Raw genomic sequence first — 144,179 nt, 5'->3', positions numbered from 1 at the left:
TAGCTCATATGTATAAAGCACTAAACCTTTTTATCGCGTTAAACGCATTTTCTCGACAAGGAAAGCACAATTTCATCAAAAACAAACAAAACAAGAAAAATGAATCTATTCAACAAGTCTGCAGCACGTCCTGAAGAGTTACATGGTTTCATCCAATGTCAATGTGTAATTTCTCCAGTTCTGATCATTGTTTAGGTTGTTGGTAGCTTGGTCCAATGCCAAAACACAGTGAAATCTTTTTATGGCTTTAAACGCGTTTTCTCCTCGAGAGAAACATGATTTCACTAAAAACGTTATAGTTTAAACATGCCTGCTGTACATGTGTGCAAACACTCAGAGCCTTAAGATAGGGTTTTCACCAATGTGTTTTTTGGTGAGAAACCTTCTATTTCAAGGTTCTGTGCGTTTTCAGACAAGTACAATATGTATTTATAGTGTTTCTGATGAAATCCCTCCTTTTAAATGCATTTTCTCACAGAAAATGAGTCTCTCGCCATGGGAACATGGCTTTTTTGAAAAAGCATATTCTCGTCGAGAAATCGTGTTTTAAACAATAAAAACGACTCCCGGTCTTATTTAGTTCACATTTTTACTTTTGGTAACCTAGCTCATATGTATAAAGCACTAAACCTTTTTATCGCGTTAAACACATTTTGTCGACAAGGAAAGCACAATTTCATCAAAAACAAACAAAACAAGAAAAATGAATCTATTCAACAAGTCTGCAACACGTCCTGAAGAGTTACATGATTTCACCCAATGTCAATGTGTAATTTCTCCAGTTCTGATCATTGTTTAGGTTGTTGGTAGCTTGGTCCAATGCCAAAACACAGTGAAATCTTTTTATGGCTTTAAACGCGTTTTCTCCTCGAGAGAAACATGATTTCACTAAAAACGTTATAGTTTAAACATGCCTGCTGTACATGTGTGCAAACACTCAGAGCCTTAAGATAGGGTTTTCACCAATGTGTTTTTTGGTGAGAAACCTTCTATTTCAAGGTTCTGTGCGTTTTCAGACAAGTACAATATGTATTTATAGTGTTTCTGATGAAATCCCTCCTTTTAATGCATTTTCTCACAGAAAACGAGTCTCTCGCCATGAGAACATGGCTTTTTTGAAAAAGCATATTCTCGTCGAGAAATCGTGTTTTAAACAATAAAAACGACTTCCGGTCTTATTTAGTTCACATTTTTACTTTTGGTAACCTAGCTCATATGTATAAAGCACTAAACGTTTTTATCGCGTTAAACGCATTTTCTCGACAAGGAAAGCACAATTTCATCAACAACAAACAAAACAAGAAAAATGAATCTATTCAACAAGTCTGCAACACGTCCTGAAGAGTTACATGGTTTCATCCAATGTCAATGTGTAATTTCTCCAGTTCTGATCATTGTTTCGGTTGTTGGTAGCTTGGTCCAATGCCAAAACACAGTGAAATCTTTTTATGGCTTTAAACGCGTTTTCTCCTCGAGAGAAACATGATTTCACTAAAAACGTTATAGTTTAAACATGCCTGCTGTACATGTGTGCAAACACTCAGAGCCTTAAGATAGGGTTTTCACCAATGTGTTTTTTGGTGAGAAACCTTCTATTTCAAGGTTCTGTGCGTTTTCAGACAAGTACAATATGTATTTATAGTGTTTCTGATGAAATCCCTCCTTTTAATGCATCTTCTCACAGAAAACGAGTCTCTCGCCATGAGAACATGGCTTTTTTGAAAAAGCATATTCTCGTCGAGAAATCGTGTTTTACACAATAAAAACGACTCTCGGTCTTATTTAGTTCACATTTTTACTGTTGGTAACCTAGCCCATATGTATAAAGCACTAAACCTTTTTATCGCGTTAAACGCATTTTCTCGACAAGGAAAGCACAATTTCATCAAAAACAAACACAACAAGAAAGATGAATCTATTCAACAAGTCTGCAACACGTCCTGAAGAGTTACATGATTTCACCCAATGTCAATGTGTAATTTCTCCAGTTCTGATCATTGTTTCGGTTGTTGGTAGCTTGGTCCAATGCCAAAACACAGTGAAATCTTTTTATGGCTTTAAACGCGTTTTCTCCTCGAGAGAAACATGATTTCACTAAAAACGTTATAGTTTAAACATGCCTGCTGTACATGTGTGCAAACACTCAGAGCCTTAAGATAGGGTTTTCACCATTGTGTTTTTTGGTGAGAAACCTTCTATTTCAAGGTTCTGTGCGTTTCAGACAAGTACAATATGTATTTATAGTGTTTCTGATGAAATCCCTCCTTTTAATGCATTTTCTCACAGAAAACGAGTCTCTCGCCATGAGAACATGGCTTTTTTGAAAAAGCATATTCTCGTCGAGACATCGTGTTTTAACCAATAAAAACGACTCCCGGTCTTATTTAGTTCACATTTTTACTTTTGGTAACCTAGCTCATATGTATAAAGCACTAAACGTTTTTATCGCGTTAAACACATTTTGTCGACAAGGAAAGCACAATTTCATCAAAAACAAACAAAACAAGAAAGATGAATCTATTCAACAAGTCTGCAACACGTCCTGAAGAGTTACATGATTTCACCCAATGTCAATGTGTAATTTCTCCAGTTCTGATCATTGTTTAGGTTGTTGGTAGCTTGGTCCAATGCCAAAACACAGTGAAATCTTTTTATGGCTTTAAACGCGTTTTCTCCTCGAGAGAAACATGATTTCACTAAAAACGTTATAGTTTAAACATGCCTGCTTTACATGTGTGCAAACACTCAGAGCCTTAAGATAGGGTTTTCACCAATGTGTTTTTTGGTGAGAAACCTTCTATTTCAAGGTTCTGTGCGTTTTCAGACAAGTACAATATGTATTTATAGTGTTTCTGATGAAATCCCTCCTTTTAATGCATTTTCTCACAGAAAACGAGTCTCTCGCCATGAGAACATGGCTTTTTTGAAAAAGCATATTCTCGTCGAGACATCGTGTTTTAACCAATAAAAACGACTCCCGGTCTTATTTAGTTCACATTTTTACTTTTGGTAACCTAGCTCATATGTATAAAGCACTAAACGTTTTTATCGCGTTAAACACATTTTGTCGACAAGGAAAGCACAATTTCATCAAAAACAAACAAAACAAGAAAGATGAATCTATTCAACAAGTCTGCAACACGTCCTGAAGAGTTACATGATTTCACCCAATGTCAATGTGTAATTTCTCCAGTTCTGATCATTGTTTAGGTTGTTGGTAGCTTGGTCCAATGCCAAAACACAGTGAAATATTTTTATGGCTTTAAACGCGTTTTCTCCTCGAGAGAAACATGATTTCACTAAAAACGTTATAGTTTAAACATGCCTGCTTTACATGTGTGCAAACACTCAGAGCCTTAAGATAGGGTTTTCACCAATGTGTTTTTTGGTGAGAAACCTTCTATTTCAAGGTTCTGTGCGTTTTCAGACAAGTACAATATGTATTTACAGTGTTTCTGATGAAATCCCTCCTTTTAATGCATTTTCTCACAGAAAACGAGTCTCTCGCCATGAGAACATGGCTTTTTTGAAAAAGCATATTCTCATCGAGAAATCGTGTTTTAAACAATAAAAACGACTCTCGGTCTTATTTAGTTCACATTTTTACTTTTGGTAGCCTAGCTCATATGTATAAAGCACTAAACGTTTTTATCGCTTTAAACGCATTTTCTCGACAAGGAAAGCACAATTTCATCAAAAACAAACACAACAAGAAAAATGAATCTATTCAACAAGTCTGCAACACGTCCTTAAGAGTTACATGGTTTCACCCAATGTCAATGTGTAATTTCTCCAGTTCTGATCATTGTTTAGGTTGTTGGTAGCTTGGTCCAATGCCAAAACACAGTGAAATCTTTTTATGGCTTTAAACGCGTTTTCTCCTCGAGAGAAACATGATTTCACTAAAAACGTTATAGTTTAAACATGCCTGCTGTACATGTGTGCAAACACTCAGAGCCTTAAGATAGGGTTTTCACCAATGTGTTTTTTGGTGAGAAACCTTCTATTTCAAGGTTCTGTGCGTTTTCAGACAAGTACAATATGTATTTATAGTGTTTCTGATGAAATCCCTCCTTTTAATGCATTTTCTCACAGAAAACGAGTCTCTCGCCATGAGAACATGGCTTTTTTGAAAAAGCATATTCTCGTCGAGAAATCGTGTTTTACACAATAAAAACGACTCTCGGTCTTATTTAGTTCACATTTTTACTTTTGGTAACCTAGCCCATATGTATAAAGCACTAAACCTTTTTATCGCGTTAAACGCATTTTCTCGACAAGGAAAGCACAATTTCATCAAAAACAAACACAACAAGAAAGATGAATCTATTCAACAAGTCTGCAACACGTCCTGAAGAGTTACATGATTTCACCCAATGTCAATGTGTAATTTCTCCAGTTCTGATCATTGTTTAGGTTGTTGGTAGCTCGGTCCAATGCCAAAACACAGTGAAATCTTTTTATGGCTTTAAACGCGTTTTCTCCTCGAGAGAAACATGATTTCACTAAAAACGTTATAGTTTAAACATGCCTGCTGTACATGTGTGCAAACACTCAGAGCCTTAAGATAGGGTTTTCACCAATGTGTTTTTTGGTGAGAAACCTTCTATTTCAAGGTTCTGTGCGTTTTCAGACAAGTAAAATATGTATTTATAGTGTTTCTGATGAAATCCCTCCTTATAATGCATTTTCTCACAGAAAATGAGTCTCTCGCCATGGGAACATGGCTTTTTTGAAAAAGCATATTCTCGTCGAGAAATCGTGTTTTAACCAATAAAAACGACTCCCGGTCTTATTTAGTTCACATTTTTACTTTTGGTAACCTAGCTCATATGTATAAAGCACTAAACGTTTTTATCGCGTTAAACGCATTTTCTCGACAAGGAAAGCACAATTTCATCAAAAACAAACAAAATAAGAAAAATGAATCTATTCAACAAGTCTGCAGCACGTCCTGAAGAGTTACATGGTTTCATCCAATGTCAATGTGTAATTTCTCCAGTTCTGATCATTGTTTAGGTTGTTGGTAGCTTGGTCCAATGCCAAAACACAGTGAAATATTTTTATGGCTTTAAACGCGTTTTCTCCTCGAGAGAAACATGATTTCACTAAAAACGTTATAGTTTAAACATGCCTGCTGTACATGTGTGCAAACACTCAGAGCCTTAAGATAGGGTTTTCACCAATGTGTTTTTTGGTGAGAAACCTTCTATTTCAAGGTTCTGTGCGTTTTCAGACAAGTACAATATGTATTTATAGTGTTTCTGATGAAATCCCTCCTTTTAATGCATTTTCTCACAGAAAACGAGTCTCTCGCCATGAGAACATGGCTTTTTTGAAAAAGCATATTCTCGTCGAGACATCGTGTTTTAACCAATAAAAACGACTCCCGGTCTTATTTAGTTCACATTTTTACTTTTGGTAACCTAGCTCATATGTATAAAGCACTAAACGTTTTTATCGCGTTAAACACATTTTGTCGACAAGGAAAGCACAATTTCATCAAAAACAAACAAAACAAGAAAGATGAATCTATTCAACAAGTCTGCAACACGTCCTGAAGACTTACATGATTTCACCCAATGTCAATGTGTAATTTCTCCAGTTCTGATCATTGTTTAGGTTGTTGGTAGCTTGGTCCAATGCCAAAACACAGTGAAATCTTTTTATGGCTTTAAACGCGTTTTCTCCTCGAGAGAAACATGATTTCACTAAAAACGTTATAGTTTAAACATGCCTGCTGTACATGTGTGCAAACACTCAGAGCCTTAAGATAGGGTTTTCACCAATGTGTTTTTTGGTGAGAAACCTTCTATTTCAAGGTTCTGTGCGTTTTCAGACAAGTACAATATGTATTTACAGTGTTTCTGATGAAATCCCTCCTTTTAATGCATTTTCTCACAGAAAACGAGTCTCTCGCCATGAGAACATGGCTTTTTTGAAAAAGCATATTCTCATCGAGAAATCGTGTTTTAAACAATAAAAACGACTCTCGGTCTTATTTAGTTCACATTTTTACTTTTGGTAGCCTAGCTCATATGTATAAAGCACTAAACGTTTTTATCGCTTTAAACGCATTTTCTCGACAAGGAAAGCACAATTTCATCAAAAACAAACAAAACAAGAAAAATGAATCTATTCAACAAGTCTGCAACACGTCCTGAAGAGTTACATGGTTTCACCCAATGTCAATGTGTAATTTCTCCAGTTCTGATCATTGTTTAGGTTGTTGGTAGCTTGGTCCAATGCCAAAACACAGTGAAATCTTTTTATGGCTTTAAACGCGTTTTCTCCTCGAGAGAAACATGATTTCACTAAAAACGTTATAGTTTAAACATGCCTGCTGTACATGTGTGCAAACACTCAGAGCCTTAAGATAGGGTTTTCACCAATGTGTTTTTTGGTGAGAAACCTTCTATTTCAAGGTTCTGTGCGTTTTCAGACAAGTACAATATGTATTTATAGTGTTTCTGATGAAATCCCTCCTTTTAATGCATCTTCTCACAGAAAACGAGTCTCTCGCCATGAGAACATGGCTTTTTTGAAAAAGCATATTCTCGTCGAGAAATCGTGTTTTACACAATAAAAACGACTCTCGGTCTTATTTAGTTCACATTTTTACTTTTGGTAACCTAGCCCATATGTATAAAGCACTAAACCTTTTTATCGCGTTAAACGCATTTTCTCGACAAGGAAAGCACAATTTCATCAAAAACAAACACAACAAGAAAGATGAATCTATTCAACAAGTCTGCAACACGTCCTGAAGAGTTACATGATTTCACCCAATGTCAATGTGTAATTTCTCCAGTTCTGATCATTGTTTAGGTTGTTGGTAGCTTGGTCCAATGCCAAAACACAGTGAAATCTTTTTATGGCTTTAAACGCGTTTTCTCCTCGAGAGAAACATGATTTCACTAAAAACGTTATAGTTTAAACATGCCTGCTGTACATGTGTGCAAACACTCAGAGCCTTAAGATAGGGTTTTCACCAATGTGTTTTTTGGTGAGAAACCTTCTATTTCAAGGTTCTGTGCGTTTTCAGACAAGTACAATATGTATTTATAGTGTTTCTGATGAAATCCCTCCTTTTAATGCATTTTCTCACAGAAAACGAGTCTCTCGCCATGAGAACATGGCTTTTTTGAAAAAGCATATTCTCGTCGAGAAATCGTATTTTACACAATAAAAACGACTCTCGGTCTTATTTAGTTCACATTTTTACTTTTGGTAACCTAGCCCATATGTATAAAGCACTAAACCTTTTTATCGCTTTAAACGCATTTTCTCGACAAGGAAAGCACAATTTCATCAAAAACAAACAAAACAAGAAAAATGAATCTATTCAACAAGTCTGCAACACGTCCTGAAGAGTTACATGGTTTCATCCAATGTCAATGTGTAATTTCTCCAGTTCTGATCATTGTTTAGGTTGTTGGTAGCTTGGTCCAATGCCAAAACACAGTGAAATCTTTTTATGGCTTTAAACGCGTTTTCTCCTCGAGAGAAACATGATTTCACTAAAAACGTTATAGTTTAAACATGCCTGCTGTACATATGTGCAAACACTCAGAGCCTTAAGATAGGGTTTTCACCAATGTGTTTTTTGGTGAGAAACCTTCTATTTCAAGGTTCTGTGCGTTTTCAGACAAGTACAATATGTATTTACAGTGTTTCTGATGAAATCCCTCCTTTTAATGCATTTTCTCACAGAAAACGAGTCTCTCGCCATGAGAACATGGCTTTTTTGAAAAAGCATATTCTCGTCGAGAAATCGTGTTTTAAACAATAAAAACGACTCTCGGTCTTATTTAGTTCACATTTTTACTTTTGGTAGCCTAGCTCATATGTATAAAGCACTAAACGTTTTTATCGCGTTAAACGCATTTTCTCGACAAGGAAAGCACAATTTCATCAAAAACAAACAAAACAAGAAAAATGAATCTATTCAACAAGTCTGCAACACGTCCTGAAGAGTTACATGGTTTCACCCAATGTCAATGTGTAATTTCTCCAGTTCTGATCATTGTTTAGGTTGTTGGTAGCTTGGTCCAATGCCAAAACACAGTGAAATCTTTTTATGGCTTTAAACGCGTTTTCTCCTCGAGAGAAACATGATTTCACTAAAAACGTTATAGTTTAAACATGCCTGCTGTACATGTGTGCAAACACTCAGAGCCTTAAGATAGGGTTTTCACCAATGTGTTTTTTGGTGAGAAACCTTCTATTTCAAGGTTCTGTGCGTTTTCAGACAAGTACAATATGTATTTATAGTGTTTCTGATGAAATCCCTCCTTTTAATGCATTTTCTCACAGAAAATGAGTCTCTCGCCATGGGAACATGGCTTTTTTGAAAAAGCATATTCTCGTCGAGAAATCGTGTTTTAAACAATAAAAACGACTCCCGGTCTTATTTAGTTCACATTTTTACTTTTGGTAACCTAGCTCATATGTATAAAGCACTAAACGTTTTTATCGCGTTAAACGCCTTTTCTCGACAAGGAAAGCACAATTTCATCAAAAACAAACAAAACAAGAAAAATGAATCTATTCAACAGGTCTGCAACACGTCCTGAAGAGTTACATGATTTCACCCAATGTCAATGTGTAATTTCTCCAGTTCTGATCATTGTTTCGGTTGTTGGTAGCTTGGTCCAATGCCAAAACACAGTGAAATCTTTTTATGGCTTTAAACGCGTTTTCTCCTCGAGAGAAACATGATTTCACTAAAAACGTTATAGTTTAAACATGCCTGCTGTACATGTGTGCAAACACTCAGAGCCTTAAGATAGGGTTTTCACCAATGTGTTTTTTGGTGAGAAACCTTCTATTTCAAGGTTCTGTGCGTTTTCAGACAAGTACAATATGTATTTATAGTGTTTCTGATGAAATCCCTCCTTTTAATGCATCTTCTCACAGAAAACGAGTCTCTCGCCATGAGAACATGGCTTTTTTGAAAAAGCATATTCTCGTCGAGAAATCGTGTTTTACACAATAAAAACGACTCTCGGTCTTATTTAGTTCACATTTTTACTTTTGGTAACCTAGCCCATATGTATAAAGCACTAAACGTTTTTATCGCGTTAAACGCATTTTCTCGACAAGGAAAGCACAATTTCATCAACAACAAACACAACAAGAAAGATGAATCTATTCAACAAGTCTGCAACACGTCCTGAAGAGTTACATGGTTTCACCCAATGTCAATGTGTAATTTCTCCAGTTCTGATCATTGTTTAGGTTGTTGGTAGCTTGGTCCAATGCCAAAACACAGTGAAATCTTTTTATGGCTTTAAACGCGTTTTCTCCTCGAGAGAAACATGATTTCACTAAAAACGTTATAGTTTAAACATGCCTGCTGTACATGTGTGCAAACACTCAGAGCCTTAAGATAGGGTTTTCACCAATGTGTTTTTTGGTGAGAAACCTTCTATTTCAAGGTTCTGTGCGTTTTCAGACAAGTACAATATGTATTTATAGTGTTTCTGATGAAATCCCTCCTTTTAATGCATCTTCTCACAGAAAACGAGTCTCTCGCCATGAGAACATGGCTTTTTTGAAAAAGCATATTCTCGTCGAGAAATCGTGTTTTACACAATAAAAACGACTCTCGGTCTTATTTAGTTCACATTTTTACTTTTGGTAACCTAGCTCATATGTATAAAGCACTAAACCTTTTTATCGCGTTAAACGCATTTTCTCGACAAGGAAAGCACAATTTCATCAAAAACAAACAAAACAAGAAAAATGAATCTATTCAACAAGTCTGCAGCACGTCCTGAAGAGTTACATGGTTTCATCCAATGTCAATGTGTAATTTCTCCAGTTCTGATCATTGTTTAGGTTGTTGGTAGCTTGGTCCAATGCCAAAACACAGTGAAATCTTTTTATGGCTTTAAACGCGTTTTCTCCTCGAGAGAAACATGATTTCACTAAAAACGTTATAGTTTAAACATGCCTGCTGTACATGTGTGCAAACACTCAGAGCCTTAAGATAGGGTTTTCACCAATGTGTTTTTTGGTGAGAAACCTTCTATTTCAAGGTTCTGTGCGTTTTCAGACAAGTACAATATGTATTTATAGTGTTTCTGATGAAATCCCTCCTTTTAAATGCATTTTCTCACAGAAAATGAGTCTCTCGCCATGGGAACATGGCTTTTTTGAAAAAGCATATTCTCGTCGAGAAATCGTGTTTTAAACAATAAAAACGACTCCCGGTCTTATTTAGTTCACATTTTTACTTTTGGTAACCTAGCTCATATGTATAAAGCACTAAACCTTTTTATCGCGTTAAACACATTTTGTCGACAAGGAAAGCACAATTTCATCAAAAACAAACAAAACAAGAAAGATGAATCTATTCAACAAGTCTGCAACACGTCCTGAAGAGTTACATGATTTCACCCAATGTCAATGTGTAATTTCTCCAGTTCTGATCATTGTTTAGGTTGTTGGTAGCTTGGTCCAATGCCAAAACACAGTGAAATCTTTTTATGGCTTTAAACGCGTTTTCTCCTCGAGAGAAACATGATTTCACTAAAAACGTTATAGTTTAAACATGCCTGCTGTACATGTGTGCAAACACTCAGAGCCTTAAGATAGGGTTTTCACCAATGTGTTTTTTGGTGAGAAACCTTCTATTTCAAGGTTCTGTGCGTTTTCAGACAAGTACAATATGTATTTATAGTGTTTCTGATGAAATCCCTCCTTTTAATGCATTTTCTCACAGAAAACGAGTCTCTCGCCATGAGAACATGGCTTTTTTGAAAAAGCATATTCTCGTCGAGAAATCGTGTTTTAAACAATAAAAACGACTCCCGGTCTTATTTAGTTCACATTTTTACTTTTGGTAACCTAGCTCATATGTATAAAGCACTAAACGTTTTTATCGCGTTAAACGCATTTTCTCGACAAGGAAAGCACAATTTCATCAACAACAAACAAAACAAGAAAAATGAATCTATTCAACAAGTCTGCAACACGTCCTGAAGAGTTACATGGTTTCATCCAATGTCAATGTGTAATTTCTCCAGTTCTGATCATTGTTTAGGTTGTTGGTAGCTTGGTCCAATGCCAAAACACAGTGAAATCTTTTTATGGCTTTAAACGCGTTTTCTCCTCGAGAGAAACATGATTTCACTAAAAACGTTATAGTTTAAACATGCCTGCTGTACATGTGTGCAAACACTCAGAGCCTTAAGATAGGGTTTTCACCAATGTGTTTTTTGGTGAGAAACCTTCTATTTCAAGGTTCTGTGCGTTTTCAGACAAGTACAATATGTATTTATAGTGTTTCTGATGAAATCCCTCCTTTTAATGCATCTTCTCACAGAAAACGAGTCTCTCGCCATGAGAACATGGCTTTTTTGAAAAAGCATATTCTCGTCGAGAAATCGTGTTTTACACAATAAAAACGACTCTCGGTCTTATTTAGTTCACATTTTTACTTTTGGTAACCTAGCCCATATGTATAAAGCACTAAACCTTTTTATCGCGTTAAACGCATTTTCTCGACAAGGAAAGCACAATTTCATCAAAAACAAACACAACAAGAAAGATGAATCTATTCAACAAGTCTGCAACACGTCCTGAAGAGTTACATGATTTCACCCAATGTCAATGTGTAATTTCTCCAGTTCTGATCATTGTTTAGGTTGTTGGTAGCTTGGTCCAATGCCAAAACACAGTGAAATCTTTTTATGGCTTTAAACGCGTTTTCTCCTCGAGAGAAACATGATTTCACTAAAAACGTTATAGTTTAAACATGCCTGCTGTACATGTGTGCAAACACTCAGAGCCTTAAGATAGGGTTTTCACCAATGTGTTTTTTGGTGAAAAACCTTCTATTTCAAGGTTCTGTGCGTTTTCAGACAAGTACAATATGTATTTATAGTGTTTCTGATGAAATCCCTCCTTTTAATGCATCTTCTCACAGAAAACGAGTCTCTCGCCATGAGAACATGGCTTTTTTGAAAAAGCATATTCTCGTCGAGAAATCGTGTTTTACACAATAAAAACGACTCTCGGTCTTATTTAGTTCACATTTTTACTTTTGGTAACCTAGCCCATATGTATAAAGCACTAAACCTTTTTATCGCGTTAAACGCATTTTCTCGACAAGGAAAGCACAATTTCATCAAAAACAAACACAACAAGAAAGATGAATCTATTCAACAAGTCTGCAACACGTCCTGAAGAGTTACATGATTTCACCCAATGTCAATGTGTAATTTCTCCAGTTCTGATCATTGTTTAGGTTGTTGGTAGCTTGGTCCAATGCCAAAACACAGTGAAATCTTTTTATGGCTTTAAACGCGTTTTCTCCTCGAGAGAAACATGATTTCACTAAAAACGTTATAGTTTAAACATGCCTGCTGTACATGTGTGCAAACACTCAGAGCCTTAAGATAGGGTTTTCACCAATGTGTTTTTTGGTGAAAAACCTTCTATTTCAAGGTTCTGTGCGTTTTCAGACAAGTACAATATGTATTTATAGTGTTTCTGATGAAATCCCTCCTTTTAATGCATCTTCTCACAGAAAACGAGTCTCTCGCCATGAGAACATGGCTTTTTTGAAAAAGCATATTCTCGTCGAGAAATCGTGTTTTACACAATAAAAACGACTCTCGGTCTTATTTAGTTCACATTTTTACTTTTGGTAACCTAGCCCATATGTATAAAGCACTAAACCTTTTTATCGCGTTAAACGCATTTTCTCGACAAGGAAAGCACAATTTCATCAAAAACAAACACAACAAGAAAGATGAATCTATTCAACAAGTCTGCAACACGTCCTGAAGAGTTACATGATTTCACCCAATGTCAATGTGTAATTTCTCCAGTTCTGATCATTGTTTAGGTTGTTGGTAGCTTGGTCCAATGCCAAAACACAGTGAAATCTTTTTATGGCTTTAAACGCGTTTTCTCCTCGAGAGAAACATGATTTCACTAAAAACGTTATAGTTTAAACATGCCTGCTGTACATGTGTGCAAACACTCAGAGCCTTAAGATAGGGTTTTCACCAATGTGTTTTTTGGTGAGAAACCTTCTATTTCAAGGTTCTGTGCGTTTTCAGACAAGTACAATATGTATTTATAGTGTTTCTGATGAAATCCCTCCTTTTAATGCATTTTCTCACAGAAAACGAGTCTCTCGCCATGAGAACATGGCTTTTTTGAAAAAGCATATTCTCGTCGAGAAATCGTATTTTACACAATAAAAACGACTCTCGGTCTTATTTAGTTCACATTTTTACTTTTGGTAACCTAGCCCATATGTATAAAGCACTAAACCTTTTTATCGCTTTAAACGCATTTTCTCGACAAGGAAAGCACAATTTCATCAAAAACAAACAAAACAAGAAAAATGAATCTATTCAACAAGTCTGCAACACGTCCTGAAGAGTTACATGGTTTCATCCAATGTCAATGTGTAATTTCTCCAGTTCTGATCATTGTTTAGGTTGTTGGTAGCTTGGTCCAATGCCAAAACACAGTGAAATCTTTTTATGGCTTTAAACGCGTTTTCTCCTCGAGAGAAACATGATTTCACTAAAAACGTTATAGTTTAAACATGCCTGCTGTACATGTGTGCAAACACTCAGAGCCTTAAGATAGGGTTTTCACCAATGTGTTTTTTGGTGAGAAACCTTCTATTTCAAGGTTCTGTGCGTTTTCAGACAAGTACAATATGTATTTATAGTGTTTCTGATGAAATCCCTCCTTTTAATGCATTTTCTCACAGAAAACGAGTCTCTCGCCATGAGAACATGGCTTTTTTGAAAAAGCATATTCTCGTCGAGAAATCGTGTTTTACACAATAAAAACGACTCTCGGTCTTATTTAGTTCACATTTTTACTTTTGGTAACCTAGCCCATATGTATAAAGCACTAAACCTTTTTATCGCGTTAAACGCATTTTCTCGACAAGGAAAGCACAATTTCATCAAAAACAAACACAACAAGAAAGATGAATCTATTCAACAAGTCTGCAACACGTCCTGAAGAGTTACATGATTTCACCCAATGTCAATGTGTAATTTCTCCAGTTCTGATCATTGTTTAGGTTGTTGGTAGCTCGGTCCAATGCCAAAACACAGTGAAATCTTTTTATGGCTTTAAACGCGTTTTCTCCTCGAGAGAAACATGATTTCACTAAAAACGTTATAGTTTAAACATGCCTGCTGTACATGTGTGCAAACACTCAGAGCCTTAAGATAGGGTTTTCACCAATGTGTTTTTTGGTGAGAAACCTTCTATTTCAAGGTTCTGTGCGTTTTCAGACAAGTAAAATATGTATTTATAGTGTTTCTGATGAAATCCCTCCTTATAATGCATTTTCTCACAGAAAATGAGTCTCTCGCCATGGGAACATGGCTTTTTTGAAAAAGCATATTCTCGTCGAGACATCGTGTTTTAACCAATAAAAACGACTCCCGGTCTTATTTAGTTCACATTTTTACTTTTGGTAACCTAGCTCATATGTATAAAGCACTAAACCTTTTTATCGCGTTAAACGCATTTTCTCGACAAGGAAAGCACAATTTCATCAAAAACAAACAAAACAAGAAAAATGAATCTATTCAACAAGTCTGCAGCACGTCCTGAAGAGTTACATGGTTTCATCCAATGTCAATGTGTAATTTCTCCAGTTCTGATCATTGTTTAGGTTGTTGGTAGCTTGGTCCAATGCCAAAACACAGTGAAATCTTTTTATGGCTTTAAACGCGTTTTCTCCTCGAGAGAAACATGATTTCACTAAAAACGTTATAGTTTAAACATGCCTGCTGTACATGTGTGCAAACACTCAGAGCCTTAAGATAGGGTTTTCACCAATGTGTTTTTTGGTGAGAAACCTTCTATTTCAAGGTTCTGTGCGTTTTCAGACAAGTACAATATGTATTTATAGTGTTTCTGATGAAATCCCTCCTTTTAAATGCATTTTCTCACAGAAAATGAGTCTCTCGCCATGGGAACATGGCTTTTTTGAAAAAGCATATTCTCGTCGAGAAATCGTGTTTTAAACAATAAAAACGACTCCCGGTCTTATTTAGTTCACATTTTTACTTTTGGTAACCTAGCTCATATGTATAAAGCACTAAACCTTTTTATCGCGTTAAACACATTTTGTCGACAAGGAAAGCACAATTTCATCAAAAACAAACAAAACAAGAAAGATGAATCTATTCAACAAGTCTGCAACACGTCCTGAAGAGTTACATGATTTCACCCAATGTCAATGTGTAATTTCTCCAGTTCTGATCATTGTTTAGGTTGTTGGTAGCTTGGTCCAATGCCAAAACACAGTGAAATCTTTTTATGGCTTTAAACGCGTTTTCTCCTCGAGAGAAACATGATTTCACTAAAAACGTTATAGTTTAAACATGCCTGCTGTACATGTGTGCAAACACTCAGAGCCTTAAGATAGGGTTTTCACCAATGTGTTTTTTGGTGAGAAACCTTCTATTTCAAGGTTCTGTGCGTTTTCAGACAAGTACAATATGTATTTATAGTGTTTCTGATGAAATCCCTCCTTTTAATGCATTTTCTCACAGAAAACGAGTCTCTCGCCATGAGAACATGGCTTTTTTGAAAAAGCATATTCTCGTCGAGAAATCGTGGTTTAAACAATAAAAACGACTCCCGGTCTTATTTAGTTCACATTTTTACTTTTGGTAACCTAGCTCATATGTATAAAGCACTAAACGTTTTTATCGCGTTAAACGCATTTTCTCGACAAGGAAAGCACAATTTCATCAACAACAAACAAAACAAGAAAAATGAATCTATTCAACAAGTCTGCAACACGTCCTGAAGAGTTACATGGTTTCATCCAATGTCAATGTGTAATTTCTCCAGTTCTGATCATTGTTTAGGTTGTTGGTAGCTTGGTCCAATGCCAAAACACAGTGAAATCTTTTTATGGCTTTAAACGCGTTTTCTCCTCGAGAGAAACATGATTTCACTAAAAACGTTATAGTTTAAACATGCCTGCTGTACATGTGTGCAAACACTCAGAGCCTTAAGATAGGGTTTTCACCAATGTGTTTTTTGGTGAGAAACCTTCTATTTCAAGGTTCTGTGCGTTTTCAGACAAGTACAATATGTATTTATAGTGTTTCTGATGAAATCCCTCCTTTTAATGCATTTTCTCACAGAAAACGAGTCTCTCGCCATGAGAACATGGCTTTTTTGAAAAAGCATATTCTCGTCGAGAAATCGTGTTTTAAACAATAAAAACGACTCTCGGTCTTATTTAGTTCACATTTTTACTTTTGGTAGCCTAGCTCATATGTATAAAGCACTAAACGTTTTTATCGCTTTAAACGCATTTTCTCGACAAGGAAAGCACAATTTCATCAAAAACAAACAAAACAAGAAAAATGAATCTATTCAACAAGTCTGCAACACGTCCTTAAGAGTTACATGGTTTCACCCAATGTCAATGTGTAATTTCTCCAGTTCTGATCATTGTTTAGGTTGTTGGTAGCTTGGTCCAATGCCAAAACACAGTGAAATCTTTTTATGGCTTTAAACGCGTTTTCTCCTCGAGAGAAACATGATTTCACTAAAAACGTTATAATTTAAACATGCCTGCTGTACATGTGTGCAAACACTCAGAGCCTTAAGATAGGGTTTTCACCAATGTGTTTTTTGGTGAGAAACCTTCTATTTCAAGGTTCTGTGCGTTTTCAGACAAGTACAATATGTATTTATAGTGTTTCTGATGAAATCCCTCCTTTTAATGCATTTTCTCACAGAAAATGAGTCTCTCGCCATGGGAACATGGCTTTTTTGAAAAAGCATATTCTCGTCGAGAAATCGTGTTTTAAACAATAAAAACGACTCCCGGTCTTATTTAGTTCACATTTTTACTTTTGGTAACCTAGCTCATATGTATAAAGCACTAAACGTTTTTATCGCGTTAAACGCCTTTTCTCGACAAGAAAAGCACAATTTCATCAAAAACAAACAAAACAAGAAAAATGAATCTATTCAACAAGTCTGCAACACGTCCTGAAGAGTTACATGATTTCACCCAATGTCAATGTGTAATTTCTCCAGTTCTGATCATTGTTTCGGTTGTTGGTAGCTTGGTCCAATGCCAAAACACAGTGAAATCTTTTTATGGCTTTAAACGCGTTTTCTCCTCGAGAGAAACATGATTTCACTAAAAACGTTATAGTTTAAACATGCCTGCTGTACATGTGTGCAAACACTCAGAGCCTTAAGATAGGGTTTTCACCAATGTGTTTTTTGGTGAGAAACCTTCTATTTCAAGGTTCTGTGCGTTTTCAGACAAGTACAATATGTATTTATAGTGTTTCTGATGAAATCCCTCCTTTTAATGCATCTTCTCACAGAAAACGAGTCTCTCGCCATGAGAACATGGCTTTTTTGAAAAAGCATATTCTCGTCGAGAAATCGTGTTTTACACAATAAAAACGACTCTCGGTCTTATTTAGTTCACATTTTTACTTTTGGTAACCTAGCCCATATGTATAAAGCACTAAACCTTTTTATCGCGTTAAACGCATTTTCTCGACAAGGAAAGCACAATTTCATCAAAAACAAACACAACAAGAAAGATGAATCTATTCAACAAGTCTGCAACACGTCCTGAAGAGTTACATGATTTCACCCAATGTCAATGTGTAATTTCTCCAGTTCTGATCATTGTTTAGGTTGTTGGTAGCTTGGTCCAATGCCAAAACACAGTGAAATCTTTTTATGGCTTTAAACGCGTTTTCTCCTCGAGAGAAACATGATTTCACTAAAAACGTTATAGTTTAAACATGCCTGCTGTACATGTGTGCAAACACTCAGAGCTTTAAGATAGGGTTTTCACCAATGTGTTTTTTGGTGAGAAACCTTCTATTTCAAGGTTCTGTGCGTTTTCAGACAAGTACAATATGTATTTATAGTGTTTCTGATGAAATCCCTCCTTTTAATGCATCTTCTCACAGAAAACGAGTCTCGCCATGAGAACATGGCTTTTTTGAAAAAGCATATTCTCGTCGAGAAATCGTGTTTTACACAATAAAAACGACTCTCGGTCTTATTTAGTTCACATTTTTACTTTTGGTAACCTAGCCCATATGTATAAAGCACTAAACCTTTTTATCGCGTTAAACGCATTTTCTCGACAAGGAAAGCACAATTTCATCAAAAACAAACACAACAAGAAAGATGAATCTATTCAACAAGTCTGCAACACGTCCTGAAGAGTTACATGATTTCACCCAATGTCAATGTGTAATTTCTCCAGTTCTGATCATTGTTTAGGTTGTTGGTAGCTTGGTCCAATGCCAAAACACAGTGAAATCTTTTTATGGCTTTAAACGCGTTTTCTCCTCGAGAGAAACATGATTTCACTAAAAACGTTATAGTTTAAACATGCCTGCTGTACATGTGTGCAAACACTCAGAGCCTTAAGATAGGGTTTTCACCAATGTGTTTTTTGGTGAGAAACCTTCTATTTCAAGGTTCTGTGCGTTTTCAGACAAGTACAATATGTATTTATAGTGTTTCTGATGAAATCCCTCCTTTTAATGCATTTTCTCACAGAAAACGAGTCTCTCGCCATGAGAACATGGCTTTTTTGAAAAAGCATATTCTCGTCGAGAAATCGTATTTTACACAATAAAAACGACTCTCGGTCTTATTTAGTTCACATTTTTACTTTTGGTAACCTAGCCCATATGTATAAAGCACTAAACCTTTTTATCGCTTTAAACGCATTTTCTCGACAAGGAAAGCACAATTTCATCAAAAACAAACACAACAAGAAAGATGAATCTATTCAACAAGTCTGCAACACGTCCTGAAGAGTTACATGATTTCACCCAATGTCAATGTGTAATTTCTCCAGTTCTGATCATTGTTTAGGTTGTTGGTAGCTCGGTCCAATGCCAAAACACAGTGAAATCTTTTTATGGCTTTAAACGCGTTTTCTCCTCGAGAGAAACAGGATTTCACTAAAAACGTTATAGTTTAAACATGCCTGCTGTACATGTGTGCAAACACTCAGAGCCTTAAGATAGGGTTTTCACCAATGTGTTTTTTGGTGAGAAACCTTCTATTTCAAGGTTCTGTGCGTTTTCAGACAAGTAAAATATGTATTTATAGTGTTTCTGATGAAATCCCTCCTTATAATGCATTTTCTCACAGAAAATGAGTCTCTCGCCATGGGAACATGGCTTTTTTGAAAAAGCATATTCTCGTCGAGACATCGTGTTTTAACCAATAAAAACGACTCCCGGTCTTATTTAGTTCACATTTTTACTTTTGGTAACCTAGCTCATATGTATAAAGCACTAAACCTTTTTATCGCGTTAAACGCATTTTCTCGACAAGGAAAGCACAATTTCATCAAAAACAAACAAAACAAGAAAAATGAATCTATTCAACAAGTCTGCAGCACGTCCTGAAGAGTTACATGGTTTCATCCAATGTCAATGTGTAATTTCTCCAGTTCTGATCATTGTTTAGGTTGTTGGTAGCTTGGTCCAATGCCAAAACACAGTGAAATCTTTTTATGGCTTTAAACGCGTTTTCTCCTCGAGAGAAACATGATTTCACTAAAAACGTTATAGTTTAAACATGCCTGCTGTACATGTGTGCAAACACTCAGAGCCTTAAGATAGGGTTTTCACCAATGTGTTTTTTGGTGAGAAACCTTCTATTTCAAGGTTCTGTGCGTTTTCAGACAAGTACAATATGTATTTATAGTGTTTCTGATGAAATCCCTCCTTTTAAATGCATTTTCTCACAGAAAATGAGTCTCTCGCCATGGGAACATGGCTTTTTTGAAAAAGCATATTCTCGTCGAGAAATCGTGTTTTAAACAATAAAAACGACTCCCGGTCTTATTTAGTTCACATTTTTACTTTTGGTAACCTAGCTCATATGTATAAAGCACTAAACGTTTTTATCGCGTTAAACACATTTTGTCGACAAGGAAAGCACAATTTCATCAAAAACAAACAAAACAAGAAAGATGAATCTATTCAACAAGTCTGCAACACGTCCTGAAGAGTTACATGATTTCACCCGATGTCAATGTGTAATTTCTCCAGTTCTGATCATTGTTTCGGTTGTTGGTAGCTTGGTCCAATGCCAAAACACAGTGAAATCTTTTTATGGCTTTAAACGCGTTTTCTCCTCGAGAGAAACATGATTTCACTAAAAACGTTATAGTTTAAACATGCCTGCTGTACATGTGTGCAAACACTCAGAGCCTTAAGATAGGGTTTTCACCAATGTGTTTTTTGGTGAGAAACCTTCTATTTCAAGGTTCTGTGCGTTTTCAGACAAGTACAATATGTATTTATAGTGTTTCTGATGAAATCCCTCCTTTTAATGCATCTTCTCACAGAAAACGAGTCTCTCGCCATGAGAACATGGCTTTTTTGAAAAAGCATATTCTCGTCGAGACATCGTGTTTTAACCAATAAAAACGACTCCCGGTCTTATTTAGTTCACATTTTTACTTTTGGTAACCTAGCTCATATGTATAAAGCACTAAACGTTTTTATCGCGTTAAACACATTTTGTCGACAAGGAAAGCACAATTTCATCAAAAACAAACAAAACAAGAAAGATGAATCTATTCAACAAGTCTGCAACACGTCCTGAAGAGTTACATGATTTCACCCAATGTCAATGTGTAATTTCTCCAGTTCTGATCATTGTTTAGGTTGTTGGTAGCTTGGTCCAATGCCAAAACACAGTGAAATCTTTTTATGGCTTTAAACGCGTTTTCTCCTCGAGAGAAACATGATTTCACTAAAAACGTTATAGTTTAAACATGCCTGCTGTACATGTGTGCAAACACTCAGAGCCTTAAGATAGGGTTTTCACCAATGTGTTTTTTGGTGAGAAACCTTCTATTTCAAGGTTCTGTGCGTTTTCAGACAAGTACAATATGTATTTATAGTGTTTCTGATGAAATCCCTCCTTTTAATGCATTTTCTCACAGAAAACGAGTCTCTCGCCATGAGAACATGGCTTTTTTGAAAAAGCATATTCTCGTCGAGACATCGTGTTTTAACCAATAAAAACGACTCTCGGTCTTATTTAGTTCACATTTTTACTTTTGGTAACCTAGCTCATATGTATAAAGCACTAAACCTTTTTATCGCGTTAAACACATTTGGTCGACAAGGAAAGCACAATTTCATCAAAAACAAACAAAACAAGAAAGATGAATCTATTCAACAAGTCTGCAACACGTCCTGAAGAGTTACATGATTTCACCCAATGTCAATGTGTAATTTCTCCAGTTCTGATCATTGTTTCGGTTGTTGGTAGCTTGGTCCAATGCCAAAACACAGTGAAATCTTTTTATGGCTTTAAACGCGTTTTCTCCTCGAGAGAAACATGATTTCATTAAAAACGTTATAGTTTAAACATGCCTGCTGTACATGTGTGCAAACACTCAGAGCCTTAAGATAGGGTTTTCACCAATGTGTTTTTTGGTGAGAAACCTTCTATTTCAAGGTTCTGTGCGTTTTCAGACAAGTACAATATGTATTTACAGTGTTTCTGATGAAATCCCTCCTTTTAATGCATTTTCTCACAGAAAACGAGTCTCTCGCCATGAGAACATGGCTTTTTTGAAAAAGCATATTCTCGTCGAGAAATCGTGTTTTAAACAATAAAAACGACTCTCGGTCTTATTTAGTTCACATTTTTACTTTTGGTAGCCTAGCTCATATGTATAAAGCACTAAACGTTTTTATCGCTTTAAACGCATTTTCTCGACAAGGAAAGCACAATTTCATCAAAAACAAACAAAACAAGAAAAATGAATCTATTCAACAAGTCTGCAACACGTCCTTAAGAGTTACATGGTTTCACCCAATGTCAATGTGTAATTTCTCCAGTTCTGATCATTGTTTAGGTTGTTGGTAGCTTGGTCCAATGCCAAAACACAGTGAAATCTTTTTATGGCTTTAAACGCGTTTTCTCCTCGAGAGAAACATGATTTCACTAAAAACGTTATAGTTTAAACATGCCTGCTGTACATGTGTGCAAACACTCAGAGCCTTAAGATAGGGTTTTCACCAATGTGTTTTTTGGTGAGAAACCTTCTATTTCAAGGTTCTGTGCGTTTTCAGACAAGTACAATATGTATTTATAGTGTTTCTGATGAAATCCCTCCTTTTAATGCATTTTCTCACAGAAAATGAGTCTCTCGCCATGGGAACATGGCTTTTTTGAAAAAGCATATTCTCGTCGAGAAATCGTGTTTTAAACAATAAAAACGACTCCCGGTCTTATTTAGTTCACATTTTTACTTTTGGTAACCTAGCTCATATGTATAAAGCACTAAACGTTTTTATCGTGTTAAACGCCTTTTCTCGACAAGAAAAGCACAATTTCATCAAAAACAAACAAAACAAGAAAAATGAATCTATTCAACAAGTCTGCAACACGTCCTGAAGAGTTACATGATTTCACCCAATGTCAATGTGTAATTTCTCCAGTTCTGATCATTGTTTCGGTTGTTGGTAGCTTGGTCCAATGCCAAAACACAGTGAAATCTTTTTATGGCTTTAAACGCGTTTTCTCCTCGAGAGAAACATGATTTCACTAAAAACGTTATAGTTTAAACATGCCTGCGTTACATGTGTGCAAACACTCAGAGCCTTAAGATAGGGTTTTCACCAATGTGTTTTTTGGTGAGAAACCTTCTATTTCAAGGTTCTGTGCGTTTTCAGACAAGTACAATATGTATTTATAGTGTTTCTGATGAAATCCCTCCTTTTAATGCATCTTCTCACAGAAAACGAGTCTCTCGCCATGAGAACATGGCTTTTTTGAAAAAGCATATTCTCGTCGAGAAATCGTGTTTTACACAATAAAAACGACTCTCGGTCTTATTTAGTTCACATTTTTACTTTTGGTAACCTAGCCCATATGTATAAAGCACTAAACCTTTTTATCGCGTTAAACGCATTTTCTCGACAAGGAAAGCACAATTTCATCAAAAACAAACACAACAAGAAAGATGAATCTATTCAACAAGTCTGCAACACGTCCTGAAGAGTTACATGATTTCACCCAATGTCAATGTGTAATTTCTCCAGTTCTGATCATTGTTTAGGTTGTTGGTAGCTCGGTCCAATGCCAAAACACAGTGAAATCTTTTTATGGCTTTAAACGCGTTTTCTCCTCGAGAGAAACATGATTTCACTAAAAACGTTATAGTTTAAACATGCCTGCTGTACATGTGTGCAAACACTCAGAGCCTTAAGATAGGGTTTTCACCAATGTGTTTTTTGGTGAGAAACCTTCTATTTCAAGGTTCTGTGCGTTTTCAGACGAGTAAAATATGTATTTATAGTGTTTCTGATGAAATCCCTCCTTATAATGCATTTTCTCACAGAAAACGAGTCTCTCGCCATGGGAACATGGCTTTTTTGAAAAAGCATATTCTCGTCGAGACATCGTGTTTTAACCAATAAAAACGACTCCCGGTCTTATTTAGTTCACATTTTTACTTTTGGTAACCTAGCTCATATGTATAAAGCACTAAACGTTTTTATCGCGTTAAACGCCTTTTCTCGACAAGAAAAGCACAATTTCATCAAAAACAAACAAAACAAGAAAAATGAATCTATTCAACAAGTCTGCAACACGTCCTGAAGAGTTACATGATTTCACCCAATGTCAATGTGTAATTTCTCCAGTTCTGATCATTGTTTCGGTTGTTGGTAGCTTGGTCAAATGCCAAAACACAGTGAAATCTTTTTATGGCTTTAAACGCGTTTTCTCCTCGAGAGAAACATGATTTCACTAAAAACGTTATAGTTTAAACATGCCTGCTGTACATGTGTGCAAACACTCAGAGCCTTAAGATAGGGTTTTCACCAATGTGTTTTTTGGTGAGAAACCTTCTATTTCAAGGTTCTGTGCGTTTTCAGACAAGTACAATATGTATTTACAGTGTTTCTGATGAAATCCCTCCTTTTAATGCATTTTCTCACAGAAAACGAGTCTCTCGCCATGAGAACATGGCTTTTTTGAAAAAGCATATTCTCGTCGAGACATCGTGTTTTAACCAATAAAAACGACTCCCGGTCTTATTTAGTTCACATTTTTACTTTTGGTAACCTAGCTCATATGTATAAAGCACTAAACGTTTTTATCGCGTTAAACGCATTTTCTCGACAAGGAAAGCACAATTTCATCAAAAACAAACAAAACAAGAAAAATGAATCTATTCAACAAGTCTGCAGCACGTCCTGAAGAGTTACATGGTTTCATCCAATGTCAATGTGTAATTTCTCCAGTTCTGATCATTGTTTAGGTTGTTGGTAGCTTGGTCCAATGCCAAAACACAGTGAAATCTTTTTATGGCTTTAAACGCGTTTTCTCCTCGAGAGAAACATGATTTCACTAAAAACGTTATAGTTTAAACATGCCTGCTGTACATGTGTGCAAACACTCAGAGCCTTAAGATAGGGTTTTCACCAATGTGTTTTTTGGTGAGAAACCTTCTATTTCAAGGTTCTGTGCGTTTTCAGACAAGTACAATATGTATTTATAGTGTTTCTGATGAAATCCCTCCTTTTAATGCATTTTCTCACAGAAAATGAGTCTCTCGCCATGGGAACATGGCTTTTTTGAAAAAGCATATTCTCGTCGAGAAATCGTGTTTTAAACAATAAAAACGACTCCCGGTCTTATTTAGTTCACATTTTTACTTTTGGTAACCTAGCTCATATGTATAAAGCACTAAACGTTTTTATCGCGTTAAACGCATTTTCTCGACAAGGAAAGCACAATTTCATCAACAACAAACAAAACAAGAAAAATGAATCTATTCAACAAGTCTGCAACACGTCCTGAAGAGTTACATGATTTCACCCAATGTCAATGTGTAATTTCTCCAGTTCTGATCATTGTTTAGGTTGTTGGTAGCTCGGTCCAATGCCAAAACACAGTGAAATCTTTTTATGGCTTTAAACGCGTTTTCTCCTCGAGAGAAACATGATTTCACTAAAAACGTTATAGTTTAAACATGCCTGCTGTACATATGTGCAAACACTCAGAGCCTTAAGATAGGGTTTTCACCAATGTGTTTTTTGGTGAGAAACCTTCTATTTCAAGGTTCTGTGCGTTTTCAGACAAGTACAATATGTATTTACAGTGTTTCTGATGAAATCCCTCCTTTTAATGCATTTTCTCACAGAAAACGAGTCTCTCGCCATGAGAACATGGCTTTTTTGAAAAAGCATATTCTGGTCGAGAAATCGTGTTTTACACAATAAAAACGACTCTCGGTCTTATTTAGTTCACATTTTTACTTTTGGTAGCCTAGCTCATATGTATAAAGCACTAAACGTTTTTATCGCTTTAAACGCATTTTCTCGACAAGGAAAGCACAATTTCATCAAAAACAAACAAAACAAGAAAAATGAATCTATTCAACAAGTCTGCAACACGTCCTTAAGAGTTACATGGTTTCACCCAATGTCAATGTGTAATTTCTCCAGTTCTGATCATTGTTTAGGTTGTTGGTAGCTTGGTCCAATGCCAAAACACAGTGAAATCTTTTTATGGCTTTAAACGCGTTTTCTCCTCGAGAGAAACATGATTTCACTAAAAACGTTATAGTTTAAACATGCCTGCTGTACATGTGTGCAAACACTCAGAGCCTTAAGATAGGGTTTTCACCAATGTGTTTTTTGGTGAGAAACCTTCTATTTCAAGGTTCTGTGCGTTTTCAGACAAGTAAAATATGTATTTATAGTGTTTCTGATGAAATCCCTCCTTATAATGCATTTTCTCACAGAAAATGAGTCTCTCGCCATGGGAACATGGCTTTTTTGAAAAAGCATATTCTCGTCGAGACATCGTGTTTTAACCAATAAAAACGACTCCCGGTCTTATTTAGTTCACATTTTTACTTTTGGTAACCTAGCTCATATGTATAAAGCACTAAACGTTTTTATCGCGTTAAACGCATTTTCTCGACAAGGAAAGCACAATTTCATCAAAAACAAACAAAACAAGAAAAATGAATCTATTCAACAAGTCTGCAGCACGTCCTGAAGAGTTACATGGTTTCATCCAATGTCAATGTGTAATTTCTCCAGTTCTGATCATTGTTTAGGTTGTTGGTAGCTTGGTCCAATGCCAAAACACAGTGAAATCTTTTTATGGCTTTAAACGCGTTTTCTCCTCGAGAGAAACATGATTTCACTAAAAACGTTATAGTTTAAACATGCCTGCTGTACATGTGTGCAAACACTCAGAGCCTTAAGATAGGGTTTTCACCAATGTGTTTTTTGGTGAGAAACCTTCTATTTCAAGGTTCTGTGCGTTTTCAGACAAGTACAATATGTATTTATAGTGTTTCTGATGAAATCCCTCCTTTTAATGCATTTTCTCACAGAAAATGAGTCTCTCGCCATGGGAACATGGCTTTTTTGAAAAAGCATATTCTCGTCGAGAAATCGTGTTTTAAACAATAAAAACGACTCCCGGTCTTATTTAGTTCACATTTTTACTTTTGGTAACCTAGCTCATATGTATAAAGCACTAAACGTTTTTATCGCGTTAAACGCATTTTCTCGACAAGGAAAGCACAATTTCATCAACAACAAACAAAACAAGAAAAATGAATCTATTCAACAAGTCTGCAACACGTCCTGAAGAGTTACATGATTTCACCCAATGTCAATGTGTAATTTCTCCAGTTCTGATCATTGTTTAGGTTGTTGGTAGCTTGGTCCAATGCCAAAACACAGTGAAATCTTTTTATGGCTTTAAACGCGTTTTCTCCTCGAGAGAAACATGATTTCACTAAAAACGTTATAGTTTAAACATGCCTGCTGTACATGTGTGCAAACACTCAGAGCCTTAAGATAGGGTTTTCACCAAAGTGTTTTTTGGTGAGAAACCTTCTATTTCAAGGTTCTGTGCGTTTTCAGACAAGTACAATATGTATTTATAGTGTTTCTGATGAAATCCCTCCTTTTAATGCATTTTCTCACAGAAAATGAGTCTCTCGCCATGGTAACATGGCTTTTTTGAAAAAGCATATTCTCGTCGAGAAATCGTGTTTTAAACAATAAAAACGACTCCCGGTCTTATTTAGTTCACATTTTTACTTTTGGTAACCTAGCTCATATGTATAAGGCACTAAACCTCTTTATCGCGTTAAACGCCTTTTCTCGACAAGAAAAGCACAATTTCATCAAAAACAAACAAAACAAGAAAAATGAATCTATTCAACAAGTCTGCAACACGTCCTGAAGAGTTACATGATTTCACCCAATGTCAATGTGTAATTTCTCCAGTTCTGATCATTGTTTAGGTTGTTGGTAGCTTGTTCCAATGCCAAAACACAGTGAAATCTTTTTATGGCTTTAAACGCGTTTTCTCCTCGAGAGAAACATGATTTCACTAAAAACGTTATAGTTTAAACATGCCTGCTGTACATGTGTGCAAACACTCAGAGCCTTAAGATAGGGTTTTCACCAATGTGTTTTTTGGTGAGAAACCTTCTATTTTTAGGTTCTGTGCGTTTTCAGACAAGTACAATATGTATTTATAGTGTTTCTGATGAAATCCCTCCTTTTAATGCATTTTCTCACAGAAAACGAGTCTCTCGCCATGAGAACATGGCTTTTTTTGAAAAAGCATATTCTCGTCGAGAAATCGTGTTTTAAACAATAAAAACGACTCCCGGTCTTATTTAGTTCACATTTTTACTTTTGGTAACCTAGCTCATATGTATAAAGCACTAAACGTTTTTATCGCGTTAAACGCATTTTCTCGACAAGGAAAGCACAATTTCATCAACAACAAACAAAACAAGAAAAATGAATCTATTCAACAAGTCTGCAACACGTCCTGAAGAGTTACATGATTTCACCCAATGTCAATGTGTAATTTCTCCAGTTCTGATCATTGTTTAGGTTGTTGGTAGCTCGGTCCAATGCCAAAACACAGTGAAATCTTTTTATGGCTTTAAACGCGTTTTCTCCTCGAGAGAAACATGATTTCACTAAAAACGTTATAGTTTAAACATGCCTGCTGTACATATGTGCAAACACTCAGAGCCTTAAGATAGGGTTTTCACCAATGTGTTTTTTGTTGAGAAACCTTCTATTTCAAGGTTCTGTGCGTTTTCAGACAAGTACAATATGTATTTATAGTGTTTCTGATGAAATCCCTCCTTTTAATGCATTTTCTCACAGAAAACGAGTCTCTCGCCATGAGAACATGGCTTTTTTGAAAAAGCATATTCTCGTCGAGAAATCGTGTTTTACACAATAAAAACGACTCTCGGTCTTATTTAGTTCACATTTTTACTTTTGGTAACCTAGCCCATATGTATAAAGCACTAAACCTTTTTATCGCGTTAAACACATTTGGTCGACAAGGAAAGCACAATTTCATCAAAAACAAACACAACAAGAAAGATGAATCTATTCAACAAGTCTGCAACACGTCCTGAAGAGTTACATGATTTCACCCAATGTCAATGTGTAATTTCTCCAGTTCTGATCATTGTTTAGGTTGTTGGTAGCTCGGTCCAATGCCAAAACACAGTGAAATCTTTTTATGGCTTTAAACGCGTTTTCTCCTCGAGAGAAACATGATTTCACTAAAAACGTTATAGTTTAAACATGCCTGCTGTACATATGTGCAAACACTCAGAGCCTTAAGATAGGGTTTTCACCAATGTGTTTTTTGGTGAGAAACCTTCTATTTCAAGGTTCTGTGCGTTTTCAGACAAGTACAATATGTATTTACAGTGTTTCTGATGAAATCCCTCCTTTTAATGCATTTTCTCACAGAAAACGAGTCTCTCGCCATGAGAACATGGCTTTTTTGAAAAAGCATATTCTGGTCGAGAAATCGTGTTTTACACAATAAAAACGACTCTCGGTCTTATTTAGTTCACATTTTTACTTTTGGTAGCCTAGCTCATATGTATAAAGCACTAAACGTTTTTATCGCTTTAAACGCATTTTCTCGACAAGGAAAGCACAATTTCATCAAAAACAAACAAAACAAGAAAAATGAATCTATTCAACAAGTCTGCAACACGTCCTTAAGAGTTACATGGTTTCACCCAATGTCAATGTGTAATTTCTCCAGTTCTGATCATTGTTTAGGTTGTTGGTAGCTTGGTCCAATGCCAAAACACAGTGAAATCTTTTTATGGCTTTAAACGCGTTTTCTCCTCGAGAGAAACATGATTTCACTAAAAACGTTATAGTTTAAACATGCCTGCTGTACATGTGTGCAAACACTCAGAGCCTTAAGATAGGGTTTTCACCAATGTGTTTTTTGGTGAGAAACCTTCTATTTCAAGGTTCTGTGCGTTTTCAGACAAGTAAAATATGTATTTATAGTGTTTCTGATGAAATCCCTCCTTATAATGCATTTTCTCACAGAAAATGAGTCTCTCGCCATGGGAACATGGCTTTTTTGAAAAAGCATATTCTCGTCGAGACATCGTGTTTTAACCAATAAAAACGACTCCCGGTCTTATTTAGTTCACATTTTTACTTTTGGTAACCTAGCTCATATGTATAAAGCACTAAACGTTTTTATCGCGTTAAACGCATTTTCTCGACAAGGAAAGCACAATTTCATCAAAAACAAACAAAACAAGAAAAATGAATCTATTCAACAAGTCTGCAGCACGTCCTGAAGAGTTACATGGTTTCATCCAATGTCAATGTGTAATTTCTCCAGTTCTGATCATTGTTTAGGTTGTTGGTAGCTTGGTCCAATGCCAAAACACAGTGAAATCTTTTTATGGCTTTAAACGCGTTTTCTCCTCGAGAGAAACATGATTTCACTAAAAACGTTATAGTTTAAACATGCCTGCTGTACATGTGTGCAAACACTCAGAGCCTTAAGATAGGGTTTTCACCAATGTGTTTTTTGGTGAGAAACCTTCTATTTCAAGGTTCTGTGCGTTTTCAGACAAGTACAATATGTATTTATAGTGTTTCTGATGAAATCCCTCCTTTTAATGCATTTTCTCACAGAAAATGAGTCTCTCGCCATGGGAACATGGCTTTTTTGAAAAAGCATATTCTCGTCGAGAAATCGTGTTTTAAACAATAAAAACGACTCCCGGTCTTATTTAGTTCACATTTTTACTTTTGGTAACCTAGCTCATATGTATAAAGCACTAAACGTTTTTATCGCGTTAAACGCATTTTCTCGACAAGGAAAGCACAATTTCATCAACAACAAACAAAACAAGAAAAATGAATCTATTCAACAAGTCTGCAACACGTCCTGAAGAGTTACATGATTTCACCCAATGTCAATGTGTAATTTCTCCAGTTCTGATCATTGTTTAGGTTGTTGGTAGCTTGGTCCAATGCCAAAACACAGTGAAATCTTTTTATGGCTTTAAACGCGTTTTCTCCTCGAGAGAAACATGATTTCACTAAAAACGTTATAGTTTAAACATGCCTGCTGTACATGTGTGCAAACACTCAGAGCCTTAAGATAGGGTTTTCACCAAAGTGTTTTTTGGTGAGAAACCTTCTATTTCAAGGTTCTGTGCGTTTTCAGACAAGTACAATATGTATTTATAGTGTTTCTGATGAAATCCCTCCTTTTAATGCATTTTCTCACAGAAAATGAGTCTCTCGCCATGGTAACATGGCTTTTTTGAAAAAGCATATTCTCGTCGAGAAATCGTGTTTTAAACAATAAAAACGACTCCCGGTCTTATTTAGTTCACATTTTTACTTTTGGTAACCTAGCTCATATGTATAAGGCACTAAACCTCTTTATCGCGTTAAACGCCTTTTCTCGACAAGAAAAGCACAATTTCATCAAAAACAAACAAAACAAGAAAAATGAATCTATTCAACAAGTCTGCAACACGTCCTGAAGAGTTACATGATTTCACCCAATGTCAATGTGTAATTTCTCCAGTTCTGATCATTGTTTAGGTTGTTGGTAGCTTGTTCCAATGCCAAAACACAGTGAAATCTTTTCATGGCTTTAAACGCGTTTTCTCCTCGAGAGAAACATGATTTCACTAAAAACGTTATAGTTTAAACATGCCTGCTGTACATGTGTGCAAACACTCAGAGCCTTAAGATAGGGTTTTCACCAATGTGTTTTTTGGTGAGAAACCTTCTATTTTTAGGTTCTGTGCGTTTTCAGACAAGTACAATATGTATTTATAGTGTTTCTGATGAAATCCCTCCTTTTAATGCATTTTCTCACAGAAAACGAGTCTCTCGCCATGAGAACATGGCTTTTTTTGAAAAAGCATATTCTCGTCGAGAAATCGTGTTTTAAACAATAAAAACGACTCCCGGTCTTATTTAGTTCACATTTTTACTTTTGGTAACCTAGCTCATATGTATAAAGCACTAAACGTTTTTATCGCGTTAAACGCATTTTCTCGACAAGGAAAGCACAATTTCATCAACAACAAACAAAACAAGAAAAATGAATCTATTCAACAAGTCTGCAACACGTCCTGAAGAGTTACATGATTTCACCCAATGTCAATGTGTAATTTCTCCAGTTCTGATCATTGTTTAGGTTGTTGGTAGCTTGGTCCAATGCCAAAACACAGTGAAATCTTTTTATGGCTTTAAACGCGTTTTCTCCTCGAGAGAAACATGATTTCACTAAAAACGTTATAGTTTAAACATGCCTGCTGTACATATGTGCAAACACTCAGAGCCTTAAGATAGGGTTTTCACCAAAGTGTTTTTTGGTGAGAAACCTTCTATTTCAAGGTTCTGTGCGTTTTCAGACAAGTACAATATGTATTTATAGTGTTTCTGATGAAATCCCTCCTTTTAATGCATTTTCTCACAGAAAATGAGTCTCTCGCCATGGTAACATGGCTTTTTTGAAAAAGCATATTCTCGTCGAGAAATCGTGTTTTAAACAATAAAAACGACTCCCGGTCTTATTTAGTTCACATTTTTACTTTTGGTAACCTAGCTCATATGTATAAGGCACTAAACCTCTTTATCGCGTTAAACGCCTTTTCTCGACAAGAAAAGCACAATTTCATCAAAAACAAACAAAACAAGAAAAATGAATCTATTCAACAAGTCTGCAACACGTCCTGAAGAGTTACATGATTTCACCCAATGTCAATGTGTAATTTCTCCAGTTCTGATCATTGTTTAGGTTGTTGGTAGCTTGTTCCAATGCCAAAACACAGTGAAATCTTTTTATGGCTTTAAACGCGTTTTCTCCTCGAGAGAAACATGATTTCACTAAAAACGTTATAGTTTAAACATGCCTGCTGTACATGTGTGCAAACACTCAGAGCCTTAAGATAGGGTTTTCACCAATGTGTTTTTTGGTGAGAAACCTTCTATTTTTAGGTTCTGTGCGTTTTCAGACAAGTACAATATGTATTTATAGTGTTTCTGATGAAATCCCTCCTTTTAATGCATTTTCTCACAGAAAACGAGTCTCTCGCCATGAGAACATGGCTTTTTTTGAAAAAGCATATTCTCGTCGAGAAATCGTGTTTTAAACAATAAAAACGACTCCCGGTCTTATTTAGTTCACATTTTTACTTTTGGTAACCTAGCTCATATGTATAAAGCACTAAACGTTTTTATCGCGTTAAACGCATTTTCTCGACAAGGAAAGCACAATTTCATCAACAACAAACAAAACAAGAAAAATGAATCTATTCAACAAGTCTGCAACACGTCCTGAAGAGTTACATGATTTCACCCAATGTCAATGTGTAATTTCTCCAGTTCTGATCATTGTTTAGGTTGTTGGTAGCTCGGTCCAATGCCAAAACACAGTGAAATCTTTTTATGGCTTTAAACGCGTTTTCTCCTCGAGAGAAACATGATTTCACTAAAAACGTTATAGTTTAAACATGCCTGCTGTACATATGTGCAAACACTCAGAGCCTTAAGATAGGGTTTTCACCAATGTGTTTTTTGTTGAGAAACCTTCTATTTCAAGGTTCTGTGCGTTTTCAGACAAGTACAATATGTATTTATAGTGTTTCTGATGAAATCCCTCCTTTTAATGCATTTTCTCACAGAAAACGAGTCTCTCGCCATGAGAACATGGCTTTTTTGAAAAAGCATATTCTCGTCGAGAAATCGTGTTTTACACAATAAAAACGACTCTCGGTCTTATTTAGTTCACATTTTTACTTTTGGTAACCTAGCCCATATGTATAAAGCACTAAACCTTTTTATCGCGTTAAACACATTTGGTCGACAAGGAAAGCACAATTTCATCAAAAACAAACACAACAAGAAAGATGAATCTATTCAACAAGTCTGCAACACGTCCTGAAGAGTTACATGATTTCACCCAATGTCAATGTGTAATTTCTCCAGTTCTGATCATTGTTTAGGTTGTTGGTAGCTCGGTCCAATGCCAAAACACAGTGAAATCTTTTTATGGCTTTAAACGCGTTTTCTCCTCGAGAGAAACATGATTTCACTAAAAACGTTATAGTTTAAACATGCCTGCTGTACATATGTGCAAACACTCAGAGCCTTAAGATAGGGTTTTCACCAATGTGTTTTTTGGTGAGAAACCTTCTATTTCAAGGTTCTGTGCGTTTTCAGACAAGTACAATATGTATTTACAGTGTTTCTGATGAAATCCCTCCTTTTAATGCATTTTCTCACAGAAAACGAGTCTCTCGCCATGAGAACATGGCTTTTTTGAAAAAGCATATTCTGGTCGAGAAATCGTGTTTTACACAATAAAAACGACTCTCGGTCTTATTTAGTTCACATTTTTACTTTTGGTAGCCTAGCTCATATGTATAAAGCACTAAACGTTTTTATCGCTTTAAACGCATTTTCTCGACAAGGAAAGCACAATTTCATCAAAAACAAACAAAACAAGAAAAATGAATCTATTCAACAAGTCTGCAACACGTCCTTAAGAGTTACATGGTTTCACCCAATGTCAATGTGTAATTTCTCCAGTTCTGATCATTGTTTAGGTTGTTGGTAGCTTGGTCCAATGCCAAAACACAGTGAAATCTTTTTATGGCTTTAAACGCGTTTTCTCCTCGAGAGAAACATGATTTCACTAAAAACGTTATAGTTTAAACATGCCTGCTGTACATGTGTGCAAACACTCAGAGCCTTAAGATAGGGTTTTCACCAATGTGTTTTTTGGTGAGAAACCTTCTATTTCAAGGTTCTGTGCGTTTTCAGACAAGTAAAATATGTATTTATAGTGTTTCTGATGAAATCCCTCCTTATAATGCATTTTCTCACAGAAAATGAGTCTCTCGCCATGGGAACATGGCTTTTTTGAAAAAGCATATTCTCGTCGAGACATCGTGTTTTAACCAATAAAAACGACTCCCGGTCTTATTTAGTTCACATTTTTACTTTTGGTAACCTAGCTCATATGTATAAAGCACTAAACGTTTTTATCGCGTTAAACGCATTTTCTCGACAAGGAAAGCACAATTTCATCAAAAACAAACAAAACAAGAAAAATGAATCTATTCAACAAGTCTGCAGCACGTCCTGAAGAGTTACATGGTTTCATCCAATGTCAATGTGTAATTTCTCCAGTTCTGATCATTGTTTAGGTTGTTGGTAGCTTGGTCCAATGCCAAAACACAGTGAAATCTTTTTATGGCTTTAAACGCGTTTTCTCCTCGAGAGAAACATGATTTCACTAAAAACGTTATAGTTTAAACATGCCTGCTGTACATGTGTGCAAACACTCAGAGCCTTAAGATAGGGTTTTCACCAATGTGTTTTTTGGTGAGAAACCTTCTATTTCAAGGTTCTGTGCGTTTTCAGACAAGTACAATATGTATTTATAGTGTTTCTGATGAAATCCCTCCTTTTAATGCATTTTCTCACAGAAAATGAGTCTCTCGCCATGGGAACATGGCTTTTTTGAAAAAGCATATTCTCGTCGAGAAATCGTGTTTTAAACAATAAAAACGACTCCCGGTCTTATTTAGTTCACATTTTTACTTTTGGTAACCTAGCTCATATGTATAAAGCACTAAACGTTTTTATCGCGTTAAACGCATTTTCTCGACAAGGAAAGCACAATTTCATCAACAACAAACAAAACAAGAAAAATGAATCTATTCAACAAGTCTGCAACACGTCCTGAAGAGTTACATGATTTCACCCAATGTCAATGTGTAATTTCTCCAGTTCTGATCATTGTTTAGGTTGTTGGTAGCTTGGTCCAATGCCAAAACACAGTGAAATCTTTTTATGGCTTTAAACGCGTTTTCTCCTCGAGAGAAACATGATTTCACTAAAAACGTTATAGTTTAAACATGCCTGCTGTACATGTGTGCAAACACTCAGAGCCTTAAGATAGGGTTTTCACCAAAGTGTTTTTTGGTGAGAAACCTTCTATTTCAAGGTTCTGTGCGTTTTCAGACAAGTACAATATGTATTTATAGTGTTTCTGATGAAATCCCTCCTTTTAATGCATTTTCTCACAGAAAACGAGTCTCTCGCCATGAGAACATGGCTTTTTTTGAAAAAGCATATTCTCGTCGAGAAATCGTGTTTTAAACAATAAAAACGACTCCCGGTCTTATTTAGTTCACATTTTTACTTTTGGTAACCTAGCTCATATGTATAAAGCACTAAACGTTTTTATCGCGTTAAACGCATTTTCTCGACAAGGAAAGCACAATTTCATCAACAACAAACAAAACAAGAAAAATGAATCTATTCAACAAGTCTGCAACACGTCCTGAAGAGTTACATGATTTCACCCAATGTCAATGTGTAATTTCTCCAGTTCTGATCATTGTTTAGGTTGTTGGTAGCTCGGTCCAATGCCAAAACACAGTGAAATCTTTTTATGGCTTTAAACGCGTTTTCTCCTCGAGAGAAACATGATTTCACTAAAAACGTTATAGTTTAAACATGCCTGCTGTACATATGTGCAAACACTCAGAGCCTTAAGATAGGGTTTTCACCAATGTGTTTTTTGTTGAGAAACCTTCTATTTCAAGGTTCTGTGCGTTTTCAGACAAGTACAATATGTATTTATAGTGTTTCTGATGAAATCCCTCCTTTTAATGCATTTTCTCACAGAAAACGAGTCTCTCGCCATGAGAACATGGCTTTTTTGAAAAAGCATATTCTCGTCGAGAAATCGTGTTTTACACAATAAAAACGACTCTCGGTCTTATTTAGTTCACATTTTTACTTTTGGTAACCTAGCCCATATGTATAAAGCACTAAACCTTTTTATCGCGTTAAACACATTTGGTCGACAAGGAAAGCACAATTTCATCAAAAACAAACACAACAAGAAAGATGAATCTATTCAACAAGTCTGCAACACGTCCTGAAGAGTTACATGATTTCACCCAATGTCAATGTGTAATTTCTCCAGTTCTGATCATTGTTTAGGTTGTTGGTAGCTCGGTCCAATGCCAAAACACAGTGAAATCTTTTTATGGCTTTAAACGCGTTTTCTCCTCGAGAGAAACATGATTTCACTAAAAACGTTATAGTTTAAACATGCCTGCTGTACATATGTGCAAACACTCAGAGCCTTAAGATAGGGTTTTCACCAATGTGTTTTTTGGTGAGAAACCTTCTATTTCAAGGTTCTGTGCGTTTTCAGACAAGTACAATATGTATTTACAGTGTTTCTGATGAAATCCCTCCTTTTAATGCATTTTCTCACAGAAAACGAGTCTCTCGCCATGAGAACATGGCTTTTTTGAAAAAGCATATTCTGGTCGAGAAATCGTGTTTTACACAATAAAAACGACTCTCGGTCTTATTTAGTTCACATTTTTACTTTTGGTAGCCTAGCTCATATGTATAAAGCACTAAACGTTTTTATCGCTTTAAACGCATTTTCTCGACAAGGAAAGCACAATTTCATCAAAAACAAACAAAACAAGAAAAATGAATCTATTCAACAAGTCTGCAACACGTCCTTAAGAGTTACATGGTTTCACCCAATGTCAATGTGTAATTTCTCCAGTTCTGATCATTGTTTAGGTTGTTGGTAGCTTGGTCCAATGCCAAAACACAGTGAAATCTTTTTATGGCTTTAAACGCGTTTTCTCCTCGAGAGAAACATGATTTCACTAAAAACGTTATAGTTTAAACATGCCTGCTGTACATGTGTGCAAACACTCAGAGCCTTAAGATAGGGTTTTCACCAATGTGTTTTTTGGTGAGAAACCTTCTATTTCAAGGTTCTGTGCGTTTTCAGACAAGTAAAATATGTATTTATAGTGTTTCTGATGAAATCCCTCCTTATAATGCATTTTCTCACAGAAAATGAGTCTCTCGCCATGGGAACATGGCTTTTTTGAAAAAGCATATTCTCGTCGAGACATCGTGTTTTAACCAATAAAAACGACTCCCGGTCTTATTTAGTTCACATTTTTACTTTTGGTAACCTAGCTCATATGTATAAAGCACTAAACGTTTTTATCGCGTTAAACGCATTTTCTCGACAAGGAAAGCACAATTTCATCAAAAACAAACAAAACAAGAAAAATGAATCTATTCAACAAGTCTGCAGCACGTCCTGAAGAGTTACATGGTTTCATCCAATGTCAATGTGTAATTTCTCCAGTTCTGATCATTGTTTAGGTTGTTGGTAGCTTGGTCCAATGCCAAAACACAGTGAAATCTTTTTATGGCTTTAAACGCGTTTTCTCCTCGAGAGAAACATGATTTCACTAAAAACGTTATAGTTTAAACATGCCTGCTGTACATGTGTGCAAACACTCAGAGCCTTAAGATAGGGTTTTCACCAATGTGTTTTTTGGTGAGAAACCTTCTATTTCAAGGTTCTGTGCGTTTTCAGACAAGTACAATATGTATTTATAGTGTTTCTGATGAAATCCCTCCTTTTAATGCATTTTCTCACAGAAAATGAGTCTCTCGCCATGGGAACATGGCTTTTTTGAAAAAGCATATTCTCGTCGAGAAATCGTGTTTTAAACAATAAAAACGACTCCCGGTCTTATTTAGTTCACATTTTTACTTTTGGTAACCTAGCTCATATGTATAAAGCACTAAACGTTTTTATCGCGTTAAACGCATTTTCTCGACAAGGAAAGCACAATTTCATCAACAACAAACAAAACAAGAAAAATGAATCTATTCAACAAGTCTGCAACACGTCCTGAAGAGTTACATGATTTCACCCAATGTCAATGTGTAATTTCTCCAGTTCTGATCATTGTTTAGGTTGTTGGTAGCTTGGTCCAATGCCAAAACACAGTGAAATCTTTTTATGGCTTTAAACGCGTTTTCTCCTCGAGAGAAACATGATTTCACTAAAAACGTTATAGTTTAAACATGCCTGCTGTACATGTGTGCAAACACTCAGAGCCTTAAGATAGGGTTTTCACCAAAGTGTTTTTTGGTGAGAAACCTTCTATTTCAAGGTTCTGTGCGTTTTCAGACAAGTACAATATGTATTTATAGTGTTTCTGATGAAATCCCTCCTTTTAATGCATTTTCTCACAGAAAATGAGTCTCTCGCCATGGTAACATGGCTTTTTTGAAAAAGCATATTCTCGTCGAGAAATCGTGTTTTAAACAATAAAAACGACTCCCGGTCTTATTTAGTTCACATTTTTACTTTTGGTAACCTAGCTCATATGTATAAGGCACTAAACCTCTTTATCGCGTTAAACGCCTTTTCTCGACAAGAAAAGCACAATTTCATCAAAAACAAACAAAACAAGAAAAATGAATCTATTCAACAAGTCTGCAACACGTCCTGAAGAGTTACATGATTTCACCGATTGTCAATGTGTAATTTCTCCAGTTCTGATCATTGTTTAGGTTGTTGGTAGCTTGTTCCAATGCCAAAACACAGTGAAATCTTTTCATGGCTTTAAACGCGTTTTCTCCTCGAGAGAAACATGATTTCACTAAAAACGTTATAGTTTAAACATGCCTGCTGTACATGTGTGCAAACACTCAGAGCCTTAAGATAGGGTTTTCACCAATGTGTTTTTTGGTGAGAAACCTTCTATTTTTAGGTTCTGTGCGTTTTCAGACAAGTACAATATGTATTTATAGTGTTTCTGATGAAATCCCTCCTTTTAATGCATTTTCTCACAGAAAACGAGTCTCTCGCCATGAGAACATGGCTTTTTTTGAAAAAGCATATTCTCGTCGAGAAATCGTGTTTTACACAATAAAAACGACTCTCGGTCTTATTTAGTTCACATTTTTACTTTTGGTAACCTAGCCCATATGTATAAAGCACTAAACCTTTTTATCGCGTTAAACGCATTTTCTCGACAAGGAAAGCACAATTTCATCAAAAACAAACACAACAAGAAAGATGAATCTATTCAACAAGTCTGCAACACGTCCTGAAGAGTTACATGATTTCACCCAATGTCAATGTGTAATTTCTCCAGTTCTGATCATTGTTTAGGTTGTTGGTAGCTTGGTCCAATAGCAAAACACAGTGAAATATTTTTATGGCTTTAAACGCGTTTTCTCCTCAAGAGAAACATGATTTCACTAAAAACGTTATAGTTTAAACATGCCTGCTGTACATGTGTGCAAACACTCAGAGCCTTAAGATAGGGTTTTCACCAAAGTGTTTTTTGGTGAGAAACCTTCTATTTCAAGGTTCTGTGCGTTTTCAGACAAGTACAATATGTATTTATAGTGTTTCTGATGAAATCCCTCCTTTTAATGCATTTTCTCACAGAAAATGAGTCTCTCGCCATGGGAACATGGCTTTTTTGAAAAAGCATATTCTCGTCAAGAAATCGTGTTTTAAACAATAAAAACGACTCCCGGTCTTATTTAGTTCACATTTTTACTTTTGGTAACCTAGCTCATATGTATAAAGCACTAAACGTTTTTATCGCGTTAAACGCATTTTCTCGACAAGGAAAGCACAATTTCATCAAAAACAAACAAAACAAGAAAAATGAATCTATTCAACAAGTCTGCAGCACGTCCTGAAGAGTTACATGGTTTCATCCAATGTCAATGTGTAATTTCTCCAGTTCTGATCATTGTTTAGGTTGTTGGTAGCTTGGTCCAATGCCAAAACACAGTGAAATCTTTTTATGGCTTTAAACGCGTTTTCTCCTCAAGAGAAACATGATTTCACTAAAAACGTTATAGTTTAAACATGCCTGCTGTACATGTGTGCAAACACTCAGAGCCTTAAGATAGGGTTTTCACCAATGTGTTTTTTGGTGAGAAACCTTCTATTTCAAGGTTCTGTGCGTTTTCAGACAAGTACAATATGTATTTATAGTGTTTCTGATGAAATCCCTCCTTTTAATGCATTTTCTCACAGAAAATGAGTCTCTCGCCATGGGAACATGGCTTTTTTGAAAAAGCATATTCTCGTCGAGAAATCGTGTTTTAACCAATAAAAACGACTCCCGGTCTTATTTAGTTCACATTTTTACTTTTGGTAACCTAGCTCATATGTATAAAGCACTAAACGTTTTTATCGCGTTAAACGCATTTTCTCGACAAGGAAAGCACAATTTCATCAAAAACAAACAAAACAAGAAAAATGAATCTATTCAACAAGTCTGCAGCACGTCCTGAAGAGTTACATGGTTTCATCCAATGTCAATGTTTAATATCTCCAGTTCTGATCATTGTTTAGGTTGTTGGTAGCTCGGTCCAATGCCAAAACACAGTGAAATCTTTTTATGGCTTTAAACGCGTTTTCTCCTCAAGAGAAACATGATTTCACTAAAAACGTTATAGTTTAAACATGCCTGCTGTACATGTGTGCAAACACTCAGAGCCTTAAGATAGGGTTTTCACCAATGTGTTTTTTGGTGAGAAACCTTCTATTTCAAGGTTCTGTGCGTTTTCAGACAAGTACAATATATATTTATAGTGTTTCTGATGAAATCCCTCCTTTTAATGCATTTTCTCACAGAAAATGAGTCTCTCGCCATGGGAACATGGCTTTTTTGAAAAAGCATATTCTCGTCAAGAAATCGTGTTTTAAACAATAAAAACGACTCCCGGTCTTATTTAGTTCACATTTTTACTTTTGGTAACCTAGCTCATATGTATAAAGCACTAAACGTTTTTATCGCGTTAAACGCATTTTCTCGACAAGGAAAGCACAATTTCATCAAAAACAAACAAAACAAGAAAAATGAATCTATTCAACAAGTCTGCAGCACGTCCTGAAGAGTTACATGGTTTCATCCAATGTCAATGTGTAATTTCTCCAGTTCTGATCATTGTTTAGGTTGTTGGTAGCTTGGTCCAATGCCAAAACACAGTGAAATCTTTTTATGGCTTTAAACGCGTTTTCTCCTCAAGAGAAACATGATTTCACTAAAAACGTTATAGTTTAAACATGCCTGCTGTACATGTGTGCAAACACTCAGAGCCTTAAGATAGGGTTTTCACCAATGTGTTTTTTGGTGAGAAACCTTCTATTTCAAGGTTCTGTGCGTTTTCAGACAAGTACAATATGTATTTATAGTGTTTCTGATGAAATCCCTCCTTTTAATGCATTTTCTCACAGAAAATGAGTCTCTCGCCATGAGAACATGGCTTTTTTGAAAAAGCATATTCTCGTCGAGAAATCGTGTTTTAACCAATAAAAACGACTCCCGGTCTTATTTAGTTCACATTTTTACTTTTGGTAACCTAGCTCATATGTATAAAGCACTAAACGTTTTTATCGCGTTAAACGCATTTTCTCGACAAGGAAAGCACAATTTCATCAAAAACAAACAAAACAAGAAAAATGAATCTATTCAACAAGTCTGCAGCACGTCCTGAAGAGTTACATGGTTTCATCCAATGTCAATGTGTAATATCTCCAGTTCTGATCATTGTTTAGGTTGTTGGTAGCTCGGTCCAATGCCAAAACACAGTGAAATCTTTTTATGGCTTTAAACGCGTTTTCTCCTCAAGAGAAACATGATTTCACTAAAAACGTTATAGTTTAAACATGCCTGCTGTACATGTGTGCAAACACTCAGAGCCTTAAGATAGGGTTTTCACCAATGTGTTTTTTGGTGAGAAACCTTCTATTTCAAGGTTCTGTGCGTTTTCAGACAAGTACAATATGTATTTATAGTGTTTCTGATGAAATCCCTCCTTTTAATGCATTTTCTCACAGAAAATGAGTCTCTCGCCATGGGAACATGGCTTTTTTGAAAAAGCATATTCTCGTCGAGAAATCGTGTTTTAACCAATAAAAACGACTCCCGGTCTTATTTAGTTCACATTTTTACTTTTGGTAAACTAGCTCATATGTATAAAGCACTAAACATTTTTATCGCGTTAAACGCCTTTTCTCGACAAGAAAAGCACAATTTCATCAACAACAAACAAAACAAGAAAAATGAATCTATTCAACAAGTCTGCAACACGTCCTGAAGAGTTACATGATTTCACCCAATGTCAATGTGTAATTTCTCCAGTTCTGATCATTGTTTAGGTTGTTGGTAGCTTGTTCCAATGCCAAAACACAGTGAAATCTTTTCATGGCTTTAAACGCGTTTTCTCCTCGAGAGAAACATGATTTCACTAAAAACGTTATAGTTTAAACATGCCTGCTGTACATGTGTGCAAACACTCAGAGCCTTAAGATAGGGTTTTCACCAATGTGTTTTTTGGTGAGAAACCTTCTATTTTTAGGTTCTGTGCGTTTTCAGACAAGTACAATATGTATTTATAGTGTTTCTGATGAAATCCCTCCTTTTAATGCATTTTCTCACAGAAAACGAGTCTCTCGCCATGAGAACATGGCTTTTTTTGAAAAGCATATTCTCGTCGAGAAATCGTGTTTTACACAATAAAAACGACTCTCGGTCTTATTTAGTTCACATTTTTACTTTTGGTAACCTAGCCCATATGTATAAAGCACTAAACCTTTTTATCGCGTTAAACGCATTTTCTCGACAAGGAAAGCACAATTTCATCAAAAACAAACACAACAAGAAAGATGAATCTATTCAACAAGTCTGCAACACGTCCTGAAGAGTTACATGATTTCACCCAATGTCAATGTGTAATTTCTCCAGTTCTGATCATTGTTTAGGTTGTTGGTAGCTTGGTCCAATGCCAAAACACAGTGAAATCTTTTTATGGCTTTAAACGCGTTTTCTCCTCGAGAGAAACATGATTTCACTAAAAACGTTATAGTTTAAACATGCCTGCTGTACATGTGTGCAAACACTCAGAGCCTTAAGATAGGGTTTTCACCAATGTGTTTTTTGGTGAGAAACCTTCTATTTCAAGGTTCTGTGCGTTTTCAGACAAGTACAATATGTATTTATAGTGTTTCTGATGAAATCTCTCCTTTTAATGTATTTTCTCACAGAAAATGAGTCTCTCGCCATGGGAACATGGCTTTTTTGAAAAAGCATATTCTCGTCAAGAAATCGTGTTTTAAACAATAAAAACGACTCCCGGTCTTATTTAGTTCACATTTTTACTTTTGGTAACCTAGCTCATATGTATAAAGCACTAAACGTTTTTATCGCGTTAAACGCATTTTCTCGACAAGGAAAGCACAATTTCATCAAAAACAAACAAAACAAGAAAAATGAATCTATTCAACAAGTCTGCAGCACGTCCTGAAGAGTTACATGGTTTCATCCAATGTCAATGTGTAATTTCTCCAGTTCTGATCATTGTTTAGGTTGTTGGTAGCTTGGTCCAATAGCAAAACACAGTGAAATATTTTTATGGCTTTAAACGCGTTTTCTCCTCAAGAGAAACATGATTTCACTAAAAACGTTATAGTTTAAACATGCCTGCTGTACATGTGTGCAAACACTCAGAGCCTTAAGATAGGGTTTTCACCAATGTGTTTTTTGGTGAGAAACCTTCTATTTCAAGGTTCTGTGCGTTTTCAGACAAGTACAATATGTATTTATAGTGTTTCTGATGAAATCCCTCCTTTTAATGCATTTTCTCACAGAAAATGAGTCTCTCGCCATGGGAACATGGCTTTTTTGAAAAAGCATATTCTCGTCGAGAAATCGTGTTTTAAACAATAAAAACGACTCCCGGTCTTATTTAGTTCACATTTTTACTTTTGGTAACCTAGCTCATATGTATAAAGCACTAAACGTTTTTATCGCGTTAAACGCATTTTCTCGACAAGGAAAGCACAATTTCATCAAAAACAAACACAACAAGAAAGATGAATCTATTCAACAAGTCTGCAACACGTCCTGAAGAGTTACATGATTTCACCCAATGTCAATGTGTAATTTCTCCAGTTCTGATCATTGTTTAGGTTGTTGGTAGCTCGGTCCAATGCCAAAACACAGTGAAATCTTTTTATGGCTTTAAACGCGTTTTCTCCTCGAGAGAAACATGATTTCACTAAAAACGTTATAGTTTAAACATGCCTGCTGTACATGTGTGCAAACACTCAGAGCCTTAAGATAGGGTTTTCACCAATGTGTTTTTTGGTGAGAAACCTTCTATTTCAAGGTTCTGTGCGTTTTCAGACAAGTACAATATGTATTTATAGTGTTTCTGATGAAATCCCTCCTTTTAATGCATTTTCTCACAGAAAATGAGTCTCTCGCCATGGGAACATGGCTTTTTTGAAAAAGCATATTCTCGTCGAGAAATCGTGTTTTAACCAATAAAAACGACTCCCGGTCTTATTTAGTTCACATTTTTACTTTTGGTAACCTAGCTCATATGTATAAAGCACTAAACATTTTTATCGCGTTAAACGCCTTTTCTCGACAAGAAAAGCACAATTTCATCAATAACAAACAAAACAAGAAAAATGAATCTATTCAACAAGTCTGCAACACGTCCTGAAGAGTTACATGATTTCACCCAATGTCAATGTGTAATTTCTCCAGTTCTGATCATTGTTTAGGTTGTTGGTAGCTTGGTCCAATGCCAAAACACAGTGAAATCTTTTTATGGCTTTAAACGCGTTTTCTCCTCGAGAGAAACATGATTTCACTAAAAACGTTATAGTTTAAACATGCCTGCTGTACATATGTGCAAACACTCAGAGCCTTAAGATAGGGTTTTCACCAATGTGTTTTTTGGTGAGAAACCTTCTATTTCAAGGTTCTGTGCGTTTTCAGACAAGTACAATATGTATTTATAGTGTTTCTGATGAAATCCCTCCTTTTAATGCATTTTCTCACAGAAAACGAGTCTCTCGCCATGAGAACATGGCTTTTTTGAAAAAGCATATTCTCGTCGAGAAATCGTGTTTTACACAATAAAAACGACTCTCGGTCTTATTTAGTTCACATTTTTACTTTTGGTAACCTAGCCCATATGTATAAAGCACTAAAACTTTTATCGCGTTAAACGCATTTTCTCGACAAGGAAAGCACAATTTCATCAAAAACAAACACAACAAGAAAGATGAATCTATTCAACAAGTCTGCAACACGTCCTGAAGAGTTACATGATTTCATCCAATGTCAATGTGTAATATCTCCAGTTCTGATCATTGTTTAGGTTGTTGGTAGCTCGGTCCAATGCCAAAACACAGTGAAATCTTTTTATGGCTTTAAACGCGTTTTCTCCTCGAGAGAAACATGATTTCACTAAAAACGTTATAGTTTAAACATGCCTGCTGTACATGTGTGCAAACACTCAGAGCCTTAAGATAGGGTTTTCACCAATGTGTTTTTTGGTGAGAAACCTTCTATTTCAAGGTTCTGTGCGTTTTCAGACAAGTACAATATGTATTTATAGTGTTTCTGATGAAATCCCTCCTTTTAATGCATTTTCTCACAGAAAATGAGTCTCTCGCCATGGGAACATGGCTTTTTGGAAAAAGCATATTCTCGTCAAGAAATCGTGTTTTAAACAATAAAAACGACTCCCGGTCTTATTTAGTTCACATTTTTACTTTTGGTAACCTAGCTCATATGTATAAAGCACTAAACGTTTTTATCGCGTTAAACGCATTTTGTCGACAAGGAAAGCACAATTTCATCAAAAACAAACAAAACAAGAAAATGAATCTATTCAACAAGTCTGCAGCACGTCCTGAAGAGTTACATGGTTTCATCCAATGTCAATGTGTAATTTCTCCAGTTCTGATCATTGTTTAGGTTGTTGGTAGCTTGGTCCAATGCCAAAACACAGTGAAATCTTTTTATGGCTTTAAACGCGTTTTCTCCTTGAGAGAAACATGATTTCACTAAAAACGTTATAGTTTAAACATGCCTGCTGTACATGTGTGCAAACACTCAGAGCCTTAAGATAGGGTTTTCACCAATGTGTTTTTTGGTGAGAAACCTTCTATTTCAAGGTTCTGTGCGTTTTCAGACAAGTACAATATGTATTTATAGTGTTTCTGATGAAATCCCTCCTTTTAATGCATTTTCTCACAGAAAACGAGTCTCTCGCCATGAGAACATGGCTTTTTTGAAAAAGCATATTCTCGTCGAGAAATCGTGTTTTACACAATAAAAACGACTCTCGGTCTTATTTAGTTCACATTTTTACTTTTGGTAACCTAGCTCATATGTATAAAGCACTAAACATTTTTATCGCGTTAAACGCCTTTTCTCGACAAGAAAAGCACAATTTCATCAACAACAAACAAAACAAGAAAAATGAATCTATTCAACAAGTCTGCAACACGTCCTGAAGAGTTACATGATTTCACCCAATGTCAATGTGTAATTTCTCCAGTTCTGATCATTGTTTAGGTTGTTGGTAGCTTGGTCCAATGCCAAAACACAGTGAAATCTTTTTATGGCTTTAAACGCGTTTTCTCCTCGAGAGAAACATGATTTCACTAAAAACGTTATAGTTTAAACATGCCTGCTGTACATGTGTGCAAACACTCAGAGCCTTAAGATAGGGTTTTCACCAATGTGTTTTTTGGTGAGAAACCTTCTATTTCAAGGTTCTGTGCGTTTTCAGACAAGTACAATATGTATTTATAGTGTTTCTGATGAAATCCCTCCTTTTAATGCATTTTCTCACAGAAAATGAGTCTCTCGCCATGGGAACATGGCTTTTTGGAAAAAGCATATTCTCGTCAAGAAATCGTGTTTTAAACAATAAAAACGACTCCCGGTCTTATTTAGTTCACATTTTTACTTTTGGTAACCTAGCTCATATGTATAAAGCACTAAACGTTTTTATCGCGTTAAACGCATTTTGTCGACAAGGAAAGCACAATTTCATCAAAAACAAACAAAACAAGAAAATGAATCTATTCAACAAGTCTGCAGCACGTCCTGAAGAGTTACATGGTTTCATCCAATGTCAATGTGTAATTTCTCCAGTTCTGATCATTGTTTAGGTTGTTGGTAGCTTGGTCCAATGCCAAAACACAGTGAAATCTTTTTATGGCTTTAAACGCGTTTTCTCCTCGAGAGAAACATGATTTCACTAAAAACGTTATAGTTTAAACATGCCTGCTGTACATGTGTGCAAACACTCAGAGCCTTAAGATAGGGTTTTCACCAATGTGTTTTTTGGTGAGAAACCTTCTATTTCAAGGTTCTGTGCGTTTTCAGACAAGTACAATATGTATTTATAGTGTTTCTGATGAAATCCCTCCTTTTAATGCATTTTCTCACAGAAAACGAGTCTCTCGCCATGAGAACATGGCTTTTTTGAAAAAGCATATTCTCGTCGAGAAATCGTGTTTTACACAATAAAAACGACTCTCGGTCTTATTTAGTTCACATTTTTACTTTTGGTAACCTAGCCCATATGTATAAAGCACTAAACCTTTTTATCGCGCTAAACGCATTTTCTCGACAAGGAAAGCACAATTTCATCAAAAACAAACACAAAAAGAAAGATGAATCTATTCAACAAGTCTGCAACACGTCCTGAAGAGTTACATGATTTCACCCAATGTCAATGTGTAATTTCTCCAGTTCTGATCATTGTTTAGGTTGTTGGTAGCTTGGTCCAATGCCAAAACACAGTGAAATCTTTTTATGGCTTTAAACGCGTTTTCTCCTCGAGAGAAACATGATTTCACTAAAAACGTTATAGTTTAAACATGCCTGCTGTACATGTGTGTAAACACTCAGAGCCTTAAGATAGGGTTTTCACCAATGTGTTTTTTGGTGAGAAACCTTCTATTTCAAGGTTCTGTGCGTTTTCAGACAAGTACAATATGTATTTATAGTGTTTCTGATGAAATCTCTCCTTTTAATGCATTTTCTCACAGAAAACGAGTCTCTCGCCATGGGAACATGGCTTTTTTGAAAAAGCATATTCTCGTCAAGAAATCGTGTTTTAAACAATAAAAACGACTCCCGGTCTTATTTAGTTCACATTTTTACTTTTGGTAACCTAGCTCATATGTATAAAGCACTAAACGTTTTTATCGCGTTAAACGCATTTTCTCGACAAGGAAAGCACAATTTCATCAAAAACAAACAAAACAAGAAAAATGAATCTATTCAACAAGTCTGCAGCACGTCCTGAAGAGTTACATGGTTTCATCCAATGTCAATGTGTAATTTCTCCAGTTCTGATCATTGTTTAGGTTGTTGGTAGCTTGGTCCAATGCCAAAACACAGTGAAATCTTTTTATGGCTTTAAACGCGTTTTCTCCTCGAGAGAAACATGATTTCACTAAAAACGTTATAGTTTAAACATGCCTGCTGTACATGTGTGCAAACACTCAGAGCCTTAAGATAGGGTTTTCACCAATGTGTTTTTTGGTGAGGAACCTTCTATTTCAAGGTTCTGTGCGTTTTCAGACAAGTACAATATGTATTTATAGTGTTTCTGATGAAATCCCTCCTTTTAATGCATTTTCTCACAGAAAATGAGTCCCTCGCCATGGGAACATGGCTTTTTTGAAAAAGCATATTCTCGTCGAGAAATCGTGTTTTAACCAATAAAAACGACTCCCGGTCTTATTTAGTTCACATTTTTACTTTTGGTAACCTAGCTCATATGTATAAAGCACTAAACATTTTTATCGCGTTAAACGCCTTTTCTCGACAAGAAAAGCACAATTTCATCAACAACAAACAAAACAAGAAAAATGAATCTATTCAACAAGTCTGCAACACGTCCTGAAGAGTTACATGATTTCACCCAATGTCAATGTGTAATTTCTCCAGTTCTGATCATTGTTTAGGTTGTTGGTAGCTTGGTCCAATGCCAAAACACAGTGAAATCTTTTTATGGCTTTAAACGCGTTTTCTCCTCGAGAGAAACATGATTTCACTAAAAACGTTATAGTTTAAACATGCCTGCTGTACATATGTGCAAACACTCAGAGCCTTAAGATAGGGTTTTCACCAATGTGTTTTTTGGTGAGAAACCTTCTATTTCAAGGTTCTGTGCGTTTTCAGACAAGTACAATATGTATTTATAGTGTTTCTGATGAAATCCCTCCTTTTAATGCATTTTCTCGCAGAAAACGAGTCTCTCGCCATGAGAACATGGCTTTTTTGAAAAAGCATATTCTCGTCGAGAAATCGTGTTTTACACAATAAAAACGACTCTCGGTCTTATTTAGTTCACATTTTTACTTTTGGTAACCTAGCCCATATGTATAAAGCACTAAAACTTTTTATCGCGTTAAACGCATTTTCTCGACAAGGAAAGCACAATTTCATCAAAAACAAACACAACAAGAAAGATGAATCTATTCAACAAGTCTGCAACACGTCCTGAAGAGTTACATGATTTCATCCAATGTCAATGTGTAATATCTCCAGTTCTGATCATTGTTTTAGGTTGTTGGTAGCTCGGTCCAATGCCAAAACACAGTGAAATCTTTTTATGGCTTTAAACGCGTTTTCTCCTCGAGAGAAACATGATTTCACTAAAAACGTTATAGTTTAAACATGCCTGCTGTACATGTGTGCAAACACTCAGAGCCTTAAGATAGGGTTTTCACCAATGTGTTTTTTGGTGAGAAACCTTCTATTTCAAGGTTCTGTGCGTTTTCAGACAAGTACAATATGTATTTATAGTGTTTCTGATGAAATCCCTCCTTTTAATGCATTTTCTCACAGAAAATGAGTCTCTCGCCATGGGAACATGGCTTTTTTGAAAAAGCATATTCTCGTCGAGAAATCGTGTTTTAACCAATAAAAACGACTCCCGGTCTTATTTAGTTCACATTTTTACTTTTGGTAACCTAGCTCATATGTATAAAGCACTAAACATTTTTATCGCGTTAAACGCCTTTTCTCGACAAGAAAAGCACAATTTCATCAATAACAAACAAAACAAGAAAAATGAATCTATTCAACAAGTCTGCAACACGTCCTGAAGAGTTACATGATTTCACCCAATGTCAATGTGTAATTTCTCCAGTTCTGATCATTGTTTAGGTTGTTGGTAGCTTGGTCCAATGCCAAAACACAGTGAAATCTTTTTATGGCTTTAAACGCGTTTTCTCCTCGAGAGAAACATGATTTCACTAAAAACGTTATAGTTTAAACATGCCTGCTGTACATATGTGCAAACACTCAGAGCCTTAAGATAGGGTTTTCACCAATGTGTTTTTTGGTGAGAAACCTTCTATTTCAAGGTTCTGTGCGTTTTCAGACAAGTACAATATGTATTTATAGTGTTTCTGATGAAATCCCTCCTTTTAATGCATTTTCTCACAGAAAGCGAGTCTCTCGCCATGAGAACATGGCTTTTTTGAAAAAGCATATTCTCGTCGAGAAATCGTGTTTTACACAATAAAAACGACTCTCGGTCTTATTTAGTTCACATTTTTACTTTTGGTAACCTAGCCCATATGTATAAAGCACTAAAACTTTTATCGCGTTAAAAGCATTTTCTCGACAAGGAAAGCACAATTTCATCAAAAACAAACACAACAAGAAAGATGAATCTATTCAACAAGTCTGCAACACGTCCTGAAGAGTTACATGATTTCATCCAATGTCAATGTGTAATATCTCCAGTTCTGATCATTGTTTAGGTTGTTGGTAGCTCGGTCCAATGCCAAAACACAGTGAAATCTTTTTATGGCTTTAAACGCGTTTTCTCCTCGAGAGAAACATGATTTCACTAAAAACGTTATAGTTTAAACATGCCTGCTGTACATGTGTGCAAACACTCAGAGCCTTAAGATAGGGTTTTCACCAATGTGTTTTTTGGTGAGAAACCTTCTATTTCAAGGTTCTGTGCGTTTTCAGACAAGTACAATATGTATTTATAGTGTTTCTGATGAAATCCCTCCTTTTAATGCATTTTCTCACAGAAAATGAGTCTCTCGCCATGGGAACATGGCTTTTTGGAAAAAGCATATTCTCGTCAAGAAATCGTGTTTTAAACAATAAAAACGACTCCCGGTCTTATTTAGTTCACATTTTTACTTTTGGTAACCTAGCTCATATGTATAAAGCACTAAACGTTTTTATCGCGTTAAACGCATTTTGTCGACAAGGAAAGCACAATTTCATCAAAAACAAACAAAACAAGAAAATGAATCTATTCAACAAGTCTGCAGCACGTCCTGAAGAGTTACATGGTTTCATCCAATGTCAATGTGTAATTTCTCCAGTTCTGATCATTGTTTAGGTTGTTGGTAGCTTGGTCCAATGCCAAAACACAGTGAAATATTTTTATGGCTTTAAACGCGTTTTCTCCTCGAGAGAAACATGATTTCACTAAAAACGTTATAGTTTAAACATGCCTGCTGTACATGTGTGCAAACACTCAGATCCTTAAGATAGGGTTTTCACCAATGTGTTTTTTGGTGAGAAACCTTCTATTTCAAGGTTCTGTGCGTTTTCAGACAAGTACAATATGTATTTATAGTGTTTCTGATGAAATCCCTCCTTTTAATGCATTTTCTCACAGAAAACGAGTCTCTCGCCATGAGAACATGGCTTTTTTGAAAAAGCATATTCTCGTCGAGAAATCGTGTTTTACACAATAAAAACGACTCTCGGTCTTATTTAGTTCACATTTTTACTTTTGGTAACCTAGCCCATATGTATAAAGCACTAAACCTTTTTATCGCGCTAAACGCATTTTCTCGACAAGGAAAGCACAATTTCATCAAAAACAAACACAAAAAGAAAGATGAATCTATTCAACAAGTCTGCAACACGTCCTGAAGAGTTACATGATTTCACCCAATGTCAATGTGTAATTTCTCCAGTTCTGATCATTGTTTAGGTTGTTGGTAGCTTGGTCCAATGCCAAAACACAGTGAAATCTTTTTATGGCTTTAAACGCGTTTTCTCCTCGAGAGAAACATGATTTCACTAAAAACGTTATAGTTTAAACATGCCTGCTGTACATGTGTGTAAACACTCAGAGCCTTAAGATAGGGTTTTCACCAATGTGTTTTTTGGTGAGAAACCTTCTATTTCAAGGTTCTGTGCGTTTTCAGACAAGTACAATATGTATTTATAGTGTTTCTGATGAAATCTCTCCTTTTAATGCATTTTCTCACAGAAAACGAGTCTCTCGCCATGGGAACATGGCTTTTTTGAAAAAGCATATTCTCGTCAAGAAATCGTGTTTTAAACAATAAAAACGACTCCCGGTCTTATTTAGTTCACATTTTTACTTTTGGTAACCTAGCTCATATGTATAAAGCACTAAACGTTTTTATCGCGTTAAACGCATTTTCTCGACAAGGAAAGCACAATTTCATCAAAAACAAACAAAACAAGAAAAATGAATCTATTCAACAAGTCTGCAGCACGTCCTGAAGAGTTACATGGTTTCATCCAATGTCAATGTGTAATTTCTCCAGTTCTGATCATTGTTTAGGTTGTTGGTAGCTTGGTCCAATGCCAAAACACAGTGAAATCTTTTTATGGCTTTAAACGCGTTTTCTCCTCAAGAGAAACATGATTTCACTAAAAACGTTATAGTTTAAACATGCCTGCTGTACATGTGTGCAAACACTCAGAGCCTTAAGATAGGGTTTTCACCAATGTGTTTTTTGGTGAGGAACCTTCTATTTCAAGGTTCTGTGCGTTTTCAGACAAGTACAATATGTATTTATAGTGTTTCTGATGAAATCCCTCCTTTTAATGCATTTTCTCACAGAAAATGAGTCCCTCGCCATGGGAACATGGCTTTTTTGAAAAAGCATATTCTCGTCGAGAAATCGTGTTTTAACCAATAAAAACGACTCCCGGTCTTATTTAGTTCACATTTTTACTTTTGGTAACCTAGCTCATATGTATAAAGCACTAAACATTTTTATCGCGTTAAACGCCTTTTCTCGACAAGAAAAGCACAATTTCATCAACAACAAACAAAACAAGAAAAATGAATCTATTCAACAAGTCTGCAACACGTCCTGAAGAGTTACATGATTTCACCCAATGTCAATGTGTAATTTCTCCAGTTCTGATCATTGTTTAGGTTGTTGGTAGCTTGGTCCAATGCCAAAACACAGTGAAATCTTTTTATGGCTTTAAACGCGTTTTCTCCTCGAGAGAAACATGATTTCACTAAAAACGTTATAGTTTAAACATGCCTGCTGTACATATGTGCAAACACTCAGAGCCTTAAGATAGGGTTTTCACCAATGTGTTTTTTGGTGAGAAACCTTCTATTTCAAGGTTCTGTGCGTTTTCAGACAAGTACAATATGTATTTATAGTGTTTCTGATGAAATCCCTCCTTTTAATGCATTTTCTCGCAGAAAACGAGTCTCTCGCCATGAGAACATGGCTTTTTTGAAAAAGCATATTCTCGTCGAGAAATCGTGTTTTACACAATAAAAACGACTCTCGGTCTTATTTAGTTCACATTTTTACTTTTGGTAACCTAGCCCATATGTATAAAGCACTAAAACTTTTTATCGCGTTAAACGCATTTTCTCGACAAGGAAAGCACAATTTCATCAAAAACAAACACAACAAGAAAGATGAATCTATTCAACAAGTCTGCAACACGTCCTGAAGAGTTACATGATTTCATCCAATGTCAATGTGTAATATCTCCAGTTCTGATCATTGTTTTAGGTTGTTGGTAGCTCGGTCCAATGCCAAAACACAGTGAAATCTTTTTATGGCTTTAAACGCGTTTTCTCCTCGAGAGAAACATGATTTCACTAAAAACGTTATAGTTTAAACATGCCTGCTGTACATGTGTGCAAACACTCAGAGCCTTAAGATAGGGTTTTCACCAATGTGTTTTTTGGTGAGAAACCTTCTATTTCAAGGTTCTGTGCGTTTTCAGACAAGTACAATATGTATTTATAGTGTTTCTGATGAAATCCCTCCTTTTAATGCATTTTCTCACAGAAAATGAGTCTCTCGCCATGGGAACATGGCTTTTTTGAAAAAGCATATTCTCGTCGAGAAATCGTGTTTTAACCAATAAAAACGACTCCCGGTCTTATTTAGTTCACATTTTTACTTTTGGTAACCTAGCTCATATGTATAAAGCACTAAACATTTTTATCGCGTTAAACGCCTTTTCTCGACAAGAAAAGCACAATTTCATCAATAACAAACAAAACAAGAAAAATGAATCTATTCAACAAGTCTGCAACACGTCCTGAAGAGTTACATGATTTCACCCAATGTCAATGTGTAATTTCTCCAGTTCTGATCATTGTTTAGGTTGTTGGTAGCTTGGTCCAATGCCAAAACACAGTGAAATCTTTTTATGGCTTTAAACGCGTTTTCTCCTCGAGAGAAACATGATTTCACTAAAAACGTTATAGTTTAAACATGCCTGCTGTACATATGTGCAAACACTCAGAGCCTTAAGATAGGGTTTTCACCAATGTGTTTTTTGGTGAGAAACCTTCTATTTCAAGGTTCTGTGCGTTTTCAGACAAGTACAATATGTATTTATAGTGTTTCTGATGAAATCCCTCCTTTTAATGCATTTTCTCACAGAAAACGAGTCTCTCGCCATGAGAACATGGCTTTTTTGAAAAAGCATATTCTCGTCGAGAAATCGTGTTTTACACAATAAAAACGACTCTCGGTCTTATTTAGTTCACATTTTTACTTTTGGTAACCTAGCCCATATGTATAAAGCACTAAAACTTTTATCGCGTTAAACGCATTTTCTCGACAAGGAAAGCACAATTTCATCAAAAACAAACACAACAAGAAAGATGAATCTATTCAACAAGTCTGCAACACGTCCTGAAGAGTTACATGATTTCATCCAATGTCAATGTGTAATATCTCCAGTTCTGATCATTGTTTAGGTTGTTGGTAGCTCGGTCCAATGCCAAAACACAGTGAAATCTTTTTATGGCTTTAAACGCGTTTTCTCCTCGAGAGAAACATGATTTCACTAAAAACGTTATAGTTTAAACATGCCTGCTGTACATGTGTGCAAACACTCAGAGCCTTAAGATAGGGTTTTCACCAATGTGTTTTTTGGTGAGAAACCTTCTATTTCAAGGTTCTGTGCGTTTTCAGACAAGTACAATATGTATTTATAGTGTTTCTGATGAAATCCCTCCTTTTAATGCATTTTCTCACAGAAAACGAATCTCTCGCCATGAGAACATGGCTTTTTTGAAAAAGCATATTCTCGTCGAGAAATCGTGTTTTACACAATAAAAACGACTCTCGGTCTTATTTAGTTCACATTTTTACTTTTGGTAACCTAGCCCATATGTATAAAGCACTAAACCTTTTTATCGCGCTAAACGCATTTTCTCGACAAGGAAAGCACAATTTCATCAAAAACAAACAAAACAAGAAAGATGAATCTATTCAACAAGTCTGCAACACGTCCTGAAGAGTTACATGGTTTCATCCAATGTCAATGTGTAATTTCTCCAGTTCTGATCATTGTTTAGGTTGTTGGTAGCTTGGTCCAATGCCAAAACACAGTGAAATCTTTTTATGGCTTTAAACGCGTTTTCTCCTCGAGAGAAACATGATTTCACTAAAAACGTTATAGTTTAAACATGCCTGCTGTACATGTGTGCAAACACTCAGAGCCTTAAGATAGGGTTTTCACCAATGTGTTTTTTGGTGAGAAACCTTCTATTTCAAGGTTCTGTGCGTTTTCAGACAAGTACAATATGTATTTATAGTGTTTCTGATGAAATCCCTCCTTTTAATGCATTTTCTCACAGAAAACGAGTCTCTCGCCATGAGAACATGGCTTTTTTGAAAAAGCATATTCTCGTCGAGAAATCGTGTTTTACACAATAAAAACGACTCTCGGTCTTATTTAGTTCACATTTTTACTTTTGGTAACCTAGCCCATATGTATAAAGCACTAAACCTTTTTATCGCGCTAAACGCATTTTCTCGACAAGGAAAGCACAATTTCATCAAAAACAAAGACAACAAGAAAGATGAATCTATTCAACAAGTCTGCAACACGTCCTGAAGAGTTACATGATTTCACCCAATGTCAATGTGTAATTTCTCCAGTTCTGATCATTGTTTAGGTTGTTGGTAGCTTGGTCCAATGCCAAAACACAGTGAAATCTTTTTATGGCTTTAAACGCGTTTTCTCCTCGAGAGAAACATGATTTCACTAAAAACGTTATAGTTTAAACATGCCTGCTGTACATGTGTGCAAACACTCAGAGCCTTAAGATAGGGTTTTCACCAATGTGTTTTTTGGTGAGAAACCTTCTATTTCAAGGTTCTGTGCGTTTTCAGACAAGTACAATATGTATTTATAGTGTTTCTGATGAAATCCCTCCTTTTAATGCATTTTCTCACAGAAAACGAGTCTCTCGCCATGAGAACATGGCTTTTTTGAAAAAGCATATTCTCGTCGAGAAATCGTGTTTTACACAATAAAAACGACTCTCGGTCTTATTTAGTTCACATTTTTACTTTTGGTAACCTAGCCCATATGTATAAAGCACTAAACCTTTTTATCGCGTTAAACGCCTTTTCTCGACAAGAAAAGCACAATTTCATCAACAACAAACAAAACAAGAAAAATGAATCTATTCAACAAGTCTGCAACACGTCCTGAAGAGTTACATGATTTCACCCAATGTCAATGTGTAATTTCTCCAGTTCTGATCATTGTTTAGGTTGTTGGTAGCTTGGTCCAATGCCAAAACACAGTGAAATCTTTTTATGGCTTTAAACGCGTTTTCTCCTCGAGAGAAACATGATTTCACTAAAAACGTTATAGTTTAAACATGCCTGCTGTACATGTGTGCAAACACTCAGAGCCTTAAGATAGGGTTTTCACCGATGTGTTTTTTGGTGAGAAACCTTCTATTTCAAGGTTCTGTGCGTTTTCAGACAAGTACAATATGTATTTATAGTGTTTCTGATGAAATCCCTCCTTTTAATGCATTTTCTCACAGAAAACGAGTCTCTCGCCATGAGAACATGGCTTTTTTGAAAAAGCATATTCTCGTCGAGAAATCGTGTTTTACACAATAAAAACGACTCTCGGTCTTATTTAGTTCACATTTTTACTTTTGGTAACCTAGCCCATATGTATAAAGCACTAAACCTTTTTATCGCGTTAAACGCATTTTCTCGACAAGGAAAGCACAATTTCATCAAAAACAAACACAACAAGAAAGATGAATCTATTCAACAAGTCTGCAACACGTCCTGAAGAGTTACATGATTTCACCCAATGTCAATGTGTAATTTCTCCAGTTCTGATCATTGTTTAGGTTGTTGGTAGCTTGGTCCAATGCCAAAACACAGTGAAATCTTTTTATGGCTTTAAACGCGTTTTCTCCTCGAGAGAAACATGATTTCACTAAAAACGTTATAGTTTAAACATGCCTGCTGTACATGTGTGCAAACACTCAGAGCCTTAAGATAGGGTTTTCACCAATGTGTTTTTTGGTGAGAAACCTTCTATTTCAAGGTTCTGTGCGTTTTCAGACAAGTACAATATGTATTTATAGTGTTTCTGATGAAATCTCTCCTTTTAATGTATTTTCTCACAGAAAATGAGTCTCTCGCCATGGGAACATGGCTTTTTTGAAAAAGCATATTCTCGTCAAGAAATCGTGTTTTACACAATAAAAACGACTCTCGGTCTTATTTAGTTCACATTTTTACTTTTGGTAACCTAGCCCATATGTATAAAGCACTAAAACTTTTTATCGCGTTAAACGCCTTTTCTCGACAAGGAAAGCACAATTTCATCAAAAACAAACACAACAAGAAAGATGAATCTATTCAACAAGTCTGCAACACGTCCTGAAGAGTTACATGATTTCATCCAATGTCAATGTGTAATATCTCCAGTTCTGATCATTGTTTAGGTTGTTGGTAGCTCGGTCCAATGCCAAAACACAGTGAAATCTTTTTATGGCTTTAAACGCGTTTTCTCCTCGAGAGAAACATGATTTCACTAAAAACGTTATAGTTTAAACATGCCTGCTGTACATGTGTGCAAACACTCAGAGCCTTAAGATAGGGTTTTCACCAATGTGTTTTTTGGTGAGAAACCTTCTATTTCAAGGTTCTGTGCGTTTTCAGACAAGTACAATATGTATTTATAGTGTTTCTGATGAAATCCCTCCTTTTAATGCATTTTCTCACAGAAAATGAGTCTCTCGCCATGGGAACATGGCTTTTTTGAAAAAGCATATTCTCGCCAAGAAATCGTGTTTTAACCAATAAAAACGACTCCCGGTCTTATTTAGTTCACATTTTTACTTTTGGTAACCTAGCCCATATGTATAAAGCACTAAACCTTTTTATCGCGCTAAACGCATTTTCTCGACAAGGAAAGCACAATTTCATCAAAAACAAACACAACAAGAAAGATGAATCTATTCAACAAGTCTGCAACACGTCCTGAAGAGTTACATGATTTCACCCAATGTCAATGTGTAATTTCTCCAGTTCTGATCATTGTTTAGGTTGTTGGTAGCTCGGTCCAATGCCAAAACACAGTGAAATCTTTTTATGGCTTTAAACGCGTTTTCTCCTCGAGAGAAACATGATTTCACTAAAAACGTTATAGTTTAAACATGCCTGCTGTACATGTGTGCAAACACTCAGAGCCTTAAGATAGGGTTTTCACCAATGTGTTTTTTGGTGAGAAACCTTCTATTTCAAAGTTCTGTGCGTTTTCAGACAAGTACAATATGTATTTATAGTGTTTCTGATGAAATCCCTCCTTTTAATGCATTTTCTCACAGAAAATGAGTCTCTCGCCATGGGAACATGGCTTTTTTGAAAAAGCATATTCTCGTCAAGAAATCGTGTTTTAAACAATAAAAACGACTCCCGGTCTTATTTAGTTCACATTTTTACTTTTGGTAACCTAGCTCATATGTATAAAGCACTAAACCTTTTTATCGCGTTAAACGCCTTTTCTCGACAAGAAAAGCACAATTTCATCAAAAACAAACAAAACAAGAAAAATGAATCAATTCAACAAGTCTGCAACACGTCCTGAAGAGTTACATGATTTCACCCAATGTCAATGTGTAATTTCTCCAGTTCTGATCATTGTTTAGGTTGTTGGTAGCTTGGTCCAATGCCAAAACACAGTGAAATCTTTTTATGGCTTTAAACGCGTTTTCTCCTCGAGAGAAACATGATTTCACTAAAAACGTTATAGTTTAAACATGCCTGCTGTACATGTGTGCAAACACTCAGAGCCTTAAGATAGGGTTTTCACCAATGTGTTTTTTGGTGAGAAACCTTCTATTTCAAGGTTCTGTGCGTTTTCAGACAAGTACAATATGTATTTATAGTGTTTCTGATGAAATCCCTCCTTTTAATGCATTTTCTCACAGAAAACTAGTCTCTCGCCATGAGAACATGGCTTTTTTGAAAAAGCATATTCTCGTCGAGACATCGTGTTTTTACACAATAAAAACGACTCTCGGTCTTATTTAGTTCACATTTTTACTTTTGGTAACCTAGCCCATATGTATAAAGCACTAAACCTTTTTATCGCGTTAAACGCATTTTCTCGACAAGGAAAGCACAATTTCATCAAAAACAAACACAACAAGAAAGATGAATCTATTCAACAAGTCTGCAACACGTCCTGAAGAGTTACATGATTTCACCCAATGTCAATGTGTAATTTCTCCAGTTCTGATCATTGTTTAGGTTGTTGGTAGCTCGGTCCAATGCCAAAACACAGTGAAATCTTTTTATGGCTTTAAACGCGTTTTCTCCTCGAGAGAAACATGATTTCACTAAAAACGTTATAGTTTAAACATGCCTGCTGTACATGTGTGCAAACACTCAGAGCCTTAAGATAGGGTTTTCACCAATGTGTTTTTTGGTGAGAAACCTTCTATTTCAAGGTTCTGTGCGTTTTCAGACAAGTACAATATGTATTTATAGTGTTTCTGATGAAAACCCTCCTTTTTATGCATTTTCTCACAGAAAATGAGTCTCTCGCCATGGGAACATGGCTTTTTTGAAAAAGCATATTCTCGTCGAGAAATCGTGTTTTACACAATAAAAACGACTCTCGGTCTTATTTAGTTCACATTTTTACTTTTGGTAACCTAGCCCATATGTATAAAGCACTAAACCTTTTTATCGCGTTAAACGCATTTTCTCGACAAGGAAAGCACAATTTCATCAAAAACAAACACAACAAGAAAGATGAATCTATTCAACAAGTCTGCAACACGTCCTGAAGAGTTACATGATTTCACCCAATGTCAATGTGTAATTTCTCCAGTTCTGATCATTGTTTAGGTTGTTGGTAGCTCGGTCCAATGCCAAAACACAGTGAAATCTTTTTATGGCTTTAAACGCGTTTTCTCCTCGAGAGAAACATGATTTCACTAAAAACGTTATAGTTTAAACATGCCTGCTGTACATGTGTGCAAACACTCAGAGCCTTAAGATAGGGTTTTCACCAATGTGTTTTTTGGTGAGAAACCTTCTATTTCAAGGTTCTGTGCGTTTTCAGACAAGTACAATATGTATTTATAGTGTTTCTGATGAAATCCCTCCTTTTAATGCATTTTCTCACAGAAAACGAGTCTCTCGCCATGAGAACATGGCTTTTTTGAAAAAGCATATTCTCGTCGAGAAATCGTGTTTTACACAATAAAAACGACTCTCGGTCTTATTTAGTTCACATTTTTACTTTTGGTAACCTAGCCCATATGTATAAAGCACTAAACCTTTTTATCGCGTTAAACGCCTTTTCTCGACAAGGAAAGCACAATTTCATCAAAAACAAACACAACAAGAAAGATGAATCTATTCAACAAGTCTGCAACACGTCCTGAAGAGTTACATGATTTCATCCAATGTCAATGTGTAATATCTCCAGTTCTGATCATTGTTTAGGTTGTTGGTAGCTCGGTCCAATGCCAAAACACAGTGAAATCTTTTTATGGCTTTAAACGCGTTTTCTCCTCGAGAGAAACATGATTTCACTAAAAACGTTATAGTTTAAACATGCCTGCTGTACATGTGTGCAAACACTCAGAGCCTTAAGATAGGGTTTTCACCAATGTGTTTTTTGGTGAGAAACCTTCTATTTCAAGGTTCTGTGCGTTTTCAGACAAGTACAATATGTATTTATAGTGTTTCTGATGAAATCCCTCCTTTTAATGCATTTTCTCACAGAAAATGAGTCTCTCGCCATGGGAACATGGCTTTTTTGAAAAAGCATATTCTCGCCAAGAAATCGTGTTTTAAACAATAAAAACGACTCCCGGTCTTATTTAGTTCACATTTTTACTTTTGGTAACCTAGCCCATATGTATAAAGCACTAAACCTTTTTATCGCGCTAAACGCATTTTCTCGACAAGGAAAGCACAATTTCATCAAAAACAAACACAACAAGAAAGATGAATCTATTCAACAAGTCTGCAACACGTCCTGAAGAGTTACATGATTTCACCCAATGTCAATGTGTAATTTCTCCAGTTCTGATCATTGTTTAGGTTGTTGGTAGCTCGGTCCAATGCCAAAACACAGTGAAATCTTTTTATGGCTTTAAACGCGTTTTCTCCTCGAGAGAAACATGATTTCACTAAAAACGTTATAGTTTAAACATGCCTGCTGTACATGTGTGCAAACACTCAGAGCCTTAAGATAGGGTTTTCACCAATGTGTTTTTTGGTGAGAAACCTTCTATTTCAAAGTTCTGTGCGTTTTCAGACAAGTACAATATGTATTTATAGTGTTTCTGATGAAATCCCTCCTTTTAATGCATTTTCTCACAGAAAATGAGTCTCTCGCCATGGGAACATGGCTTTTTTGAAAAAGCATATTCTCGTCAAGAAATCGTGTTTTAAACAATAAAAACGACTCCCGGTCTTATTTAGTTCACGTTTTTACTTTTGGTAACCTAGCTCATATGTATAAAGCACTAAACCTTTTTATCGCGTTAAACGCCTTTTCTCGACAAGAAAAGCACAATTTCATCAAAAACAAACAAAACAAGAAAAATGAATCAATTCAACAAGTCTGCAACACGTCCTGAAGAGTTACATGATTTCACCCAATGTCAATGTGTAATTTCTCCAGTTCTGATCATTGTTTAGGTTGTTGGTAGCTTGGTCCAATGCCAAAACACAGTGAAATCTTTTTATGGCTTTAAACGCGTTTTCTCCTCGAGAGAAACATGATTTCACTAAAAACGTTATAGTTTAAACATGCCTGCTGTACATGTGTGCAAACACTCAGAGCCTTAAGATAGGGTTTTCACCAATGTGTTTTTTGGTGAGAAACCTTCTATTTCAAGGTTCTGTGCGTTTTCAGACAAGTACAATATGTATTTATAGTGTTTCTGATGAAATCCCTCCTTTTAATGCATTTTCTCACAGAAAACTAGTCTCTCGCCATGAGAACATGGCTTTTTTGAAAAAGCATATTCTCGTCGAGAAATCGTGTTTTTACACAATAAAAACGACTCTCGGTCTTATTTAGTTCACATTTTTACTTTTGGTAACCTAGCCCATATGTATAAAGCACTAAACCTTTTTATCGCGTTAAACGCATTTTCTCGACAAGGAAAGCACAATTTCATCAAAAACAAACACAACAAGAAAGATGAATCTATTCAACAAGTCTGCAACACGTCCTGAAGAGTTACATGATTTCATCCAATGTCAATGTGTAATATCTCCAGTTCTGATCATTGTTTAGGTTGTTGGTAGCTCGGTCCAATGCCAAAACACAGTGAAATCTTTTTATGGCTTTAAACGCGTTTTCTCCTCGAGAGAAACATGATTTCACTAAAAACGTTATAGTTTAAACATGCCTGCTGTACATGTGTGCAAACACTCAGAGCCTTAAGATAGGGTTTTCACCAATGTGTTTTTTGGTGAGAAACCTTCTATTTCAAGGTTCTGTGCGTTTTCAGACAAGTACAATATGTATTTATAGTGTTTCTGATGAAAACCCTCCTTTTTATGCATTTTCTCACAGAAAATGAGTCTCTCGCCATGGGAACATGGCTTTTTTGAAAAAGCATATTCTCGTCGAGAAATCGTGTTTTACACAATAAAAACGACTCTCGGTCTTATTTAGTTCACATTTTTACTTTTGGTAACCTAGCCCATATGTATAAAGCACTAAACCTTTTTATCGCGTTAAACGCATTTTCTCGACAAGGAAAGCACAATTTCATCAAAAACAAACACAACAAGAAAGATGAATCTATTCAACAAGTCTGCAACACGTCCTGAAGAGTTACATGATTTCACCCAATGTCAATGTGTAATTTCTCCAGTTCTGATCATTGTTTAGGTTGTTGGTAGCTCGGTCCAATGCCAAAACACAGTGAAATCTTTTTATGGCTTTAAACGCGTTTTCTCCTCGAGAGAAACATGATTTCACTAAAAACGTTATAGTTTAAACATGCCTGCTGTACATGTGTGCAAACACTCAGAGCCTTAAGATAGGGTTTTCACCAATGTGTTTTTTGGTGAGAAACCTTCTATTTCAAGGTTCTGTGCGTTTTCAGACAAGTACAATATGTATTTATAGTGTTTCTGATGAAATCCCTCCTTTTAATGCATTTTCTCACAGAAAACGAGTCTCTCGCCATGAGAACATGGCTTTTTTGAAAAAGCATATTCTCGTCGAGAAATCGTGTTTTACACAATAAAAACGACTCTCGGTCTTATTTAGTTCACATTTTTACTTTTGGTAACCTAGCCCATATGTATAAAGCACTAAACCTTTTTATCGCGTTAAACGCATTTTCTCGACAAGGAAAGCACAATTTCATCAAAAACAAACACAACAAGAAAGATGAATCTATTCAACAAGTCTGCAACACGTCCTGAAGAGTTACATGATTTCATCCAATGTCAATGTGTAATATCTCCAGTTCTGATCATTGTTTAGGTTGTTGGTAGCTCGGTCCAATGCCAAAACACAGTGAAATCTTTTTATGGCTTTAAACGCGTTTTCTCCTCGAGAGAAACATGATTTCACTAAAAACGTTATAGTTTAAACATGCCTGCTGTACATGTGTGCAAACACTCAGAGCCTTAAGATAGGGTTTTCACCAATGTGTTTTTTGGTGAGAAACCTTCTATTTCAAGGTTCTGTGCGTTTTCAGACAAGTACAATATGTATTTATAGTGTTTCTGATGAAATCCCTCCTTTTAATGCATTTTCTCACAGAAAATGAGTCTCTCGCCATGGGAACATGGCTTTTTTGAAAAAGCATATTCTCGCCAAGAAATCGTGTTTTAAACAATAAAAACGACTCCCGGTCTTATTTAGTTCACATTTTTACTTTTGGTAACCTAGCCCATATGTATAAAGCACTAAACCTTTTTATCGCGCTAAACGCATTTTCTCGACAAGGAAAGCACAATTTCATCAAAAACAAACACAACAAGAAAGATGAATCTATTCAACAAGTCTGCAACACGTCCTGAAGAGTTACATGATTTCACCCAATGTCAATGTGTAATTTCTCCAGTTCTGATCATTGTTTAGGTTGTTGGTAGCTCGGTCCAATGCCAAAACACAGTGAAATCTTTTTATGGCTTTAAACGCGTTTTCTCCTCGAGAGAAACATGATTTCACTAAAAACGTTATAGTTTAAACATGCCTGCTGTACATGTGTGCAAACACTCAGAGCCTTAAGATAGGGTTTTCACCAATGTGTTTTTTGGTGAGAAACCTTCTATTTCAAAGTTCTGTGCGTTTTCAGACAAGTACAATATGTATTTATAGTGTTTCTGATGAAATCCCTCCTTTTAATGCATTTTCTCACAGAAAATGAGTCTCTCGCCATGGGAACATGGCTTTTTTGAAAAAGCATATTCTCGTCAAGAAATCGTGTTTTAAACAATAAAAACGACTCCCGGTCTTATTTAGTTCACGTTTTTACTTTTGGTAACCTAGCTCATATGTATAAAGCACTAAACCTTTTTATCGCGTTAAACGCCTTTTCTCGACAAGAAAAGCACAATTTCATCAAAAACAAACAAAACAAGAAAAATGAATCAATTCAACAAGTCTGCAACACGTCCTGAAGAGTTACATGATTTCACCCAATGTCAATGTGTAATTTCTCCAGTTCTGATCATTGTTTAGGTTGTTGGTAGCTTGGTCCAATGCCAAAACACAGTGAAATCTTTGTATGGCTTTAAACGCGTTTTCTCCTCGAGAGAAACATGATTTCACTAAAAACGTTATAGTTTAAACATGCCTGCTGTACATGTGTGCAAACACTCAGAGCCTTAAGATAGGGTTTTCACCAATGTGTTTTTTGGTGAGAAACCTTCTATTTCAAGGTTCTGTGCGTTTTCAGACAAGTACAATATGTATTTATAGTGTTTCTGATGAAATCCCTCCTTTTAATGCATTTTCTCACAGAAAACTAGTCTCTCGCCATGAGAACATGGCTTTTTTGAAAAAGCATATTCTCGTCGAGAAATCGTGTTTTTACACAATAAAAACGACTCTCGGTCTTATTTAGTTCACATTTTTACTTTTGGTAACCTAGCCCATATGTATAAAGCACTAAACCTTTTTATCGCGTTAAACGCATTTTCTCGACAAGGAAAGCACAATTTCATCAAAAACAAACACAACAAGAAAGATGAATCTATTCAACAAGTCTGCAACACGTCCTGAAGAGTTACATGATTTCATCCAATGTCAATGTGTAATATCTCCAGTTCTGATCATTGTTTAGGTTGTTGGTAGCTCGGTCCAATGCCAAAACACAGTGAAATCTTTTTATGGCTTTAAACGCGTTTTCTCCTCGAGAGAAACATGATTTCACTAAAAACGTTATAGTTTAAACATGCCTGCTGTACATGTGTGCAAACACTCAGAGCCTTAAGATAGGGTTTTCACCAATGTGTTTTTTGGTGAGAAACCTTCTATTTCAAGGTTCTGTGCGTTTTCAGACAAGTACAATATGTATTTATAGTGTTTCTGATGAAATCCCTCCTTTTAATGCATTTTCTCACAGAAAATGAGTCTCTCGCCATGGGAACATGGCTTTTTTGAAAAAGCATATTCTCGCCAAGAAATCGTGTTTTAAACAATAAAAACGACTCCCGGTCTTATTTAGTTCACATTTTTACTTTTGGTAACCTAGCCCATATGTATAAAGCACTAAACCTTTTTATCGCGCTAAACGCATTTTCTCGACAAGGAAAGCACAATTTCATCAAAAACAAACACAACAAGAAAATGAATCTATTCAACAAGTCTGCAACACGTCCTGAAGAGTTACATGATTTCACCCAATGTCAATGTGTAATTTCTCCAGTTCTGATCATTGTTTAGGTTGTTGGTAGCTCGGTCCAATGCCAAAACACAGTGAAATCTTTTTATGGCTTTAAACGCGTTTTCTCCTCGAGAGAAACATGATTTCACTAAAAACGTTATAGTTTAAACATGCCTGCTGTACATGTGTGCAAACACTCAGAGCCTTAAGATAGGGTTTTCACCAATGTGTTTTTTGGTGAGAAACCTTCTATTTCAAAGTTCTGTGCGTTTTCAGACAAGTACAATATGTATTTATAGTGTTTCTGATGAAATCCCTCCTTTTAATGCATTTTCTCACAGAAAATGAGTCTCTCGCCATGGGAACATGGCTTTTTTGAAAAAGCATATTCTCGTCAAGAAATCGTGTTTTAAACAATAAAAACGACTCCCGGTCTTATTTAGTTCACGTTTTTACTTTTGGTAACCTAGCTCATATGTATAAAGCACTAAACCTTTTTATCGCGTTAAACGCCTTTTCTCGACAAGAAAAGCACAATTTCATCAAAAACAAACAAAACAAGAAAAATGAATCAATTCAACAAGTCTGCAACACGTCCTGAAGAGTTACATGATTTCACCCAATGTCAATGTGTAATTTCTCCAGTTCTGATCATTGTTTAGGTTGTTGGTAGCTTGGTCCAATGCCAAAACACAGTGAAATCTTTTTATGGCTTTAAACGCGTTTTCTCCTCGAGAGAAACATGATTTCACTAAAAACGTTATAGTTTAAACATGCCTGCTGTACATGTGTGCAAACACTCAGAGCCTTAAGATAGGGTTTTCACCAATGTGTTTTTTGGTGAGAAACCTTCTATTTCAAGGTTCTGTGCGTTTTCAGACAAGTACAATATGTATTTATAGTGTTTCTGATGAAATCCCTCCTTTTAATGCATTTTCTCACAGAAAACTAGTCTCTCGCCATGAGAACATGGCTTTTTTGAAAAAGCATATTCTCGTCGAGAAATCGTGTTTTTACACAATAAAAACGACTCTCGGTCTTATTTAGTTCACATTTTTACTTTTGGTAACCTAGCCCATATGTATAAAGCACTAAACCTTTTTATCGCGTTAAACGCATTTTCTCGACAAGGAAAGCACAATTTCATCAAAAACAAACACAACAAGAAAGATGAATCTATTCAACAAGTCTGCAACACGCCCTGAAGAGTTACATGATTTCACCCAATGTCAATGTGTAATTTCTCCAGTTCTGATCATTGTTTAGGTTGTTGGTAGCTCGGTCCAATGCCAAAACACAGTGAAATCTTTTTATGGCTTTAAACGCGTTTTCTCCTCGAGAGAAACATGATTTCACTAAAAACGTTATAGTTTAAACATGCCTGCTGTACATGTGTGCAAACACTCAGAGCCTTAAGATAGGGTTTTCACCAATGTGTTTTTTGGTGAGAAACCTTCTATTTCAAGGTTCTGTGCGTTTTCAGACAAGTACAATATGTATTTATAGTGTTTCTGATGAAAACCCTCCTTTTTATGCATTTTCTCACAGAAAATGAGTCTCTCGCCATGGGAACATGGCTTTTTTGAAAAAGCATATTCTCGTCGAGAAATCGTGTTTTACACAATAAAAACGACTCTCGGTCTTATTTAGTTCACATTTTTACTTTTGGTAACCTAGCCCATATGTATAAAGCACTAAACCTTTTTATCGCGTTAAACGCATTTTCTCGACAAGGAAAGCACAATTTCATCAAAAACAAACACAACAAGAAAGATGAATCTATTCAACAAGTCTGCAACACGTCCTGAAGAGTTACATGATTTCACCCAATGTCAATGTGTAATTTCTCCAGTTCTGATCATTGTTTAGGTTGTTGGTAGCTCGGTCCAATGCCAAAACACAGTGAAATCTTTTTATGGCTTTAAACGCGTTTTCTCCTCGAGAGAAACATGATTTCACTAAAAACGTTATAGTTTAAACATGCCTGCTGTACATGTGTGCAAACACTCAGAGCCTTAAGATAGGGTTTTCACCAATGTGTTTTTTGGTGAGAAACCTTCTATTTCAAGGTTCTGTGCGTTTTCAGACAAGTACAATATGTATTTATAGTGTTTCTGATGAAATCCCTCCTTTTAATGCATTTTCTCACAGAAAACGAGTCTCTCGCCATGAGAACATGGCTTTTTTGAAAAAGCATATTCTCGTCGAGAAATCGTGTTTTACACAATAAAAACGACTCTCGGTCTTATTTAGTTCACATTTTTACTTTTGGTAACCTAGCCCATATGTATAAAGCACTAAACCTTTTTATCGCGTTAAACGCCTTTTCTCGACAAGGAAAGCACAATTTCATCAAAAACAAACACAACAAGAAAGATGAATCTATTCAACAAGTCTGCAACACGTCCTGAAGAGTTACATGATTTCATCCAATGTCAATGTGTAATATCTCCAGTTCTGATCATTGTTTAGGTTGTTGGTAGCTCGGTCCAATGCCAAAACACAGTGAAATCTTTTTATGGCTTTAAACGCGTTTTCTCCTCGAGAGAAACATGATTTCACTAAAAACGTTATAGTTTAAACATGCCTGCTGTACATGTGTGCAAACACTCAGAGCCTTAAGATAGGGTTTTCACCAATGTGTTTTTTGGTGAGAAACCTTCTATTTCAAGGTTCTGTGCGTTTTCAGACAAGTACAATATGTATTTATAGTGTTTCTGATGAAATCCCTCCTTTTAATGCATTTTCTCACAGAAAATGAGTCTCTCGCCATGGGAACATGGCTTTTTTGAAAAAGCATATTCTCGCCAAGAAATCGTGTTTTAAACAATAAAAACGACTCCCGGTCTTATTTAGTTCACATTTTTACTTTTGGTAACCTAGCCCATATGTATAAAGCACTAAACCTTTTTATCGCGCTAAACGCATTTTCTCGACAAGGAAAGCACAATTTCATCAAAAACAAACACAACAAGAAAGATGAATCTATTCAACAAGTCTGCAACACGTCCTGAAGAGTTACATGATTTCACCCAATGTCAATGTGTAATTTCTCCAGTTCTGATCATTGTTTAGGTTGTTGGTAGCTCGGTCCAATGCCAAAACACAGTGAAATCTTTTTATGGCTTTAAACGCGTTTTCTCCTCGAGAGAAACATGATTTCACTAAAAACGTTATAGTTTAAACATGCCTGCTGTACATGTGTGCAAACACTCAGAGCCTTAAGATAGGGTTTTCACCAATGTGTTTTTTGGTGAGAAACCTTCTATTTCAAAGTTCTGTGCGTTTTCAGACAAGTACAATATGTATTTATAGTGTTTCTGATGAAATCCCTCCTTTTAATGCATTTTCTCACAGAAAATGAGTCTCTCGCCATGGGAACATGGCTTTTTTGAAAAAGCATATTCTCGTCAAGAAATCGTGTTTTAAACAATAAAAACGACTCCCGGTCTTATTTAGTTCACATTTTTACTTTTGGTAACCTAGCTCATATGTATAAAGCACTAAACCTTTTTATCGCGTTAAACGCCTTTTCTCGACAAGAAAAGCACAATTTCATCAAAAACAAACAAAACAAGAAAAATGAATCAATTCAACAAGTCTGCAACACGTCCTGAAGAGTTACATGATTTCACCCAATGTCAATGTGTAATTTCTCCAGTTCTGATCATTGTTTAGGTTGTTGGTAGCTTGGTCCAATGCCAAAACACAGTGAAATCTTTTTATGGCTTTAAACGCGTTTTCTCCTCGAGAGAAACATGATTTCACTAAAAACGTTATAGTTTAAACATGCCTGCTGTACATGTGTGCAAACACTCAGAGCCTTAAGATAGGGTTTTCACCAATGTGTTTTTTGGTGAGAAACCTTCTATTTCAAGGTTCTGTGCGTTTTCAGACAAGTACAATATGTATTTATAGTGTTTCTGATGAAATCCCTCCTTTTAATGCATTTTCTCACAGAAAACTAGTCTCTCGCCATGAGAACATGGCTTTTTTGAAAAAGCATATTCTCGTCGAGAAATCGTGTTTTTACACAATAAAAACGACTCCCGGTCTTATTTAGTTCACATTTTTACTTTTGGTAACCTAGCTCATATGTATAAAGCACTAAACGTTTTTATCGCGTTAAACGCATTTTCTCGACAAGGAAAGCACAATTTCATCAAAAACAAACAAAACAAGAAAAATGAATCTATTCAACAAGTCTGCAGCACGTCCTGAAGAGTTACATGGTTTCACCCAATGTCAATGTGTAATTTCTCCAGTTCTGATCATTGTTTAGGTTGTTGGTAGCTTGGTCCAATGCCAAAACACAGTGAAATATTTTTATGGCTTTAAACGCGTTTTCTCCTCAAGAGAAACATGATTTCACTAAAAACGTTATAGTTTAAACATGCCTGCTGTACATGTGTGCAAACACTCAGAGCCTTAAGATAGGGTTTTCACCAATGTGTTTTTTGGTGAGGAACCTTCTATTTCAAGGTTCTGTGCGTTTTCAGACAAGTACAATATGTATTTATAGTGTTTCTGATGAAATCCCTCCTTTTAATGCATTTTCTCACAGAAAATGAGTCCCTCGCCATGGGAACATGGCTTTTTTGAAAAAGCATATTCTCGTCGAGAAATCGTGTTTTAACCAATAAAAACGACTCCCGGTCTTATTTAGTTCACATTTTTACTTTTGGTAACCTAGCTCATATGTATAAAGCACTAAACATTTTTATCGCGTTAAACGCCTTTTCTCGACAAGAAAAGCACAATTTCATCAACAACAAACAAAACAAGAAAAATGAATCTATTCAACAAGTCTGCAACACGTCCTGAAGAGTTACATGATTTCACCCAATGTCAATGTGTAATTTCTCCAGTTCTGATCATTGTTTAGGTTGTTGGTAGCTTGGTCCAATGCCAAAACACAGTGAAATCTTTTTATGGCTTTAAACGCGTTTTCTCCTCGAGAGAAACATGATTTCACTAAAAACGTTATAGTTTAAACATGCCTGCTGTACATATGTGCAAACACTCAGAGCCTTAAGATAGGGTTTTCACCAATGTGTTTTTTGGTGAGAAACCTTCTATTTCAAGGTTCTGTGCGTTTTCAGACAAGTACAATATGTATTTATAGTGTTTCTGATGAAATCCCTCCTTTTAATGCATTTTCTCGCAGAAAACGAGTCTCTCGCCATGAGAACATGGCTTTTTTGAAAAAGCATATTCTCGTCGAGAAATCGTGTTTTACACAATAAAAACGACTCTCGGTCTTATTTAGTTCACATTTTTACTTTTGGTAACCTAGCCCATATGTATAAAGCACTAAAACTTTTTATCGCGTTAAACGCATTTTCTCGACAAGGAAAGCACAATTTCATCAAAAACAAACACAACAAGAAAGATGAATCTATTCAACAAGTCTGCAACACGTCCTGAAGAGTTACATGATTTCACCCAATGTCAATGTGTAATTTCTCCAGTTCTGATCATTGTTTAGGTTGTTGGTAGCTTGGTCCAATGCCAAAACACAGTGAAATCTTTTTATGGCTTTAAACGCGTTTTCTCCTCGAGAGAAACATGATTTCACTAAAAACGTTATAGTTTAAACATGCCTGCTGTACATATGTGCAAACACTCAGAGCCTTAAGATAGGGTTTTCACCAATGTGTTTTTTGGTGAGAAACCTTCTATTTCAAGGTTCTGTGCGTTTTCAGACAAGTACAATATGTATTTATAGTGTTTCTGATGAAATCCTTTTAATGCAATTTCTCACAGAAAACGAGTCTCTCGCCATGAGAACATGGCTTTTTTGAAAAAGCATATTCTCGTCGAGAAATCGTGTTTTACACAATAAAAACGACTCTCGGTCTTATTTAGTTCACATTTTTACTTTTGGTAACCTAGCCCATATGTATAAAGCACTAAAACTTTTTATCGCGTTAAACGCATTTTCTCGACAAGGAAAGCACAATTTCATCAAAAACAAACACTACAAGAAAGATGAATCTATTCAACAAGTCTGCAACACGTCCTGAAGAGTTACATGATTTCATCCAATGTCAATGTGTAATATCTCCAGTTCTGATCATTGTTTAGGTTGTTGGTAGCTCGGTCCAATGCCAAAACACAGTGAAATCTTTTTATGGCTTTAAACGCGTTTTCTCCTCGAGAGAAACATGATTTCACTAAAAACGTTATAGTTTAAACATGCCTGCTGTACATGTGTGCAAACACTCAGAGCCTTAAGATAGGGTTTTCACCAATGTGTTTTTTGGTGAGAAACCTTCTATTTCAAGGTTCTGTGCGTTTTCAGACAAGTACAATATGTATTTATAGTGTTTCTGATGAAATCCCTCCTTTTAATGCATTTTCTCACAGAAAACGAGTCTCTCGCCATGAGAACATGGCTTTTTTGAAAAAGCATATTCTCGTCGAGAAATCGTGTTTTACACAATAAAAACGACTCTCGGTCTTATTTAGTTCACATTTTTACTTTTGGTAACCTAGCCCATATGTATAAAGCACTAAACCTTTTTATCGCGCTAAACGCATTTTCTCGACAAGGAAAGCACAATTTCATCAAAAACAAACAAAACAAGAAAGATGAATCTATTCAACAAGTCTGCAACACGTCCTGAAGAGTTACATGGTTTCATCCAATGTCAATGTGTAATTTCTCCAGTTCTGATCATTGTTTAGGTTGTTGGTAGCTTGGTCCAATGCCAAAACACAGTGAAATCTTTTTATGGCTTTAAACGCGTTTTCTCCTCGAGAGAAACATGATTTCACTAAAAACGTTATAGTTTAAACATGCCTGCTGTACATGTGTGCAAACACTCAGAGCCTTAAGATAGGGTTTTCACCAATGTGTTTTTTGGTGAGAAACCTTCTATTTCAAGGTTCTGTGCGTTTTCAGACAAGTACAATATGTATTTATAGTGTTTCTGATGAAATCCCTCCTTTTAATGCATTTTCTCACAGAAAACGAGTCTCTCGCCATGAGAACATGGCTTTTTTGAAAAAGCATATTCTCGTCGAGAAATCGTGTTTTACACAATAAAAACGACTCTCGGTCTTATTTAGTTCACATTTTTACTTTTGGTAACCTAGCCCATATGTATAAAGCACTAAACCTTTTTATCGCGCTAAACGCATTTTCTCGACAAGGAAAGCACAATTTCATCAAAAACAAACACAACAAGAAAGATGAATCTATTCAACAAGTCTGCAACACGTCCTGAAGAGTTACATGATTTCACCCAATGTCAATGTGTAATTTCTCCAGTTCTGATCATTGTTTAGGTTGTTGGTAGCTTGGTCCAATGCCAAAACACAGTGAAATCTTTTTATGGCTTTAAACGCGTTTTCTCCTCGAGAGAAACATGATTTCACTAAAAACGTTATAGTTTAAACATGCCTGCTGTACATGTGTGCAAACACTCAGAGCCTTAAGATAGGGTTTTCACCAATGTGTTTTTTGGTGAGAAACCTTCTATTTCAAGGTTCTGTGCGTTTTCAGACAAGTACAATATGTATTTATAGTGTTTCTGATGAAATCCCTCCTTTTAATGCATTTTCTCACAGAAAACGAGTCTCTCGCCATGAGAACATGGCTTTTTTGAAAAAGCATATTCTCGTCGAGAAATCGTGTTTTACACAATAAAAACGACTCTCGGTCTTATTTAGTTCACATTTTTACTTTTGGTAACCTAGCCCATATGTATAAAGCACTAAACCTTTTTATCGCGTTAAACGCCTTTTCTCGACAAGAAAAGCACAATTTCATCAACAACAAACAAAACAAGAAAAATGAATCTATTCAACAAGTCTGCAACACGTCCTGAAGAGTTACATGATTTCACCCAATGTCAATGTGTAATTTCTCCAGTTCTGATCATTGTTTAGGTTGTTGGTAGCTTGGTCCAATGCCAAAACACAGTGAAATCTTTTTATGGCTTTAAACGCGTTTTCTCCTCGAGAGAAACATGATTTCACTAAAAACGTTATAGTTTAAACATGCCTGCTGTACATGTGTGCAAACACTCAGAGCCTTAAGATAGGGTTTTCACCGATGTGTTTTTTGGTGAGAAACCTTCTATTTCAAGGTTCTGTGCGTTTTCAGACAAGTACAATATGTATTTATAGTGTTTCTGATGAAAACCCTCCTTTTTATGCATTTTCTCACAGAAAATGAGTCTCTCGCCATGGGAACATGGCTTTTTTGAAAAAGCATATTCTCGTCGAGAAATCGTGTTTTACACAATAAAAACGACTCTCGGTCTTATTTAGTTCACATTTTTACTTTTGGTAACCTAGCCCATATGTATAAAGCACTAAACCTTTTTATCGCGTTAAACGCATTTTCTCGACAAGGAAAGCACAATTTCATCAAAAACAAACACAACAAGAAAGATGAATCTATTCAACAAGTCTGCAACACGTCCTGAAGAGTTACATGATTTCACCCAATGTCAATGTGTAATTTCTCCAGTTCTGATCATTGTTTAGGTTGTTGGTAGCTCGGTCCAATGCCAAAACACAGTGAAATCTTTTTATGGCTTTAAACGCGTTTTCTCCTCGAGAGAAACATGATTTCACTAAAAACGTTATAGTTTAAACATGCCTGCTGTACATGTGTGCAAACACTCAGAGCCTTAAGATAGGGTTTTCACCAATGTGTTTTTTGGTGAGAAACCTTCTATTTCAAGGTTCTGTGCGTTTTCAGACAAGTACAATATGTATTTATAGTGTTTCTGATGAAATCCCTCCTTTTAATGCATTTTCTCACAGAAAACGAGTCTCTCGCCATGAGAACATGGCTTTTTTGAAAAAGCATATTCTCGTCGAGAAATCGTGTTTTACACAATAAAAACGACTCTCGGTCTTATTTAGTTCACATTTTTACTTTTGGTAACCTAGCCCATATGTATAAAGCACTAAACCTTTTTATCGCGTTAAACGCCTTTTCTCGACAAGGAAAGCACAATTTCATCAAAAACAAATACAACAAGAAAGATGAATCTATTCAACAAGTCTGCAACACGTCCTGAAGAGTTACATGATTTCATCCAATGTCAATGTGTAATATCTCCAGTTCTGATCATTGTTTAGGTTGTTGGTAGCTCGGTCCAATGCCAAAACACAGTGAAATCTTTTTATGGCTTTAAACGCGTTTTCTCCTCGAGAGAAACATGATTTCACTAAAAACGTTATAGTTTAAACATGCCTGCTGTACATGTGTGCAAACACTCAGAGCCTTAAGATAGGGTTTTCACCAATGTGTTTTTTGGTGAGAAACCTTCTATTTCAAGGTTCTGTGCGTTTTCAGACAAGTACAATATGTATTTATAGTGTTTCTGATGAAATCCCTCCTTTTAATGCATTTTCTCACAGAAAATGAGTCTCTCGCCATGGGAACATGGCTTTTTTGAAAAAGCATATTCTCGCCAAGAAATCGTGTTTTAAACAATAAAAACGACTCCCGGTCTTATTTAGTTCACATTTTTACTTTTGGTAACCTAGCCCATATGTATAAAGCACTAAACCTTTTTATCGCGCTAAACGCATTTTCTCGACAAGGAAAGCACAATTTCATCAAAAACAAACACAACAAGAAAGATGAATCTATTCAACAAGTCTGCAACACGTCCTGAAGAGTTACATGATTTCACCCAATGTCAATGTGTAATTTCTCCAGTTCTGATCATTGTTTAGGTTGTTGGTAGCTCGGTCCAATGCCAAAACACAGTGAAATCTTTTTATGGCTTTAAACGCGTTTTCTCCTCGAGAGAAACATGATTTCACTAAAAACGTTATAGTTTAAACATGCCTGCTGTACATGTGTGCAAACACTCAGAGCCTTAAGATAGGGTTTTCACCAATGTGTTTTTTGGTGAGAAACCTTCTATTTCAAAGTTCTGTGCGTTTTCAGACAAGTACAATATGTATTTATAGTGTTTCTGATGAAATCCCTCCTTTTAATGCATTTTCTCACAGAAAATGAGTCTCTCGCCATGGGAACATGGCTTTTTTGAAAAAGCATATTCTCGTCAAGAAATCGTGTTTTAAACAATAAAAACGACTCCCGGTCTTATTTAGTTCACATTTTTACTTTTGGTAACCTAGCTCATATGTATAAAGCACTAAACCTTTTTATCGCGTTAAACGCCTTTTCTCGACAAGAAAAGCACAATTTCATCAAAAACAAACAAAACAAGAAAAATGAATCAATTCAACAAGTCTGCAACACGTCCTGAAGAGTTACATGATTTCACCCAATGTCAATGTGTAATTTCTCCAGTTCTGATCATTGTTTAGGTTGTTGGTAGCTTGGTCCAATGCCAAAACACAGTGAAATCTTTTTATGGCTTTAAACGCGTTTTCTCCTCGAGAGAAACATGATTTCACTAAAAACGTTATAGTTTAAACATGCCTGCTGTACATGTGTGCAAACACTCAGAGCCTTAAGATAGGGTTTTCACCAATGTGTTTTTTGGTGAGAAACCTTCTATTTCAAGGTTCTGTGCGTTTTTAGACAAGTACAATATGTATTTATAGTGTTTCTGATGAAATCCCTCCTTTTAATGCATTTTCTCACAGAAAACTAGTCTCTCGCCATGAGAACATGGCTTTTTTGAAAAAGCATATTCTCGTCGAGAAATCGTGTTTTTACACAATAAAAACGACTCCCGGTCTTATTTAGTTCACATTTTTACTTTTGGTAACCTAGCTCATATGTATAAAGCACTAAACGTTTTTATCGCGTTAAACGCATTTTCTCGACAAGGAAAGCACAATTTCATCAAAAACAAACAAAACAAGAAAAATGAATCTATTCAACAAGTCTGCAGCACGTCCTGAAGAGTTACATGGTTTCACCCAATGTCAATGTGTAATTTCTCCAGTTCTGATCATTGTTTAGGTTGTTGGTAGCTTGGTCCAATGCCAAAACACAGTGAAATCTTTTTATGGCTTTAAACGCGTTTTCTCCTCAAGAGAAACATGATTTCACTAAAAACGTTATAGTTTAAACATGCCTGCTGTACATGTGTGCAAACACTCAGAGCCTTAAGATAGGGTTTTCACCAATGTGTTTTTTGGTGAGGAACCTTCTATTTCAAGGTTCTGTGCGTTTTCAGACAAGTACAATATGTATTTATAGTGTTTCTGATGAAATCCCTCCTTTTAATGCATTTTCTCACAGAAAATGAGTCCCTCGCCATGGGAACATGGCTTTTTTGAAAAAGCATATTCTCGTCGAGAAATCGTGTTTTAACCAATAAAAACGACTCCCGGTCTTATTTAGTTCACATTTTTACTTTTGGTAACCTAGCTCATATGTATAAAGCACTAAACATTTTTATCGCGTTAAACGCCTTTTCTCGACAAGAAAAGCACAATTTCATCAACAACAAACAAAACAAGAAAAATGAATCTATTCAACAAGTCTGCAACACGTCCTGAAGAGTTACATGATTTCACCCAATGTCAATGTGTAATTTCTCCAGTTCTGATCATTGTTTAGGTTGTTGGTAGCTTGGTCCAATGCCAAAACACAGTGAAATCTTTTTATGGCTTTAAACGCGTTTTCTCCTCGAGAGAAACATGATTTCACTAAAAACGTTATAGTTTAAACATGCCTGCTGTACATATGTGCAAACACTCAGAGCCTTAAGATAGGGTTTTCACCAATGTGTTTTTTGGTGAGAAACCTTCTATTTCAAGGTTCTGTGCGTTTTCAGACAAGTACAATATGTATTTATAGTGTTTCTGATGAAATCCCTCCTTTTAATGCATTTTCTCGCAGAAAACGAGTCTCTCGCCATGAGAACATGGCTTTTTTGAAAAAGCATATTCTCGTCGAGAAATCGTGTTTTACACAATAAAAACGACTCTCGGTCTTATTTAGTTCACATTTTTACTTTTGGTAACCTAGCCCATATGTATAAAGCACTAAAACTTTTTATCGCGTTAAACGCATTTTCTCGACAAGGAAAGCACAATTTCATCAAAAACAAACACAACAAGAAAGATGAATCTATTCAACAAGTCTGCAACACGTCCTGAAGAGTTACATGATTTCACCCAATGTCAATGTGTAATTTCTCCAGTTCTGATCATTGTTTAGGTTGTTGGTAGCTTGGTCCAATGCCAAAACACAGTGAAATCTTTTTATGGCTTTAAACGCGTTTTCTCCTCGAGAGAAACATGATTTCACTAAAAACGTTATAGTTTAAACATGCCTGCTGTACATATGTGCAAACACTCAGAGCCTTAAGATAGGGTTTTCACCAATGTGTTTTTTGGTGAGAAACCTTCTATTTCAAGGTTCTGTGCGTTTTCAGACAAGTACAATATGTATTTATAGTGTTTCTGATGAAATCCTTTTAATGCAATTTCTCACAGAAAACGAGTCTCTCGCCATGAGAACATGGCTTTTTTGAAAAAGCATATTCTCGTCGAGAAATCGTGTTTTACACAATAAAAACGACTCTCGGTCTTATTTAGTTCACATTTTTACTTTTGGTAACCTAGCCCATATGTATAAAGCACTAAAACTTTTTATCGCGTTAAACGCATTTTCTCGACAAGGAAAGCACAATTTCATCAAAAACAAACACTACAAGAAAGATGAATCTATTCAACAAGTCTGCAACACGTCCTGAAGAGTTACATGATTTCATCCAATGTCAATGTGTAATATCTCCAGTTCTGATCATTGTTTAGGTTGTTGGTAGCTCGGTCCAATGCCAAAACACAGTGAAATCTTTTTATGGCTTTAAACGCGTTTTCTCCTCGAGAGAAACATGATTTCACTAAAAACGTTATAGTTTAAACATGCCTGCTGTACATGTGTGCAAACACTCAGAGCCTTAAGATAGGGTTTTCACCAATGTGTTTTTTGGTGAGAAACCTTCTATTTCAAGGTTCTGTGCGTTTTCAGACAAGTACAATATGTATTTATAGTGTTTCTGATGAAATCCCTCCTTTTAATGCATTTTCTCACAGAAAACGAGTCTCTCGCCATGAGAACATGGCTTTTTTGAAAAAGCATATTCTCGTCGAGAAATCGTGTTTTACACAATAAAAACGACTCTCGGTCTTATTTAGTTCACATTTTTACTTTTGGTAACCTAGCCCATATGTATAAAGCACTAAACCTTTTTATCGCGCTAAACGCATTTTCTCGACAAGGAAAGCACAATTTCATCAAAAACAAACAAAACAAGAAAGATGAATCTATTCAACAAGTCTGCAACACGTCCTGAAGAGTTACATGGTTTCATCCAATGTCAATGTGTAATTTCTCCAGTTCTGATCATTGTTTAGGTTGTTGGTAGCTTGGTCCAATGCCAAAACACAGTGAAATCTTTTTATGGCTTTAAACGCGTTTTCTCCTCGAGAGAAACATGATTTCACTAAAAACGTTATAGTTTAAACATGCCTGCTGTACATGTGTGCAAACACTCAGAGCCTTAAGATAGGGTTTTCACCAATGTGTTTTTTGGTGAGAAACCTTCTATTTCAAGGTTCTGTGCGTTTTCAGACAAGTACAATATGTATTTATAGTGTTTCTGATGAAATCCCTCCTTTTAATGCATTTTCTCACAGAAAACGAGTCTCTCGCCATGAGAACATGGCTTTTTTGAAAAAGCATATTCTCGTCGAGAAATCGTGTTTTACACAATAAAAACGACTCTCGGTCTTATTTAGTTCACATTTTTACTTTTGGTAACCTAGCCCATATGTATAAAGCACTAAACCTTTTTATCGCGCTAAACGCATTTTCTCGACAAGGAAAGCACAATTTCATCAAAAACAAACACAACAAGAAAGATGAATCTATTCAACAAGTCTGCAACACGTCCTGAAGAGTTACATGATTTCACCCAATGTCAATGTGTAATTTCTCCAGTTCTGATCATTGTTTAGGTTGTTGGTAGCTTGGTCCAATGCCAAAACACAGTGAAATCTTTTTATGGCTTTAAACGCGTTTTCTCCTCGAGAGAAACATGATTTCACTAAAAACGTTATAGTTTAAACATGCCTGCTGTACATGTGTGCAAACACTCAGAGCTTTAAGATAGGGTTTTCACCAATGTGTTTTTTGGTGAGAAACCTTCTATTTCAAGGTTCTGTGCGTTTTCAGACAAGTACAATATGTATTTATAGTGTTTCTGATGAAATCCCTCCTTTTAATGCATTTTCTCACAGAAAACGAGTCTCTCGCCATGAGAACATGGCTTTTTTGAAAAAGCATATTCTCGTCGAGAAATCGTGTTTTACACAATAAAAACGACTCTCGGTCTTATTTAGTTCACATTTTTACTTTTGGTAACCTAGCCCATATGTATAAAGCACTAAACCTTTTTATCGCGTTAAACGCCTTTTCTCGACAAGAAAAGCACAATTTCATCAACAACAAACAAAACAAGAAAAATGAATCTATTCAACAAGTCTGCAACACGTCCTGAAGAGTTACATGATTTCACCCAATGTCAATGTGTAATTTCTCCAGTTCTGATCATTGTTTAGGTTGTTGGTAGCTTGGTCCAATGCCAAAACACAGTGAAATCTTTTTATGGCTTTAAACGCGTTTTCTCCTCGAGAGAAACATGATTTCACTAAAAACGTTATAGTTTAAACATGCCTGCTGTACATGTGTGCAAACACTCAGAGCCTTAAGATAGGGTTTTCACCGATGTGTTTTTTGGTGAGAAACCTTCTATTTCAAGGTTCTGTGCGTTTTCAGACAAGTACAATATGTATTTATAGTGTTTCTGATGAAATCCCTCCTTTTAATGCATTTTCTCACAGAAAACGAGTCTCTCGCCATGAGAACATGGCTTTTTTGAAAAAGCATATTCTCGTCGAGAAATCGTGTTTTACACAATAAAAACGACTCTCGGTCTTATTTAGTTCACATTTTTACTTTTGGTAACCTAGCCCATATGTATAAAGCACTAAACCTTTTTATCGCGTTAAACGCATTTTCTCGACAAGGAAAGCACAATTTCATCAAAAACAAACACAACAAGAAAGATGAATCTATTCAACAAGTCTGCAACACGTCCTGAAGAGTTACATGATTTCACCCAATGTCAATGTGTAATTTCTCCAGTTCTGATCATTGTTTAGGTTGTTGGTAGCTTGGTCCAATGCCAAAACACAGTGAAATCTTTTTATGGCTTTAAACGCGTTTTCTCCTCGAGAGAAACATGATTTCACTAAAAACGTTATAGTTTAAACATGCCTGCTGTACATATGTGCAAACACTCAGAGCCTTAAGATAGGGTTTTCACCAATGTGTTTTTTGGTGAGAAACCTTCTATTTCAAGGTTCTGTGCGTTTTCAGACAAGTACAATATGTATTTATAGTGTTTCTGATGAAATCCCTCCTTTTAATGCATTTTCTCGCAGAAAACGAGTCTCTCGCCATGAGAACATGGCTTTTTTGAAAAAGCATATTCTCGTCGAGAAATCGTGTTTTACACAATAAAAACGACTCTCGGTCTTATTTAGTTCACATTTTTACTTTTGGTAACCTAGCCCATATGTATAAAGCACTAAAACTTTTTATCGCGTTAAACGCATTTTCTCGACAAGGAAAGCACAATTTCATCAAAAACAAACACAACAAGAAAGATGAATCTATTCAACAAGTCTGCAACACGTCCTGAAGAGTTACATGATTTCATCCAATGTCAATGTGTAATATCTCCAGTTCTGATCATTGTTTAGGTTGTTGGTAGCTCGGTCCAATGCCAAAACACAGTGAAATCTTTTTATGGCTTTAAACGCGTTTTCTCCTCGAGAGAAACATGATTTCACTAAAAACGTTATAGTTTAAACATGCCTGCTGTACATGTGTGCAAACACTCAGAGCCTTAAGATAGGGTTTTCACCAATGTGTTTTTTGGTGAGAAACCTTCTATTTCAAGGTTCTGTGCGTTTTCAGACAAGTACAATATGTATTTATAGTGTTTCTGATGAAATCCTTTTAATGCAATTTCTCACAGAAAACGAGTCTCTCGCCATGAGAACATGGCTTTTTTGAAAAAGCATATTCTCGTCGAGAAATCGTGTTTTACACAATAAAAACGACTCTCGGTCTTATTTAGTTCACATTTTTACTTTTGGTAACCTAGCCCATATTTATAAAGCACTAAAACTTTTTATCGCGTTAAACGCATTTTCTCGACAAGGAAAGCACAATTTCATCAAAAACAAACACAACAAGAAAGATGAATCTATTCAACAAGTCTGCAACACGTCCTGAAGAGTTACATGGTTTCATCCAATGTCAATGTGTAATTTCTCCAGTTCTGATCATTGTTTAGGTTGTTGGTAGCTTGGTCCAATGCCAAAACACAGTGAAATCTTTTTATGGCTTTAAACGCGTTTTCTCCTCGAGAGAAACATGATTTCACTAAAAACGTTATAGTTTAAACATGCCTGCTGTACATGTGTGCAAACACTCAGAGCCTTAAGATAGGGTTTTCACCAATGTGTTTTTTGGTGAGAAACCTTCTATTTCAAGGTTCTGTGCGTTTTCAGACAAGTACAATATGTATTTATAGTGTTTCTGATGAAATCCCTCCTTTTAATGCATTTTCTCACAGAAAACGAGTCTCTCGCCATGAGAACATGGCTTTTTTGAAAAAGCATATTCTCGTCGAGAAATCGTGTTTTACACAATAAAAACGACTCTCGGTCTTATTTAGTTCACATTTTTACTTTTGGTAACCTAGCCCATATGTATAAAGCACTAAACCTTTTTATCGCGCTAAACGCATTTTCTCGACAAGGAAAGCACAATTTCATCAAAAACAAACACAACAAGAAAGATGAATCTATTCAACAAGTCTGCAACACGTCCTGAAGAGTTACATGATTTCACCCAATGTCAATGTGTAATTTCTCCAGTTCTGATCATTGTTTAGGTTGTTGGTAGCTTGGTCCAATGCCAAAACACAGTGAAATCTTTTTATGGCTTTAAACGCGTTTTCTCCTCGAGAGAAACATGATTTCACTAAAAACGTTATAGTTTAAACATGCCTGCTGTACATGTGTGCAAACACTCAGAGCTTTAAGATAGGGTTTTCACCAATGTGTTTTTTGGTGAGAAACCTTCTATTTCAAGGTTCTGTGCGTTTTCAGACAAGTACAATATGTATTTATAGTGTTTCTGATGAAATCCCTCCTTTTAATGCATTTTCTCACAGAAAACGAGTCTCTCGCCATGAGAACATGGCTTTTTTGAAAAAGCATATTCTCGTCGAGAAATCGTGTTTTACACAATAAAAACGACTCTCGGTCTTATTTAGTTCACATTTTTACTTTTGGTAACCTAGCCCATATGTATAAAGCACTAAACCTTTTTATCGCGTTAAACGCCTTTTCTCGACAAGAAAAGCACAATTTCATCAACAACAAACAAAACAAGAAAAATGAATCTATTCAACAAGTCTGCAACACGTCCTGAAGAGTTACATGATTTCACCCAATGTCAATGTGTAATTTCTCCAGTTCTGATCATTGTTTAGGTTGTTGGTAGCTTGGTCCAATGCCAAAACACAGTGAAATCTTTTTATGGCTTTAAACGCGTTTTCTCCTCGAGAGAAACATGATTTCACTAAAAACGTTATAGTTTAAACATGCCTGCTGTACATGTGTGCAAACACTCAGAGCCTTAAGATAGGGTTTTCACCGATGTGTTTTTTGGTGAGAAACCTTCTATTTCAAGGTTCTGTGCGTTTTCAGACAAGTACAATATGTATTTATAGTGTTTCTGATGAAATCCCTCCTTTTAATGCATTTTCTCACAGAAAACGAGTCTCTCGCCATGAGAACATGGCTTTTTTGAAAAAGCATATTCTCGTCGAGAAATCGTGTTTTACACAATAAAAACGACTCTCGGTCTTATTTAGTTCACATTTTTACTTTTGGTAACCTAGCCCATATGTATAAAGCACTAAACCTTTTTATCGCGTTAAACGCATTTTCTCGACAAGGAAAGCACAATTTCATCAAAAACAAACACAACAAGAAAGATGAATCTATTCAACAAGTCTGCAACACGTCCTGAAGAGTTACATGATTTCACCCAATGTCAATGTGTAATTTCTCCAGTTCTGATCATTGTTTAGGTTGTTGGTAGCTCGGTCCAATGCCAAAACACAGTGAAATCTTTTTATGGCTTTAAACGCGTTTTCTCCTCGAGAGAAACATGATTTCACTAAAAACGTTATAGTTTAAACATGCCTGCTGTACATGTGTGCAAACACTCAGAGCCTTAAGATAGGGTTTTCACCAATGTGTTTTTTGGTGAGAAACCTTCTATTTCAAGGTTCTGTGCGTTTTCAGACAAGTACAATATGTATTTATAGTGTTTCTGATGAAATCCCTCCTTTTAATGCATTTTCTCACAGAAAACGAGTCTCTCGCCATGAGAACATGGCTTTTTTTGAAAAAGCATATTCTCGTCGAGAAATCGTGTTTTACACAATAAAAACGACTCTCGGTCTTATTTAGTTCACATTTTTACTTTTGGTAACCTAGCCCATATGTATAAAGCACTAAACCTTTTTATCGCGTTAAACGCATTTTCTCGACAAGGAAAGCACAATTTCATCAAAAACAAACACAACAAGAAAGATGAATCTATTCAACAAGTCTGCAACACGTCCTGAAGAGTTACATGATTTCACCCAATGTCAATGTGTAATTTCTCCAGTTCTGATCATTGTTTAGGTTGTTGGTAGCTTGGTCCAATGCCAAAACACAGTGAAATCTTTTTATGGCTTTAAACGCGTTTTCTCCTCGAGAGAAACATGATTTCACTAAAAACGTTATAGTTTAAACATGCCTGCTGTACATGTGTGCAAACACTCAGAGCCTTAAGATAGGGTTTTCACCGATGTGTTTTTTGGTGAGAAACCTTCTATTTCAAGGTTCTGTGCGTTTTCAGACAAGTACAATATGTATTTATAGTGTTTCTGATGAAATCCCTCCTTTTAATGCATTTTCTCACAGAAAACGAGTCTCTCGCCATGAGAACATGGCTTTTTTGAAAAAGCATATTCTCGTCGAGAAATCGTGTTTTACACAATAAAAACGACTCTCGGTCTTATTTAGTTCACATTTTTACTTTTGGTAACCTAGCCCATATGTATAAAGCACTAAACCTTTTTATCGCGTTAAACGCATTTTCTCGACAAGGAAAGCACAATTTCATCAAAAACAAACACAACAAGAAAGATGAATCTATTCAACAAGTCTGCAACACGTCCTGAAGAGTTACATGATTTCACCCAATGTCAATGTGTAATTTCTCCAGTTCTGATCATTGTTTAGGTTGTTGGTAGCTCGGTCCAATGCCAAAACACAGTGAAATCTTTTTATGGCTTTAAACGCGTTTTCTCCTCGAGAGAAACATGATTTCACTAAAAACGTTATAGTTTAAACATGCCTGCTGTACATGTGTGCAAACACTCAGAGCCTTAAGATAGGGTTTTCACCAATGTGTTTTTTGGTGAGAAACCTTCTATTTCAAGGTTCTGTGCGTTTTCAGACAAGTACAATATGTATTTATAGTGTTTCTGATGAAATCTCTCCTTTTAATGTATTTTCTCACAGAAAATGAGTCTCTCGCCATGGGAACATGGCTTTTTTGAAAAAGCATATTCTCGTCAAGAAATCGTGTTTTACACAATAAAAACGACTCTCGGTCTTATTTAGTTCACATTTTTACTTTTGGTAACCTAGCCCATATGTATAAAGCACTAAAACTTTTTATCGCGTTAAACGCCTTTTCTCGACAAGGAAAGCACAATTTCATCAAAAACAAACACAACAAGAAAGATGAATCTATTCAACAAGTCTGCAACACGTCCTGAAGAGTTACATGATTTCATCCAATGTCAATGTGTAATATCTCCAGTTCTGATCATTGTTTAGGTTGTTGGTAGCTCGGTCCAATGCCAAAACACAGTGAAATCTTTTTATGGCTTTAAACGCGTTTTCTCCTCGAGAGAAACATGATTTCACTAAAAACGTTATAGTTTAAACATGCCTGCTGTACATGTGTGCAAACACTCAGAGCCTTAAGATAGGGTTTTCACCAATGTGTTTTTTGGTGAGAAACCTTCTATTTCAAGGTTCTGTGCGTTTTCAGACAAGTACAATATGTATTTATAGTGTTTCTGATGAAATCCCTCCTTTTAATGCATTTTCTCACAGAAAATGAGTCTCTCGCCATGGGAACATGGCTTTTTTGAAAAAGCATATTCTCGCCAAGAAATCGTGTTTTAAACAATAAAAACGACTCCCGGTCTTATTTAGTTCACATTTTTACTTTTGGTAACCTAGCCCATATGTATAAAGCACTAAACCTTTTTATCGCGCTAAACGCATTTTCTCGACAAGGAAAGCACAATTTCATCAAAAACAAACACAACAAGAAAGATGAATCTATTCAACAAGTCTGCAACACGTCCTGAAGAGTTACATGATTTCACCCAATGTCAATGTGTAATTTCTCCAGTTCTGATCATTGTTTAGGTTGTTGGTAGCTCGGTCCAATGCCAAAACACAGTGAAATCTTTTTATGGCTTTAAACGCGTTTTCTCCTCGAGAGAAACATGATTTCACTAAAAACGTTATAGTTTAAACATGCCTGCTGTACATGTGTGCAAACACTCAGAGCCTTAAGATAGGGTTTTCACCAATGTGTTTTTTGGTGAGAAACCTTCTATTTCAAAGTTCTGTGCGTTTTCAGACAAGTACAATATGTATTTATAGTGTTTCTGATGAAATCCCTCCTTTTAATGCATTTTCTCACAGAAAATGAGTCTCTCGCCATGGGAACATGGCTTTTTTGAAAAAGCATATTCTCGTCAAGAAATCGTGTTTTAAACAATAAAAACGACTCCCGGTCTTATTTAGTTCACATTTTTACTTTTGGTAACCTAGCTCATATGTATAAAGCACTAAACCTTTTTATCGCGTTAAACGCCTTTTCTCGACAAGAAAAGCACAATTTCATCAAAAACAAACAAAACAAGAAAAATGAATCAATTCAACAAGTCTGCAACACGTCCTGAAGAGTTACATGATTTCACCCAATGTCAATGTGTAATTTCTCCAGTTCTGATCATTGTTTAGGTTGTTGGTAGCTTGGTCCAATGCCAAAACACAGTGAAATCTTTTTATGGCTTTAAACGCGTTTTCTCCTCGAGAGAAACATGATTTCACTAAAAACGTTATAGTTTAAACATGCCTGCTGTACATGTGTGCAAACACTCAGAGCCTTAAGATAGGGTTTTCACCAATGTGTTTTTTGGTGAGAAACCTTCTATTTCAAGGTTCTGTGCGTTTTCAGACAAGTACAATATGTATTTATAGTGTTTCTGATGAAATCCCTCCTTTCAATGCATTTTCTCACAGAAAACTAGTCTCTCGCCATGAGAACATGGCTTTTTTGAAAAAGCATATTCTCGTCGAGAAATCGTGTTTTTACACAATAAAAACGACTCTCGGTCTTATTTAGTTCACATTTTTACTTTTGGTAACCTAGCCCATATGTATAAAGCACTAAACCTTTTTATCGCGTTAAACGCATTTTCTCGACAAGGAAAGCACAATTTCATCAAAAACAAACACAACAAGAAAGATGAATCTATTCAACAAGTCTGCAACACGTCCTGAAGAGTTACATGATTTCACCCAATGTCAATGTGTAATTTCTCCAGTTCTGATCATTGTTTAGGTTGTTGGTAGCTCGGTCCAATGCCAAAACACAGTGAAATCTTTTTATGGCTTTAAACGCGTTTTCTCCTCGAGAGAAACATGATTTCACTAAAAACGTTATAGTTTAAACATGCCTGCTGTACATGTGTGCAAACACTCAGAGCCTTAAGATAGGGTTTTCACCAATGTGTTTTTTGGTGAGAAACCTTCTATTTCAAGGTTCTGTGCGTTTTCAGACAAGTACAATATGTATTTATAGTGTTTCTGATGAAAACCCTCCTTTTTATGCATTTTCTCACAGAAAATGAGTCTCTCGCCATGGGAACATGGCTTTTTTGAAAAAGCATATTCTCGTCGAGAAATCGTGTTTTACACAATAAAAACGACTCTCGGTCTTATTTAGTTCACATTTTTACTTTTGGTAACCTAGCCCATATGTATAAAGCACTAAACCTTTTTATCGCGTTAAACGCATTTTCTCGACAAGGAAAGCACAATTTCATCAAAAACAAACACAACAAGAAAGATGAATCTATTCAACAAGTCTGCAACACGTCCTGAAGAGTTACATGATTTCACCCAATGTCAATGTGTAATTTCTCCAGTTCTGATCATTGTTTAGGTTGTTGGTAGCTCGGTCCAATGCCAAAACACAGTGAAATCTTTTTATGGCTTTAAACGCGTTTTCTCCTCGAGAGAAACATGATTTCACTAAAAACGTTATAGTTTAAACATGCCTGCTGTACATGTGTGCAAACACTCAGAGCCTTAAGATAGGGTTTTCACCAATGTGTTTTTTGGTGAGAAACCTTCTATTTCAAGGTTCTGTGCGTTTTCAGACAAGTACAATATGTATTTATAGTGTTTCTGATGAAATCCCTCCTTTTAATGCATTTTCTCACAGAAAACGAGTCTCTCGCCATGAGAACATGGCTTTTTTGAAAAAGCATATTCTCGTCGAGAAATCGTGTTTTACACAATAAAAACGACTCTCGGTCTTATTTAGTTCACATTTTTACTTTTGGTAACCTAGCCCATATGTATAAAGCACTAAACCTTTTTATCGCGTTAAACGCCTTTTCTCGACAAGGAAAGCACAATTTCATCAAAAACAAACACAACAAGAAAGATGAATCTATTCAACAAGTCTGCAACACGTCCTGAAGAGTTACATGATTTCACCCAATGTCAATGTGTAATTTCTCCAGTTCTGATCATTGTTTAGGTTGTTGGTAGCTCGGTCCAATGCCAAAACACAGTGAAATCTTTTTATGGCTTTAAACGCGTTTTCTCCTCGAGAGAAACATGATTTCACTAAAAACGTTATAGTTTAAACATGCCTGCTGTACATGTGTGCAAACACTCAGAGCCTTAAGATAGGGTTTTCACCAATGTGTTTTTTGGTGAGAAACCTTCTATTTCAAGGTTCTGTGCGTTTTCAGACAAGTACAATATGTATTTATAGTGTTTCTGATGAAATCCCTCCTTTTAATGCATTTTCTCACAGAAAACTAGTCTCTCGCCATGAGAACATGGCTTTTTTGAAAAAGCATATTCTCGTCGAGAAATCGTGTTTTTACACAATAAAAACGACTCTCGGTCTTATTTAGTTCACATTTTTACTTTTGGTAACCTAGCCCATATGTATAAAGCACTAAACCTTTTTATCGCGTTAAACGCATTTTCTCGACAAGGAAAGCACAATTTCATCAAAAACAAACACAACAAGAAAGATGAATCTATTCAACAAGTCTGCAACACGTCCTGAAGAGTTACATGATTTCACCCAATGTCAATGTGTAATTTCTCCAGTTCTGATCATTGTTTAGGTTGTTGGTAGCTCGGTCCAATGCCAAAACACAGTGAAATCTTTTTATGGCTTTAAACGCGTTTTCTCCTCGAGAGAAACATGATTTCACTAAAAACGTTATAGTTTAAACATGCCTGCTGTACATGTGTGCAAACACTCAGAGCCTTAAGATAGGGTTTTCACCAATGTGTTTTTTGGTGAGAAACCTTCTATTTCAAGGTTCTGTGCGTTTTCAGACAAGTACAATATGTATTTATAGTGTTTCTGATGAAAACCCTCCTTTTTATGCATTTTCTCACAGAAAATGAGTCTCTCGCCATGGGAACATGGCTTTTTTGAAAAAGCATATTCTCGTCGAGAAATCGTGTTTTACACAATAAAAACGACTCTCGGTCTTATTTAGTTCACATTTTTACTTTTGGTAACCTAGCCCATATGTATAAAGCACTAAACCTTTTTATCGCGTTAAACGCATTTTCTCGACAAGGAAAGCACAATTTCATCAAAAACAAACACAACAAGAAAGATGAATCTATTCAACAAGTCTGCAACACGTCCTGAAGAGTTACATGATTTCACCCAATGTCAATGTGTAATTTCTCCAGTTCTGATCATTGTTTAGGTTGTTGGTAGCTCGGTCCAATGCCAAAACACAGTGAAATCTTTTTATGGCTTTAAACGCGTTTTCTCCTCGAGAGAAACATGATTTCACTAAAAACGTTATAGTTTAAACATGCCTGCTGTACATGTGTGCAAACACTCAGAGCCTTAAGATAGGGTTTTCACCAATGTGTTTTTTGGTGAGAAACCTTCTATTTCAAGGTTCTGTGCGTTTTCAGACAAGTACAATATGTATTTATAGTGTTTCTGATGAAATCCCTCCTTTTAATGCATTTTCTCACAGAAAACGAGTCTCTCGCCATGAGAACATGGCTTTTTTGAAAAAGCATATTCTCGTCGAGAAATCGTGTTTTACACAATAAAAACGACTCTCGGTCTTATTTAGTTCACATTTTTACTTTTGGTAACCTAGCCCATATGTATAAAGCACTAAACCTTTTTATCGCGTTAAACGCCTTTTCTCGACAAGGAAAGCACAATTTCATCAAAAACAAACACAACAAGAAAGATGAATCTATTCAACAAGTCTGCAACACGTCCTGAAGAGTTACATGATTTCATCCAATGTCAATGTGTAATATCTCCAGTTCTGATCATTGTTTAGGTTGTTGGTAGCTCGGTCCAATGCCAAAACACAGTGAAATCTTTTTATGGCTTTAAACGCGTTTTCTCCTCGAGAGAAACATGATTTCACTAAAAACGTTATAGTTTAAACATGCCTGCTGTACATGTGTGCAAACACTCAGAGCCTTAAGATAGGGTTTTCACCAATGTGTTTTTTGGTGAGAAACCTTCTATTTCAAGGTTCTGTGCGTTTTCAGACAAGTACAATATGTATTTATAGTGTTTCTGATGAAATCCCTCCTTTTAATGCATTTTCTCACAGAAAATGAGTCTCTCGCCATGGGAACATGGCTTTTTTGAAAAAGCATATTCTCGCCAAGAAATCGTGTTTTAAACAATAAAAACGACTCCCGGTCTTATTTAGTTCACATTTTTACTTTTGGTAACCTAGCCCATATGTATAAAGCACTAAACCTTTTTATCGCGCTAAACGCATTTTCTCGACAAGGAAAGCACAATTTCATCAAAAACAAACACAACAAGAAAGATGAATCTATTCAACAAGTCTGCAACACGTCCTGAAGAGTTACATGATTTCACCCAATGTCAATGTGTAATTTCTCCAGTTCTGATCATTGTTTAGGTTGTTGGTAGCTCGGTCCAATGCCAAAACACAGTGAAATCTTTTTATGGCTTTAAACGCGTTTTCTCCTCGAGAGAAACATGATTTCACTAAAAACGTTATAGTTTAAACATGCCTGCTGTACATGTGTGCAAACACTCAGAGCCTTAAGATAGGGTTTTCACCAATGTGTTTTTTGGTGAGAAACCTTCTATTTCAAAGTTCTGTGCGTTTTCAGACAAGTACAATATGTATTTATAGTGTTTCTGATGAAATCCCTCCTTTTAATGCATTTTCTCACAGAAAATGAGTCTCTCGCCATGGGAACATGGCTTTTTTGAAAAAGCATATTCTCGTCAAGAAATCGTGTTTTAAACAATAAAAACGACTCCCGGTCTTATTTAGTTCACATTTTTACTTTTGGTAACCTAGCTCATATGTATAAAGCACTAAACCTTTTTATCGCGTTAAACGCCTTTTCTCGACAAGAAAAGCACAATTTCATCAAAAACAAACAAAACAAGAAAAATGAATCAATTCAACAAGTCTGCAACACGTCCTGAAGAGTTACATGATTTCACCCAATGTCAATGTGTAATTTCTCCAGTTCTGATCATTGTTTAGGTTGTTGGTAGCTTGGTCCAATGCCAAAACACAGTGAAATCTTTTTATGGCTTTAAACGCGTTTTCTCCTCGAGAGAAACATGATTTCACTAAAAACGTTATAGTTTAAACATGCCTGCTGTACATGTGTGCAAACACTCAGAGCCTTAAGATAGGGTTTTCACCAATGTGTTTTTTGGTGAGAAACCTTCTATTTCAAGGTTCTGTGCGTTTTCAGACAAGTACAATATGTATTTATAGTGTTTCTGATGAAATCCCTCCTTTTAATGCATTTTCTCACAGAAAACTAGTCTCTCGCCATGAGAACATGGCTTTTTTGAAAAAGCATATTCTCGTCGAGAAATCGTGTTTTTACACAATAAAAACGACTCTCGGTCTTATTTAGTTCACATTTTTACTTTTGGTAACCTAGCCCATATGTATAAAGCACTAAACCTTTTTATCGCGTTAAACGCATTTTCTCGACAAGGAAAGCACAATTTCATCAAAAACAAACACAACAAGAAAGATGAATCTATTCAACAAGTCTGCAACACGTCCTGAAGAGTTACATGATTTCACCCAATGTCAATGTGTAATTTCTCCAGTTCTGATCATTGTTTAGGTTGTTGGTAGCTCGGTCCAATGCCAAAACACAGTGAAATCTTTTTATGGCTTTAAACGCGTTTTCTCCTCGAGAGAAACATGATTTCACTAAAAACGTTATAGTTTAAACATGCCTGCTGTACATGTGTGCAAACACTCAGAGCCTTAAGATAGGGTTTTCACCAATGTGTTTTTTGGTGAGAAACCTTCTATTTCAAGGTTCTGTGCGTTTTCAGACAAGTACAATATGTATTTATAGTGTTTCTGATGAAAACCCTCCTTTTTATGCATTTTCTCACAGAAAATGAGTCTCTCGCCATGGGAACATGGCTTTTTTGAAAAAGCATATTCTCGTCGAGAAATCGTGTTTTACACAATAAAAACGACTCTCGGTCTTATTTAGTTCACATTTTTACTTTTGGTAACCTAGCCCATATGTATAAAGCACTAAACCTTTTTATCGCGTTAAACGCATTTTCTCGACAAGGAAAGCACAATTTCATCAAAAACAAACACAACAAGAAAGATGAATCTATTCAACAAGTCTGCAACACGTCCTGAAGAGTTACATGATTTCACCCAATGTCAATGTGTAATTTCTCCAGTTCTGATCATTGTTTAGGTTGTTGGTAGCTCGGTCCAATGCCAAAACACAGTGAAATCTTTTTATGGCTTTAAACGCGTTTTCTCCTCGAGAGAAACATGATTTCACTAAAAACGTTATAGTTTAAACATGCCTGCTGTACATGTGTGCAAACACTCAGAGCCTTAAGATAGGGTTTTCACCAATGTGTTTTTTGGTGAGAAACCTTCTATTTCAAGGTTCTGTGCGTTTTCAGACAAGTACAATATGTATTTATAGTGTTTCTGATGAAATCCCTCCTTTTAATGCATTTTCTCACAGAAAACGAGTCTCTCGCCATGAGAACATGGCTTTTTTGAAAAAGCATATTCTCGTCGAGAAATCGTGTTTTACACAATAAAAACGACTCTCGGTCTTATTTAGTTCACATTTTTACTTTTGGTAACCTAGCCCATATGTATAAAGCACTAAACCTTTTTATCGCGTTAAACGCCTTTTCTCGACAAGGAAAGCACAATTTCATCAAAAACAAACACAACAAGAAAGATGAATCTATTCAACAAGTCTGCAACACGTCCTGAAGAGTTACATGATTTCATCCAATGTCAATGTGTAATATCTCCAGTTCTGATCATTGTTTAGGTTGTTGGTAGCTCGGTCCAATGCCAAAACACAGTGAAATCTTTTTATGGCTTTAAACGCGTTTTCTCCTCGAGAGAAACATGATTTCACTAAAAACGTTATAGTTTAAACATGCCTGCTGTACATGTGTGCAAACACTCAGAGCCTTAAGATAGGGTTTTCACCAATGTGTTTTTTGGTGAGAAACCTTCTATTTCAAGGTTCTGTGCGTTTTCAGACAAGTACAATATGTATTTATAGTGTTTCTGATGAAATCCCTCCTTTTAATGCATTTTCTCACAGAAAATGAGTCTCTCGCCATGGGAACATGGCTTTTTTGAAAAAGCATATTCTCGCCAAGAAATCGTGTTTTAAACAATAAAAACGACTCCCGGTCTTATTTAGTTCACATTTTTACTTTTGGTAACCTAGCCCATATGTATAAAGCACTAAACCTTTTTATCGCGCTAAACGCATTTTCTCGACAAGGAAAGCACAATTTCATCAAAAACAAACACAACAAGAAAGATGAATCTATTCAACAAGTCTGCAACACGTCCTGAAGAGTTACATGATTTCACCCAATGTCAATGTGTAATTTCTCCAGTTCTGATCATTGTTTAGGTTGTTGGTAGCTCGGTCCAATGCCAAAACACAGTGAAATCTTTTTATGGCTTTAAACGCGTTTTCTCCTCGAGAGAAACATGATTTCACTAAAAACGTTATAGTTTAAACATGCCTGCTGTACATGTGTGCAAACACTCAGAGCCTTAAGATAGGGTTTTCACCAATGTGTTTTTTGGTGAGAAACCTTCTATTTCAAAGTTCTGTGCGTTTTCAGACAAGTACAATATGTATTTATAGTGTTTCTGATGAAATCCCTCCTTTTAATGCATTTTCTCACAGAAAATGAGTCTCTCGCCATGGGAACATGGCTTTTTTGAAAAAGCATATTCTCGTCAAGAAATCGTGTTTTAAACAATAAAAACGACTCCCGGTCTTATTTAGTTCACGTTTTTACTTTTGGTAACCTAGCTCATATGTATAAAGCACTAAACCTTTTTATCGCGTTAAACGCCTTTTCTCGACAAGAAAAGCACAATTTCATCAAAAACAAACAAAACAAGAAAAATGAATCAATTCAACAAGTCTGCAACACGTCCTGAAGAGTTACATGATTTCACCCAATGTCAATGTGTAATTTCTCCAGTTCTGATCATTGTTTAGGTTGTTGGTAGCTTGGTCCAATGCCAAAACACAGTGAAATCTTTTTATGGCTTTAAACGCGTTTTCTCCTCGAGAGAAACATGATTTCACTAAAAACGTTATAGTTTAAACATGCCTGCTGTACATGTGTGCAAACACTCAGAGCCTTAAGATAGGGTTTTCACCAATGTGTTTTTTGGTGAGAAACCTTCTATTTCAAGGTTCTGTGCGTTTTCAGACAAGTACAATATGTATTTATAGTGTTTCTGATGAAATCCCTCCTTTTAATGCATTTTCTCACAGAAAACTAGTCTCTCGCCATGAGAACATGGCTTTTTTGAAAAAGCATATTCTCGTCGAGAAATCGTGTTTTTACACAATAAAAACGACTCTCGGTCTTATTTAGTTCACATTTTTACTTTTGGTAACCTAGCCCATATGTATAAAGCACTAAACCTTTTTATCGCGTTAAACGCATTTTCTCGACAAGGAAAGCACAATTTCATCAAAAACAAACACAACAAGAAAGATGAATCTATTCAACAAGTCTGCAACACGTCCTGAAGAGTTACATGATTTCACCCAATGTCAATGTGTAATTTCTCCAGTTCTGATCATTGTTTAGGTTGTTGGTAGCTCGGTCCAATGCCAAAACACAGTGAAATCTTTTTATGGCTTTAAACGCGTTTTCTCCTCGAGAGAAACATGATTTCACTAAAAACGTTATAGTTTAAACATGCCTGCTGTACATGTGTGCAAACACTCAGAGCCTTAAGATAGGGTTTTCACCAATGTGTTTTTTGGTGAGAAACCTTCTATTTCAAGGTTCTGTGCGTTTTCAGACAAGTACAATATGTATTTATAGTGTTTCTGATGAAAACCCTCCTTTTTATGCATTTTCTCACAGAAAATGAGTCTCTCGCCATGGGAACATGGCTTTTTTGAAAAAGCATATTCTCGTCGAGAAATCGTGTTTTACACAATAAAAACGACTCTCGGTCTTATTTAGTTCACATTTTTACTTTTGGTAACCTAGCCCATATGTATAAAGCACTAAACCTTTTTATCGCGTTAAACGCATTTTCTCGACAAGGAAAGCACAATTTCATCAAAAACAAACACAACAAGAAAGATGAATCTATTCAACAAGTCTGCAACACGTCCTGAAGAGTTACATGATTTCACCCAATGTCAATGTGTAATTTCTCCAGTTCTGATCATTGTTTAGGTTGTTGGTAGCTCGGTCCAATGCCAAAACACAGTGAAATCTTTTTATGGCTTTAAACGCGTTTTCTCCTCGAGAGAAACATGATTTCACTAAAAACGTTATAGTTTAAACATGCCTGCTGTACATGTGTGCAAACACTCAGAGCCTTAAGATAGGGTTTTCACCAATGTGTTTTTTGGTGAGAAACCTTCTATTTCAAGGTTCTGTGCGTTTTCAGACAAGTACAATATGTATTTATAGTGTTTCTGATGAAATCCCTCCTTTTAATGCATTTTCTCACAGAAAACGAGTCTCTCGCCATGAGAACATGGCTTTTTTGAAAAAGCATATTCTCGTCGAGAAATCGTGTTTTACACAATAAAAACGACTCTCGGTCTTATTTAGTTCACATTTTTACTTTTGGTAACCTAGCCCATATGTATAAAGCACTAAACCTTTTTATCGCGTTAAACGCCTTTTCTCGACAAGGAAAGCACAATTTCATCAAAAACAAACACAACAAGAAAGATGAATCTATTCAACAAGTCTGCAACACGTCCTGAAGAGTTACATGATTTCATCCAATGTCAATGTGTAATATCTCCAGTTCTGATCATTGTTTAGGTTGTTGGTAGCTCGGTCCAATGCCAAAACACAGTGAAATCTTTTTATGGCTTTAAACGCGTTTTCTCCTCGAGAGAAACATGATTTCACTAAAAACGTTATAGTTTAAACATGCCTGCTGTACATGTGTGCAAACACTCAGAGCCTTAAGATAGGGTTTTCACCAATGTGTTTTTTGGTGAGAAACCTTCTATTTCAAGGTTCTGTGCGTTTTCAGACAAGTACAATATGTATTTATAGTGTTTCTGATGAAATCCCTCCTTTTAATGCATTTTCTCACAGAAAATGAGTCTCTCGCCATGGGAACATGGCTTTTTTGAAAAAGCATATTCTCGCCAAGAAATCGTGTTTTAAACAATAAAAACGACTCCCGGTCTTATTTAGTTCACATTTTTACTTTTGGTAACCTAGCCCATATGTATAAAGCACTAAACCTTTTTATCGCGCTAAACGCATTTTCTCGACAAGGAAAGCACAATTTCATCAAAAACAAACACAACAAGAAAGATGAATCTATTCAACAAGTCTGCAACACGTCCTGAAGAGTTACATGATTTCACCCAATGTCAATGTGTAATTTCTCCAGTTCTGATCATTGTTTAGGTTGTTGGTAGCTCGGTCCAATGCCAAAACACAGTGAAATCTTTTTATGGCTTTAAACGCGTTTTCTCCTCGAGAGAAACATGATTTCACTAAAAACGTTATAGTTTAAACATGCCTGCTGTACATGTGTGCAAACACTCAGAGCCTTAAGATAGGGTTTTCACCAATGTGTTTTTTGGTGAGAAACCTTCTATTTCAAAGTTCTGTGCGTTTTCAGACAAGTACAATATGTATTTATAGTGTTTCTGATGAAATCCCTCCTTTTAATGCATTTTCTCACAGAAAATGAGTCTCTCGCCATGGGAACATGGCTTTTTTGAAAAAGCATATTCTCGTCAAGAAATCGTGTTTTAAACAATAAAAACGACTCCCGGTCTTATTTAGTTCACGTTTTTACTTTTGGTAACCTAGCTCATATGTATAAAGCACTAAACCTTTTTATCGCGTTAAACGCCTTTTCTCGACAAGAAAAGCACAATTTCATCAACAACAAACAAAACAAGAAAAATGAATCAATTCAACAAGTCTGCAACACGTCCTGAAGAGTTACATGATTTCACCCAATGTCAATGTGTAATTTCTCCAGTTCTGATCATTGTTTAGGTTGTTGGTAGCTTGGTCCAATGCCAAAACACAGTGAAATCTTTTTATGGCTTTAAACGCGTTTTCTCCTCGAGAGAAACATGATTTCACTAAAAACGTTATAGTTTAAACATGCCTGCTGTACATGTGTGCAAACACTCAGAGCCTTAAGATAGGGTTTTCACCAATGTGTTTTTTGGTGAGAAACCTTCTATTTCAAGGTTCTGTGCGTTTTCAGACAAGTACAATATGTATTTATAGTGTTTCTGATGAAATCCCTCCTTTTAATGCATTTTCTCACAGAAAACTAGTCTCTCGCCATGAGAACATGGCTTTTTTGAAAAAGCATATTCTCGTCGAGAAATCGTGTTTTTACACAATAAAAACGACTCTCGGTCTTATTTAGTTCACATTTTTACTTTTGGTAACCTAGCCCATATGTATAAAGCACTAAACCTTTTTATCGCGTTAAACGCATTTTCTCGACAAGGAAAGCACAATTTCATCAAAAACAAACACAACAAGAAAGATGAATCTATTCAACAAGTCTGCAACACGTCCTGAAGAGTTACATGATTTCACCCAATGTCAATGTGTAATTTCTCCAGTTCTGATCATTGTTTAGGTTGTTGGTAGCTCGGTCCAATGCCAAAACACAGTGAAATCTTTTTATGGCTTTAAACGCGTTTTCTCCTCGAGAGAAACATGATTTCACTAAAAACGTTATAGTTTAAACATGCCTGCTGTACATGTGTGCAAACACTCAGAGCCTTAAGATAGGGTTTTCACCAATGTGTTTTTTGGTGAGAAACCTTCTATTTCAAGGTTCTGTGCGTTTTCAGACAAGTACAATATGTATTTATAGTGTTTCTGATGAAAACCCTCCTTTTTATGCATTTTCTCACAGAAAATGAGTCTCTCGCCATGGGAACATGGCTTTTTTGAAAAAGCATATTCTCGTCGAGAAATCGTGTTTTACACAATAAAAACGACTCTCGGTCTTATTTAGTTCACATTTTTACTTTTGGTAACCTAGCCCATATGTATAAAGCACTAAACCTTTTTATCGCGTTAAACGCATTTTCTCGACAAGGAAAGCACAATTTCATCAAAAACAAACACAACAAGAAAGATGAATCTATTCAACAAGTCTGCAACACGTCCTGAAGAGTTACATGATTTCACCCAATGTCAATGTGTAATTTCTCCAGTTCTGATCATTGTTTAGGTTGTTGGTAGCTCGGTCCAATGCCAAAACACAGTGAAATCTTTTTATGGCTTTAAACGCGTTTTCTCCTCGAGAGAAACATGATTTCACTAAAAACGTTATAGTTTAAACATGCCTGCTGTACATGTGTGCAAACACTCAGAGCCTTAAGATAGGGTTTTCACCAATGTGTTTTTTGGTGAGAAACCTTCTATTTCAAGGTTCTGTGCGTTTTCAGACAAGTACAATATGTATTTATAGTGTTTCTGATGAAATCCCTCCTTTTAATGCATTTTCTCACAGAAAACGAGTCTCTCGCCATGAGAACATGGCTTTTTTGAAAAAGCATATTCTCGTCGAGAAATCGTGTTTTACACAATAAAAACGACTCTCGGTCTTATTTAGTTCACATTTTTACTTTTGGTAACCTAGCCCATATGTATAAAGCACTAAACCTTTTTATCGCGTTAAACGCCTTTTCTCGACAAGGAAAGCACAATTTCATCAAAAACAAACACAACAAGAAAGATGAATCTATTCAACAAGTCTGCAACACGTCCTGAAGAGTTACATGATTTCATCCAATGTCAATGTGTAATATCTCCAGTTCTGATCATTGTTTAGGTTGTTGGTAGCTCGGTCCAATGCCAAAACACAGTGAAATCTTTTTATGGCTTTAAACGCGTTTTCTCCTCGAGAGAAACATGATTTCACTAAAAACGTTATAGTTTAAACATGCCTGCTGTACATGTGTGCAAACACTCAGAGCCTTAAGATAGGGTTTTCACCAATGTGTTTTTTGGTGAGAAACCTTCTATTTCAAGGTTCTGTGCGTTTTCAGACAAGTACAATATGTATTTATAGTGTTTCTGATGAAATCCCTCCTTTTAATGCATTTTCTCACAGAAAATGAGTCTCTCGCCATGGGAACATGGCTTTTTTGAAAAAGCATATTCTCGCCAAGAAATCGTGTTTTAAACAATAAAAACGACTCCCGGTCTTATTTAGTTCACATTTTTACTTTTGGTAACCTAGCCCATATGTATAAAGCACTAAACCTTTTTATCGCGCTAAACGCATTTTCTCGACAAGGAAAGCACAATTTCATCAAAAACAAACACAACAAGAAAGATGAATCTATTCAACAAGTCTGCAACACGTCCTGAAGAGTTACATGATTTCACCCAATGTCAATGTGTAATTTCTCCAGTTCTGATCATTGTTTAGGTTGTTGGTAGCTCGGTCCAATGCCAAAACACAGTGAAATCTTTTTATGGCTTTAAACGCGTTTTCTCCTCGAGAGAAACATGATTTCACTAAAAACGTTATAGTTTAAACATGCCTGCTGTACATGTGTGCAAACACTCAGAGCCTTAAGATAGGGTTTTCACCAATGTGTTTTTTGGTGAGAAACCTTCTATTTCAAAGTTCTGTGCGTTTTCAGACAAGTACAATATGTATTTATAGTGTTTCTGATGAAATCCCTCCTTTTAATGCATTTTCTCACAGAAAATGAGTCTCTCGCCATGGGAACATGGCTTTTTTGAAAAAGCATATTCTCGTCAAGAAATCGTGTTTTAAACAATAAAAACGACTCCCGGTCTTATTTAGTTCACATTTTTACTTTTGGTAACCTAGCTCATATGTATAAAGCACTAAACCTTTTTATCGCGTTAAACGCCTTTTCTCGACAAGAAAAGCACAATTTCATCAAAAACAAACAAAACAAGAAAAATGAATCAATTCAACAAGTCTGCAACACGTCCTGAAGAGTTACATGATTTCACCCAATGTCAATGTGTAATTTCTCCAGTTCTGATCATTGTTTAGGTTGTTGGTAGCTTGGTCCAATGCCAAAACACAGTGAAATCTTTTTATGGCTTTAAACGCGTTTTCTCCTCGAGAGAAACATGATTTCACTAAAAACGTTATAGTTTAAACATGCCTGCTGTACATGTGTGCAAACACTCAGAGCCTTAAGATAGGGTTTTCACCAATGTGTTTTTTGGTGAGAAACCTTCTATTTCAAGGTTCTGTGCGTTTTCAGACAAGTACAATATGTATTTATAGTGTTTCTGATGAAATCCCTCCTTTTAATGCATTTTCTCACAGAAAACTAGTCTCTCGCCATGAGAACATGGCTTTTTTGAAAAAGCATATTCTCGTCGAGAAATCGTGTTTTTACACAATAAAAACGACTCTCGGTCTTATTTAGTTCACATTTTTACTTTTGGTAACCTAGCCCATATGTATAAAGCACTAAACCTTTTTATCGCGTTAAACGCATTTTCTCGACAAGGAAAGCACAATTTCATCAAAAACAAACACAACAAGAAAGATGAATCTATTCAACAAGTCTGCAACACGTCCTGAAGAGTTACATGATTTCACCCAATGTCAATGTGTAATTTCTCCAGTTCTGATCATTGTTTAGGTTGTTGGTAGCTCGGTCCAATGCCAAAACACAGTGAAATCTTTTTATGGCTTTAAACGCGTTTTCTCCTCGAGAGAAACATGATTTCACTAAAAACGTTATAGTTTAAACATGCCTGCTGTACATGTGTGCAAACACTCAGAGCCTTAAGATAGGGTTTTCACCAATGTGTTTTTTGGTGAGAAACCTTCTATTTCAAGGTTCTGTGCGTTTTCAGACAAGTACAATATGTATTTATAGTGTTTCTGATGAAAACCCTCCTTTTTATGCATTTTCTCACAGAAAATGAGTCTCTCGCCATGGGAACATGGCTTTTTTGAAAAAGCATATTCTCGTCGAGAAATCGTGTTTTACACAATAAAAACGACTCTCGGTCTTATTTAGTTCACATTTTTACTTTTGGTAACCTAGCCCATATGTATAAAGCACTAAACCTTTTTATCGCGTTAAACGCCTTTTCTCGACAAGGAAAGCACAATTTCATCAAAAACAAACACAACAAGAAAGATGAATCTATTCAACAAGTCTGCAACACGTCCTGAAGAGTTACATGATTTCACCCAATGTCAATGTGTAATTTCTCCAGTTCTGATCATTGATTAGGTTGTTGGTAGCTCGGTCCAATGCCAAAACACAGTGAAATCTTTTTATGGCTTTAAACGCGTTTTCTCCTCGAGAGAAACATGATTTCACTAAAAACGTTATAGTTTAAACATGCCTGCTGTACATGTGTGCAAACACTCAGAGCCTTAAGATAGGGTTTTCACCAATGTGTTTTTTGGTGAGAAACCTTCTATTTCAAGGTTCTGTGCGTTTTCAAGACAAGTACAATATGTATTTATAGTGTTTCTGATGAAATCCCTCCTTTTAATGCATTTTCTCACAGAAAATGAGTCTCTCGCCATGGGAACATGGCTTTTTTGAAAAAGCATATTCTCGTCAAGAAATCGTGTTTTAAACAATAAAAACGACTCCCGGTCTTATTTAGTTCACATTTTTACTTTTGGTAACCTACCTCATATGTATAAAGCACTAAACGTTTTTATCGCGTTAAACGCATTTTCTCGACAAGGAAAGCACAACTTCATCAAAAACAAACAAAACAAGAAAAATGAATCTATTCAACAAGTCTGCAGCACGTCCTGAAGAGTTACATGGTTTCATCCAATGTCAATGTGTAATTTCTCCAGTTCTGATCATTGTTTAGGTTGTTGGTAGCTTGGTCCAATGCCAAAACACAGTGAAATCTTTTTATGGCTTTAAACGCGTTTTCTCCTCAAGAGAAACATGATTTCACTAAAAACGTTATAGTTTAAACATGCCTGCTGTACATGTGTGCAAACACTCAGAGCCTTAAGATAGGGTTTTCACCAATGTGTTTTTTGGTGAGAAACCTTCTATTTCAAGGTTCTGTGCGTTTTCAGACAAGTACAATATGTATTTATAGTGTTTCTGATGAAATCCCTCCTTTTAATGCATTTTCTCACAGAAAACGAGTCTCTCGCCATGAGAACATGGCTTTTTTGAAAAAGCATATTCTCGTCGAGAAATCGTGTTTTACACAATAAAAACGACTCTCGGTCTTATTTAGTTCACATTTTTACTTTTGGTAACCTAGCCCATATGTATAAAGCACTAAACCTTTTTATCGCGTTAAACGCCTTTTCTCGACAAGAAAAGCACAATTTCATCAACAACAAACAAAACAAGAAAAATGAATCTATTCAACAAGTCTGCAACACGTCCTGAAGAGTTACATGATTTCACCCAATGTCAATGTGTAATTTCTCCAGTTCTGATCATTGTTTAGGTTGTTGGTAGCTTGGTCCAATGCCAAAACACAGTGAAATCTTTTTATGGCTTTAAACGCGTTTTCTCCTCGAGAGAAACATGATTTCACTAAAAACGTTATAGTTTAAACATGCCTGCTGTACATGTGTGCAAACACTCAGAGCCTTAAGATAGGGTTTTCACCAATGTGTTTTTTGGTGAGAAACCTTCTATTTCAAGGTTCTGTGCGTTTTCAGACAAGTACAATATGTATTTATAGTGTTTCTGATGAAATCCCTCCTTTTAATGCATTTTCTCACAGAAAACGAGTCTCTCGCCATGAGAACATGGCTTTTTTGAAAAAGCATATTCTCGTCGAGAAATCGTGTTTTACACAATAAAAACGACTCTCGGTCTTATTTAGTTCACATTTTTACTTTTGGTAACCTAGCCCATATGTATCAAGCACTAAACCTTTTTATCGCGTTAAACGCCTTTTCTCGACAAGAAAAGCACAATTTCATCAACAACAAACAAAACAAGAAAAATGAATCTATTCAACAAGTCTGCAACACGTCCTGAAGAGTTACATGATTTCACCCAATGTCAATGTGTAATTTCTCCAGTTCTGATCATTGTTTAGGTTGTTGGTAGCTTGGTCCAATGCCAAAACACAGTGAAATCTTTTTATGGCTTTAAACGCGTTTTCTCCTCGAGAGAAACATGATTTCACTAAAAACGTTATAGTTTAAACATGCCTGCTGTACATGTGTGCAAACACTCAGAGCCTTAAGATAGGGTTTTCACCAATGTGTTTTTTGGTGAGAAACCTTCTATTTCAAGGTTCTGTGCGTTTTCAGACAAGTACAATATGTATTTATAGTGTTTCTGATGAAATCCCTCCTTTTAATGCATTTTCTCACAGAAAACGAGTCTCTCGCCATGAGAACATGGCTTTTTTGAAAAAGCATATTCTCGTCGAGAAATCGTGTTTTACACAATAAAAACGACTCTCGGTCTTATTTAGTTCACATTTTTACTTTTGGTAACCTAGCCCATATGTATAAAGCACTAAACCTTTTTATCGCGTTAAACGCATTTTCTCGACAAGGAAAGCACAATTTCATCAAAAACAAACACAACAAGAAAGATGAATCTATTCAACAAGTCTGCAACACGTCCTGAAGAGTTACATGATTTCACCCAATGTCAATGTGTAATTTCTCCAGTTCTGATCATTGTTTAGGTTGTTGGTAGCTCGGTCCAATGCCAAAACACAGTGAAATCTTTTTATGGCTTTAAACGCGTTTTCTCCTCGAGAGAAACATGATTTCACTAAAAACGTTATAGTTTAAACATGCCTGCTGTACATGTGTGCAAACACTCAGAGCCTTAAGATAGGGTTTTCACCAATGTGTTTTTTGGTGAGAAACCTTCTATTTCAAAGTTCTGTGCGTTTTCAGACAAGTACAATATGTATTTATAGTGTTTCTGATGAAATCCCTCCTTTTAATGCATTTTCTCACAGAAAATGAGTCTCTCGCCATGGGAACATGGCTTTTTTGAAAAAGCATATTCTCGTCAAGAAATCGTGTTTTAAACAATAAAAACGACTCCCGGTCTTATTTAGTTCACATTTTTACTTTTGGTAACCTAGCTCATATGTATAAAGCACTAAACCTTTTTATCGCGTTAAACGCCTTTTCTCGACAAGAAAAGCACAATTTCATCAAAAACAAACAAAACAAGAAAAATGAATCAATTCAACAAGTCTGCAACACGTCCTGAAGAGTTACATGATTTCACCCAATGTCAATGTGTAATTTCTCCAGTTCTGATCATTGTTTAGGTTGTTGGTAGCTTGGTCCAATGCCAAAACACAGTGAAATCTTTTTATGGCTTTAAACGCGTTTTCTCCTCGAGAGAAACATGATTTCACTAAAAACGTTATAGTTTAAACATGCCTGCTGTACATGTGTGCAAACACTCAGAGCCTTAAGATAGGGTTTTCACCAATGTGTTTTTTGGTGAGAAACCTTCTATTTCAAGGTTCTGTGCGTTTTCAGACAAGTACAATATGTATTTATAGTGTTTCTGATGAAATCCCTCCTTTTAATGCATTTTCTCACAGAAAACTAGTCTCTCGCCATGAGAACATGGCTTTTTTGAAAAAGCATATTCTCGTCGAGAAATCGTGTTTTTACACAATAAAAACGACTCTCGGTCTTATTTAGTTCACATTTTTACTTTTGGTAACCTAGCCCATATGTATAAAGCACTAAACCTTTTTATCGCGTTAAACGCATTTTCTCGACAAGGAAAGCACAATTTCATCAAAAACAAACACAACAAGAAAGATGAATCTATTCAACAAGTCTGCAACACGTCCTGAAGAGTTACATGATTTCACCCAATGTCAATGTGTAATTTCTCCAGTTCTGATCATTGTTTAGGTTGTTGGTAGCTCGGTCCAATGCCAAAACACAGTGAAATCTTTTTATGGCTTTAAACGCGTTTTCTCCTCGAGAGAAACATGATTTCACTAAAAACGTTATAGTTTAAACATGCCTGCTGTACATGTGTGCAAACACTCAGAGCCTTAAGATAGGGTTTTCACCAATGTGTTTTTTGGTGAGAAACCTTCTATTTCAAGGTTCTGTGCGTTTTCAGACAAGTACAATATGTATTTATAGTGTTTCTGATGAAAACCCTCCTTTTTATGCATTTTCTCACAGAAAATGAGTCTCTCGCCATGGGAACATGGCTTTTTTGAAAAAGCATATTCTCGTCGAGAAATCGTGTTTTACACAATAAAAACGACTCTCGGTCTTATTTAGTTCACATTTTTACTTTTGGTAACCTAGCCCATATGTATAAAGCACTAAACCTTTTTATCGCGTTAAACGCCTTTTCTCGACAAGGAAAGCACAATTTCATCAAAAACAAACACAACAAGAAAGATGAATCTATTCAACAAGTCTGCAACACGTCCTGAAGAGTTACATGATTTCACCCAATGTCAATGTGTAATTTCTCCAGTTCTGATCATTGATTAGGTTGTTGGTAGCTCGGTCCAATGCCAAAACACAGTGAAATCTTTTTATGGCTTTAAACGCGTTTTCTCCTCGAGAGAAACATGATTTCACTAAAAACGTTATAGTTTAAACATGCCTGCTGTACATGTGTGCAAACACTCAGAGCCTTAAGATAGGGTTTTCACCAATGTGTTTTTTGGTGAGAAACCTTCTATTTCAAGGTTCTGTGCGTTTTCAAGACAAGTACAATATGTATTTATAGTGTTTCTGATGAAATCCCTCCTTTTAATGCATTTTCTCACAGAAAATGAGTCTCTCGCCATGGGAACATGGCTTTTTTGAAAAAGCATATTCTCGTCAAGAAATCGTGTTTTAAACAATAAAAACGACTCCCGGTCTTATTTAGTTCACATTTTTACTTTTGGTAACCTACCTCATATGTATAAAGCACTAAACGTTTTTATCGCGTTAAACGCCTTTTCTCGACAAGAAAAGCACAATTTCATCAACAACAAACAAAACAAGAAAAATGAATCTATTCAACAAGTCTGCAACACGTCCTGAAGAGTTACATGATTTCACCCAATGTCAATGTGTAATTTCTCCAGTTCTGATCATTGTTTAGGTTGTTGGTAGCTTGGTCCAATGCCAAAACACAGTGAAATCTTTTTATGGCTTTAAACGCGTTTTCTCCTCGAGAGAAACATGATTTCACTAAAAACGTTATAGTTTAAACATGCCTGCTGTACATGTGTGCAAACACTCAGAGCCTTAAGATAGGGTTTTCACCAATGTGTTTTTTGGTGAGAAACCTTCTATTTCAAGGTTCTGTGCGTTTTCAGACAAGTACAATATGTATTTATAGTGTTTCTGATGAAATCCCTCCTTTTAATGCATTTTCTCACAGAAAACGAGTCTCTCGCCATGAGAACATGGCTTTTTTGAAAAAGCATATTCTCGTCGAGAAATCGTGTTTTACACAATAAAAACGACTCTCGGTCTTATTTAGTTCACATTTTTACTTTTGGTAACCTAGCCCATATGTATAAAGCACTAAACCTTTTTATCGCGTTAAACGCCTTTTCTCGACAAGAAAAGCACAATTTCATCAACAACAAACAAAACAAGAAAAATGAATCTATTCAACAAGTCTGCAACACGTCCTGAAGAGTTACATGATTTCACCCAATGTCAATGTGTAATTTCTCCAGTTCTGATCATTGTTTAGGTTGTTGGTAGCTTGGTCCAATGCCAAAACACAGTGAAATCTTTTTATGGCTTTAAACGCGTTTTCTCCTCGAGAGAAACATGATTTCACTAAAAACGTTATAGTTTAAACATGCCTGCTGTACATGTGTGCAAACACTCAGAGCCTTAAGATAGGGTTTTCACCAATGTGTTTTTTGGTGAGAAACCTTCTATTTCAAGGTTCTGTGCGTTTTCAGACAAGTACAATATGTATTTATAGTGTTTCTGATGAAATCCCTCCTTTTAATGCATTTTCTCACAGAAAACGAGTCTCTCGCCATGAGAACATGGCTTTTTTGAAAAAGCATATTCTCGTCGAGAAATCGTGTTTTACACAATAAAAACGACTCTCGGTCTTATTTAGTTCACATTTTTACTTTTGGTAACCTAGCCCATATGTATAAAGCACTAAACCTTTTTATCGCGTTAAACGCATTTTCTCGACAAGGAAAGCACAATTTCATCAAAAACAAACACAACAAGAAAGATGAATCTATTCAACAAGTCTGCAACACGTCCTGAAGAGTTACATGATTTCACCCAATGTCAATGTGTAATTTCTCCAGTTCTGATCATTGTTTAGGTTGTTGGTAGCTCGGTCCAATGCCAAAACACAGTGAAATCTTTTTATGGCTTTAAACGCGTTTTCTCCTCGAGAGAAACATGATTTCACTAAAAACGTTATAGTTTAAACATGCCTGCTGTACATGTGTGCAAACACTCAGAGCCTTAAGATAGGGTTTTCACCAATGTGTTTTTTGGTGAGAAACCTTCTATTTCAAGGTTCTGTGCGTTTTCAGACAAGTACAATATGTATTTATAGTGTTTCTGATGAAAACCCTCCTTTTTATGCATTTTCTCACAGAAAATGAGTCTCTCGCCATGGGAACATGGCTTTTTTGAAAAAGCATATTCTCGTCGAGAAATCGTGTTTTACACAATAAAAACGACTCTCGGTCTTATTTAGTTCACATTTTTACTTTTGGTAACCTAGCCCATATGTATAAAGCACTAAACCTTTTTATCGCGTTAAACGCCTTTTCTCGACAAGGAAAGCACAATTTCATCAAAAACAAACACAACAAGAAAGATGAATCTATTCAACAAGTCTGCAACACGTCCTGAAGAGTTACATGATTTCACCCAATGTCAATGTGTAATTTCTCCAGTTCTGATCATTGATTAGGTTGTTGGTAGCTCGGTCCAATGCCAAAACACAGTGAAATCTTTTTATGGCTTTAAACGCGTTTTCTCCTCGAGAGAAACATGATTTCACTAAAAACGTTATAGTTTAAACATGCCTGCTGTACATGTGTGCAAACACTCAGAGCCTTAAGATAGGGTTTTCACCAATGTGTTTTTTGGTGAGAAACCTTCTATTTCAAGGTTCTGTGCGTTTTCAGACAAGTACAATATGTATTTATAGTGTTTCTGATGAAATCCCTCCTTTTAATGCATTTTCTCACAGAAAATGAGTCTCTCGCCATGGGAACATGGCTTTTTTGAAAAAGCATATTCTCGTCAAGAAATCGTGTTTTAAACAATAAAAACGACTCCCGGTCTTATTTAGTTCACATTTTTACTTTTGGTAACCTACCTCATATGTATAAAGCACTAAACGTTTTTATCGCGTTAAACGCATTTTCTCGACAAGGAAAGCACAACTTCATCAAAAACAAACAAAACAAGAAAAATGAATCTATTCAACAAGTCTGCAGCACGTCCTGAAGAGTTACATGGTTTCATCCAATGTCAATGTGTAATTTCTCCAGTTCTGATCATTGTTTAGGTTGTTGGTAGCTTGGTCCAATGCCAAAACACAGTGAAATCTTTTTATGGCTTTAAACGCGTTTTCTCCTCAAGAGAAACATGATTTCACTAAAAACGTTATAGTTTAAACATGCCTGCTGTACATGTGTGCAAACACTCAGAGCCTTAAGATAGGGTTTTCACCAATGTGTTTTTTGGTGAGAAACCTTCTATTTCAAGGTTCTGTGCGTTTTCAGACAAGTACAATATGTATTTATAGTGTTTCTGATGAAATCCCTCCTTTTAATGCATTTTCTCACAGAAAACGAGTCTCTCGCCATGAGAACATGGCTTTTTTGAAAAAGCATATTCTCGTCGAGAAATCGTGTTTTACACAATAAAAACGACTCTCGGTCTTATTTAGTTCACATTTTTACTTTTGGTAACCTAGCCCATATGTATAAAGCACTAAACCTTTTTATCGCGTTAAACGCCTTTTCTCGACAAGAAAAGCACAATTTCATCAACAACAAACAAAACAAGAAAAATGAATCTATTCAACAAGTCTGCAACACGTCCTGAAGAGTTACATGATTTCACCCAATGTCAATGTGTAATTTCTCCAGTTCTGATCATTGTTTAGGTTGTTGGTAGCTTGGTCCAATGCCAAAACACAGTGAAATCTTTTTATGGCTTTAAACGCGTTTTCTCCTCGAGAGAAACATGATTTCACTAAAAACGTTATAGTTTAAACATGCCTGCTGTACATGTGTGCAAACACTCAGAGCCTTAAGATAGGGTTTTCACCAATGTGTTTTTTGGTGAGAAACCTTCTATTTCAAGGTTCTGTGCGTTTTCAGACAAGTACAATATGTATTTATAGTGTTTCTGATGAAATCCCTCCTTTTAATGCATTTTCTCACAGAAAACGAGTCTCTCGCCATGAGAACATGGCTTTTTTGAAAAAGCATATTCTCGTCGAGAAATCGTGTTTTACACAATAAAAACGACTCTCGGTCTTATTTAGTTCACATTTTTACTTTTGGTAACCTAGCCCATATGTATAAAGCACTAAACCTTTTTATCGCGTTAAACGCATTTTCTCGACAAGGAAAGCACAATTTCATAAAAAACAAACACAACAAGAAAGATGAATCTATTCAACAAGTCTGCAACACGTCCTGAAGAGTTACATGATTTCACCCAATGTCAATGTGTAATTTCTCCAGTTCTGATCATTGTTTAGGTTGTTGGTAGCTCGGTCCAATGCCAAAACACAGTGAAATCTTTTTATGGCTTTAAACGCGTTTTCTCCTCGAGAGAAACATGATTTCACTAAAAACGTTATAGTTTAAACATGCCTGCTGTACATGTGTGCAAACACTCAGAGCCTTAAGATAGGGTTTTCACCAATGTGTTTTTTGGTGAGAAACCTTCTATTTCAAGGTTCTGTGCGTTTTCAGACAAGTACAATATGTATTCATAGTGTTTCTGATGAAATCCCTCCTTTTAATGCATTTTCTCACAGAAAACGAGTCTCTCGCCATGAGAACATGGCTTTTTTGAAAAAGCATATTCTCGTCGAGAAATCGTGTTTTACACAATAAAAACGACTCTCGGTCTTATTTAGTTCACATTTTTACTTTTGGTAACCTAGCCCATATGTATAAAGCACTAAACCTTTTTATCGCGTTAAACGCCTTTTCTCGACAAGAAAAGCACAATTTCATCAACAACAAACAAAACAAGAAAAATGAATCTATTCAACAAGTCTGCAACACGTCCTGAAGAGTTACATGATTTCACCCAATGTCAATGTGTAATTTCTCCAGTTCTGATCATTGTTTAGGTTGTTGGTAGCTTGGTCCAATGCCAAAACACAGTGAAATCTTTTTATGGCTTTAAACGCGTTTTCTCCTCGAGAGAAACATGATTTCACTAAAAACGTTATAGTTTAAACATGCCTGCTGTACATGTGTGCAAACACTCAGAGCCTTAAGATAGGGTTTTCACCAATGTGTTTTTTGGTGAGAAACCTTCTATTTCAAGGTTCTGTGCGTTTTCAGACAAGTACAATATGTATTTATAGTGTTTCTGATGAAATCCCTCCTTTTAATGCATTTTCTCACAGAAAACGAGTCTCTCGCCATGAGAACATGGCTTTTTTGAAAAAGCATATTCTCGTCGAGAAATCGTGTTTTACACAATAAAAACGACTCTCGGTCTTATTTAGTTCACATTTTTACTTTTGGTAACCTAGCCCATATGTATAAAGCACTAAACCTTTTTATCGCGTTAAACGCCTTTTCTCGACAAGAAAAGCACAGTTTCATCAACAACAAACAAAACAAGAAAAATGAATCTATTCAACAAGTCTGCAACACGTCCTGAAGAGTTAGATGATTTCACCCAATGTCAATGTGTAATTTCTCCAGTTCTGATCATTGTTTAGGTTGTTGGTAGCTTGGTCCAATGCCAAAACACAGTGAAATCTTTTTATGGCTTTAAACGCGTTTTCTCCTCGAGAGAAACATGATTTCACTAAAAACGTTATAGTTTAAACATGCCTGCTGTACATGTGTGCAAACACTCAGAGCCTTAAGATAGGGTTTTCACCAATGTGTTTTTTGGTGAGAAACCTTCTATTTCAAGGTTCTGTGCGTTTTCAGACAAGTACAATATGTATTTATAGTGTTTCTGATGAAATCCCTGCTTTTAATGCATTTTCTCACAGAAAACGAGTCTCTCGCCATGAGAACATGGCTTTTTTGAAAAAGCATATTCTCGTCGAGAAATCGTGTTTTACACAATAAAAACGACTCTCGGTCTTATTTAGTTCACATTTTTACTTTTGGTAACCTAGCCCATATGTATAAAGCACTAAACCTTTTTATCGCGTTAAACGCCTTTTCTCGACAAGAAAAGCACAATTTCATCAACAACAAACAAAACAAGAAAAATGAATCTATTCAACAAGTCTGCAACACGTCCTGAAGAGTTACATGATTTCACCCAATGTCAATGTGTAATTTCTCCAGTTCTGATCATTGTTTAGGTTGTTGGTAGCTTGGTCCAATGCCAAAACACAGTGAAATCTTTTTATGGCTTTAAACGCGTTTTCTCCTCGAGAGAAACATGATTTCACTAAAAACGTTATAGTTTAAACATGCCTGCTGTACATGTGTGCAAACACTCAGAGCCTTAAGATAGGGTTTTCACCAATGTGTTTTTTGGTGAGAAACCTTCTATTTCAAGGTTCTGTGCGTTTTCAGACAAGTACAATATGTATTTATAGTGTTTCTGATGAAATCCCTCCTTTTAATGCATTTTCTCACAGAAAACGAGTCTCTCGCCATGAGAACATGGCTTTTTTGAAAAAGCATATTCTCGTCGAGAAATCGTGTTTTACACAATAAAAACGACTCTCGGTCTTATTTAGTTCACATTTTTACTTTTGGTAACCTAGCCCATATGTATAAAGCACTAAACCTTTTTATCGCGTTAAACGCCTTTTCTCGACAAGAAAAGCACAATTTCATCAACAACAAACAAAACAAGAAAAATGAATCTATTCAACAAGTCTGCAACACGTCCTGAAGAGTTACATGATTTCACCCAATGTCAATGTGTAATTTCTCCAGTTCTGATCATTGTTTAGGTTGTTGGTAGCTTGGTCCAATGCCAAAACACAGTGAAATCTTTTTATGGCTTTAAACGCGTTTTCTCCTCGAGAGAAACATGATTTCACTAAAAACGTTATAGTTTAAACATGCCTGCTGTACATGTGTGCAAACACTCAGAGCCTTAAGATAGGGTTTTCACCAATGTGTTTTTTGGTGAGAAACCTTCTATTTCAAGGTTCTGTGCGTTTTCAGACAAGTACAATATGTATTTATAGTGTTTCTGATGAAATCCCTCCTTTTAATGCATTTTCTCACAGAAAACGAGTCTCTCGCCATGAGAACATGGCTTTTTTGAAAAAGCATATTCTCGTCGAGAAATCGTGTTTTACACAATAAAAACGACTCTCGGTCTTATTTAGTTCACATTTTTACTTTTGGTAACCTAGCCCATATGTATAAAGCACTAAACCTTTTTATCGCGTTAAACGCATTTTCTCGACAAGGAAAGCACAATTTCATCAAAAACAAACACAACAAGAAAGATGAATCTATTCAACAAGTCTGCAACACGTCCTGAAGAGTTACATGATTTCACCCGATGTCAATGTGTAATTTCTCCAGTTCTGATCATTGTTTAGGTTGTTGGTAGCTTGGTCCTATGCCAAAACACAGTGAAATCTTTTTATGGCTTTAAACGCGTTTTCTCCTCAAGAGAAACATGATTTCACTAAAAACGTTATAGTTTAAACATGCCTGCTGTACATGTGTGCAAACACTCAGAGCCTTAAGATAGGGTTTTCACCAATGTGTTTTTTGGTGAGAAACCTTCTATTTCAAGGTTCTGTGCGTTTTCAGACAAGTACAATATGTATTTATAGTGTTTCTGATGAAATCCCTCCTTTTAATGCATTTTCTCACAGAAAACGAGTCTCTCGCCATGAGAACATGGCTTTTTTGAAAAAGCATATTCTCGTCGAGAAATCGTGTTTTACACAATAAAAACGACTCTCGGTCTTATTTAGTTCACATTTTTACTTTTGGTAACCTAGCCCATATGTATAAAGCACTAAACCTTTTTATCGCGTTAAACGCCTTTTCTCGACAAGAAAAGCACAGTTTCATCAACAACAAACAAAACAAGAAAAATGAATCTATTCAACAAGTCTGCAACACGTCCTGAAGAGTTAGATGATTTCACCCAATGTCAATGTGTAATTTCTCCAGTTCTGATCATTGTTTAGGTTGTTGGTAGCTTGGTCCAATGCCAAAACACAGTGAAATCTTTTTATGGCTTTAAACGCGTTTTCTCCTCGAGAGAAACATGATTTCACTAAAAACGTTATAGTTTAAACATGCCTGCTGTACATGTGTGCAAACACTCAGAGCCTTAAGATAGGGTTTTCACCAATGTGTTTTTTGGTGAGAAACCTTCTATTTCAAGGTTCTGTGCGTTTTCAGACAAGTACAATATGTATTTATAGTGTTTCTGATGAAATCCCTGCTTTTAATGCATTTTCTCACAGAAAACGAGTCTCTCGCCATGAGAACATGGCTTTTTTGAAAAAGCATATTCTCGTCGAGAAATCGTGTTTTACACAATAAAAACGACTCTCGGTCTTATTTAGTTCACATTTTTACTTTTGGTAACCTAGCCCATATGTATAAAGCACTAAACCTTTTTATCGCGTTAAACGCCTTTTCTCGACAAGAAAAGCACAATTTCATCAACAACAAACAAAACAAGAAAAATGAATCTATTCAACAAGTCTGCAACACGTCCTGAAGAGTTACATGATTTCACCCAATGTCAATGTGTAATTTCTCCAGTTCTGATCATTGTTTAGGTTGTTGGTAGCTTGGTCCAATGCCAAAACACAGTGAAATCTTTTTATGGCTTTAAACGCGTTTTCTCCTCGAGAGAAACATGATTTCACTAAAAACGTTATAGTTTAAACATGCCTGCTGTACATGTGTGCAAACACTCAGAGCCTTAAGATAGGGTTTTCACCAATGTGTTTTTTGGTGAGAAACCTTCTATTTCAAGGTTCTGTGCGTTTTCAGACAAGTACAATATGTATTTATAGTGTTTCTGATGAAATCCCTCCTTTTAATGCATTTTCTCACAGAAAACGAGTCTCTCGCCATGAGAACATGGCTTTTTTGAAAAAGCATATTCTCGTCGAGAAATCGTGTTTTACACAATAAAAACGACTCTCGGTCTTATTTAGTTCACATTTTTACTTTTGGTAACCTAGCCCATATGTATAAAGCACTAAACCTTTTTATCGCGTTAAACGCCTTTTCTCGACAAGAAAAGCACAATTTCATCAACAACAAACAAAACAAGAAAAATGAATCTATTCAACAAGTCTGCAACACGTCCTGAAGAGTTACATGATTTCACCCAATGTCAATGTGTAATTTCTCCAGTTCTGATCATTGTTTAGGTTGTTGGTAGCTTGGTCCAATGCCAAAACACAGTGAAATCTTTTTATGGCTTTAAACGCGTTTTCTCCTCGAGAGAAACATGATTTCACTAAAAACGTTATAGTTTAAACATGCCTGCTGTACATGTGTGCAAACACTCAGAGCCTTAAGATAGGGTTTTCACCAATGTGTTTTTTGGTGAGAAACCTTCTATTTCAAGGTTCTGTGCGTTTTCAGACAAGTACAATATGTATTTATAGTGTTTCTGATGAAATCCCTCCTTTTAATGCATTTTCTCACAGAAAACGAGTCTCTCGCCATGAGAACATGGCTTTTTTGAAAAAGCATATTCTCGTCGAGAAATCGTGTTTTACACAATAAAAACGACTCTCGGTCTTATTTAGTTCACATTTTTACTTTTGGTAACCTAGCCCATATGTATAAAGCACTAAACCTTTTTATCGCGTTAAACGCATTTTCTCGACAAGGAAAGCACAATTTCATCAAAAACAAACACAACAAGAAAGATGAATCTATTCAACAAGTCTGCAACACGTCCTGAAGAGTTACATGATTTCACCCGATGTCAATGTGTAATTTCTCCAGTTCTGATCATTGTTTAGGTTGTTGGTAGCTTGGTCCTATGCCAAAACACAGTGAAATCTTTTTATGGCTTTAAACGCGTTTTCTCCTCAAGAGAAACATGATTTCACTAAAAACGTTATAGTTTAAACATGCCTGCTGTACATGTGTGCAAACACTCAGAGCCTTAAGATAGGGTTTTCACCAATGTGTTTTTTGGTGAGAAACCTTCTATTTCAAGGTTCTGTGCGTTTTCAGACAAGTACAATATGTATTTATAGTGTTTCTGATGAAATCCCTCCTTTTAATGCATTTTCTCACAGAAAACGAGTCTCTCGCCATGAGAACATGGCTTTTTTGAAAAAGCATATTCTCGTCGAGAAATCGTGTTTTACACAATAAAAACGACTCTCGGTCTTATTTAGTTCACATTTTTACTTTTGGTAACCTAGCCCATATGTATAAAGCACTAAACCTTTTTATCGCGTTAAACGCATTTTCTCGACAAGGAAAGCACAATTTCATCAAAAACAAACACAACAAGAAAGATGAATCTATTCAACAAGTCTGCAACACGTCCTGAAGAGTTACATGATTTCACCCGATGTCAATGTGTAATTTCTCCAGTTCTGATCATTGTTTAGGTTGTTGGTAGCTTGGTCCTATGCCAAAACACAGTGAAATCTTTTTATGGCTTTAAACGCGTTTTCTCCTCAAGAGAAACATGATTTCACTAAAAACGTTATAGTTTAAACATGCCTGCTGTACATGTGTGCAAACACTCAGAGCCTTAAGATAGGGTTTTCACCAATGTGTTTTTTGGTGAGAAACCTTCTATTTCAAGGTTCTGTGCGTTTTCAGACAAGTACAATATGTATTTATAGTGTTTCTGATGAAATCCCTCCTTTTAATGCATTTTCTCACAGAAAACGAGTCTCTCGCAATGAGAACATGGCTTTTTTGAAAAAGCATATTCTCGTCGAGAAATCGTGTTTTACACAATAAAAACGATTCTCGGTCTTATTTAGTTCACATTTTTACTTTTGGTAACCTAGCCCATATGTATAAAGCACTAAACATTTTTATCGCGTTAAACGCCTTTTCTCGACAAGAAAAGCACAATTTCATCAAAAACAAACAAAACAAGAAAAATGAATCAATTCAACAAGTCTGCAACACGTCCTGAAGAGTTACATGATTTCACCCAATGTCAATGTGTAATTTCTCCAGTTCTGATCATTGTTTAGGTTGTTGGTAGCTCGGTCCAATGCCAAAACACAGTGAAATCTTTTTATGGCTTTAAACGCGTTTTCTCCTCGAGAGAAACATGATTTCACTAAAAACGTTATAGTTTAAACATGCCTGCTGTACATGTGTGCAAACACTCAGAGCCTTACGATAGGGTTTTCACCAATGTGTTTTTTGGTGAGAAACCTTCTATTTCAAGGTTCTGTGCGTTTTCAGACAAGTACAATATGTATTTATAGTGTTTCTGATGAAATCCCTCCTTTTAATGCATTTTCTCACAGAAAATGAGTCTCTCGCCATGGGAACATGGCTTTTTTGAAAAAGCATATTCTCGTCAAGAAATCGTGTTTTAAACAATAAAAACGACTCCCGGTCTTATTTAGTTCACATTTTTACTTTTGGTAACCTAGCTCATATGTATAAAGCACTAAACGTTTTTATCGCGTTAAACGCATTTTCTCGACAAGGAAAGCACAATTTCATCAAAAACAAACAAAACAAGAAAAATGAATCTATTCAACAAGTCTGCAGCACGTCCTGAAGAGTTACATGGTTTCATCCAATGTCAATGTGTAATTTCTCCAGTTCTGATCATTGTTTAGGTTGTTGGTAGCTTGGTCCTATGCCAAAACACAGTGAAATCTTTTTATGGCTTTAAACGCGTTTTCTCCTCAAGAGAAACATGATTTCACTAAAAACGTTATAGTTTAAACATGCCTGCTGTACATGTGTGCAAACACTCAGAGCCTTAAGATAGGGTTTTCACCAATGTGTTTTTTGGTGAGAAACCTTCTATTTCAAGGTTCTGTGCGTTTTCAGACAAGTACAATATGTATTTATAGTGTTTCTGATGAAATCCCTCCTTTTAATGCATTTTCTCACAGAAAACGAGTCTCTCGCCATGAGAACATGGCTTTTTTGAAAAAGCATATTCTCGTCGAGAAATCGTGTTTTACACAATAAAAACGACTCTCGGTCTTATTTAGTTCACATTTTTACTTTTGGTAACCTAGCCCATATGTATAAAGCACTAAACCTTTTTATCGCGTTAAACGCATTTTCTCGACAAGGAAAGCACAATTTCATCAAAAACAAACACAACAAGAAAGATGAATCTATTCAACAAGTCTGCAACACGTCCTGAAGAGTTACATGATTTCACCCAATGTCAATGTGTAATTTCTCCAGTTCTGATCATTGTTTAGGTTGTTGGTAGCTCGGTCCAATGCCAAAACACAGTGAAATCTTTTTATGGCTTTAAACGCGTTTTCTCCTCGAGAGAAACATGATTTCACTAAAAACGTTATAGTTTAAACATGCCTGCTGTACATGTGTGCAAACACTCAGAGCCTTAAGATAGGGTTTTCACCAATGTGTTTTTTGGTGAGAAACCTTCTATTTCAAGGTTCTGTGCGTTTTCAGACAAGTACAATATGTATTCATAGTGTTTCTGATGAAATCCCTCCTTTTAATGCATTTTCTCACAGAAAACGAGTCTCTCGCCATGAGAACATGGCTTTTTTGAAAAAGCATATTCTCGTCGAGAAATCGTGTTTTACACAATAAAAACGACTCTCGGTCTTATTTAGTTCACATTTTTACTTTTGGTAACCTAGCCCATATGTATAAAGCACTAAACCTTTTTATCGCGTTAAACGCCTTTTCTCGACAAGAAAAGCACAATTTCATCAACAACAAACAAAACAAGAAAAATGAATCTATTCAACAAGTCTGCAACACGTCCTGAAGAGTTACATGATTTCACCCAATGTCAATGTGTAATTTCTCCAGTTCTGATCATTGTTTAGGTTGTTGGTAGCTTGGTCCAATGCCAAAACACAGTGAAATCTTTTTATGGCTTTAAACGCGTTTTCTCCTCGAGAGAAACATGATTTCACTAAAAACGTTATAGTTTAAACATGCCTGCTGTACATGTGTGCAAACACTCAGAGCCTTAAGATAGGGTTTTCACCAATGTGTTTTTTGGTGAGAAACCTTCTATTTCAAGGTTCTGTGCGTTTTCAGACAAGTACAATATGTATTTATAGTGTTTCTGATGAAATCCCTCCTTTTAATGCATTTTCTCACAGAAAACGAGTCTCTCGCCATGAGAACATGGCTTTTTTGAAAAAGCATATTCTCGTCGAGAAATCGTGTTTTACACAATAAAAACGACTCTCGGTCTTATTTAGTTCACATTTTTACTTTTGGTAACCTAGCCCATATGTATAAAGCACTAAACCTTTTTATCGCGTTAAACGCCTTTTCTCGACAAGAAAAGCACAGTTTCATCAACAACAAACAAAACAAGAAAAATGAATCTATTCAACAAGTCTGCAACACGTCCTGAAGAGTTAGATGATTTCACCCAATGTCAATGTGTAATTTCTCCAGTTCTGATCATTGTTTAGGTTGTTGGTAGCTTGGTCCAATGCCAAAACACAGTGAAATCTTTTTATGGCTTTAAACGCGTTTTCTCCTCGAGAGAAACATGATTTCACTAAAAACGTTATAGTTTAAACATGCCTGCTGTACATGTGTGCAAACACTCAGAGCCTTAAGATAGGGTTTTCACCAATGTGTTTTTTGGTGAGAAACCTTCTATTTCAAGGTTCTGTGCGTTTTCAGACAAGTACAATATGTATTTATAGTGTTTCTGATGAAATCCCTGCTTTTAATGCATTTTCTCACAGAAAACGAGTCTCTCGCCATGAGAACATGGCTTTTTTGAAAAAGCATATTCTCGTCGAGAAATCGTGTTTTACACAATAAAAACGACTCTCGGTCTTATTTAGTTCACATTTTTACTTTTGGTAACCTAGCCCATATGTATAAAGCACTAAACCTTTTTATCGCGTTAAACGCCTTTTCTCGACAAGAAAAGCACAATTTCATCAACAACAAACAAAACAAGAAAAATGAATCTATTCAACAAGTCTGCAACACGTCCTGAAGAGTTACATGATTTCACCCAATGTCAATGTGTAATTTCTCCAGTTCTGATCATTGTTTAGGTTGTTGGTAGCTTGGTCCAATGCCAAAACACAGTGAAATCTTTTTATGGCTTTAAACGCGTTTTCTCCTCGAGAGAAACATGATTTCACTAAAAACGTTATAGTTTAAACATGCCTGCTGTACATGTGTGCAAACACTCAGAGCCTTAAGATAGGGTTTTCACCAATGTGTTTTTTGGTGAGAAACCTTCTATTTCAAGGTTCTGTGCGTTTTCAGACAAGTACAATATGTATTTATAGTGTTTCTGATGAAATCCCTCCTTTTAATGCATTTTCTCACAGAAAACGAGTCTCTCGCCATGAGAACATGGCTTTTTTGAAAAAGCATATTCTCGTCGAGAAATCGTGTTTTACACAATAAAAACGACTCTCGGTCTTATTTAGTTCACATTTTTACTTTTGGTAACCTAGCCCATATGTATAAAGCACTAAACCTTTTTATCGCGTTAAACGCATTTTCTCGACAAGGAAAGCACAATTTCATCAAAAACAAACACAACAAGAAAGATGAATCTATTCAACAAGTCTGCAACACGTCCTGAAGAGTTACATGATTTCACCCAATGTCAATGTGTAATTTCTCCAGTTCTGATCATTGTTTAGGTTGTTGGTAGCTCGGTCCAATGCCAAAACACAGTGAAATCTTTTTATGGCTTTAAACGCGTTTTCTCCTCGAGAGAAACATGATTTCACTAAAAACGTTATAGTTTAAACATGCCTGCTGTACATGTGTGCAAACACTCAGAGCCTTAAGATAGGGTTTTCACCAATGTGTTTTTTGGTGAGAAACCTTCTATTTCAAGGTTCTGTGCGTTTTCAGACAAGTACAATATGTATTCATAGTGTTTCTGATGAAATCCCTCCTTTTAATGCATTTTCTCACAGAAAACGAGTCTCTCGCCATGAGAACATGGCTTTTTTGAAAAAGCATATTCTCGTCGAGAAATCGTGTTTTACACAATAAAAACGACTCTCGGTCTTATTTAGTTCACATTTTTACTTTTGGTAACCTAGCCCATATGTATAAAGCACTAAACCTTTTTATCGCGTTAAACGCCTTTTCTCGACAAGAAAAGCACAATTTCATCAACAACAAACAAAACAAGAAAAATGAATCTATTCAACAAGTCTGCAACACGTCCTGAAGAGTTACATGATTTCACCCAATGTCAATGTGTAATTTCTCCAGTTCTGATCATTGTTTAGGTTGTTGGTAGCTTGGTCCAATGCCAAAACACAGTGAAATCTTTTTATGGCTTTAAACGCGTTTTCTCCTCGAGAGAAACATGATTTCACTAAAAACGTTATAGTTTAAACATGCCTGCTGTACATGTGTGCAAACACTCAGAGCCTTAAGATAGGGTTTTCACCAATGTGTTTTTTGGTGAGAAACCTTCTATTTCAAGGTTCTGTGCGTTTTCAGACAAGTACAATATGTATTTATAGTGTTTCTGATGAAATCCCTCCTTTTAATGCATTTTCTCACAGAAAACGAGTCTCTCGCCATGAGAACATGGCTTTTTTGAAAAAGCATATTCTCGTCGAGAAATCGTGTTTTACACAATAAAAACGACTCTCGGTCTTATTTAGTTCACATTTTTACTTTTGGTAACCTAGCCCATATGTATAAAGCACTAAACCTTTTTATCGCGTTAAACGCCTTTTCTCGACAAGAAAAGCACAGTTTCATCAACAACAAACAAAACAAGAAAAATGAATCTATTCAACAAGTCTGCAACACGTCCTGAAGAGTTAGATGATTTCACCCAATGTCAATGTGTAATTTCTCCAGTTCTGATCATTGTTTAGGTTGTTGGTAGCTTGGTCCAATGCCAAAACACAGTGAAATCTTTTTATGGCTTTAAACGCGTTTTCTCCTCGAGAGAAACATGATTTCACTAAAAACGTTATAGTTTAAACATGCCTGCTGTACATGTGTGCAAACACTCAGAGCCTTAAGATAGGGTTTTCACCAATGTGTTTTTTGGTGAGAAACCTTCTATTTCAAGGTTCTGTGCGTTTTCAGACAAGTACAATATGTATTTATAGTGTTTCTGATGAAATCCCTGCTTTTAATGCATTTTCTCACAGAAAACGAGTCTCTCGCCATGAGAACATGGCTTTTTTGAAAAAGCATATTCTCGTCGAGAAATCGTGTTTTACACAATAAAAACGACTCTCGGTCTTATTTAGTTCACATTTTTACTTTTGGTAACCTAGCCCATATGTATAAAGCACTAAACCTTTTTATCGCGTTAAACGCCTTTTCTCGACAAGAAAAGCACAATTTCATCAACAACAAACAAAACAAGAAAAATGAATCTATTCAACAAGTCTGCAACACGTCCTGAAGAGTTACATGATTTCACCCAATGTCAATGTGTAATTTCTCCAGTTCTGATCATTGTTTAGGTTGTTGGTAGCTTGGTCCAATGCCAAAACACAGTGAAATCTTTTTATGGCTTTAAACGCGTTTTCTCCTCGAGAGAAACATGATTTCACTAAAAACGTTATAGTTTAAACATGCCTGCTGTACATGTGTGCAAACACTCAGAGCCTTAAGATAGGGTTTTCACCAATGTGTTTTTTGGTGAGAAACCTTCTATTTCAAGGTTCTGTGCGTTTTCAGACAAGTACAATATGTATTTATAGTGTTTCTGATGAAATCCCTCCTTTTAATGCATTTTCTCACAGAAAACGAGTCTCTCGCCATGAGAACATGGCTTTTTTGAAAAAGCATATTCTCGTCGAGAAATCGTGTTTTACACAATAAAAACGACTCTCGGTCTTATTTAGTTCACATTTTTACTTTTGGTAACCTAGCCCATATGTATAAAGCACTAAACCTTTTTATCGCGTTAAACGCCTTTTCTCGACAAGAAAAGCACAATTTCATCAACAACAAACAAAACAAGAAAAATGAATCTATTCAACAAGTCTGCAACACGTCCTGAAGAGTTACATGATTTCACCCAATGTCAATGTGTAATTTCTCCAGTTCTGATCATTGTTTAGGTTGTTGGTAGCTTGGTCCAATGCCAAAACACAGTGAAATCTTTTTATGGCTTTAAACGCGTTTTCTCCTCGAGAGAAACATGATTTCACTAAAAACGTTATAGTTTAAACATGCCTGCTGTACATGTGTGCAAACACTCAGAGCCTTAAGATAGGGTTTTCACCAATGTGTTTTTTGGTGAGAAACCTTCTATTTCAAGGTTCTGTGCGTTTTCAGACAAGTACAATATGTATTTATAGTGTTTCTGATGAAATCCCTCCTTTTAATGCATTTTCTCACAGAAAACGAGTCTCTCGCCATGAGAACATGGCTTTTTTGAAAAAGCATATTCTCGTCGAGAAATCGTGTTTTACACAATAAAAACGACTCTCGGTCTTATTTAGTTCACATTTTTACTTTTGGTAACCTAGCCCATATGTATAAAGCACTAAACCTTTTTATCGCGTTAAACGCATTTTCTCGACAAGGAAAGCACAATTTCATCAAAAACAAACACAACAAGAAAGATGAATCTATTCAACAAGTCTGCAACACGTCCTGAAGAGTTACATGATTTCACCCGATGTCAATGTGTAATTTCTCCAGTTCTGATCATTGTTTAGGTTGTTGGTAGCTTGGTCCTATGCCAAAACACAGTGAAATCTTTTTATGGCTTTAAACGCGTTTTCTCCTCAAGAGAAACATGATTTCACTAAAAACGTTATAGTTTAAACATGCCTGCTGTACATGTGTGCAAACACTCAGAGCCTTAAGATAGGGTTTTCACCAATGTGTTTTTTGGTGAGAAACCTTCTATTTCAAGGTTCTGTGCGTTTTCAGACAAGTACAATATGTATTTATAGTGTTTCTGATGAAATCCCTCCTTTTAATGCATTTTCTCACAGAAAACGAGTCTCTCGCCATGAGAACATGGCTTTTTTGAAAAAGCATATTCTCGTCGAGAAATCGTGTTTTACACAATAAAAACGACTCTCGGTCTTATTTAGTTCACATTTTTACTTTTGGTAACCTAGCCCATATGTATAAAGCACTAAACCTTTTTATCGCGTTAAACGCATTTTCTCGACAAGGAAAGCACAATTTCATCAAAAACAAACACAACAAGAAAGATGAATCTATTCAACAAGTCTGCAACACGTCCTGAAGAGTTACATGATTTCACCCGATGTCAATGTGTAATTTCTCCAGTTCTGATCATTGTTTAGGTTGTTGGTAGCTTGGTCCTATGCCAAAACACAGTGAAATCTTTTTATGGCTTTAAACGCGTTTTCTCCTCAAGAGAAACATGATTTCACTAAAAACGTTATAGTTTAAACATGCCTGCTGTACATGTGTGCAAACACTCAGAGCCTTAAGATAGGGTTTTCACCAATGTGTTTTTTGGTGAGAAACCTTCTATTTCAAGGTTCTGTGCGTTTTCAGACAAGTACAATATGTATTTATAGTGTTTCTGATGAAATCCCTCCTTTTAATGCATTTTCTCACAGAAAACGAGTCTCTCGCAATGAGAACATGGCTTTTTTGAAAAAGCATATTCTCGTCGAGAAATCGTGTTTTACACAATAAAAACGATTCTCGGTCTTATTTAGTTCACATTTTTACTTTTGGTAACCTAGCCCATATGTATAAAGCACTAAACATTTTTATCGCGTTAAACGCCTTTTCTCGACAAGAAAAGCACAATTTCATCAAAAACAAACAAAACAAGAAAAATGAATCAATTCAACAAGTCTGCAACACGTCCTGAAGAGTTACATGATTTCACCCAATGTCAATGTGTAATTTCTCCAGTTCTGATCATTGTTTAGGTTGTTGGTAGCTCGGTCCAATGCCAAAACACAGTGAAATCTTTTTATGGCTTTAAACGCGTTTTCTCCTCGAGAGAAACATGATTTCACTAAAAACGTTATAGTTTAAACATGCCTGCTGTACATGTGTGCAAACACTCAGAGCCTTACGATAGGGTTTTCACCAATGTGTTTTTTGGTGAGAAACCTTCTATTTCAAGGTTCTGTGCGTTTTCAGACAAGTACAATATGTATTTATAGTGTTTCTGATGAAATCCCTCCTTTTAATGCATTTTCTCACAGAAAATGAGTCTCTCGCCATGGGAACATGGCTTTTTTGAAAAAGCATATTCTCGTCAAGAAATCGTGTTTTAAACAATAAAAACGACTCCCGGTCTTATTTAGTTCACATTTTTACTTTTGGTAACCTAGCTCATATGTATAAAGCACTAAACGTTTTTATCGCGTTAAACGCATTTTCTCGACAAGGAAAGCACAATTTCATCAAAAACAAACAAAACAAGAAAAATGAATCTATTCAACAAGTCTGCAGCACGTCCTGAAGAGTTACATGGTTTCATCCAATGTCAATGTGTAATTTCTCCAGTTCTGATCATTGTTTAGGTTGTTGGTAGCTCGGTCCAATGCCAAAACACAGTGAAATCTTTTTATGGCTTTAAACGCGTTTTCTCCTCGAGAGAAACATGATTTCAATAAAAACGTTATAGTTTAAACATGCCTGCTGTACATGTGTGCAAACACTCAGAGCCTTAAGATAGGGTTTTCACCAATGTGTTTTTTGGTGAGAAACCTTCTATTTCAAGGTTCTGTGCGTTTTCAGACAAGTACAATATGTATTTATAGTGTTTCTGATGAAATCCCTCCTTTTAATGCATTTTCTCACAGAAAATGAGTCTCTCGCCATGGGAACATGGCTTTTTTGAAAAAGCATATTCTCGTCAAGAAATCGTGTTTTAAACAATAAAAACGACTCCCGGTCTTATTTAGTTCACATTTTTACTTTTGGTAACCTAGCTCATATGTATAAAGCACTAAACGTTTTTATCGCGTTAAACGCATTTTCTCGACAAGGAAAGCACAATTTCATCAAAAACAAACAAAACAAGAAAAATGAATCTATTCAACAAGTCTGCAGCACGTCCTGAAGAGTTACATGGTTTCATCCAATGTCAATGTGTAATTTCTCCAGTTCTGATCATTGTTTAGGTTGTTGGTAGCTTGGTCCTATGCCAAAACACAGTGAAATCTTTTTATGGCTTTAAACGCGTTTTCTCCTCAAGAGAAACATGATTTCACTAAAAACGTTATAGTTTAAACATGCCTGCTGTACATGTGTGCAAACACTCAGAGCCTTAAGATAGGGTTTTCACCAATGTGTTTTTTGGTGAGAAACCTTCTATTTCAAGGTTCTGTGCGTTTTCAGACAAGTACAATATGTATTTATAGTGTTTCTGATGAAATCCCTCCTTTTAATGCATTTTCTCACAGAAAACGAGTCTCTCGCCATGAGAACATGGCTTTTTTGAAAAAGCATATTCTCGTCGAGAAATCGTGTTTTACACAATAAAAACGACTCTCGGTCTTATTTAGTTCACATTTTTACTTTTGGTAACCTAGCCCATATGTATAAAGCACTAAACCTTTTTATCGCGTTAAACGCATTTTCTCGACAAGGAAAGCACAATTTCATCAAAAACAAACACAACAAGAAAGATGAATCTATTCAACAAGTCTGCAACACGTCCTGAAGAGTTACATGATTTCACCCAATGTCAATGTGTAATTTCTCCAGTTCTGATCATTGTTTAGGTTGTTGGTAGCTCGGTCCAATGCCAAAACACAGTGAAATCTTTTTATGGCTTTAAACGCGTTTTCTCCTCGAGAGAAACATGATTTCACTAAAAACGTTATAGTTTAAACATGCCTGCTGTACATGTGTGCAAACACTCAGAGCCTTAAGATAGGGTTTTCACCAATGTGTTTTTTGGTGAGAAACCTTCTATTTCAAGGTTCTGTGCGTTTTCAGACAAGTACAATATGTATTTATAGTGTTTCTGATGAAATCCCTCCTTTTAATGCATTTTCTCACAGAAAACGAGTCTCTCGCCATGAGAACATGGCTTTTTTGAAAAAGCATATTCTCGTCGAGAAATCGTGTTTTACACAATAAAAACGACTCTCGGTCTTATTTAGTTCACATTTTTACTTTTGGTAACCTAGCCCATATGTATAAAGCACTAAACCTTTTTATCGCGTTAAACGCCTTTTCTCGACAAGAAAAGCACAATTTCATCAACAACAAACAAAACAAGAAAAATGAATCTATTCAACAAGTCTGCAACACGTCCTGAAGAGTTACATGATTTCACCCAATGTCAATGTGTAATTTCTCCAGTTCTGATCATTGTTTAGGTTGTTGGTAGCTCGGTCCAATGCCAAAACACAGTGAAATCTTTTTATGGCTTTAAACGCGTTTTCTCCTCGAGAGAAACATGATTTCACTAAAAACGTTATAGTTTAAACATGCCTGCTGTACATGTGTGCAAACACTCAGAGCCTTAAGATAGGGTTTTCGCCAATGTGTTTTTTGGTGAGAAACCTTCTATTTCAAGGTTCTGTGCGTTTTCAGACAAGTACAATATGTATTTATAGTGTTTCTGATGAAATCCCTCCTTTTAATGCATTTTCTCACAGAAAACGAGTCTCTCGCGATGAGAACATGGCTTTTTTGAAAAAGCATATTCTCGTCGAGAAATCGTGTTTTACACAATAAAAACGATTCTCGGTCTTATTTAGTTCACATTTTTACTTTTGGTAACCTAGCCCATATGTATAAAGCACTAAACATTTTTATCGCGTTAAACGCCTTTTCTCGACAAGAAAAGCACAATTTCATCAAAAACAAACAAAACAAGAAAAATGAATCAATTCAACAAGTCTGCAACACGTCCTGAAGAGTTACATGATTTCACCCAATGTCAATGTGTAATTTCTCCAGTTCTGATCATTGTTTAGGTTGTTGGTAGCTCGGTCCAATGCCAAAACACAGTGAAATCTTTTTATGGCTTTAAACGCGTTTTCTCCTCGAGAGAAACATGATTTCACTAAAAACGTTATAGTTTAAACATGCCTGCTGTACATGTGTGCAAACACTCAGAGCCTTAAGATAGGGTTTTCACCAATGTGTTTTTTGGTGAGAAACCTTCTATTTCAAGGTTCTGTGCGTTTTCAGACAAGCACAATATGTATTTATAGTGTTTCTGATGAAATCCCTCCTTTTAATGCATTTTCTCACAGAAAATGAGTCTCTCGCCATGGGAACATGGCTTTTTTGAAAAAGCATATTCTCGTCAAGAAATCGTGTTTTAAACAATAAAAACGACTCCCGGTCTTATTTAGTTCACATTTTTACTTTTGGTAACCTAGCCCATATGTATAAAGCACTAAACCTTTTTATCGCGTTAAACGCCTTTTCTCGACAAGAAAAGCACAATTTCATCAACAACAAACAAAACAAGAAAAATGAATCTATTCAACAAGTCTGCAACACGTCCTGAAGAGTTACATGATTTCACCCAATGTCAATGTGTAATTTCTCCAGTTCTGATCATTGTTTAGGTTGTTGGTAGCTTGGTCCAATGCCAAAACACAGTGAAATCTTTTTATGGCTTTAAACGCGTTTTCTCCTCGAGAGAAACATGATTTCACTAAAAACGTTATAGTTTAAACATGCCTGCTGTACATGTGTGCAAACACTCAGAGCCTTAAGATAGGGTTTTCACCAATGTGTTTTTTGGTGAGAAACCTTCTATTTCAAGGTTCTGTGCGTTTTCAGACAAGTACAATATGTATTTATAGTGTTTCTGATGAAATCCCTCCTTTTAATGCATTTTCTCACAGAAAACGAGTCTCTCGCCATGAGAACATGGCTTTTTTGAAAAAGCATATTCTCGTCGAGAAATCGTGTTTTACACAATAAAAACGACTCTCGGTCTTATTTAGTTCACATTTTTACTTTTGGTAACCTAGCCCATATGTATAAAGCACTAAACCTTTTTATCGCGTTAAACGCCTTTTCTCGACAAGAAAAGCACAATTTCATCAACAACAAACAAAACAAGAAAAATGAATCTATTCAACAAGTCTGCAACACGTCCTGAAGAGTTACATGATTTCACCCAATGTCAATGTGTAATTTCTCCAGTTCTGATCATTGTTTAGGTTGTTGGTAGCTTGGTCCAATGCCAAAACACAGTGAAATCGTTTTATGGCTTTAAACGCGTTTTCTCCTCGAGAGAAACATGATTTCACTAAAAACGTTATAGTTTAAACATGCCTGCTGTACATGTGTGCAAACACTCAGAGCCTTAAGATAGGGTTTTCACCAATGTGTTTTTTGGTGAGAAACCTTCTATTTCAAGGTTCTGTGCGTTTTCAGACAAGTACAATATGTATTTATAGTGTTTCTGATGAAATCCCTCCTTTCAATGCATTTTCTCACAGAAAACGAGTCTCTCGCCATGAGAACATGGCTTTTTTGAAAAAGCATATTCTCGTCGAGAAATCGTGTTTTACACAATAAAAACGACTCTCGGTCTTATTTAGTTCACATTTTTACTTTTGGTAACCTAGCCCATATGTATAAAGCACTAAACCTTTTTATCGCGTTAAACGCATTTTCTCGACAAGGAAAGCACAATTTCATCAAAAACAAACACAACAAGAAAGATGAATCTATTCAACAAGTCTGCAACACGTCCTGAAGAGTTACATGATTTCACCCGATGTCAATGTGTAATTTCTCCAGTTCTGATCATTGTTTAGGTTGTTGGTAGCTTGGTCCTATGCCAAAACACAGTGAAATCTTTTTATGGCTTTAAACGCGTTTTCTCCTCAAGAGAAACATGATTTCACTAAAAACGTTATAGTTTAAACATGCCTGCTGTACATGTGTGCAAACACTCAGAGCCTTAAGATAGGGTTTTCACCAATGTGTTTTTTGGTGAGAAACCTTCTATTTCAAGGTTCTGTGCGTTTTCAGACAAGTACAATATGTATTTATAGTGTTTCTGATGAAATCCCTCCTTTTAATGCATTTTCTCACAGAAAACGAGTCTCTCGCAATGAGAACATGGCTTTTTTGAAAAAGCATATTCTCGTCGAGAAATCGTGTTTTACACAATAAAAACGATTCTCGGTCTTATTTAGTTCACATTTTTACTTTTGGTAACCTAGCCCATATGTATAAAGCACTAAACATTTTTATCGCGTTAAACGCCTTTTCTCGACAAGAAAAGCACAATTTCATCAAAAACAAACAAAACAAGAAAAATGAATCAATTCAACAAGTCTGCAACACGTCCTGAAGAGTTACATGATTTCACCCAATGTCAATGTGTAATTTCTCCAGTTCTGATCATTGTTTAGGTTGTTGGTAGCTCGGTCCAATGCCAAAACACAGTGAAATCTTTTTATGGCTTTAAACGCGTTTTCTCCTCGAGAGAAACATGATTTCACTAAAAACGTTATAGTTTAAACATGCCTGCTGTACATGTGTGCAAACACTCAGAGCCTTACGATAGGGTTTTCACCAATGTGTTTTTTGGTGAGAAACCTTCTATTTCAAGGTTCTGTGCGTTTTCAGACAAGTACAATATGTATTTATAGTGTTTCTGATGAAATCCCTCCTTTTAATGCATTTTCTCACAGAAAATGAGTCTCTCGCCATGGGAACATGGCTTTTTTGAAAAAGCATATTCTCGTCAAGAAATCGTGTTTTAAACAATAAAAACGACTCCCGGTCTTATTTAGTTCACATTTTTACTTTTGGTAACCTAGCTCATATGTATAAAGCACTAAACGTTTTTATCGCGTTAAACGCATTTTCTCGACAAGGAAAGCACAATTTCATCAAAAACAAACAAAACAAGAAAAATGAATCTATTCAACAAGTCTGCAGCACGTCCTGAAGAGTTACATGGTTTCATCCAATGTCAATGTGTAATTTCTCCAGTTCTGATCATTGTTTAGGTTGTTGGTAGCTTGGTCCTATGCCAAAACACAGTGAAATCTTTTTATGGCTTTAAACGCGTTTTCTCCTCAAGAGAAACATGATTTCACTAAAAACGTTATAGTTTAAACATGCCTGCTGTACATGTGTGCAAACACTCAGAGCCTTAAGATAGGGTTTTCACCAATGTGTTTTTTGGTGAGAAACCTTCTATTTCAAGGTTCTGTGCGTTTTCAGACAAGTACAATATGTATTTATAGTGTTTCTGATGAAATCCCTCCTTTTAATGCATTTTCTCACAGAAAACGAGTCTCTCGCCATGAGAACATGGCTTTTTTGAAAAAGCATATTCTCGTCGAGAAATCGTGTTTTACACAATAAAAACGACTCTCGGTCTTATTTAGTTCACATTTTTACTTTTGGTAACCTAGCCCATATGTATAAAGCACTAAACCTTTTTATCGCGTTAAACGCATTTTCTCGACAAGGAAAGCACAATTTCATCAAAAACAAACACAACAAGAAAGATGAATCTATTCAACAAGTCTGCAACACGTCCTGAAGAGTTACATGATTTCACCCAATGTCAATGTGTAATTTCTCCAGTTCTGATCATTGTTTAGGTTGTTGGTAGCTCGGTCCAATGCCAAAACACAGTGAAATCTTTTTATGGCTTTAAACGCGTTTTCTCCTCGAGAGAAACATGATTTCACTAAAAACGTTATAGTTTAAACATGCCTGCTGTACATGTGTGCAAACACTCAGAGCCTTAAGATAGGGTTTTCACCAATGTGTTTTTTGGTGAGAAACCTTCTATTTCAAGGTTCTGTGCGTTTTCAGACAAGTACAATATGTATTTATAGTGTTTCTGATGAAATCCCTCCTTTTAATGCATTTTCTCACAGAAAACGAGTCTCTCGCCATGAGAACATGGCTTTTTTGAAAAAGCATATTCTCGTCGAGAAATCGTGTTTTACACAATAAAAACGACTCTCGGTCTTATTTAGTTCACATTTTTACTTTTGGTAACCTAGCCCATATGTATAAAGCACTAAACCTTTTTATCGCGTTAAACGCCTTTTCTCGACAAGAAAAGCACAATTTCATCAAAAACAAACAAAACAAGAAAAATGAATCTATTCAACAAGTCTGCAACACGTCCTGAAGAGTTACATGATTTCACCCAATGTCAATGTGTAATTTCTCCAGTTCTGATCATTGTTTAGGTTGTTGGTAGCTCGGTCCAATGCCAAAACACAGTGAAATCTTTTTATGGCTTTAAACGCGTTTTCTCCTCGAGAGAAACATGATTTCACTAAAAACGTTATAGTTTAAACATGCCTGCTGTACATGTGTGCAAACACTCAGAGCCTTAAGATAGGGTTTTCACCAATGTGATTTTTGGTGAGAAACCTTCTATTTCAAGGTTCTGTGCGTTTTCAGACAAGTACAATATGTATTTATAGTGTTTCTGATGAAATCCCTCCTTTTAATGCATTTTCTCACAGAAAATGAGTCTCTCGCCATGGGAACATGGCTTTTTTGAAAAAGCATATTCTCGTCAAGAAATCGTGTTTTAAACAATAAAAACGACTCCCGGTCTTATTAAGTTCACATTTTTACTTTTGGTAACCTAGCTCATATGTATAAAGCACTAAACGTTTTTATCGCGTTAAACGCATTTTGTCGACAAGGAAAGCACAATTTCATCAAAAACAAACAAAACAAGAAAAATGAATCTATTCAACAAGTCTGCAGCACGTCCTGAAGAGTTACATGGTTTCATCCAATGTCAATGTGTAATTTCTCCAGTTCTGATCATTGTTTAGGTTGTTGGTAGCTCGGTCCAATGCCAAAACACAGTGAAATCTTTTTATGGCTTTAAACGCGTTTTCTCCTCAAGAGAAACATGATTTCACTAAAAACGTTATAGTTTAAACATGCCTGCTGTACATGTGTGCAAACACTCAGAGCCTTAAGATAGGGTTTTCACCAATGTGTTTTTTGGTGAGAAACCTTCTATTTCAAGGTTCTGTGCGTTTTCAGACAAGTACAATATGTATTTATAGTGTTTCTGATGAAATCCCTCCTTTTAATGCATTTTCTCACAGAAAATGAGTCTCTCGCCATGGGAACATGGCTTTTTTGAAAAAGCATATTCTCGTCGAGAAATCGTGTTTTAAACAATAAAAACGACTCCCGGTCTTATTTAGTTCACATTTTTACCTTTGGTAACCTAGCTCATATGTATAAAGCACTAAACCTTTTTATCGCGTTAAACGCATTTTGTCGACAAGGAAAGCACAATTTCATCAAAAACAAACACAACAAGAAAGATGAATCTATTCAACAAGTCTGCAACACGTCCCGAAGAGTTACATGATTTCACCCAATGTCAATGTGTAATTTCTCCAGTTCTGATCATTGTTTAGGTTGTTGGTAGCTCGGTCCAATGCCAAAACACAGTGAAATCTTTTTATGGCTTTAAACGCGTTTTCTCCTCGAGAGAAACATGATTTCACTAAAAACGTTATAGTTTAAACATGCCTGCTGTACATGTGTGCAAACACTCAGAGCCTTAAGATAGGGTTTTCACCAATGTGTTTTTTGGTGAGAAACCTTCTATTTCAAGGTTCTGTGCGTTTTCAGACAAGTACAATATGTATTTATAGTGTTTCTGATGAAATCCCTCCTTTTAATGCATTTTCTCACAGAAAATGAGTCTCTGGCCATGGGAACATGGCTTTTTTCAAAAAGCATATTCTCGTCAAGAAATCGTGTTTTAAACAATAAAAACGACTCCCGGTCTTATTTAGTTCACATTTTTACTTTTGGTAACCTAGCTCATATGTATAAAGCACTAAACGTTTTTATCGCGTTAAACGCATTTTCTCGACAAGGAAAGCACAATTTCATCAAAAACAAACAAAACAAGAAAAATGAATCTATTCAACAAGTCTGCAGCACGTCCTGAAGAGTTACATGGTTTCATCCAATGTCAATGTGTAATTTCTCCAGTTCTGATCATTGTTTAGGTTGTTGGTAGCTCGGTCCAATGCCAAAACACAGTGAAATCTTTTTATGGCTTTAAACGCGTTTTCTCCTCAAGAGAAACATGATTTCACTAAAAACGTTATAGTTTAAACATGCCTGCTGTACATGTGTGCAAACACTCAGAGCCTTAAGATAGGGTTTTCACCAATGTGTTTTTTGGTGAGAAACCTTCTATTTCAAGGTTCTGTGCGTTTTCAGACAAGTACAATATGTATTTATAGTGTTTCTGATGAAATCCCTCCTTTTAATGCATTTTCTCACAGAAAATGAGTCTCTCGCCATGGGAACATGGCTTTTTTGAAAAAGCATATTCTCGTCGAGAAATCGTGTTTTAAACAATAAAAACGACTCCCGGTCTTATTTAGTTCACATTTTTTACTTTTGGTAACCTAGCTCATATGTATAAAGCACTAAACCTTTTTATCGCGTTAAACGCCTTTTCTCGACAAGAAAAGCACAATTTCATCAAAAACAAACAAAACAAGAAAAATGAATCTATTCAACAAGTCTGCAACACGTCCTGAAGAGTTACATGATTTCACCCAATGTCAATGTGTAATTTCTCCAGTTCTGATCATTGTTTAGGTTGTTGGTAGCTTGGTCCAATGCCAAAACACAGTGAAATCGTTTTATGGCTTTAAACGCGTTTTCTCCTCGAGAGAAACATGATTTCACTAAAAACGTTATAGTTTAAACATGCCTCTGCTGTACATGTGTGCAAACACTCAGAGCCTTAAGATAGGGTTTTCACCAATGTGTTTTTTGGTGAGAAACCTTCTATTTCAAGGTTCTGTGCGTTTTCAGACAAGTACAATATGTATTTATAGTGTTTCTGATGAAATCCCTCCTTTTAATGCATTTTCTCACAGAAAACGAGTCTCTCGCCATGAGAACATGGCTTTTTTGAAAAAGCATATTCTCGTCGAGAAATCGTGTTTTACACAATAAAAACGACTCTCGGTCTTATTTAGTTCACATTTTTACTTTTGGTAACCTAGCCCATATGTATAAAGCACTAAACCTTTTTATCGCGTTAAACGCATTTTGTCGACAAGGAAAGCACAATTTCATCAAAAACAAACACAACAAGAAAGATGAATCTATTCAACAAGTCTGCAACACGTCCTGAAGAGTTACATGATTTCACCCAATGTCAATGTGTAATTTCTCCAGTTCTGATCATTGTTTAGGTTGTTGGTAGCTTGGTCCAATGCCAAAACACAGTGAAATCTTTTTATGGCTTTAAACGCGTTTTCTCCTCGAGAGAAACATGATTTCACTAAAAACGTTATAGTTTAAACATGCCTGCTGTACATGTGTGCAAACACTCAGAGCCTTAAGATAGGGTTTTCACCAATGTGTTTTTTGGTGAGAAACCTTCTATTTCAAGGTTCTGTGCGTTTTCAGACAAGTACAATATGTATTTATAGTGTTTCTGATGAAATCCCTCCTTTCAATGCATTTTCTCACAGAAAACGAGTCTCTCGCCATGAGAACATGGCTTTTTTGAAAAAGCATATTCTCGTCGAGAAATCGTGTTTTACACAATAAAAACGACTCTCGGTCTTATTTAGTTCACATTTTTACTTTTGGTAACCTAGCCCATATGTATAAAGCACTAAACCTTTTTATCGCGTTAAACGCCTTTTCTCGACAAGAAAAGCACAATTTCATCAAAAACAAACACAACAAGAAAGATGAATCTATTCAACAAGTCTGCAACACGTCCTGAAGAGTTACATGATTTCACCCAATGTCAATGTGTAATTTCTCCAGTTCTGATCATTGTTTAGGTTGTTGGTAGCTCGGTCCAATGCCAAAACACAGTGAAATCTTTTTATGGCTTTAAACGCGTTTTCTCCTCGAGAGAAACATGATTTCACTAAAAACGTTATAGTTTAAACATGCCTGCTGTACATGTGTGCAAACACTCAGAGCCTTAAGATAGGGTTTTCACCAATGTGTTTTTTGGTGAGAAACCTTCTATTTCAAGGTTCTGTGCGTTTTCAGACAAGTACAATATGTATTTATAGTGTTTCTGATGAAATCCCTCCTTTTAATGCATTTTCTCACAGAAAACGAGTCTCTCGCCATGAGAACATGGCTTTTTTGAAAAAGCATATTCTCGTCGAGAAATCGTGTTTTACACAATAAAAACGACTCTCGGTCTTATTTAGTTCACATTTTTACTTTTGGTAACCTAGCCCATATGTATAAAGCACTAAACCTTTTTATCGCGTTAAACGCATTTTCTCGACAAGGAAAGCACAATTTCATCAAAAACAAACACAACAAGAAAGATGAATCTATTCAACAAGTCTGCAACACGTCCTGAAGAGTTACATGATTTCACCCAATGTCAATGTGTAATTTCTCCAGTTCTGATCATTGTTTAGGTTGTTGGTAGCTCGGTCCAATGCCAAAACACAGTGAAATCTTTTTATGGCTTTAAACGCGTTTTCTCCTCGAGAGAAACATGATTTCACTAAAAACGTTATAGTTTAAACATGCCTGCTGTACATGTGTGCAAACACTCAGAGCCTTAAGATAGGGTTTTCACCAATGTGTTTTTTGGTGAGAAACCTTCTATTTCAAGGTTCTGTGCGTTTTCAGACAAGTACAATATGTATTTATAGTGTTTCTGATGAAATCCCTCCTTTTAATGCATTTTCTCACAGAAAATGAGTCTCTCGCCATGGGAACATGGCTTTTTTGAAAAAGCATATTCTCGTCGAGAAATCGTGTTTTAAACAATAAAAACGACTCCCGGTCTTATTTAGTTCACATTTTTACTTTTGGTAACCTAGCTCATATGTATAAAGCACTAAACGTTTTTATCGCGTTAAACGCCTTTTCTCGACAAGAAAAGCACAATTTCATCAAAAACAAACAAAACAAGAAAAATGAATCTATTCAACAAGTCTGCAACACGTCCTGAAGAGTTACATGATTTCACCCAATGTCAATGTGTAATTTCTCCAGTTCTGATCATTGTTTAGGTTGTTGGTAGCTTGGTCCAATGCCAAAACACAGTGAAATCGTTTTATGGCTTTAAACGCGTTTTCTCCTCGAGAGAAACATGATTTCACTAAAAACGTTATAGTTTAAACATGCCTGCTGTACATGTGTGCAAACACTCAGAGCCTTAAGATAGGGTTTTCACCAATGTGTTTTTTGGTGAGAAACCTTCTATTTCAAGGTTCTGTGCGTTTTCAGACAAGTACAATATGTATTTATAGTGTTTCTGATGAAATCCCTCCTTTTAATGCATTTTCTCACAGAAAATGAGTCTCTCGCCATGGGAACATGGCTTTTTTCAAAAAGCATATTCTCGTCAAGAAATCGTGTTTTAAACAATAAAAACGACTCCCGGTCTTATTTAGTTCACATTTTTACTTTTGGTAACCTAGCTCATATGTATAAAGCACTAAACGTTTTTATCACGTTAAACGCATTTTCTCGACAAGGAAAGCACAATTTCATCAAAAACAAACAAAACAAGAAAAATGAATCTATTCAACAAGTCTGCAGCACGTCCTGAAGAGTTACATGGTTTCATCCAATGTCAATGTGTAATTTCTCCAGTTCTGATCATTGTTTAGGTTGTTGGTAGCTTGGTCCAATGCCAAAACACAGTGAAATCTTTTTATGGCTTTAAACGCGTTTTCTCCTCAAGAGAAACATGATTTCACTAAAAACGTTATAGTTTAAACATGCCTACTGTACATGTGTGCAAACACTCAGAGCCTTAAGATAGGGTTTTCACCAATGTGTTTTTTGGTGAGAAACCTTCTATTTCAAGGTTCTGTGCGTTTTCAGACAAGTACAATATGTATTTATAGTGTTTCTGATGAAATCCCTCCTTTTAATGCATTTTCTCACAGAAAATGAGTCTCTCGCCATGGGAACATGGCTTTTTTGAAAAAGCATATTCTCGTCGAGAAATCGTGTTTTAAACAATAAAAACGACTCCCGGTCTTATTTAGTTCACATTTTTACTTTTGGTAACCTAGCTCATATGTATAAAGCACTAAACCTTTTTATCGCGTTAAACGCCTTTTCTCGACAAGAAAAGCACAATTTCATCAAAAACAAACAAAACAAGAAAAATGAATCTATTCAACAAGTCTGCAACACGTCCTGAAGAGTTACATGATTTCACCCAATGTCAATGTGTAATTTCTCCAGTTCTGATCATTGTTTAGGTTGTTGGTAGCTTGGTCCAATGCCAAAACACAGTGAAATCTTTTTATGGCTTTAAACGCGTTTTCTCCTCAAGAGAAACATGATTTCACTAAAAACGTTATAGTTTAAACATGCCTACTGTACATGTGTGCAAACACTCAGAGCCTTAAGATAGGGTTTTCACCAATGTGTTTTTTGGTGAGAAACCTTCTATTTCAAGGTTCTGTGCGTTTTCAGACAAGTACAATATGTATTTATAGTGTTTCTGATGAAATCCCTCCTTTTAATGCATTTTCTCACAGAAAACGAGTCTCTCGCCATGAGAACATGACTTTTTTGAAAAAGCATATTCTCGTCGAGAAATCGTGTTTTACACAATAAAAACGACTCTCGGTCTTATTTAGTTCACATTTTTACTTTTGGTAACCTAGCCCATATGTATAAAGCACTAAACCTTTTTATCGCGTTAAACGCATTTTCTCGACAAGGAAAGCACAATTTCATCGAAAACAAACACAACAAGAAAGATGAATCTATTCAACAAGTCTGCAACACATCCGGAAGAGTTACATGATTTCACCCAATGTCAATGTGTAATTTCTCCAGTTCTGATCATTGTTTAGGTTGTTGGTAGCTCGGTCCAATGCCAAAACACAGTGAAATCTTTTTATGGCTTTAAACGCGTTTTCTCCTCGAGAGAAACATGATTTCACTAAAAACGTTATAGTTTAAACATGCCTGCTGTACATGTGTGCAAACACTCAGAGCCTTAAGATAGGGTTTTCACCAATGTGTTTTTTGGTGAGAAACCTTCTATTTCAAGGTTCTGTGCGTTTTCAGACAAGTACAATATGTATTTATAGTGTTTCTGATGAAATCCCTCCTTTTAATGCATTTTCTCACAGAAAATGAGTCTCTCGCCATGGGAACATGGCTTTTTTGAAAAAGCATATTCTCGTCGAGAAATCGTGTTTTAAACAATAAAAACGACTCCCGGTCTTATTTAGTTCACATTTTTACTTTTGGTAACCTAGCTCATATGTATAAAGCACTAAACGTTTTTATCGCGTTAAACGCATTTTCTCGACAAGAAAAGCACAATTTCATCAAAAACAAACAAAACAAGAAAAATGAATCTATTCAACAAGTCTGCAACACGTCCTGAAGAGTTACATGATTTCACCCAATGTCAATGTGTAATTTCTCCAGTTCTGATCATTGTTTAGGTTGTTGGTAGCTTGGTCCAATGCCAAAACACAGTGAAATCTTTTTATGGCTTTAAACGCGTTTTCTCCTCGAGAGAAACATGATTTCACTAAAAACGTTATAGTTTAAACATGCCTGCTGTACATGTGTGCAAACACTCAGAGCCTTAAGATAGGGTTTTCACCAATGTGTTTTTTGGTGAGAAACCTTCTATTTCAAGGTTCTGTGCGTTTTCAGACAAGTACAATATGTATTTATAGTGTTTCTGATGAAATCCCTCCTTTTAATGCATTTTCTCACAGAAAACGAGTCTCTCGCCATGAGAACATGGCTTTTTTGAAAAAGCATATTCTCGTCGAGAAATCGTGTTTTACACAATAAAAACGACTCTCGGTCTTATTTAGTTCACATTTTTACTTTTGGTAACCTAGCCCATATGTATAAAGCACTAAACCTTTTTATCGCGTTAAACGCCTTTTCTCGACAAGGAAAGCACAATTTCATCAAAAACAAACACAACAAGAAAGATGAATCTATTCAACAAGTCTGCAACACGTCCTGAAGAGTTACATGATTTCACCCAATGTCAATGTGTAATTTCTCCAGTTCTGATCATTGTTTAGGTTGTTGGTAGCTCGGTCCAATGCCAAAACACAGTGAAATCTTTTTATGGCTTTAAACGCGTTTTCTCCTCGAGAGAAACATGATTTCACTAAAAACGTTATAGTTTAAACATGCCTGCTGTACATGTGTGCAAACACTCAGAGCCTTAAGATAGGGTTTTCACCAATGTGTTTTTTGGTGAGAAACCTTCTATTTCAAGGTTCTGTGCGTTTTCAGACAAGTACAATATGTATTTATAGTGTTTCTGATGAAATCCCTCCTTTTAATGCATTTTCTCACAGAAAACGAGTCTCTCGCCATGAGAACATGGCTTTTTTGAAAAAGCATATTCTCGTCGAGAAATCGTGTTTTAAACAATAAAAACGACTCCCGGTCTTATTTAGTTCACATTTTTACTTTTGGTAACCTAGCTCATATGTATAAAGCACTAAACGTTTTTATCGCGTTAAACGCCTTTTCTCGACAAGAAAAGCACAATTTCATCAAAAACAAACAAAACAAGAAAAATGAATCTATTCAACAAGTCTTCAACACGTCCTGAAGAGTTACATGATTTCACCCAATGTCAATGTGTAATTTCTCCAGTTCTGATCATTGTTTAGGTTGTTGGTAGCTTGGTCCAATGCCAAAACACAGTGAAATCGTTTTATGGCTTTAAACGCGTTTTCTCCTCGAGAGAAACATGATTTCACTAAAAAAGTTATAGTTTAAACATGCCTGCTGTACATGTGTGCAAACACTCAGAGCCTTAAGATAGGGTTTTCACCAATGTGTTTTTTGGTGAGAAACCTTCTATTTCAAGGTTCTGTGCGTTTTCAGACAAGTACAATATGTATTTATAGTGTTTCTGATGAAATCCCTCCTTTTAATGCATTTTCTCAGAAAACGAGTCTCTCGCCATGAGAACATGGCTTTTTTGAAAAAGCATATTCTCGTCGAGAAATCGTGTTTTACACAATAAAAACGACTCTCGGTCTTATTTAGTTCACATTTTTACTTTTGGTAACCTAGCCCATATGTATAAAGCACTAAACCTTTTTATCGCGTTAAACGCATTTTCTCGACAAGGAAAGCACAATTTCATCAAAAACAAACACAACAAGAAAGATGAATCTATTCAACAAGTCTGCAACACGTCCTGAAGAGTTACATGATTTCACCCAATGTCAATGTGTAATTTCTCCAGTTCTGATCATTGTTTAGGTTGTTGGTAGCTTGGTCCAATGCCAAAACACAGTGAAATCTTTTTATGGCTTTAAACGCGTTTTCTCCTCGAGAGAAACATGATTTCACTAAAAACGTTATAGTTTAAACATGCCTGCTGTACATGAGTGCAAACACTCAGAGCCTTAAGATAGGGTTTTCACCAATGTGTTTTTTGGTGAGAAACCTTCTATTTCAAGGTTCTGTGCGTTTTCAGACAAGTACAATATGTATTTATAGTGTTTCTGATGAAATCCCTCCTTTTAATGCATTTTCTCACAGAAAACGAGTCTCTCGCCATGAGAACATGGCTTTTTTGAAAAAGCATATTCTCGTCGAGAAATCGTGTTTTACACAATAAAAACGACTCTCGGTCTTATTTAGTTCACATTTTTACTTTTGGTAACCTAGCCCATATGTATAAAGCACTAAACCTTTTTATCGCGTTAAACGCCTTTTCTCGACAAGGAAAGCACAATTTCATCAACAACAAACACAACAAGAAAGATGAATCTATTCAACAAGTCTGCAACACGTCCTGAAGAGTTACATGATTTCACCCAATGTCAATGTGTAATTTCTCCAGTTCTGATCATTGTTTAGGTTGTTGGTAGCTCGGTCCAATGCCAAAACACAGTGAAATCTTTTTATGGCTTTAAACGCGTTTTCTCCTCGAGAGAAACATGATTTCACTAAAAACGTTATAGTTTAAACATGCCTGCTGTACATGTGTGCAAACACTCAGAGCCTTAAGATAGGGTTTTCACCAATGTGTTTTTTGGTGAGAAACCTTCTATTTCAAGGTTCTGTGCGTTTTCAGACAAGTACAATATGTATTTATAGTGTTTCTGATGAAATCCCTCCTTTTAATGCATTTTCTCACAGAAAATGAGTCTCTCGCCATGGGAACATGGCTTTTTTCAAAAAGCATATTCTCGTCAAGAAATCGTGTTTTAAACAATAAAAACGACTCCCGGTATTATTTAGTTCACATTTTTACTTTTGGTAACCTAGCTCATATGTATAAAGCACTAAACGTTTTTATCACGTTAAACGCATTTTCTCGACAAGGAAAGCACAATTTCATCAAAAACAAACAAAACAAGAAAAATGAATCTATTCAACAAGTCTGCAGCACGTCCTGAAGAGTTACATGGTTTCATCCAATGTCAATGTGTAATTTCTCCAGTTCTGATCATTGTTTAGGTTGTTGGTAGCTTGGTCCAATGCCAAAACACAGTGAAATCTTTTTATGGCTTTAAACGCGTTTTCTCCTCAAGAGAAACATGATTTCACTTAAAACGTTATAGTTTAAACATGCCTGCTGTACATGTGTGCAAACACTCAGAGCCTTAAGATAGGGTTTTCACCAATGTGTTTTTTGGTGAGAAACCTTCTATTTCAAGGTTCTGTGCGTTTTCAGACAAGTACAATATGTATTTATAGTGTTTCTGATGAAATCCCTCCTTTTAATGCATTTTCTCACAGAAAACGAGTCTCTCGCCATGAGAACATGGCTTTTTTGAAAAAGCATATTCTCGTCGAGAAATCGTGTTTTACACAATAAAAACGACTCTCGGTCTTATTTAGTTCACATTTTTACTTTTGGTAACCTAGCCCATATGTATAAAGCACTAAACCTTTTTATCGCGTTAAACGCATTTTCTCGACAAGGAAAGCACAATTTCATCAAAAACAAACAAAACAAGAAAAATTAATCTATTCAACAAGTCTGCAGCACGTCCTGAAGAGTTACATGGTTTCATCCAATGTCAATGTGTAATTTCTCCAGTTCTGATCATTGTTTAGGTTGTTGGTAGCTTGGTCCAATGCCAAAACACAGTGAAATCTTTTTATGGCTTTAAACGCGTTTTCTCCTCGAGAGAAACATGATTTCACTAAAAACGTTATAGTTTAAACATGCCTGCTGTACATGTGTGCAAACACTCAGAGCCTTAAGATAGGGTTTTCACCAATGTGTTTTTTGGTGAGAAACCTTCTATTTCAAGGTTCTGTGCGTTTTCAGACAAGTACAATATGTATTTATAGTGTTTCTGATGAAATCCCTCCTTTTAATGCATTTTCTCACACAAAACGAGTCTCTCGCCATGGGAACATGGCTTTTTTGAAAAAGCATATTCTCGTCGAGAAATCGTGTTTTAAACAATAAAAACGACTCCCGGTCTTATTTAGTTCACATTTTTACTTTTGGTAACCTAGCTCATATGTATAAAGCACTAAACGTTTTTATCGCGTTAAACGCCTTTTCTCGA

Source organism: Lampris incognitus, chromosome 6, assembly GCF_029633865.1.
Source record: "Lampris incognitus isolate fLamInc1 chromosome 6, fLamInc1.hap2, whole genome shotgun sequence".
NCBI lineage: Eukaryota > Metazoa > Chordata > Actinopteri > Lampriformes > Lampridae > Lampris > Lampris incognitus.
This window is presented reverse-complemented; position numbering follows the sequence as displayed.